This window comes from Tamandua tetradactyla, chromosome 11 (genome assembly GCF_023851605.1).
Source record: "Tamandua tetradactyla isolate mTamTet1 chromosome 11, mTamTet1.pri, whole genome shotgun sequence".
NCBI classification, from domain to species: Eukaryota; Metazoa; Chordata; class Mammalia; order Pilosa; family Myrmecophagidae; genus Tamandua; species Tamandua tetradactyla.
In genome coordinates, this window is record NC_135337.1 from 27,034,507 (window position 1) to 27,178,685 (window position 144,179).

Below are 144,179 nucleotides of genomic sequence, written 5' to 3' on the forward strand. Positions count from 1 at the left end.
GATTAAGAACCAATTTGAATGAAGTGGTTCATATCTCAGTTGAAATAACCTAATCAAAAGGTCCCAGTCATCTACAATAGGTCTATACCCATAGGAATAGGTTCAATTTAAGAACATAATTTTCTTGGGTACATAACAGCTTCAAACTATCATACCCAGTTATGCCTGTTTGAATCTGTGGTGGACCCCAGAAAAGTCATGTTCTTTAATCCTCATTCAATATTGCTGGCTGGGAGCTTTTTGATTGTTCCCATGGTGATGTGACCCACCCAACTGTGGGTGGCAAGTTTTGATTTATATGGCTTCCATGGAGTTGTGACTCCACCAATTCCAGGTGGGTCTTGATTAGTTTACTGGAATCCTTTAAAAGAGGAAGCATGTTAGAGAGAGTCCCTTTTTAGAGTCTCAACAGAGTCACGAGAACCATGAGAGCCCACGCAGCCAGAGATCTTTGCAGATGAAGACGAAAATGCCCTTGGGGGTGCTTCATGACATAAGAAGTTTGGAGAGAAAGCTAGCAGACATCGACATGTTCACCATTTACCTTTCCAGTTGAGAGAGAAACTGTGAACTTCATCAGCATTTCCTGAGTGAAGGTAAACTCTTGGTGGTGCCTTAATTTGGAAATTTTTATAGCTTGTTTTAATTGGGACATTTTCTCAGTGTTAGAACCATAAACTTACAACTTAATAAATTCCCTTTTTAAAAAGCTACTCTGTTTCTGGTATATTGCACTCTGGCAGCTAGCAAACTAAAATGTCAGTCATATGGTAATTCCATATTTCTGAGTAACAGCTAAACTGTTTACAAAGTGGCTGCATCATTTTACATTCCCACCAGCAACATATCAATGTTCCTATTTCTTTGCATCCTCACCAGCACTTAGTAGGTGTGAAGTTGTTTCTCACTGTGGTTTAATGATTTTGATCATCTTTTCATATGGTTATTGTCTATTTATCTTCTTTGAGAAATGTCTATTCAAATCCTTTGCCCATTTTAAAATTGTGTTGTTTGTCTATTTATTGTTGAGGTGTAGGAGTACTTTATATATTCTGGTTGTTAAAGCTTTATCAGGTAATATGATTTCCAAACATTTTTCCCATTCAGTCAGTTGTCTTTCATTTTTCTTGATAATGTCCTTTGATGCACAAAAGCCTTAAATTTTGAGGCAGTAAATTTTTTTTTGTAAATTGTTCATGTATTTGGTGAAAACTCTAAGAATCTATCACCTAATGGATTCCTGAAATTCCATGGAATTTCTGAAATCTCAGGTCCTGAAATTTCTGTTTTCTTCTAAGAAGTTTATACTACTAGCTCTTCTATTTAAGTCATTGATCCATTTTAAATTATTTTTTGAATATGGTAAGGGTAAGGATGCAAATTCATTCATTTGCATGTGGATTTCTATTGGTTCTGGCATCATTTGTTGAAGAGACTATTCGTTCCCTACTAAATGGACTTGTGCCCTTGTCAAAAATCTACTGGCCATAGAAGTGAAGAATTTATTTCTGAACTCTCATTTCTATTCTATTGGTCCATTTGTTTGTCCTTATGCCAGTAAGACATTGATTTGATTACTGAACTTTGTCGTAAGTTTTCAATTTGAAAAGTTTGGATTATCTATGTTCTTTTTCAAAGTTGTTTTGACTATTTGGGAACATTTCAATTACATAGGAAGTTGAAAATCAGCTTTTCTATTTCTGCAAAAAAAAATGCTATATGTATTTATTTTTTACAGAAGTTGTAGGTTTACAAAAAAATCATGTATAAAATATAGAGTTCCCATATACCACCCTATTATTAACACCTTTCATTAGTGTGGTACATTTGTGACAATTCATGAAAAAATATTTTTATAATTGTACCTTAACTATAATTCAGGCTTTGCAATAGAGTTCAGAGTCTGTGTTTGTGCCAGTTTGAAACTATTATGTATCCCCCATGTTTAAATTCTGATCCAATCTTGTGTGGCCAGACCTATTGTTTAAGGTGAAAATCTTTGATTAGATTGTTTCCATGGAGATTGACCTACTCAATTGTGGGTGTGACCTTTTGATTGGATGGAGATGTGACTCTGCCGATTTAAGTCAGATCTTAATAGGTTTACTGGACTCTTTAAAAGGGGCAACATTTTGGAGAATCCTCAGAAGTGACAGAGCTGACAGAGAAGCTTGGAGTGCTGACAGAGAGCAGATGCCTAGGCAGGGATGTTTGGAGTCCAGCAGATATTGCCATGTGTCTTCCCATGAGATGCTGAGCAAGCCAGAACTCAAATTTGTGTCCCAGAGGAGCTCAGTTAGGGCTCACAGATGCTTAGAGAGGAAATCACTGGCATCAGATGCTGGAAGCAAAGGAACTGAGAGCAAGTACCAGCAGATGCCAACCACATGCCTTCCTATGTGACAGACATCAGCCTTTCCTGAGTCAAGGTATCTTTCTCTAGATGCCTTGGTTTGGACATTTTTATGGCCTTACAACTGTAAACTTGTAATGTGATAAATTCCCTCTTAAAATTTATGGTATGTTGGATTCTGGCAGCTTTAACAAACCAATAGGGTGTTGCACATTCCTGTTTTTTAAAAATTTTTATCTAGTAAAATATATATATAAAACCTAAAGTTTCTCCTCTTAATCACATTCACATATATGTCAGTGCTGTTAAGCACATTTGCAATGTTGTGCAACCATCACTACCATTCATTACCAAGACTTTATGATCAACCCAAATAAAAATTCCATACAATTTAAGCATTAACTCTTTATTTCTTACTCCAACTCTATCCTCTGGTAACCTATGTTCAAGATTCTGACTCTATGTGTGTTTGGTTATTCTGATTATTTCATATCAGTGAGATCATATATTTTTTGCCCTTCTTTGCCTGGCTTATTTCACTCAATATGACATATTTAAAGTTCATCCATGTCGTCACATGTATCAGAACTTCACTCTTTTTTATCATTGAATAATATTCCATTGTATGTATACATTACATTTTGTTTATCTATTCATTGGTTGTCAGACACTTGGGTTGCTTCCATCTGTTGGCAATTGTGAATAATACTTCTGTGAACATAGTGTGGAAATGTATGTTCAGTTCCCTGCTTCAGATGCTTTGGGTAAATACCTCATACTGGGATTGGTGGGTCATATGGTAATTCTATACTTCACTGAGGTACTGCCAAACTGTCTTCCACAGAAGTATACCATTTTATATTACCACCAACAATGAATGAGTCCTCCTATTTCTCTGCATCCTCTTTAACATATGTAATTTTTTATTATTTTTTAACAGTAGCCATTCTCATTGGTGTGAAATTTTTATTTGCATATCTTTAATGGCTAGTGATGTTGAGCATCTTTTCACGTGCTTTTTGGTCATTTGTATATCTTCTTTGGAGAAATGTTTATTTATGTCTTTTACTCATTTTTAGAATGCATTGCTTTTTCTTTTATTGATGAGTTGTAAAATTTCTTTCTATATTCTGATTATTAAACACTTATCAGATATGTGATTTCCAAGTGTTTTCTCCCATTTAATGGGTCGTCTTTATAATTTTATGATAAAGTCCTTTGGTGCACAAATGTTTTTGATTTTGATAAGGTCATATTTATATATTTTTCATTTTGTTGCTTGTGCTTTGCATGTAAAGTCTAAGGAACCATTGCCTAACACAAGGTCCTGAAGGTACTTTCCTATGTTTTCTTCTGGGAGTTTTATAATTCTGGTTTTTATATTTAGTTCTTTAATCCATATAGACTTTATTCTTGTATGTGGTGTAATATAGGGGTTCACCTTAATTATTTTGTGCATGGACACCCAGTTTTCCAAGCACTGATTGTTGAAGAGACTGTACTTTGTTCATGGAGTGGACTTGGCACTATTGTCAAAAATCAGTTGACCACAAATGTGAGGGTTAATTTCTGAACTCTCAATTCAATTCTATTGGTTTGCAGTTCTGTCCTTGTGTCAATATCATGTTGTTTTGATTACCATGGCTTTGTCTATTTGGGGACCCTTACCCTTTCATATAAATTTGAAGACTGGCTTTTCCATTTCTTCAAAGAAGGTTGTTGGAGTTTTGATTGGGATTACATTGAATCTATAAGTTGCTTTGGGTAGAATTGAAATGTTAACAATATTTTGTCTTCCAACCCATAAGGACTCTCATTCCATTTATCTAGGTCTTCTTCGATTTCTTTTAGTAATGTCTTTTAGGTTCCTGTGTACAAGTCTTGTACATTCTTGGATAGACTTATATCTGGATATTTCATTCTTTTAATTGCTATTGTAAATTAATTTTTCCCTTGGATTTCTTCCTCTGATTGTTCATCAGTTGGCATATAGAAACAGTACTTTTTTTTTTTTTCTTTTTGCATGGACAGGCACTGGAAAACGAACCCAGATCGCTGGTATGGCAGGTGAGAACTCTGCCTGCTGAGCCACCATGGCCCACCCAGTACTGGTTTTTGGGTGTTGATCTTGCATCCTATCACTTGGCTGAATTCTCTTGCTGTTATTGATTTCTAGCTTTCTGATCATAACTTTTATATTTTCTTGTTAAACTGAAACTTTTACCAATATATAATGTCCTTTTTGTCTCTTGCAATCTTTTTTGATTTAAAATCTGTTTTGGCTGACAATAATATAGTAATTCAAGTTCTCTTTTGGTTACTATTTTCCAGGATTTTATTTTTTCATTCTTTTACTTTCAGCCTCTTTATGTCTTTGTATCTAAGGTGAGTTTCCTGTAGATAACATATAGGTGGATCAGTTTTTTAATCCAATCTGCAGGTCTCTGCCTTATAATAGGAGAGTTTAATCCACTTACAATTACTGATAAAGAAGGGTTTACTTCTTCCATCTAGGTATTTGTGCTCTGTATATCCTATTTGTTTTTTGTTCCTCAATTACTAAATGACTGCCTATTTTTTTATTTAGTTGATTCTTGCATGTGCTCTTTTGATTCCCTTCTTTCTTCCTTTTCTATACATTTTTAACTAATTTCCTTAGTGGTTATATTTGTGATTACAATTAACATCTTAAACTAATAACAGCCTAGCTTGAATTATACCAACTTAGTTTCAGTAGTATGCAAATTTAATACTCCTATACATCTCCATGCTCCCCATTTATAATGTTGATATCTCAGATTATCTTTATACATTGTGTAACCATTAACATAGACTATAATTATTTGCTTCTTTACATGTTTGTTTTTTAAATCATATGGGAGGCAAATCAATTACAGATGAAAAGTACAATAATGCAAGATTTTATATTCACCTGTGCAGTTACTTTTTTCAATGTTCTTTCTTTCTTCCTATGGCTCCAAGTTATTGTTTATGCCATTTTATTTCAGCCTAAAGGACTCCCTTTAGAATTTCCTGTAGGGCTGGTATTCTGATAATTAACTCATTCAGCTTTTACTTATCTGCAAATGTCTCAATTTCTTCTTTATTCTTTAAGGATAATTTTGCTGGATGTACAGTTTTTGTTTGAAATATTTTCTTTAAGAACTTTAAATATGTTATTACACTGCCTTCTGGCCTTCATGGTTTCTGATGAGAAATTAGATGTTAATCATATTGAAATTCCCTTGTTGCATCCCAAATTCTGTCTTTGTCTTTGTGTTTTGACAATTTTATTAAAATCTGTCAGTGAGAATCTCTGAGTTTATTGTGCTTGTAGTTCATTGAATTTCTTGGATGTGTGTGTATATATATTTCTTTTTCTCATAAGGTTCAGGAAGTTTTTCCCTATTCTTCAAGTACTTTTCCTGCCCCTCATTTATCGCTTATCCTCCTTGGATTCCTGTGGTGCATACATTGGTATGCTTGATTGTCTCCCGCAAGTCACTCAGGCTCAGTTCATTTTGTTTGTTCATTTTTTTTCTTTCTGCTCTTCACACTGAATAATTTTAATGTTTTTATCTTCAAGTTCACTGATGCTGTCTCCTGCCTGCTGAAATCTGCTGTTGAATTCTTCTAGTGGATTTTCCTTTCCAAATATTGTACTTTTCATCTTTTGAAATTATTTCCAGTTACTTTTTATAAGTTTTACCTCGATTTTGTTCAAATGCCATTTTCTTTAGTTTTGGCCCCTTGTTTCCTTTAGCTCATTGAATATATTTAAGAAAGTTTATTTAATGTCTTTGACTAACAGTTCCAATGTATAAGCTTCCTCAGGGATAGTTTCTGTCATTTTGATTTCCATGATTGGGTCATATTTCATATTTTCTTGTTTCTTTGTGTGTTTTGTAAGTTTTCATAGACAACTTGATATTTGGAATATTATGTTAGTGTATCTCTGAAAATCTAATTTTCTCACCCTTCTGGGATCGCTGATCTTTCGCTTATAGAGGAATGAAGTCATATGTTTGTAACTTTCCCAAACTGTATTTTGCTACCAAATTGGGTAAATAAAGAAAACAAAAATAATACTGCATCTTTAAAGCTTCTGTGCTATTTCTGCTAATGGTTGCTGAAGCAATGGCCACCCTCCATTTTATCCCCCAGCAATCAACAGTAATAAAGCACAAACGCTTAGTTTTGGGGGGATTACTAGCAGGCCACACCAACAAGAATGCAGGCTTCATTCCCACAGCTGCTTGTTATGAGGTTAGGGCACAGGGGATGGTAGTTGTTACACAGAACATTGCAGTCTACTGATATTTACTGAAATTTACCAACCTATTTATCCATCTCTTCCCTGGATGCTGAAAGTGTTCCACTAGAACACGGAGTTCCACAATAGTTGATTTAGACAGTTCCTTCTAATTCAATAGTTATATTAGTAGGGGGCCCAATTCCTGGAGTTTCCTCGTAACCTGACAATTCCTACCTTCCATTCTTTCCCCATTGCTTTTATCCACTTTACTAGTGTCTGTTGAAATAAGCTTCAAATGCCAGTGAAAGCCAGCACAGAGATATCATGAAAACTTCTGTTGAACCTTGCAAATTGCTTCTTGGTGTCTTCTTGCAAGACACCACTCCTTAGGGTTTCTGGAATCTTCAGTTCCTGCTTTGATTCCCTCATTGGCCCTCCCTCTGTCTTATCCTCTAGATTAACAACTTAGTTTTAGATTTATAATCCTGGCTTCATTGTTGTCCCGCCTCCCTAATATAGCTTCTATTTCCTATTAGCTTCATAGACTACAAAGTTGGAATCCTCCCTTCTTACATCTTTACTTCCTTCTTTCCTTCATTTCTTCCCTTAAAAAATAGTGTCAAGCATTATATTAAACATTGAAGGCATGATGATGAAAAATATACCTTGCTCAAACTTGAGTTGCTTACATTTTGGTAAGGGATAAAGACATATCTTGTAGGATCAAATGGCATTCCAAAAGAAGGATGTCTAAGCTGACAACTGAGTGATGAGCATAATGTAGCAAAGAGAAGAAAGGGGAATAGTGTTCCACAGAGTACTGAGGCTAAACAAGATTGCTTTTCAAGGGCAGAAACTAGAATGGAGAAAGTAAATGCCCAGCGATGACCCTAGACAGATAAGCAGCAGTTATATCATAAAGGGATTTATAGATTATAAAAGGATAGGACTTCATTCTGAGGCCAATGGGGAGTGATTGAAGATTTTAAGCATGGGAGACATAAATTGATTTAACATGTACAAGGCCTACTGTAGCTTTGTATATAGATTAATTTGGAGTGGGTAAACCTGAAGGCAGGAATAACAAATGATTAACTATTGTATAGAAAGTTAACGGTAAATTGAACTAGTACATTGGCAGTTGTGATGAAATGAATCGCAAGTATGTGACAGATATTTAAGAGGTAAAATTAAGAGGACTTGGTGGTTAGCTTTCAGTTGACCAAGTTGAGGGTATAAAACACTCCAGGTGCTTTTCCCTCACAAAATCCTTGAACATTTAACAAAAACTGGCAGATGTATGTTCCTCAAAATTCCAGAAAACAGTTAAATGGTGTAATTATTGAGTGAGTGCTGAATCAAGAATTTGCAGCTTTAAAAGCTGTAGGATAAAATCATGGTGAACTTGCTGGGCCATGCCCCATCTCCACCCAGGCATGGTGAGGATGCAGCCAGCACTGTCATTATGGAACCCTGGCTTTCTTCCAGAGGGAGCAAAATAATCCATATGAGCACACTAGGATGACTATATGTTGGTGCCAGTCTATTGGATGGCAATATGAAAGACTGAACCATGGAAGTCTACTTAGTCTCACCCTCCCAGAACTTGTTCTGAAGGCATAAGCAATTTGTGAACAGTTAAAGCAATTTGTGAAGGCAGAAGCAATTTGTAAACTTGCCTCAAAACTATATAGGGTTGGGCAGGCCACGGTGGCTCAGCAGGCAGGAATGCTTGCCTGCGATGCCAGAGGACCCAGGTTCGATTCCTGGTGCCTGCCCGTGTAAAAAAAAAGAAAGAAAAAACCTATGTGGGGCAAAGGATTATCTGTATTGTCATATGATGGATCACCCAGGAGGGATGCTTAGAAAATATGAAACAGACACTGTAACTCATATTCACCTTGGCTTGACCTTGAGAGGAGGGTTAAACCCTGAAGGAGAGCACTAGGCAGAGAAGAGCCAATTTGCAAGGATTGTGATGGGTGCTTGTGGCATTACTTTCTTTTTTGTTGTTACCTCCTGGCTTTCAAGGACATCTCTGTCATCACTCTCTGGATACAAGCTTAAGGAACAGACAGATCCAGTATTAAATTCTAGAGTTAAAAATAATAACCCCTGAGCGGGCAATGGTGGCTCAGTGGCAAAGTTCTCGCCTGTCATGCTGCAGACCCAGGTTCAGTTCCTGGAGCCTGCCCATGCCAAAAAAAAAAAGGAAAACCAAAAGCCAACAACCCATACAATGATGATCCATGCAAAGGAATAAGATAAAAATCCAGAAACTATTAACAAAGTAGAAGAGACTTTGGACACACTGGAAAAGATTTCAAAAAATGACTCTTAATATTCTCAAGGAGATAAAGGAAAATAGAGGAAGAACTAAATGGTATCAGGAAAAAAATGAATACACAATATAAAAATATCAATAAAGATATAGAAAATTTTAAAGAATTAACAGAAATACTGGATGAAAAGGCCACAGTAACAGAAATGAAAAATTCCCTAAAGGTTTCAATAGCAGATTGAAGCTGACAGAAGACAAAGTCAATGAACTCAGACAGGACAATAGAAATTATTCAAGCTGAGGAGCAGAAGAAAAAAGAGTGAAAAAAGTGAACAGAGCCTAAAAGGCTGGTGGGACACAATGTATACAATGTGTATACATTATGGGAGTCCCAGAAGGAGAAGAAGGAGAGAAAGGGGCAGAAGCAACAGTCAAGGAAAACTTAGCAGAAAACTTCACAAATTTAAGGAAAGGCATTAATGTGTACATTAAAGAAGTCCAATTAACCTCAAACAGAAAAAACTCAAAGAGAAATGTCCAGACACATAGTAGCCACACTGTAGAATGCCAAGGACAAGGAGAGCATTCTGAAACTGCAAGAGAAAACCAACTTAATATGTATGAAAGATTCCCAATAAAATTAATTGTTGATTTCTTATTGGAAATCCTGGAGGTAAGAAAGCAATAGGGCAAATTATTTAAAGTCCTAAAAAAAAACAATATCCAACCAAGAATTTCATATCTGATGAAAATGCCTTTCAGAAACAAGGGAAAGATAAAGACATTCCCATTTAAACTAAAGCTGAAGAGTTCATCACAACTAGATCTATTCAACAAGCAATGCCAAAGGGAGTTCTTCAGACTAAAAAGAAAGGACACTAGAGAATAGATTGAAGCAGCCAAAAAAATTAAAAAAAAAAAAAAAAAGATGCCTGGGATAGGTATAAAAATTTGTTTATAGCAGCATAAAAAAGTTAAGACACCTGGGAAAGGTAGCCACATGGGTAATTGTAAATGCCGGTATATTTTTGGTTTGTAATTCCACTTTTTTCCTTGAAAGGAAACATAAAATAATAATAAATCTATACTTTTCAGCATAAAATGTATAGAGATAAAATATTAAAGAAGAACATGAATAGAGGTGGGGGGATAGAGAATAGGAACAGTGTATGTGAATGTGATTGAAAATAATATAAAATCAAATGTAATTAGTGTGGACATAGCACGTTGAATTTAAGATCATGGCAGTCACAAATGAAATATATGAAAATACACAAAGAAATGAAGAGGGACTCAAAAAAGATACAATACAAAAAAAAATCAAATGAATAAGAATGTAAGCATTAATGGAAGAATTGCGGGTCAAAAAAAGTAGAAGATTTACAAGGGCCAAACTATAAGATGAAAGAAAGAAATCCCACATTATCACATTATCAGTAGTTACTTTAAACATAAATGGATTAAATTCTCCAGTGAAAAGACAGAGTTTGGCAGAATAGATTTTAAAAAAACACAAGACTCAACTATATTTGCAAAATACTCACCTTGAATTAAAGGTACAAGTAGACTTAAAATGAAAGGATGGAAGAATATTCATATGCCCTGCAAATAGTAACCAAAAGAGAGTTGGAGTAGTTATACTAATATCAGATAAAATAAACTTTAAGTAAGGACAAAGAAGATCACTGTTTACCAATAAAGGGATTAATTCAATAAGAAGACATAACAGTTATAAATATATATGCACTTAGAGCCCCCAAACATATGAAGCAATATTGAGATAATTGAAGGGAGAAATAGACGGCCCTGTATTAATGAGTAGATTTCTCTATGCCACTTCCAATAATCTAGATAGAAGATCAATGAGGAAACAGAGGGCCTGAAAGAAACTCTAAACCAACTATAGCTAACAGATATATATATATGTATATATATATATATATATATATATATATATATATATAGAGAGAGAGAGAGAGAGAGAGAGAGAGAGAGAAAGAGAGAGAACACTTCACTCTATAATGGACAAATAAACATTCTTTTCTTACTGCAAGTGGATCATTCTCCAGGACAAATAATATGTTAGGTCACAAGTCCTAATAAATTAAAAGACATCAAAATCATATATTGTATATTCTCTGGCCACAATGGAATGAAGTTAGAAATCAATAACAGAGGGGGTGGGCCATGATGGCTCAGCAGGCAGAGCTCTGACCTGCCATGCTGGAGACCCAGGTTTGATTCCTGGTACCTGCCCATGCAAAAAAAATGAAATCAATAACAGAAATAACAGAGGGAGAATTGCAAAATTTACAAACATGTCACAATTAAACAATGCACTCCTCAACAAACAATGGGTTAAAGAAGAAATCCCAAGAGAAATTAGGAAGTATTGAGGCTAATAAAATGAAAACACAACACACAAAGTTTATGAGATGTAACAAAGTCAGTGCTCAGTGGGAAATGCATAGCTTTAAGTGTTTACATTAAAAAAGAAGACAGACCCCAAATCAGAGGGCTAATCTTGCCATTGGAGGATCTGTGAAAACAGTAAACAAAACCCAAAGCAAGCAGGGGAAGGAAATTAAAAAAATTAGGGTGGACATATATGAAATAGAGAATTAAAAAACAATACAGGGAATCAATGGAACCAAAAGTTAGTTCTTTGACAAGATCAAAAAAATCAATGAACCTTAACTAGACTGACAAAGAAAAAACAGAGAGGGACACAAAAATAACTAAAATCAGAAATAAATTAAAAATCTATATGATATGGACAGATTCCTAGAAATACACAAATGTCCTACAGTGAAGAAATTGAAGATCTCAACAGATGAATTAACTAATAAAGATGTTGAATCATTAATCAAATACCTTACAACAAAGAAAACTCTAGGATCAGATGGTTTCACTGGTGAATTTTACCAAATATTCCAAGAAGAATTAATACCAAAACTGCTCAAACTCTTCGAAAGAATTGAAGAGGAGGGAACACTCCCTGAGCATTCTGAGGCTAAAATTATCCTAAGATCAAAATCAGGTTACTATACTACCAGAGAGAAATTTACAGACTCATATCCCTTATGAATATAGATGCAAAAATCCGAAACAAAATACTAAGCACAGTGTTTATCTTGGTTATGAAAGGATGGTTGAGCATAAAAGTCAATTAATGTAATACACCAAATAAATAAAATAAGGAAAATAACCATGTGCTCATCTCAATTGATACAGAGAAGTAATTTGACACAATTTAGCATGCCTTCTTGATAAGAGTATTCAGAAAACTAGGAATAGAAGGAAATTCCTCAATATGATAAAGGCAGTATGTGAAAATCCCACAGCTAACATTGTACTCAATTGTGAAAGACTGACATCTTTCCCTCTGAGATTAGGAACAAGACAAGGATGCCCATCATCACCATGGTTATTCAACATTGTACTGGGGGTTCTAGTTGTTATAATTAGGCAAGAAAGATAAATAAAATAAAAGGTATCCAGATTTTAAAAGAAGAAATAAAATTTCCCCCATTTGTTGCTAACAAGATCTTATATACAGGAAATCCTGAAAAGTCCACAACAAAATTAACTGAGATTAACAAATTCAGCCAAATTGCAGGGCACAAGACCAGTACTCAAAAATCAGTAGTACTTCCATACATCAGTATTTCAGACATGATCAGTCTGAAGAGGGAAACATGAAAAAGATTCCATTTATAATAGCCAATAAAATAGTCAAATATTTAAGAATAAATTTAATGAAGGATGCAAAAGACTTACACGCAGAAACTTAGAAAACATGGCTAAAAGAAAACAAAGAAGATCTAAATAACTGGAAGTACGTTCTATGCTTATAGATTGGAAGACAAAATATTGTTAAGATGTCAATGCTACCTAAAGCAATTTACAGATTCAGTGAAATTCCAATAAATATTACAATAGCCATTTTCACAGAAAGGGGAAAGCTAATCATAAAATTCATACAGAAGGGTAAAAGAACCTGAATGGCCAAAACCATCTTGAAAAAGAAGAATGAAGTTGGAGGATTCATATTTCCTGATTATAATACTCATGACAAAGCTACAGCAATCAAAATAGTGTGTACTGGCATAAGGAAAGACATATAACCAACAGGGTAGAAATTTGAGTTCAGAAATAAACTCTCACGTTTGCTCTTATGAAAATTATTTCTGTACCTGAGAAGCTATGCCTACCTATAATTATGCCTAAGAGTTATTTCCAGGAAACCTCTTTTGTTGCTGATATATGGCTTGTTTCTTTCTAAGCCTAACTCTGCAAGGAAAATCATTACCCTTTCTCCTACATGGGACCTGAGGGATGTGAGTCTCCCTGGAAATGTGGGACATGATTCCCAGGGATGAGCCTGGCCCTGGCACTGTTGAATTGACAATGCTTTCTTGACCAAAAAAGGGGGAAAGAAAGCAAAATAAGGTATCAGTAATTAAGAGAGTTCAAATAGAGTCAAAAGGCTACTCTGTAGGCTACTGTTATGCAAGCTCCAGATAGATATTGCTTAATGGCCAAGGTTTGCCAAACCCCAACCAACATCATTCCTGTTAACCCTAAAGAACACCCAGGGCTCTATCTGAGATCCTACAAAAGTTACATGTACTAAGCTTACTGTTCAGAAACCTAAAACTTTTAGATGGTTTTTAGGCCAGATAAGTCCTGAAACCCAAAGCTGCTAGTCTCTCCAAGAACATCAACTACTTTCATCTCCCTATTCCATATTGTCGACACCCCTTTTCAACATCAAAAAAGTTAGAATGGGCATAACTCAGATATCTCTAAAGACTGGGAGAAGGATCAAAGGAGAAGGAGGAGTTACAACAGAGAAGCTAAGATTAACAAATGAGTATGACTACTGATTCATTATATTGATATCTCTTTTTAGTCTCCAGTGTCTTGGAACAGCTAGAAGGAAAAACTTGAAATTATGGAACTGTAACCCATACCAAACTTTGAAATCTATTCTATATCTAATTGTCAAAATGTACTTTGAAATTTATTGGGTTTTTGTATATATACTATATTTCACAATAAAAAAATGTTTAAAGAAATTTTTTAAAAAGAAAGAAACCCTCACATCTATGACCAACTGATTTTTGTCAAGGGTGCCAAGTCTAGTCAATCAACAAAGAGTGCTGGATAAACTGGTATCCATATGCAAAAGAATGAAGGTAGACCTCTACCTCATACCATATAGAAAAATTATCTCAAAATGGATCAAAGACACACATATAAGAACCAAAACTATATAACTCCTAGAAGAAATCAAAGATGCATCTTCAGGACCTTGGGTTAGTCTATGGTTTCTTAAATTTTACATCCAGAGCATGGGTTGCAAAAGAAAAAAGAGAAAAAGATTTCATTTCTGTGCATCAAAGGACTTCATCATGAAAGTAAAAATGTGATGTAAAGAATGGGAGAAAATATTTAGAAACTTCATATCTAATAAGGATTTACTATCCAGAATATATATAAAGAAGTCCACAACTTCACAACAAAAAGACAAAGAACCCATTTTAAAACTGGGCAGAAGTCTTAGACATTTCTCCAAAGAAGGTATATAGATGGCCAAAAAGCACATGAAAAATTTTCAACATCTTTAGCCATTAGGGAAATACAAATAAAAACCACAATGAGATAAGATTTCTCACCCACTAGAGCAGCTACTAATAACAGAAAAAAAAATAAGCGTTGGAGGGATGTGGAGAAATAGGAACACTAGTTCATTGTTGGTGGGAATGTAAATGGTGCAACCTCTGTAGAATATAGTTTGGTGCTTCTCAGAAAGTTAAGTATAGAATAAACACATAGTTCTGTGTATATACTCCAAAGAATTGAAATCAGGTATTCAAACAGATTTGGGGTATTGAAAAAGTTTCAGTAATGTATGGTGCTTATGGTAGCACAACATTGTGAATGTAATTAATACAACTGAATTATATATTTAAATATGATTTGTTTTGGTTTGCTAAAGCTGTCAAAATGCAACATATCAGAAATGTGTAGGCTTTTACAATGGGGATTTAACTTACAATTAGGCCATCATAAGTTACATTCATTGCATTCATTCCTTGGCCATGAAATTGTCCAACTCACTCAAGGCATTAACCGACGACACCTGGACTCTGAAGACAGGTTGCCAGTATCTAGGACTCCTCTGTCACATGGGAAGGCCCACGGCAATGTCTGCTGGTCCATCTCTCCCAGGTTTTATTGCTTTCAGATTCTGGCTTCAGTTGCTCCCTCTCTCAGCCTCTCTGGTGCTCCTTCCTTTGAGTGTCCCTTAATTACATCTCTCTCTTCTGTATGTGTTTTATCTTCTCATAAAGGACTCCACCAAGGGGATAAAGGCCCACCTTGAATGGGATGAGTCATATCTTAATTGAAATAACCTATTCAAAATATCCCACTTGCAAAATAGGTCTGCACCCACAGGAATGCGTTAAAAGATCATGGCTTTTTCTGGGGTACATAACAGCTTCAAACTACCACATAGTTAAAAAGGAAAATTTCACTTTTATATATGTTACTAGAGTCAAATTAAAAAAAAAAACCGTAAGACTGTAAAACACAAACTTAAACCCTTATGCAAACTATGAAGCATAATTAATAGTACAATTATAATAATATTCTTTCTTCAACTGTAGCAAAGGTGTCACACTAATACAAAATGTCATTAACGGAAAATGGTGTATGTGGTGGAAATATATGGGAACGGTGTGTTTTCTGCTTGATTCTTCTGTAAACCTATAACTTCTCTAAAAAAATATTAAAATATAAGTGATGGTTGATATATATTTATCAACCATATATATATGGTGGTTGATAGAAATAGAGAGTTATAAACACTGCTCACAAAAATACCAGTGAGTAACTTGAATGCTTACTTGTGCCAAGAACTATTTCCCTGACTTACCTACATGAACTCATTTCATCCTCACAACATCTATGGGATAGGATTATTATCCCCATTTTCAGATCAGCAGTCTCAGGCACAAAGGTTTACCTCACTTAACCTAGGTCACACAGTTAAATGGTGGAATTGGAACGCAAACTCAGGCAGTTTTCCCCCAAAGCCTGCATCCTTAATCACTATGCTGCGCTGCCTCCGAAAGAAAAGCAGTACCCACTCTCAACCCTGGGGTAGGCTGGCTCATTTCTCTTTCAGTACTCACCAGGTTTGGTGAGGTAATAGATGTTTATAGATGTGGCTAACAACATAGTTACTCAGTGGGAGAGTGATGAGTGATTCTTGGCAAGACTCTAGTTATACCAATTTTCTTACTTTTTTAGAAGAGTCCTTGGGCTTTCCAATCTATCAAGCTGTGCTCAAATTTGGTTTCAAGGAATAGTCATTAATTCATACCACCTTAACTAACAATAAACCTAAATTTAGAGAACACAATTACAAGAAATAAAGCTGAGCTTGGACTGGAACTGGAGAATCAGTTACAACCTCTCTTGCTCTCTCAGTCTCTATGGACCTTTGATTCTACTTCTTCTACCAAGTTAGTGGTTCTCATGCTTCTTTCCATAAATAGGTCATCTCTGCTTTTCTCACTGTGCCCATGGTTGAAAATGGCTTCCATCTCTAAACCTACATAACCAGCGATTATAATTCCTATCTCCTCTGACCTCTGAACTTCTTAGACTGAATTCTACATAGAAGAAGCTCATGGGGACAGGTATACAGCTCTGGTCCCATTAGCTGTGGATAGGTGTGGAATCACTCGGTAAACAAAGACCACATTTTACCCACCATTTCAGAAGGAGCTAAAGATGGAAGCACATTGTTTTAGAAGTGGGCATGGGCAAAGAAGGAAAGACAGTGTTTGTTAGTCTAGTCTGGAATATTACTTCATTCTTATTCACATCATGGCCAGGACCACATTTTTAAAGAGATGAAATAGAAAGGACCTATCAAGACTTTGTTGAATGTGGTTACTTGGCCACAACTCTGCTTTATCTGAATTGTTCTCTATGCAAAGGTCCTGCCCCTGGTAGTAAAGTGTTCCAGGTCTCCCTTCTGATGACTATTGTATTATGCATTTTTGGGTAATTGTCGTATATTTATTTTTTATAGGAGATAGTCTGGGTGTAACCTGCTCCCTTTCCCTATGACCCAAAAATAAACCCGGTGCTCAGGACTTAGCCTGGGTTGTAGAATGGAATGGTAAATGTGGTCTGACTTCTCTAGGGAACTTTGAAGAAAAATTCATCTCCCAGCAGACAGCAGTCTGTGGGCACATCCCTTCCTCTCTTGCCTTGAACATATATAAACATTCACTGGACAAATTGTGTAAGTTTTATTGTGCCTGGACCACCCTCACTGTTCCCCGTGGGTAGGGAGTGATGTCTATCCACTATAGTACAAGAAGAGTGCACATAAACTGTCTATCTCCCTGCATTGACAATGATTGAGTCCTGCCAGCTATGGGAGACTGACACCCGCTAGTGAAGCTGACCTTGTTCTATCCCTTCTCTGAATAAAGATTGTTCCATCCGTTGCCTTTGTGAGCTGTGCTTTAGCTGGTGATGACATCTGCAAATTCTGGAGTGGACTGGGATCCTAGGATTGCTATTCCTGGTTTCAGGCATTGTTATGTTCTTTGCTACCTTCCTTACCATGAGACTCCTCTCCTGGAGGTATCTCCCTTCTGACTAATTGTCACTGGTTTAATGCATCCCTTAATTTTGACTGTATTACTGTGATATCTGTATGATTGATCTCCCTGCCTTCAGTATATCTTGGCTCTAGTCCTTCCTGTCCATCTTTCACATTGCTACCTAGTGGTGTTTTCAGAATACCAATCAAATCATTCATTTCTGCATTTTAAAATAGCTTTGTACAGAGGTCTCATAGATTATGGCACAAGAAGGAATTTCAATTAACCACATTAGGAGATAATGTAGGAGGTGGGTAGGGAAGAAGAATGAAAAGCCTTCATTTCCCTCTTGTGTCATATTTCTATGAGATCTCTGTACCAATATGCATTATGCCCTCTTAGTTTACTACAGCTGATGAGATGCAATAAACTAGAAATCCCTTGGCTTTTGCAACAGGGATTTATTAATTTACAAGCTTACAGTTCTTAGGTTATGAAAATGTCCTAACCAGGGCATCAACAGGCAATGCTTTCTCCCCAAAGATGGACTACCAGGAATCCTCAGCTTCTCGTCACATGACCAGGCACAAAGTGATATCTGCTGGTCCTCTCCCTTTTCTTCCAGGTCTCATTTCTTCTATCTTCTGGCTTCAGTGGCTTCCTTTCTCAGCCTCTCTGGGGCTTTTTTCTGTGTCTTCTCTCTTTTATCCTGTTATAAAGGACTTCAGTGCGAGGATTAAGACTTACCCAGAATGAGATGGGTCACATCTGAAGTTAAGATCCTACTCACACTGGATCTACACCCACAGGAATGGATGAACTTAAAGAACATGATCTTTTCTGTGGTACATATAGCTTCAAATCATCACATGCAATTTTAGCTTGACAAAGCTTCCTCTTACCTCCCTCTTCATCTGGTCAACTTTTTAACCTTCACAATCTAATTAATATCTAACTTTCTTAGGAAAGACTTTCTTGCCAGCCTACCTACAACACCAAAACACCACCGCCCTCTGCCTGCATCCCATGCTAGCTTAGATCAGGTGTTTTTCTAATTTCTGATAATATTTAACTAACATACTCCCACCAACATTGAATGGGATATTCCATCTTGCTACACTGGTAACAACTTCAAATAATTAAAAATATATGATTTCCTATTGGATAAAAAAAGGGGTTGCTGTTGATAGAAATGTGATGGTTTTATATGACTTTTGGGTTACTATCAACTCCCTAAATTTACAAGTAAGAAAGCATAGAGATATTGAATGACTTGTCTAAAGGCACACAGGAGAGCAATACCAGAGTTGGGACTGCTCTTTTTCTTCAAACTCAGTGTAATTTTCACTACACCACAGCTGGCTCAAATGTCCTCTTACATAAAAACTCTTCACCAATCTCTCCTCACCAATCAGTTTTTCCTGTTGCAAGTGCCTCTGGAGCTCTTCCTTTTAATTATTGGTACAGGCATCAAGCTTTAGAATGGGGAGAATAATGCTCTTGTTGAAAATTCTCTGAGTTTGCAAGCTGTTGACACCTGCACCGTGTGCTCTATGACTTTTTATTTCCTTCAATGCCTAGCCCAGTGACAAGTGCAAAGTAGACCTCCATAAAGGTTGACTAATTGAATGGAGTGTTTGAGAATCAGGAATATATTCTGATGTTGAATCTGTTGGCATAGAATAAATCTGTAAGTATGTGTGTGTGTGATAGTGCAATTTCAACTACTACTTTTATTTACAACCGAGGTCCTATGTGACTTTGTACACAATGCCCAATTCCCAAAACTCAGAGTGAGAATGTAGTACTATTTACTATTGTTAATACCATTTTTATCATCCTTAACTATTATAATCATTGAACATTTATAGGTCATTCTTTATAACACACTTTAGGATCACGCTTGACATGCTTATCATTAATTCAGTCAAGATGAGACATATTTGGGTTGGGAAAAAAATCATTTCTTATGTAAATCCCAGTACTAAATTAGTTTATGGGGTACCCACAAGAATTAATTTGTCTACATTTTTAAGGGTTTTACAATGAAAGAAACACCAGTAAGGCTAACAAATATTTAGTCCAAGTTGTGCTGATTAATGGTTAAAAATAAACTTTTAAACATTAGAATTCAAGCAGGCATTTGTTAAGTTTGTGAATTTGGAGTTTTCGAGGCAGAACAAAGAATGCAATTTTGATGTTGTTCTTTATCTCTTACAAGTCTTTCCTCATGCATTTCTCTCTTCTTTTCTTTTTTGTATGCTGTATGGCGGGGTCACATTTCCATACACATAGTGATTGAAGCACCATTTGTTGAATTTTTGTTTGTTTGTTTGTTTTTTGGGGAAGTGCGTGGGCCAGGAATCAAACTGGGGTACCCCACATAGCAGCCAAGAATTCTACCCCAGAGCTACCGTTGCATCCCTCTCCCCTCTTTTTTTAAAAAGAAAAAATTCAGTAAGAGAACATATTTAACAATGAAATAATCCACTGTGCTCAGCCCTCCAGGGCCTTTTGCATGTAATAGAAGACTGTCTCAGTAGTGGTTCCTCCAGAGCATGCTGCAAAAAATGAGGCCCTTTTATTGGACTATATAGATCCAGATTGTATGGAAAGCTGAGCTTTAGAGAAGCTTCTCTCTCCTTAAATCCTATCTTTCTTCTCTTGGTAGCAGAAATTGTGTTCATGACTTGTTCAAAACACTTGATATTCTGTGGGAAATTTCCCCCTAATTTAGAGTGCCTTACAATCAAGATTAGTTCTGGGGAGGGGTCTACAGTTCTCTCTTCCGAGCCTTGGTACACAACGAAGTTCTCATTCCTGACTGCAAAGACAGGCCAGAAAGGCCTGTGAGTAACTGTGAGTGTTCCAGGTCTGCCCACTGGCCCTTACCCCACCCTCTGCCTCAAGAGGGCTCTGGAGAATGGGATTTTCCAGTTGCCATGGCCACAATGGAACATAGGACCCCACTTCCTGACAGAATCTCTTTCCCCTCCACAAATGCAGGCTGATTCATCCATTTTTTTCTTTCCAGTGACTTTATAGGTTCCCACAGCTTCATAAATTCAACCAATCTAAAAAATAATTTAATAATAATTGTTAACATTTTTCAAGTGTTGATTTTGTAATGAGCACTATGTCCAGCACTTTACATGGACTATATTTCCTTCATGAAAATCTTTTTTTTTTTTTTTGCATGGGCTGGCACTGGAAATCGAACCCAGGTCTCTGGCATGACATTTTGAGAACTCTGCCGCTGCGCCACCATCGCTCACCCAATCTTTTTTATAATAGGAGATTATTGAGGCATAATTCACATATCACACAAAATTCACCCTTTTAAAGCACAGAATTCAGTAGCTTTTAGTATATCACAAAGTTGTGCAACCATCACTTTTGATTACTCCCTCTCTCCAACTCTCGGCAACCACAAATCTACTTTCTGTTCCTATAGATTCATCCATTTCATATAAATAGAATCATATAATATGTGGCCTTTCATGAGGGGCTTCTTTCATTTAGCATAATATTTTCAAGATCCATCCATACAGTTGCATGTATTAGTACTTTATTCCTCTTCATGGCCAAAATACTATTCCATTGTATGGATATACCACATTTTGTGTATTCATTCACCAGTTGATGAACATTTGGATTGTTTCAACTTTTAGGCTATTATGGATAAGGTTGTTATGAACATTCATATATAGGTTTTTGTTTGCTTTATGTTTTTCATTCTCTTGGGTATATACCTGAGCTTCAAAACAATCTTACGATTGTTTATCACCATCTTCATTTGAGGAAATTTGAGATTTAAAAAGCTAAGAAATTATCTTAGGGTCATATTTTTCAATATGATTTTCATCTTTGGTGAAGCTTGTAGGTCATACATCTGAGTTATTGCCATTAGATGCTCTTCTCATAGTAAGGCAACCTGGAAACTTTAGTTAACTTTGACTCCTCCCTTCCTGTTGCACAATTTGTAACATGTAAGCGCCCAGCTCATCTGAGTCTTCCTTTCACTTGCAGCTTCCTTTGACTTGCAGCTTCCTTTGACTTGCCTAACAAGGATGTATTGTATCCTTCCTTTGCTTCAGAATCCTGATTTGGATATCAATGTGCCCAGCTAGAAACTTCATTCCTCAGTTTTGCTTGCATAAGCAGGTGACTATATGACACACTCCTGGTCACTTAGAAAGAAGTCAATGTTAGTTGCCTTTGACTTGCAACGTCCTTTGACTTGTCTAACAAGTGTGTATTTTAACCTTCTTTTGCATCAGAATCCTGATTTGGATATCAGTGTGCCCAGCTAAAAACTTCATTCCTCAGTTTTGCTTGCATAAGCAGGTGACTATATGACACACTCCTGGTCACTTAGAAAGAAGTCGATGTTGGTCGTTAGGTGGAGCTTTGAGTCAAGTTTCCTAAAATATAGGTATTTTTGTTAGTATGAGCCTATTTTGTGCCCCCCAACATCTTGTTACTATGAAGGAAAGCCCAAGAAAATTGTAGATTTCTTGACTCTTAATTCTTGAGCCACTCAATCAATTCCAGAAACCATCTACTTGCCACTTCGTAAGAAACATAAATCCCTATTCAGTTAAGTAATTGCTATTTTGGTTTTCTTTATATGCAGGTGATTGCAAATTACTAATTTTTTATACAGCAGAGTTTAGGTCAATGATGACCCTTGATTGTCCTTACATGTATTTCCATTTGTAAAAAATCATACTCATTTTGAAAGTTCCAACTTAGATGCCCTTTTTGGGAAGACTTTCTTAATTCCCCTTTTGGGAGTGATCCCTTCTTACTGTATTTGCTCTAGCACTCAATTAGTATCTCTCACCTGAAGCTTACAACATACTTGTGATATAGTAATTATGCTCATCTCCTTTTCCAATATTGATTATTTTGGCCTGGGTTGTCTAGAAAGGGAAGTCAAGAGGAAAAGTTCAGGTTCTGACATTTTTTCTGGAAGGTGCAAGCTCTATGGCAATGAGAATGTAGAAAAGGGGAAGAAAAACAAGGAAAGGCATGTTGAAGTGATGTCTGCCACTTCATAATGGGCTTCAGAAGGACAGCAGTTTTCTCAGCTAACATGCTTGCTCAGCATATGGGAGTCCTGCAGACAGGCTTCTTAAAAGAATCACACCAGAGTAATGTAGGGATGAGAAGAAGAAGGAAGAAATAATGTCTGACTTTCTGCCATATATTCTTAATTGATGACATTCATCCTATGGTAAATAACCAATTTGGGGGGTTAAGTCATCTGGCTACTCAGTAGCTTCTCAGGAAGTCAAATCTCATACTCCAATGTGTGGAGTTTTATCCAAGTATGAAAGTGGAATGAAATTCAATGCAGGTAGGTAGGTAGTCAACTGAGAGAGAGAAAGCAGGCAGATAATGGAATTTGAAAATGCAGGTAACATTTGTGTCTAAACAACAGACAAAGAAAAGTTGTTTAAATAAAAGTTTATGTTTAACCATAGAACAATTGCATGCTAAATATAAAGTGTTTAAAAAATGCACAAATTAGCAAAATTAAGACAATAAATATTACCTGCTATTTCTTATCATAACTATTTTTAACTTTTTGTATATATTCTACCACTTGTGCACACATACCTGTGGTTATGTGTATAATCTTATAAAGATTATAACAACATATACAAATGCTTTATTTACAGTGGTGTCATATTGTACCCAATGTTTTGTAGGTTTTTTTTACTAGTTTTATCATACAATTCTTGATGTTATTGAGTATTATTCTGCCACTTAATATTTAACAGCACCATACTATTATATTATAACAATGTGCATAGTTTTGACACATCTTCCATTTTGTGGTACTTTGTTATTATATATATATTTGTAGCTATCCAAAAACTGTATTGTGGGGATTCTCATTGCTCCATTTAAAAGAACTTCAGTAATTGATTTCCTGAGTTGAAATTCTTGAAGGTGGAACTTTGTCATAGAGCATGAATACCTGCAATTTTTTTGATACATGTTTCCAGATTATATCCCAGAAAGATATTTCCAATTTATGCTCCAATCAATAATTAATAAGAAAACCTATTTTTATACACCAGTTTTGTGTTTTACTGTTTAAAAATCCCATCAAAGTTGGTTGATGAAAATCAGTATTCATTTCATGGTTATGTGAGACACTTTTATGAATTTTATATCTACAGATATCTCCTGCTGATTCTGTTTCTTTAGAGAACCCTAGCTAACACACTAGAATTTTTTTGAAGCTTTACTACTAACTAAAATGATTATTTTATATATGTTTCTAGACAATTAGTTTTTCTTCTTCTGTTAAATGCTGGCTTGTATCCTTCATCATGATTTTAATTTGTGGAGATTATAAGGTTTCCTGAGGACAGAAAATACATTTAATTCCTGTTGGCGTCCATTTCCATCAGTGCTGTATTCTCGCGTTGCCCACTATGGAGCTTAGCATTTGCAGAATGAATATATGATAATCCACTATTATATTTTTACTTAGATAACAATAAAAGGGAATCAAATTAATTTTGCACTTTTGTATGTAGTGAGCGACAAATGCCATTTTTCTCCACACAAAATTCTTTTCCTAAACAAAATTTATTAACTTCTTTTCAACAATAATGTTATTTATAACCTGAGTGGATAAATGCAAGATTACACAGATTCAGCTATTTTCATGAGTTTTTTTTTCTTTTCTTCTCAGCAACTGTCAGAATTTTCTATTCTTACAAGCTATTTTGGAATACTCAGACACAAATAGAGATTTATTATCTCATTTCATTATAGCAAATGAAAGCATTAAAATAAAGCTGCGCAAAAACTTACCTATGAGAATATTCTACAAACTTGTGCTTTTTCTGGATTACGTTCCACAACTGAGCCTACCAAGAAGAAAAACATTCAAACATTTTTTTAGCTTAAATGTTTTTAAACTGACCTGCCCCTTCTCTTTTAGAACACATTATGCTCAGCAGAACTTCTATTTTCAGTGAATCTGTGAATGTGAAAATGTCATGTTCTATATGTGAAAACTCTTTTATCATTGTTGTAGTTGAATATATATGCATAGGTGTAAGTATTTAGAGACACATAGACATACATATATTCCTTTTGCTCAAATAATTTTTCTTTTTTAAGTTTCCTTAAGGGTCCACATTGTGCAGAGGAAGGGGAAGCTGCTATTCTGAGGCAGCTAAGAAACTAGGTGTCTGATACCTACAAACATATTCTATCACCTCTGTCATGTAAAACACCTTTCTTACTCTGCATCCCACTTTAGTTCGCACTCTAACTCTGTTCCCCTTCACAGAAAACTAATCTGCATTTCATCACACACCCCATTTTCTCCCTAACTTACTTCAAATAAGTTTTGGTTCCTGACCTCGCTGCAGAACCAGGTGCTCCACTGGCATCTTCACATTTTCCAGATGGACTAGTCTTCCTCTGGGTTTCTGAGAGGTTTTCAATTCCAACTTAGACATGTTTCCTCGGAATTGCTGAAGAAACATTTGTTTTTTTTCCTAGAGCATCCTACAGCATCTCTTCCAGAGGCGGACCTGGACTGATGATGTTTTTCCAAGGTTCCATAAATGCTCCTGGATGTACCTTGGCCCAGGAGCAGGCATAATTAGTAGGTCAGGCTATTACTCGTGCATACTTGAAACCATTTGTCCAAAAACTGTGACCCATTCATAGCAGTAGACCCTCAACTTACATAGTAGAATCTGTATTTTATTTATGATGATTTGCCATACTAATTGAACACAATAGAAAAAAACCTGTCAAGGCATCTATGTCTTTCTATCTACAATACAAAGACACCCAGCACAAAATACTAATAACATAACAATGGCACAAATTTCAACATAAATCCACTCCTATTATTAAATTCTTGGGGAGAAATTAAAATCTAAAGATGAAATATCTTTGAAATTTAATATTCAAAGATATTATGGAAACTATGTTTGAAATAAAACCTTTGTGAATTAAAAGTTCAAATAAATTAAACCCCCTGAATTACCTCTGATCAGTCTTAGCCAGAAATGTCTTGGTACTTGGGTAGAGTTGGGAGCTTTTTTGGTACAATAGCCTGGACGTTCTCCACCATTGTAACTACAGAAGCTAACCTAGTCTCTCATGTGCTGTACTCATAAGAATTCAAAACAGCTTAGATACTGGATCCATGCCCACTACATCTGGGAAATTAGGTAACCCCTAGACCCAAGGCAGTTATCCCTGAAACTAGTATAGATATTATCAAGGATCTTAGGAGCTATTCTGTGTTTGAGGGAAGCAAAGTAGAAAAAGAAATTCCTACTTTCAATCTAATCAAGATGACAGCCTGTTTATGACCATAGTCCTAAATTAATGACCTTGATCTTCAAGGTCAAGGGTAAAAACTCAATTTTATCATATCTCAGGGATATTTTGCCTATACATATCATCTTAGAGACATGAGAGTTACTGGAATGGAGTTGTTGCTGCCTTCTTATACATTTAGATATTTGCTGTGGTAGCAGCTCTAGGCATCAAGTCTTATTTGAGGTGTTTTTCTTTTCCAGTTAGTATTTTCAAATTTCCAGTTCTCTTCTGATCCCCTTGTTCCTGGATGGCTTTAACTAGCAACAGTTTCCACTATCTCTTAAGAGCTCCCCTTTGACCTCTGTGTTCCTGTTAACTGTTGCTGTTGCCTCTTGCTCTGGAATTGCTTAGGTCTAAGAAAACCACTTTTAGAGAAGGCTTTTTTTTTTTTTTATGTCCCTATGTGTTGTAAGTGGAGAATCTTCCTCTTCAGATGCCTGAACAGAAGCTACTGTTGATATTTCTGAAGATTTCCCATAGGCACTTATTGAGTATTAACATCTCTATCTTGTGTTTCTTCAAACACAGACTTTCAGCCTTTTGGGGAGGTTCAGCTGGGTTTGTGATAAGTTCAACCTACTTAGTAACTTTTCACCTCATATAGAGCTGGTAGTGTTTGCTGGATTTGAATGCAATTCTTCTTTTTTAACCTTTACTGCCCTTCCAGGCCAAACACTTGTTTTTCAAACTATTTCTCTCCATTTTAGTTTGTGGCAGCTCTTGTAAAGAAAGAGTCATTACTGGGGATTTTACTAATGAACAGATAGAAAGAATGGGGGCCTTTATAATAAAGAGAACATGCCATTATCTTAAGTTGAGATTAAAAATATCGTAAAATTATTGCAGTCCTAAATCTAACCCTGGAACATTATGCAACTAGTTACCACATTTGCTTAGTGTTTTAGTTTGTTAAATTTGCTTAGTGTTTTAGGTTTAGCTTGTTTGACTGCAATATACTAGAAATGGAATGACTTTTAAAAAAGAATTTTATTAAGTTACAAGTTTACAGTTATAAGGCCATTAAAAAATGTCCAACTAAGGCATCCAGAGAAAGATAGTTTGACTCAAGAAAGGCTGATGACTGTTACATGGGAAATCATGTGGCTGGTACCTGTTGGTCCTTGTTCCTAGTTCCATTGCTTCCAGCTTCTGATTCCAGTGGTCTCCTCTTTAAGCTCTGTGGGATTTCACTTGGCTCCTCTGGGGCAAAACTCTGGGTTCTGGCTTGCTTATCATCCCATGGGAAGGCATGTGGTGACATCTGTTGGGCTCTGTATCTCTAAACATCTGTATCTAGGTGTCTTCTCTTTCCAAGCATCTCCAAATGTCTGTGTCTCTGTCAGCTCTGAAGTAACTGTGCTTCCTCCAAAATGTCTCCCTTTTTAAAGGACTCCAGTATACTAATCAAAACCCACCTTGAACGGCGGAGTCACATGTACATGTAATCCAAAGGTCACACCCACAATTGGGTATGCCACATATCCATGAAAACAATCCAATCAAAGTTTCCACCCTAAACAATAGGCCTGCCCCTACAAGACTGGATTAGGAAGAAAACTTGACTTTTCTGGGGTACATAACAATTTCAAACCAGCACAGTTAGGATGTCAAGCAGGAAATAGAGTGGTTTGACAAATATACATTGGTCTTACTTTCAGATGAAGAACACTGCAAACATGAAAAAAAGGAAAAGAAGACATATTAATCTGACTGGACTGGAGCAATGATTCTTAATGGAATGGTGGAGGGAGGAAGCTGCCCCCACCAAGGGAAAACGAGTTATTTGATTGTCACAATGAATGAAAGTGCTCCTGACATTCAGTGAGCAGGGGTCAGGGATGCTAAGTGATTTGCAGGAAAGTCACCACCAAAAAGGAATTGTCTAGCTCTGTACCATCCTTGAAAATCACTGAGCTATGGGGAAACATTAATTTCTTAAAGAGGAAGTTTGAGATCAGAGCAATCAGGTTCGACAGAGTTGAAGGAAAAAATGAGATATTTGGGCTAGGAAAGACAAATGGGAAAAGAATATACAGCCAAATGTAACCACTCTTAATGGATTACAAAGGGAGAGTGCTTCTGTTATTAGATCAGAAACTCTGACAGAGGCTCAAAGAATTCCTGTTGAGAAAGAGAGAAAAGATATCAGAGAGAAGCCTGAACCTGCTCTCCCCATGGACTAAGACATATACAATGATTGAGAAGCAACCTTGTAAAGCTGCAGTTGGAAAATTCATAATGTAAGCAATCAGGAATTCACTATTTTAAAGATTGGGACTGTGGTATTCCAAGCAGTTAGAAAAAGAGTCTAGACATAATTTGAGAGGAAAAGACTAGGAAGATCAGTATGAAATACTGGAAGAATTTCAGAAGAAGTATCAATAAATCAGCTTTGGGCGGACATGGAGATATTGCCTAAACTCTGATGGAATATGCCAGCTTAATGAATGGAATTAGACTTCTAGGGGAAGACATAGGAAAGAAGAGCCATATAAAGTCCTTACATTCAGGACTATAAGAAATTGAGGCTGGGTCAGAAGGGAAAATATCAGTTGAGTGGGACTGTTTCGGTCAGGAAAGAGAAAGTGGACAAGCTGTTGGATCTCTGCATTCAGACTGGGTATCTGAAATTTAAATCTAAAGCCATGTTCAAACTTTATGTAAACAACAAATCCAGAACAAGCATGAAACCATATGGTAGGAATAATTCTTAAGAAATATTGGCTAAGCCCGTGGATTTAAGGGACTCTTCCCTCCACAGCACCATCCTCAACCTTGAAAGAAGAACAAAATAAATGGAATTTTGGGCAGCTTATTTACACTGTCTGCCTAGGCCTGGGACAAAAATTTAAAGTTAGACGCATGCATGCACTAAAGCACATGTGAAATTTGTTTTAGTTTATAGTCCTTGTCTTAGTTTCTTGAGGTGACTGTAACAAAGTACCACAGACTGGATGGCTTAAAACAACAGGAATTTATTGTCTCAGAGTTCTGGAGGCCACAAGTCTGAAATCAAGGTGCTGACAGGACCATGCACCTTCTGAAACCTGTAAGGTTCTGGCAGTGACTTGCTAGCAACCCACAGCATGACTCAACTGCCTCTGTCACGTGGCTGTCTTCTCTCTGTATGTGTCTAATTCTCCCCTTCTTATAAGGACACCAGTCATATTGGATTAGGGTCCACCCTATAGTTTGGCCTCATCTTAACTGATAATATCTTCAAAGATCCTGTTTCTCACTAGGATAACATTCATGAGACCAGGGGTCAGGCTTAAACATAACTTCTTGCATGACACAATTCAGTTCCTAACAGTGCTGGGTGATAAATTTGGCTAAAAAACACACTCACAAAAAGCTAGAAAATAAAGTTCAAATCTGTAATATGTACAAGGTCTATATACACAAACTATTTCTCTAGTTTACGGAGGCTGTTATGACCACCTCCTTTCAACTGAGACCCCACATTCTAACATCAAAAGTGAGAGGTTCAAAGTTAGACTGCAGAAGTCTGCACACGTAGAATACCTGACTCTGGTAAGGTCCCTGGGGCCAGACCTTTGCCGAGGTGGTAAACATGGCATTTTGCTAAGTCCTGCCTGGCTTGTAAAGCTCTGCCTGCTGCCTCTGTCTGTGTAACAGCCACGTACCTGTATATGACACTGTCACAAACAGAAGTGAAACTGACAAGGTCAAAATCTCATGTGGCCTGAAGTTTAAGGTCACGCACTTAGGCCACAGCAGATAAAAGCAAACCTCACATGGCGCAAAACAGGGCACTGCCAATTGCTAAGATGAAAAAGAAAAAGAAAAATAGAAAAATTGGACCACAAAAATTAAATTTCACCTTACCAGAAACCTAAAGTTTTCCACATGTATTTCATTTCTCAAATTTCATAATGGTCTAACTATATGCCACCTGTTTAGTTATACAAATGGTCCCAAGTATACAATTTCCTTACCTGGGTGCCAAGGGTATCCAACTTTTCCAACGCAGCTGTTGTGGTCTTCATCTCAGAAATTCCCTTAGATTTGAAGAAAGAGACATGGAAAAATTAGGCAGTTTTGACAACTGTACAAATTCTGAAATCACATTTGTTAGAGTACTTTATTTTTAACATTAAAGTTATAAATGATGAAAATTACCTATTAGTTGTATAATTAGGATTTTTTTTTTTTTTTTCTGCATGAGCAGGCACCAGGAATCGAACCTGGGTCTCTAGCACGGCAGGCAAGAACTCTGCCACTGCGCCACCATTGCCCACCCAATTAGGAAAATTTTTAAATCATAAAAAGAAAGCCTATAATTCTGTCATTTAGAGATAATAGTCAACATGATTACATTATAGTTCCATATATTATCTGTGGAGATACATAGATGCATTATTTTTACATGTATATGTGCGTGTGTGTATATGCACACATATTTTATAAAACTGGAATAATAGTTGAAAATAACTTCTACAGAAATTTTCTGATCAAAAATTAATAATTTTGCTGTGGAAAACTGAAACATCATTTACATGACATTTCCAAATATTGGGTATTTATATTGTTTCCACTTTAGTATTGTTTTTATTGTAAACTCTTTAAGGTCATTTTTAGATTCAAGGGAACGGGCACTTCTGCCTATAGATATTAAATCTGATTTTCTCCTCAAGTTGTCAATTGTATTGTATTGAATAATCCATCATTTATCCTTTGATTTAAAATACCACCTTTATCATGTACTAAATTCATATTTGTATCTGGGGAATTTTTATCAGATTAGTATTGCCATAAATTCATAGTCACTGACTACAGCCAAGTCTTTTATTGCTCATTTTTTATGTCTTGGCTTCTACATCTATTCCCCTCAGGTATTAGTTCAGAACTTTACTACAGCTCAACACACCACCCTGAGCCTAACTTCAAAGCCTTTTGTTACTTCCTTAACTCCATTTGCATCAATGAAATTCAAGCCACACTCTCACCTATATCCATTCCATCCTTACTTCTTTCCTGTTGCTTCATACGATTACATTTTTTTTTCTATTGAGGTTAATTGCATGCCTTTGCCTTTTATTTAAACCTTCCCAATCTTCTCTGAGTCTTTGCTCCTTCATCTATCCCTCTTTTTGGCACATTCATCTTCTGCCTTTCAACTAAAATCTCCCCTCCATTCTGAGAACATGCTCATGTCTCTCATCCTATTAAAGTTTCCCTTGAGCCTGAAGTCATAAGTATAACTTTCTCCACCTCTTATCCAAATTATTTAATCACTGTCTCCATCCACTTCCTCCTGCTATGTACTTTTTGCCCATTATAGTCTGGCTTTTTCTCTTTTATGCTGTATGGGGGGGTCACATTTTATTATTTTTCCATGTGAGTATCCCGTTATTGCAGCACCATTTGTTGAATTTTTGTTTATTTTTGGGGGGAAGTGCATGGACTGGGAATCGAACTCACTGAACTACACTTGTACTCCCTATAGTCTGGCTTTTGAACCCCCACATTCTCCAAAATATTTTCCATGATGGTCACCAATGCCATATCATACCGATGCCATATCATTGTCATACCAGTTGATATGTTTTGGTGCTTATCTGTGACTTCCCTGGTGCATCTGATATTGTTGTTCATGGTTTCCTTTCTCTTACATTCTACTCATACTGGTGTTCTAATTAATATCCTAATATATATATTTAATATACTAATTATATATGACCTCTGACAGGTATCTGCCCAATACCTTCTTCTCAAACATTCTCCTTTCTTGGCTTTTCGGAAATTTCACTTCCTCCCACATTTCTCTCTATCATCTTCTTTTTCTTCTTTTTTTTTTTTTCAGGCTCCTTGTTCTTTAAAGTATCCCAAAATCTCAGGAATTTTCTGGGGCTTGGTCTTGGGCTTCCTTCTCTTCCTTCTACACTTTCTTTTGGATGAGATATTTTACATGCCATTTATATGGTGATGTTTCCCAAATACTAATCTCCAAGCTACTCTTCTCTTTAAGTTCTAGAGTATATTTGACTGCTTAAAGTAAACTCTATTTTCTTCCCACAAACTGTCTGCACTTCAGTCTTTTCTATCTTAATAAATGGCAACCATGCCTCCTCAGAGAGGGCTTCACATACTGTGATAGACTGAATTATTAGTAGGTCCCGGTTATTTAGTAGCACATCTATATCCTTGTCATGGTTTCATGGGGGCAGAACATACTTCTTTGCCCTTTGATTTTAGGCATGGCCAGCTGATTTGGTTAGGTCAATGGGATGGTAGCAGGTATGACATGAGCACAGGCTCAGGGCGTGCTTATGTGGTTGGGTTTACTGTTTTGTGCCTGTCATGGTCAGGTTCATGTGTCAACTTGGCCAGGTGGTGGCACCCATTTGTCTGGTTGGGCAAGTGCTGACCTGTCCATTGCTATGAGGGCATTTCATAAAAGTAAATCATGATCATGTTGGCTGCATCCATAGCTGTTTGCATTTGTAATCAGCTAAGGGGAGTGTCTTCTGCAATGAGTGATGCTTAATCTAATCACTGGAAGGCTTTTAAGAAGGATTCAGAAGAGACAGTTTCTCTTCCTGCTTTGTCTGGTGAGCCTCTCCTGTGGAGCTCGCCCAGACCCTTCAGTAGAGTCGTCAGCCACACAGCCTGCCCTATGCATTTTGGACTCTATGTTCCCACAGTTACATGAGACACTTTTATAAATTTTATATCTACAGATATTTTCTGCTGATTCTGTTTCTCTAGAGAACCCTGGCTAATACAGTGCCTTTGGCATTATTGTGACAGAAGATCATACTCTGGATTGTCACTGAATCTTTAACCCAAGCCCCAGAATAATGCATGAAGAAGAGTCAAACAGGACCTGCAGCCTGAAACCAAGATATCAATCCAGCTGTGATCAGTCATACCTCAAATGACATGCAGACCCAGGAGTGAGAAAAATCCTAATTACTGTAAGCCATTGAGGTTTTTTCTATTTCCAATATTAGATGGTTTTCGAATACATCAGAACAAGGAAAGATAGTGATTAATTTACCTACTGTCTTGATTCCAACATTAACCTTATACTACACTTGCTCTATCATACATTTATCCATCTATGCCTCTCTCTGTGTATTGATCAATTTTATTCTTTTGATAAATACCCAAATAAATTGAAGACATCAGCACATAATCCTCTATGTACCTGAACACGAATGTCATTAACCAGCTACCGAGAATTTAGTATGTTTGTTAAGTATGTTTGGTATGATTTACCATCCCTTTCAAGTGGGTCATGGATCTCTCCTGTCTTTCTCTGGGACCAAAGAATACCATATTGTGTACTAGTGTGGTTTTTATTGTCCTAACTGGACCCTGATGTCTTTAATACACAATTCATCAAAGAATTGGAACACTTTGTGGATGTTTTCACAAAGCAAACTTATTTTCAAAGAAAGTTTATGGTAGCCTTATTTATGTTGTAGACAGCCAAAAGTGAATTCAAATTTGTAGTCTTTATTTACACATGCCCTTATCTGGCTAATAATACTTACTATATTAGATATCTTCATTTTATCATCAGTATTGCTAGCTTACAGTTTTCACAAATAATTGGCATTTTGTGCTTTTATATGGGCCATTGTGTGTACAAGGGTAATTTAAAAAAAATCAAAGCTGAGTTGAGATATAAATGTTAGGTAGGTCGTTCAGTTCCTTTCTTACTTAGGTAATCCAGGTTTCCCCATGAGTATGGCAGAAGAATCACAAATGACTGTGTGCCCCAGATAATTAGAATTGTCCTTAAATTATAGTAATAGAGAATGTTAAATAATATTTTATATTATAATTGTTTTGTCACCTTACCTAAACTTTAAGCTAATTGAGATCTGGGAACATGATTGAATTATTTTTGTATCCCCAGAATCTAGCAGCGAGCTTGGAAACTTTTAGGTGATCAATAAATATTTTTTGGATAAATGGATTCATGGATGAGCCAATAGTGTCTATTCTAAGATAGCTAGTATTTCAAAGTGAATCTGAATTGTCCATACGAAGATCAATTTTATGCCTTGATATAATTCAGTGCTTTAACAGCAAAACAGACTGGTTATTATAAAAGATAATTGTTACACAAAATAAAACAATTTCTTAAACAGGTATTCTATAAAATATTGTTTTAAAGAATGGTATATCATATTAAGCAAAATTAAATTAGTTTTAGAATTGTGTGAAGAAACAATTCAAGCAGAAAAGACTTAAAATTGTAAGAAGACACAAATTATTTAGATTCACATTTGGCTGCATGTAACAGACACCTGATTATATAATCATAAGAGGTTTATTTTCCTTATGTAAGAAACTTAAATGTGGAGACAGTCATCAGACTGGAATGATAGGCCCAGGATCTCACCAAGTGTTCTGGATTGTATCATGTCTCCCATAAAAACATGTTCAAGTCCTAACTCCCAAACCTGTGCATGTGAACTCATATGTACATGGGATCTTTGAAGGTCTTGTTAGCTAAATGAGGCTAAACTGAATCAGGGTGGGCCTTGACCCATTGTGACTGGAATCCTTATAAGCAGAGGAGATTTGGACACATAGTTAATAGGAGACAGAAGGAGATAGAGGGCCATGTGATGGAGATAGAGCTAGAGGTATGGACTGCAGTAAACTATCACCAGAACATAAGACTTCAGAGAAAGCATGATTCTTCTAAAATCTTCTTTTAGACTTCCAGTCTCCAAAACCATGAGACCATAAATGCCTGTTGTTTAAACTAATCAGTTTGTGGTATTTGTTATAGCAGCCCTGGCAAACTAAGACAGCAGGGGACAGGCTTCCTCCCACATTTCCCTCCACCATCACTGTGGTCGTGTGGGGCTTTTTCCCTCAGCCTCATGGCAGTGGCCACTGTAATTCTAGGCATCACATTTGAGTTTGAGGCTGGAAGAACAGGAAAGAATCAAAGGTAAAAGGTGGATGACTACACAATCTGTCTATTTCAGGGAATAATGTTTTTCTCAGATGTCTACCCAGTTAACTTGTGCTTTTATCTCATTGGCAGGAGCTAGGTCTTGGGGCCATCCCTACATGTCAACAGGTCTAGAGTAATAACTATTTTTAATTGGCATGTTGCTGTCCCAAGCAAAATAAAACATTTGTTAGTAAGCAAAAGAAGAGAGAATAGATACTGGGCTGGTAACCAGCAATGTCTAAAACAAATGTGCACTGTGACCTTCCACAAGGGGGAATATGGCCATATCCAGTGTTTTCATGATGTATTTCTCCACAGTTCTTTGGTTATTTCATTCTTACTGGCTGAAAGGCTCACTCACTCAGACTGTACATAGGGGAAGGACACATTGGGAAGAGATTACCCTATAAAGAATTCCTTTGAGAAGTCCTTACAGACATTTGGGCAAGAATGTAACTGTCACCACGACCTGAAAGTTGTCCTCAAAACTTTAATCTCCTTGGCATACAATTCTGCCCTCCCTTAGACATAGTCCAAATATCAGAGAAGTTACCTTTCTTCAGACTGCATTTCTGAGGAAACTTGACCTCACGTTCTTCTTAGGTTGCAATACTCTGGGAAGGTTTATGTTGGCCAATATAGATATTGATATATTAAGAGATTATCTTTGGCAAAGACACATAAGGACCAATTTAAAAGACAAAACAAAACAACAGATTCACTAGAATGGTCCCTGATTTGTCTAACTGTCCTTGGATTCTCAAAATAAATGAAGTACAACTGGAGAAACAGTACACAAAACTGATTCACATCGACCTCTGGTAGACTGATTATAATTATGGTCTTGATTTTTCATTTATCCTGTTAAAAGGCCCTGAGTTTGATTTTTGCCTTGGCAAATATAACATGGAGGCGGTTGGGGGTTGGAGATTGGGAGCGGTGAGGGGAGTGGCTATGTGCCGGTTCTTAGCTTAGGTCTTAAAGAGGTCCTGCCTGTCTTCTCTTGCTCTCTCTTGTTGCTCTTCTTTGCCATGAGAATAAGCCTGGGCTAAACTGCTACAGAACAGTCATGTAGAACAGAACCAAGGTAGCTCAGACATGTGAGAAAGTCCGGCCATGGGTAGCTGTCTAATTGACCTATAGCTGGCATAAACATATAAGTAAGTCTCACATAGCCCATTTTAGATTAACAGAACTGCTCAGCTGATCCAAAGATCTGTGAGCAAAAATAAGTGTTTATTGCTGTATGCCATTGAGGTCTTGTGGGCTTTTTTTGTTTGTTTTTTAGTTGTAAGTTTTTTCTTTTTAGTTATGGTTATCACCACAGCATTATTATGGTGATAGATAAATAAATCTCCTGAGAAGGGATGCTGAGCAAATTGTGAATAAGTGAAGTGGAACGTCTGGCATACCATTATCTACAGAAGTACCTCCTATTGTATCTCCTTCCTGAACTTCTTGCCTTGTTTTGCAAATTTCATCTCAGTTTGTGTATAAATTTCCTGAACACTCCCTTTGTTCTTTATTTTGTGTAGTTATATTTACTATATCTTTTGAGCGTTATAGCAATAGTATCTTTTTTTAAAAAATAACTTTATTTTCAGAAATTTAAAGTAAAAAGATCAAAGAATCATATAATAAATATTCCTCACCCACCATGCATAATTGACAGTTTTTAACATTTTTTTTTACACTGCTTCAAGTCTTTTAATTTTATAAAACATGCTACTATTTGTAAAGTTGTAACCCACTGATACCCCAATTCCCCAATTTCATTTCCTTCTTCAATTCCCAGAAGCAAGAACTTGATGGATTTTTGGGGGGGGCAGGCGCCAGAAATAGAACCCATGTCTCTGGCATGGCAGGCAAGAACTCTACCACTGAGCCACCGTGGCCTCCCCATGAACTTGATGGATTTTATGTGTATGCTGCCAAAGCTTTAAAAATATTTTAATATATGTCCATAAATACATAAATAAAAGATAATGTGTGCATTTTAAACTTTAAATATAAAACCTTCTTGTATCACTTACCATCATATTCATTGAAAAAAGGAAGCTGCATATTAATGTACATATATTCTACTTAACTTTTTGTTTTTATTGTTGAACTTTTGTATAATATTCCAACTTGAGGATATTCCTCATTTTGTTTATGCAGTCCCTATTTATGGACACTTGGAGGGTAGGTAATATGCTTTCATGTCACAAACAGTACTGTGATGAGTATCCTTATGTTGGCCTCTATGGGCATATGTCTTCAGGTATGCTGGGTTATAGAGTGTGGCAGGGAGAATTCTAAAATGCTTCCCGAGATGTGACCCCTGGCGTACACAGTCTCAATAACCCTTCCTCTTATGCATGGGTAAGACTGTGAATATGACAGACTTCACTCTTGTGATTAGGCTACGTTGTATGAAAAAGATGAAGTAATTTTGCAGGTGTAATTAAGGCCCAAAGTCAATTGAGTTTGAGTTGTCTGAATGGAGATTATGCTTGGTGGACCTGACTTAATCAGATGAGCCCTTAAAAAGGACTGGTTCATACCTGGAAAAAGGGATTTGAATTTGAAGCTTGAGGGAGATTCTTCTCAGGGCCTTGTATAAACAAACAGAGAGTTTGTGAACTGCTTATGGAGGGAGCCTTGTGGTAAGGACTTGAGGGCGTCCTTTAGGAATTGAGAGCAGTTTCTGACCAACAACCAGCAAGAAAATGGGACTGTAGTCATACAACCACAAGGAACCGAATGCTGTCAATAACCAGAGGGCCCAGACCTCAGATCAAGATTGCAACACAGCCAACACCTTGATTTCAGTCTGGCAAGAACCTGAGCAGAAGACCCGCTAACTCATACCTGGACTTCTGATCTACAGAACTGTGACTTATGTTTGATGTTTGCATTATTTTATGATGTTAAATTCATGGGAATTTGTTACACAACAAAAGAAAACTAATAAAAAAGGTTATGCCTTTTTAGTTTTATAACTTTTACAAATAATCAAAGTGATTTTAAGAGTGTTTACTCCAATCAAAATAAAATGAGATTTAATAGTTTTTTTCTAAATGTTTGGATTTAAGGGATTTGTACCTAGTTTTTTTTTTTTTTTTATGTAGTAACTGTTTTATTTTTTTATTTTTTTTTATTAATTAACGGAAAAAAAGAAATTAACCCAACATTTAGAAATCATACCATTCTACATATGCAATCAGTAATTCTTAACATCATCACATAGATGCATGATCATCGTTAAAATACTTATTCGTTATGACCAATGAGACTATTTGCTTGACCTAAAGTACTTAAAAAGTGAATGTATACTCCTCTATGTCAAGAGATCATATATATCATACATCTATGTGATGATATTAAGAATTACTGATTGCATATGTAGAATGGAATGATTTCTAAATGTTGTGTTAGTTCATTTTTTTAATTAATAAAAAAAAGAAAAAAAAAGAGATCATAAAAAAATAAAAAAATAATAAAAAAATAAAATGAGAGCTCCTGTTTTCTCACATCATTACCAATTGTTATTGTCCAACTTAAAAAAAATGTTTTGCCTATCTCATAGATGTCAGAGTGTTACTTTTTGTTTAAATTTAAATAATAAGTATTTAGAAATAATATAGTCATTGTTGTTAAGTCCAAAACTATGAAAGGTCTGAGATGTTATCCCATTAGCAAACTAAGAAGTTAGCCTGCCCCAGTTTCATTCATTTATATTCATACATACAAACACATGCATATTCATACATATTCACATATATGTATCCTCATATGTGTGCATATTTATCTACCCATCTATCTATATCATCTGTCTCTATCGATGTATCTATCTAAACACCAGAAATGAGAATCAGAGATCAGAACATTTACTCACAAAGATAGCACTGTTTATCCCATGCCCCAGTTCTCCACAAAGCAACACAATGAGGCCCAGATGTTTACCTGCATGTGCAGTAGGAGAGGAGGCCTGAAATTATGAGAGTCAAAGCTTTCATTGGGCAGTTGACACATCTGTCATTCCTCCCATCTATTTATTTATAGAATAAATAGAGATTTATTCTATAATGTGAATATGTACTTTCAGAGGAGTTAGGGGATTATACTAGATTGCAAGCAAATATCTCTGGGAGAGAGGAGAAAGGCATCTTTTTTGGGTTGTATTACCCTTAGAATACAAGCAAATTCTTCCAGGGATCTAAATAATCTCTAGAGCAATTTGCTTTCTCTAACTTCCAAGATTTGTTTGCCATTCAATCATAAAACCCGGCCTATGCAGAAATATGAAAATATTCATGGATAATTGTCTGCCAACAATTATTTAAGCCAAATGGTGAGATGGCACTATAAGTTGTGTGTGTGTATATATGTGTGTGTATAAAATCAGCAGTCCTGTTTTACTATTTCCCATCCCCCATTATACTCTTAAGAAGCAATTTCTTTCAATTCTTTTAATTGTTTTTTCTAATATTTACTCCCATGACTCTAAATAATCTGCATGTTCTGCATTTCTTGAAGGGATAATTTAGTCATTATCTAGTGACTTCTTATTTATAGTAGATGAAGATAATTAACTCTCTTGCACACATACACCTCTTCCCCATGTCTCCTCTCTCCTTCTTCTGGATAAAGCTACATCATAATTTAGTGTGAATATATATTACTATTTATACTTCTTTCACTATGAAAATATTGTTCACAAGTGAGCCAAATACTGTACCATGATCATATATTCTTTACCTTACTTTTGAATTTCTTGGAGATTACAATTTCCTCAATTTTTCCTTTGTAAGGAGTTATCAGTTTTTAAACAGCATTTTTATGGTATAGCTGACTTTAAGTAATGTGCATATAAAGTGCATAATTTGATAAATTTTGACATGTTTATAGACTTATGACTGTATCGCTACAAATATGATTAATGAATGTACCCATTACTCCCTAAGGATTGCTTGGACCCCTTTGTGATCCCTTCTTCCCTCCCATCCCTGCCTTTTCCCATTTCCAGGTAACTACTAATCTACTTTCTGTTATTACCGAATGGATTTAAAGTTTTAGAATGTGTTTAAATACAGTCTGTACTCCTTGTCGTCTGTTTTCTTTTTTGCCATTCAGCAAAATGATTTTATGACTTTTCATGCTGTATTTATTAATAGTTCATTCTTTTTATTGTGGATTCGTATTCCATTGTAAGTATATACCATGATTTGTTTATTCATTTACCTGTTGATGGTCAATCTTTAGCTATTCCAAATAAAACACTGTTATCATTAATAATCACGTCTTTTTGTGGACACATGGCTTTCTTTATCTGAGAGAATTATCTGAGTGGAAAGGCTGAGTTCTATGGTAGATACATGTTTAAATTTAAAAAAAAATCCCATAGTGTTTCCCTAAGTGGTTGTGTCATTTTGTTTGTAATTTCCAAATATTTTCTTTCTGTTTGTGGCTTGTCTTTTTACTTTCTTAGGAATGTTTTTCGAAGAGAAGTTCTTAATTTTTATAAAATCCAATGGGTCACTTTTTACTTTTATGGATTATGGTTTTGGTATTCTATCTAAGATTTCTTTGCCAAAGCAAGGTCACGAAGATTTTCTTCTAGAAGTTCTATAGCTTTTAGCTTATCATTTAGGCTTATTATCCATTTTGAGTTACTTTTGAGTATGGAGTGATACATAGATAGAAGTATACTTTTTACATTTGGATATCTAATTGCTCCAATAGCATTTGTTGAAAAAATTATTCTTCCCCAATGAATTGTTTCTCATCTTTGTTGAAAATTAATTGTTTGCATATGTATGGGTCTATTTCTTGATTCTCCATTCTTTTCCATTAACCTATTTTAGTCTATCTATCTTTGCTGCCAATACCACACTATTTTGATTACTGTATCTTTATAGTAAGTTGAAATTGCACGTTGTCAAGTCTCTGGAATTCTTTTATCCTGGTGTTGCTTACTTCCATTGGCTGACCCTATATCAAAGGTGGGACAGTTGCAACTCACAATTGTAGAAGATTTTTATATCAGAGTCACAGACCAGGAGAGCTATGGATAGCTTCTGGACCACCCACATCAGAACCAGTGCTGGGGAGTGGACTGGATATTACCATCAGCACTCCCATGCCTGTGCCTCATCTGTCAAATCAGAATCTCTAGATGTGGGGCTCATGAATATCCATATGTATTCATTTTTAATTGTTTTTTATGGACACTAAAATTTGATAATTACTTAGATCATATTGCCTAAAAAAGCTTTTTCCTGTCTATTTGCCAAACGTGCTACACAAACAGATGGACTTATTCAAATGGAATGGGAAAAGACACTTTAATTTATCCACTTGTTCATTTACTCATTCACTTTTTCATTCATTCATTTACTCACTTTGAGTAGAAGACAAAGTCTAACATATGAAGGGGTAACTTGAAAATTTATACAATCGCTCTCAAATATAGGATATGTTTCTTAGTTACTATTTATGGCTGCCAGATGAGAAATCAGCAGCTGATGCTCCCAGCGATAAACAACAGAGAAACACTGAGAGGGAAAGGATGCCCATAGACATCACCACCCCCAGGCTTTTGGCAGATTCCTTTTAAATAATCCCAGACTGAAAGAAAGCTTGCTTATTCTTAAGTCTGTTTAGGATGAGAAATTTTGTACCCTCTTTTGTACATTAGTTCTAGTGCTTACTAGCTTCCTTTGTATATTAGTTATCCAGCTTAGTACTACTTCTTCTGGTACAAGTTCCTGAGTGACACAGACAGATATACATTCTATATCACGAAAAAAAAGTAAGAATGGCTTGAGGTCTATACAAGCCCCACCTTGGGAAGTACTAAGAAGTGGATGAAGTGGATTCCTCTTGTTTTCCACTGGTTTCTGTCAGTGGTATTGCAACACCAGCATCGTATTTTCTTAGTTCCCTCTAATCACAAATATTTGGTAAGGAAATGGTCTTAAAATGTCATTTCATGGGCAAGTAATAGATAGATATACACAGACCTTAGCACTGTAGGAATGAAGTGTGCAACTTCAGATGCTGGAGCTCAGTAAAGTAGATGTCTTATTGCATCCTCTCCTGTGTCCCTGAACGTAGGCGCTAGAGATGGTTTGCTATTTTTCCTTTTCATTAAGAAGTCTTGTTAATGGCACGATAAAATATATTTAAAAGGGCCAATAGTTTTGAGTGGTCACAAAAGATGACTCTGGGTGGCCAAATAGATGTCACATTTATTTGCTTAGAAAGACAGAGAAATTATGGGCCAAGAGAAAGAGCCATGTTGGAGCGTGAAAGGGGCCATCATATATTGGCCTCATTTTACAGATGAGGAAGCAGGGGTCCAGGGAGGTGAAGTGACATGTGCTAAATTATATAGATAACTAGGGGCTATCTGTAATGTGAAATTTAAATATAGCAGCTTCTTCATTACTTCGATAAAATAATTATCATGGGCTTACTAATAACCCAAAGCAAGTAAAGAACACACTAAATACCTTCTTATTTTGTAAACCTGGTAAGGGCTTTGTTGTATAAATGCTGGATAAAGTCCTCTGAGTTCAGTCCTTAGTGGGAAGAGGCAGGGTATAAATAAATAAGCAAGTAAGCAACTAACCTCCAGTTCATACTCCCAGCAATGAAAGGTTTTAATTGTTTTTTAATGAGTGCATGCCTAGGATGTGTGTGTGTGTATATATAAATTTATATTGTGTACTGACTAGAAAATTATCTACAATCTCTCAGAAGACACATTCCTTTGATTGGTGATTAGTTAGTTTAGTTAATCCAGGTTACTTTAATACTAATTAGTCAGGACTTTAATTATGCTTTCAGGGCAGGAATACAGGAATGGCTTGGTTTTTAATGACTTATTTAACCAAAGTGATGAGATTTCTTGTTTTCCATCTAAAGGCAATTTGTGATAAGGAACAGAGGGAGAAAAGCTAATCCTAATGGGATTATAGAAGCATTCTTTAACCGCAGTCAACCAGACAGCACTGGTGAACTTGAGATAGAAAGCATGCCCTGTGACTTCTGGAATAGCCCTGCAGAGAGGAAAGCCAAGAGGCTGTGGCATGGGTGACTTTGTCATGGATAGCTCCAAAGAATTTGGCCCATCAGACTAGTAAATAAATGGATTACAGAATATATAAGAAATAAGTGAAGACCTCACTTTATTTGCCACATGGGGAGTCATGGCAAACAGAAAACTAAGTGGGAAAACCTTTTAACCATTGCAGTTGTGTGTTTCACTTATTGAGTGTCCTCTGTGTGCCAGGCCCTAAGGCTAGAATTAGAGAGGTGAGTGAGTCAGAATCCTTCTTCCTAAGGAAGTCATAGTTTAAGAGGACAGACAGATTTGCAGACCAATAAATTGCACTGTAATGTACTAAGTAGGCTATTGAAGAAGGCAAATGCATCAAGTTTTTCACTGGGCCTCACCAAATTCAGCATAAAATTGGGATTAAATTCTTGCCTATATTGTTACTCATTTTTAGGAGCTGTAACCACTTATGTTTCTAAGGTAATGTAAGAACAAAGCAGTCCTAACTCGTCTATTAGAATCTGAGTTTTTTACTTTGGTGATGTTTTTAGCAGTGGAGACAAGCATTCTAAAAACACAAGCCTGGTTCAAAGGACTAAATTTGTAGAAAACTGTTGGATTTGCATGAGTTGATAGTTTTAGATTATAATCATTCTCCACATTTGTAAAGCACTTAGCAATTCCCATGTAGTAAAGCCATTTCCTTCTTCCATAAAAACTGTGGCAGAATAATTTATGACAGTATTAATTTGTGCTTTCATGTGTCCCTTGAGCATGTATTTTTCTCCCCAATACCAAGGCTTTGTGATTCCCTGTCTAAGGACTTTTCATACTGTGGGACACAAAGAGAACTTAGTTTTGGTTTTAAAAGCCCAAACTTCAAAGAGAAGATAATACTAGATCTTCACCAGAATATACATTTTACACAGGTGAAGTTGGGGATGGTACTTTGAGGCAGAAGCAGCTATTCTGGAGAGAAGTGGGGTGGGATAGAAGTATGAGAGAGCAGGACAGGGCTTTGCAGTTTCTTGAGAATTAGGCATAGTATTTGCCTGGGGTCGTGGTAGAATCAACCTTGGAAATATTACACACGAAATATGTAATGCCCTCATTACATAATTCTATTATAGGGAATTTGTCTTTTGTGTCTGGCTTATTTCACTCAAAATGATGTCTTCAAGGTTCATCCATGTTATTAGCATGTCTCAAAATGTCATTCCTTTTTATGGCTGAATAATATTCCTTTGTGTGTATATACTACATTCTGTTTACCCATTTGTCTATTGGAGGACACTTGGGCTGCTTTCACAATTTGGCTATTGTGAATAGTGCTGCTATAAACCTTGGGGTGCAAATATCCGTTCGAGTTCCCACTTTCTGTTTTTTTGAGTATATTTAGGTTGCTGGGTCATATGGTAATTCTATGTTCAACTTTCTGAGGAACTGCCAAACTGATGTCACTTCCTTCTCCATAATGGCTGCACCATTTAACAATGCCACCAATGATTTAGGATATTTTCCAGGAAAAATTTTTATTGTGAAATTTTGTCTTATTTTTGTCTTTGGTTTTAGAAAGTTGCCCTTTTACAATATATTTTGCCATTCTAAATGGACTTTTGTCAAAGCACATAAATATTACATGTTAAATAAAGAAGTACTGAATTCTCCAACAAAAGAAGATGCCACAGAAGTTCAAAGACTAAAGATTATGCTGGTAATTGCTGCATTGCTCTGCCATCAAGGAAAGACATGTAGGATATTTGAGGGCTATAGAGAAGTAAAAAGAAGCAAAAACCAGATCTAGGCAGATGTGGAATTTTGCTCACTTCAGACTGCCACCCTTTAAGCTTGCTGCCCTGTTACTCCCCTGATGATGAGCATCTGTCTATTAAGTCTCTATGGTACATCAGTATTATTTAACAAGTAACACTACTCCTGTTCCCCTCATCCCCCATCCAAGGTTTGGAAGCTCAATTTGCTTCCTCAAATCTCCCTCTGATGGTTAATTTTCTGTCAAATTGGCTAGGTTATGGTGTCACTTGTTTGGTTAAACATGTACCAAGATCGGATTAGCAACTATAGTCAGTTGATTGTATCTATGGCTGATTGCATCTACAAACAACAAAGAAGATTGCCTTCAGCACAATGAGAGGATTCTCCCCATCTGATATGATGGAGATCATAAACTAGAAATGAGAATTTCAGAAATCAGAGAGAAGAATTTCTGCCTTTTCTTCAGCCAGTCTGTTTCCCTAGGGGAATAAAATTTCACCTTCATTGGAGTTCCCCGTTTGTGGCCTGCCCTACAGAATGTGAATGTGCCAATCTTCATGGTCACGTGAGTCAAACCCTGTAATGACACCCCTCTCTGTGTGTAGGTGTGCAGGGTTCTGTTTTTCAGTCCTGCTTCTCTGGACAATCCTGACTAATAACTCTACCATTAATATCTGGGTCTACTCCAGTTACTTTAAATACCAGTGATCATCTGATGGTTTCCAAACTTAACTCTGTAGCCCTGAACTCCAGACTTTTTTTTTTTATATCTCAGTGGATTTCTAATAGGTCACAAAATTAATGGCTTCAATACCACATCTGTTCCATTTCCTCCTATTTTCAACAACTGACCATTTTTCTGGTTGCTGTAGCTAGAAACTGGGGAGTATTCTCTAATTTCACTTGCTTCTCCAGCCGCAACATTCAACATCTCAGCAAATCCTGTTCATCTGAGAATATTCCAAGTCAACTAGGTTTCTCCTTTTCCACTGCTACTATCTTAGTCTGAGCACCCAGCATCATTTTTTTCTGATATACTCTGATAGTCTCTAATCTATTTTCTCTCTGCTTCCCCTTTCCTCCATATTCCATTCTCTACAGATCAACTAGAATGAAGTTTAAACAAAAAAATTCAGATCAGCTCAATCTCTAGTTAAAATTCTCCTATTACACACAGAATAAAGTCAAACTCCTGTTTATGTTCTAAAAGTTCTTACATGACTCAACTCCTATATATCTTCATGAATCATCTCTTACCATTCTCTCACTTGCTCTCTGCAGGGTCAACAATGGCTTGCTTACTGGTCTTTGAAATGCCAAGTCATTACTATAATAAGGCCTTTGCACTTTACTGCTCACTGTATCTGGAATGTTCTTCCCCAAGATCTTCACTTAGCTGATTCCTTTATGCTTTTCAGGTCTCAGCGCAAATAACACCTCCTCAGCAAAACCTACCTGACCCCAGCTGAGTCACTTTTGATCACATCATCCTGTTTTATTTATTTTTTCATTGCACTCTTTTATATCTGAAATGGCCTTTTCATTTTGTTTACTATCTATCTTGACCCACCTGGGCTTGTCTTGCTTTCCGCTTTATCCTCAGCCCCTGATATAGTGCTTACACATGGCAGGTCTTCATGAGCTAAGTGTTAAATTAATGAATGAAAGTCTTTAATGTGATATATTTAGGTTCATGAATAAACTCTTTGGACTACCATGTAGCACCCCCCATTCTTCTCTCTTGTTTCAGCCCTATTTAGGGATATTTGCTGTTTAAACTCCTTCTTGCCCAATAGCTACAAGGAATTGGTTTGTGCAGTCTACCTCCCTTCTCCTATTTTCCTCTTCCATATCCCACTTTCTTCCTGCCACAGTCTCTTCCTCCCAGTCTCTTCCTCCCACAGAGGCAATGGGCACTTTTAGCATTGCCATTTCAAAACTGCCTGTAGCTTTCTGTAACTAGTTCAATGACCCCAGATTATCTATGAAGCCATTTCTGTACAAGCTATTTCTTACAGAATCCTAGAGGGCTTTTTTTTTTCTTGGCTATGCCCAAACACTCTGGGAGACATATTGTTAGTGCCTCACATAGCTGCCAGTGAGATAACTCTTCTTAATTTTTGTTTTGTTTTTTGTTTTAGTAGCCCTCATTCTGAAGGATTCAGGCAGGAAGCTAGGGTAGTGGTGGACCAGGAGAGAAAGCTCAGAAACAGACACAGTGCATAACATACAACATCACTCTTTGCAAAAGTGGATTTGGTCGGTATCTGGTCCAGACTCTTGGAAGGCATCTGACTCCTCATGCAAGTAACTTCTACAGATTTTCCCCCTTGAGGCTGCCAGATTTGCCTAGATACAGCTAGATCCCATTATCTCATCTCCAGCTGCTACCTCTAGTTCCATGCAAAATGTTGTTATGATTCTGATGCAAGACTGACTAACCCTGCTTAAGTAGTTAAGAAAGGATTCATGGGGAAGAGAATATTTCAGCATGTTTACAAAGAAAAGCTGGAGAATTTAAGGCAGAGGAGAAGTGAAAGCAAAGAGAATAGCATGTGCAAAAGTATAGAATTGAACAATCAGGGATTCGAAAGAAATTTAATAGGAAGAGAGTAGAAGCAGAGTAGGTAGAATGGGGAAGGACAAAACTGGTAAGGGAGGTTGGCATCAGATTTTGAAGGTCTTGTGGATTGCACAAAGGAACTTTTCTCTAAACAAATAGGTAAATGAAAGTGAAGACATTTTTTAGGCAAGGGAGAGACATGACTACAATTTCCTTTTATGAAAATAATTCTGACAGGAGCATTTATAATAAATTGAAGTGGGAGAGACTGCTGGTAGTTAGGCCAAAGAAAGATTTATTATAAGAGCCAAGCAAAAGAAGATATAAGCTTAGACTAAGGAGATGGCAATTATGGTGATGGGGAAAGGATAAGAAGTGTCTGATGTAACAGGCATTTCAAAGATATAATAGACATATTGGCTGCTTGGCACTGAGAAGTCATGGACAGCAAGTTTCAAAATGATTACTAAAGTTTTATTCTTGGGAAATTGGGTGAATAATGATGGCATTAACTGAGATCAATAATCCAAAAGGATGAGCTAACTTTGTTCAGGAATATAAATCTAATTTTAGATGTGATAAGGTTTTAATAACTTAAAAGTATAAATAGGAAGTTGACTTTGTGTATTGGTTAGGCTTCAACTGTAATAATGCTGTGTAACAAAAAATCTCCAAAATATCAGAAATTTACTATTATAATTACTTTATACCCATTGTCTTCTGGTCAGCTGGGACAATTCTACTTCAGCCTATGGGTCAGAATAAGCCCTGATGCACATGTTCTCATTGTAGGAACAGTAGGCAGCTGAGTCATATTTTCATGGTGGATTTCAGAGAATAAGAAACTAAACCAAACCATGCAGGCATATTTAAAACCTTAGCTTAAGTAATTTCCACTAACATTACATTAGCAAAACAAGTCACATGGCAAACAAAACATCAGTAAGATGGAGAAATAAACTTTACTTACTCTTATGAAAAGTACTGCAAAATCAAAGGGCATAAACATATAATTCAATTACAGGAAATCAGTGAATAATTGAAGATAAAAACACAATCTTTAACAATTAGTTAATAACCCACTTCATTTCAGAAAAGTATTCGAAGCAATTGAAAACACGAACTTAGAGGCATTCAGAGAAGAGAAAAAGATCAAGGACAGGAACCTCTGAAATTCAAAATTTAAGAGGTCAGTCAATTTTCTATGAAAAAAATTGAGAAGTTACAGCAAGGTAAATTGGAAGAAAATCAGCGTACTGGGTAATGTGCATTTCTTCCAGTTATTCACAGGCTCCTTAAGTTTAGGAGGTTGGTTATTTTAATGCTATGGTTCTTAACACTAACTGCACTAGCTGTGCAGCAGAATCATTTGAGGACATACCTCCCAAAATGGACCTGGAGATTATAATTTGTTAGTTCTGCATGGGACCAAGGACAGCCGAATATTTTTAAAAATTGACACATGATTTTGATGTACACCAAGGATTTGAACAACTGATTTAACATGCCCAAGTTTCAGCTGGATCCATTTCGGCTCATAAACATATACTGAATACCTACTATGTACTTGGTATTTTGTCAGGCATAGACAAAGGATAAGCTCCCAAATAAGAAAAACAACAGAGAAGGAGAGTGGAAAGATATTTCTCTTGTTGTAATAATACATCCCAAAAGAAAAGGTTTAGGTCAAAGAAATGGCAGTTTAAGCCTGGGGCTGTCATCTCAGTAGGATAGGACAACCTGCCACCCCATTGATATTGATGATGGAATTGAGGGGTGATATGCCAGATGCAGCATGTTAGCAGTTTGTAGTAAGAATTTTGATCTGTATTGAAAAGGTAAGTGATCCTCAAAGAGTCACTGATCCTTGTCTGACATTTACCTGTTCTATCTAGCTTCCATTAACAGTCTGTTAGCATTCTCACACTGATACATAAAGAGTTTCCTGCCTTTTAAGTCACATTGCTCAAACACCAAATCACTTTCTGTGCTCTGGGAAGGAGAAACCATTGTTGTGTTTTCGCGTTTTAAATTTTGTTGTGTTTAAAGCAGAGGGGCATTCAAATAGAGAACTAACTAAGAAGGTTTTGATTCTAATCCTGGCTGCTTTACTTAGATAGCATTTCTTCTCCTACGTTTCCCTTCCCTTCCCATTTCTTTCTTTTTCTGTTTTAATCTTGGCTTCCTCATTCTGTAAAATGGTGATGGGTAGTGATGGTGGTGCAATGTTTGACTACGTTACAGCAATCAAATGTAAGAATCAAGTGGAGTGGTGATAATAAAGATTCAATGCAATAAGTAAATGCTGCCTAAGAATCTTGGAGTTTTATATAGGGGCTGGGAAGAAGTCTCAACTCCTCAATTCACAGTGGTTGTTACTTAGATGTTTATTGTCTAAATCTACATGATCCATTCAAACATGAGAGGCTTTCCTATTTCAGTGTTAAGGTCTTTGCTAAGGCTGGAGGTTTGGGCCTTTAGTATCCCTAGATGCAGCACACAGCCATTTCCCTTGAATTTCCTGTACTTTCTGAGAGAGTTGAAATTGACTTGGATATGGATCATCCTTGTTTATAAAACCAGCTAAATCTCCATCCTCTTGACAGACTGAGGTTCAGAATATTTGACCTAGATCCTTCCAAACTTTCTCCACTCAACCTTGGATATTTCCCACAGATTTTTTTCCTCAGGAATCCTTACATATAATGCTGCTCTTCTTTTCTGGAGGTATGGTAAATAGCATGTTTACCCCAGTTAATGTTCTTAAACTAACTCCTTGTTTTGTTTCTATAAATCACTTATCACACTACTTGGCACAGGATAAATGCTCAATAAATGGTAGCTGCAGACTCTTGCCTTTCCTGAGTCATGCTCTACCTTCCTCAACCCCCTCAATCCAACTCTGCATTTCAGAAGGATAAAATATAGTACAAATCATGGGTTCCCATGTTCTATATCTTCTGGGTAGGTTATTTCAATAGGGAGCAATTGAAGAGAGAAGAGGAATAGAAGAAAGTTTCGTTGAGGTATTCATCTCTTGGTCCCCTCCCAGGAGAATTCCAGTGGCTGGCTGCCTCACTCTATGGAAGACACTGCTCCTACCATTTGGCCCATGCATTATAGCCTCTTCCTCTTCCTCTTAGTGTTAAAAACTCCCAGTTACCAGCTCCAGGCAACTGGAAGTTCTTAACACTAAGTTGAAGATAAGGTTGCTTATCCTCAACTATGCTTACACCTTTGTTAATTAACTCTCACCCTCATTCTTCCTAAGAAAAACATAATTTTATTCAAGTATTGGATTCTCACATGCTTCATGGGTCATGTCCCAACCCCAGAAGAATGAATTTGAAGGTAATAATGGTAATTTCATTCCCCATGCCAGCAAAAGTCATTGGCATGTGATGCCAACTCAGTTAATGAAATGTAAGAGAAATACTTGGGAGGCTTTTCTTGCCCTTAAAAAGGGATGCCTAATAGAAGCTTGTACTTTTTGCATATGAATGTTGTTGTATAAGAATAAGATGTTTGATTCATGGTAGTCATCTTGTGACCTTAAAGAAAAGCCAGAAGAATCATAGGAAAATCTGACATCATTGAACTGCTGAATTAATCAAGCCTAGAATTGCCTACTGCCAAATTTTTTTATGTGGCGTGATTAATTTCTTATTATTTAAATAAATTCAGTCAGAGTTTTGTTACTTGTATCCAAAAATATCTGGACTGATTAATCTCAACCACTATTTATACTTATTTACTTTTAGATCCAAGAATATTGCTGATAGAAAATAATTTTGCCAAATATTCAGTAACTTCTATGTTTTTCCTATTTCATTAAGTTTCAAAGTTAAAACCACAAAATAATAAATATACACTTAAATATCTTTAAGGTGAAGTGCTGGGAAGATGGTAGAATAGGATAGGTCATGTTTACCCCTATCCCAAGGAACAGCTAGAAAAGGGACGGGAAGATGACTGGGACAGCGATTCCAAGGTGTAAGTGACCTGGGAGGGTCTTACACTTTACATAGGGAAGCCTGTTTGCAAAAGCTGAAGAACTGAGATGCAGAGAACCAGAAACCATTCAGCTAGTGCAAACAGCCTAACATACCCTTTTTGAAAATGAAGCCCAGAGCCCTCAGGATTGCAGGGACAGGGAGACAGGAGCAAGGAAGTAAGCCAAGCTGTGTTCCTTGCATGTTCTATTCTCATGCACATCCACCAAATATCACACCCATCCCGCAACCACATCCTTCAATCCCAGATGACCTGTACACTCATACATCTTCATCCTGGGCCCTTTGGACCTTTCCCCCATGGAAGGACACACCTATGCCCTGCCCTCCCTGTGGCCTGAACTGTGTGCCACCTATTCCATATCCTGATACCCACAGCCCCCATGCTCCATATGCTCACCCACATCCTGCCTGCACACACAGTCCCCCAGATCTACCTTCTACCATGCCCTACCTCTGTGTCTCTGTGCTGCTTCCTGCTTCTGTGCTCCAAGACCTGCCTAGCTGCATCCCACTCCCACAACCCCCACAATACATCTCCATAATGCCAGTCTCCATGTCCCATGCTCACAGGCACAGTATAGCATCCACAACCCATGCACATACCTGTGCTGCAACCCATCACCACACTGTTGTGTCCCACCCCATGCCACACATCCTGCTCCATATCCATCCTGCAGATACAAAGCTTTAGCCTACTGAAGGAAATCAACTTCCAAAGTAACTCTATCAAGATATTTACATGCCTTGAAAATGACAGAAGATCACTAAGCATATTGAAATACAGATAGATATAGCCCAGCCTAATGACCAAATTAAAACACTGGAGGAGACACAGACTTTGGAACAACTAGTCAAAGATGTTCATATACCTCTACTAAACAAAATACATTGGATTGCTAATGATGTAAGAGAGATCAAGAAGACACTAAAAAAGAGGGACAAAGATGGCGGCTTAGTAATGTGCGTGTGTTTTAGTTTGTCCTCCAGAGCAACTACTAAATAACCAGAAACAGTACAGAACTGCTCCCAGAGCCACGACAGAGACCGGACACACAGCGTACCCCAGTCCGGACCAGCTGGACCAGCTGCGAGACTCCACAACAGTGAGTTTCCCGAGCTGCGTGCACTTTCCCAAGCCGTGGAGGCCGGCGGCCGGCGCCCCTCCCTCACAGGTGGCTTCCAGAATTGACTGAGTCTCGGAAAAGTGAGTTCCCCAAGCCGCGGCGGCCGGCAACCAATACCCCTCCCCCACAGGTGGCTTCCCAGACCGGCTGCGGGTCTCCGGACCGGCTGCGGGTCTTGGAGCAGCGGGATCCCCAAGCCGCGGCGGCCAGCTACCGGCACCCCTCCCCCATGGGCGGCTTCCCAGAGGGAAAGGAAAGAGTCTCCAACAGTGGCAGGGACTGGGTCCAACCAAACACCAATAGTGGCATTAACAAACAAATTCTGACTGCTAGAAGTGGGCCCCAAGCTCAGGCAAAACTGATCAAGGTGGAAGTCACCTATTGGGCTAACTGAAAAAGAGGAAAGGGGACAAAGCAGAGCCTTCTGCAGCTGTTTCTGCGGAGGCTTGGTTACCTCTGGGCTCAGCACTGGGATTACACAGGTTGTGACTGCCCTGAACGCAGAGGCAGGCTGCTTTCAGGGCTCTCTACCACCTGAACCTTCCCCATGGGAGGGGTGAAATGGAACTCAGGTGGAATCCCTCTCTCAAGGAATTCAGATCCCAGGGCTTCACAATTTGAAGCCATTAAAACCAGCCTACAACCTTTCCTCTATCTCCACCACGCCCCCAGCAGGGAAAGCCTTCCAAAGTTAAAGGAGCCACAACATATTTTGCTGGTGGGACCCACAGACAGACAAGCGCCACATACTGGGCAGGATAAGAAAGCAATCTCCAGAATAAACTAATTAAGGTAATTAAATGTCCAGACACCAGCAAAAAAAACAAATCACACCAGGAAAAATGAAGACATGGCCCAGTCAAAGGAACAAACCAATAGTTCAAATGAGATACAGGAGCTGAGAAAACTAATTCTGAATATACGAACAGAAATGGAAAACCTCTTCAAAAACCAAATCAGTAAATTGAGGGAGGACATGAAGAAGGCAAGGAGTGAACAAAAAAAAGAAATGGAAAGTCTGAAAAAACAAATCACAGAACTTATGGGAATGAAAGATACAGTAGAAGAGATGGAAAAAACAATGGATACCTACAATGGTAGATTTCAAGAGACAGAGGTTAGAATTAGTGAACTGGAGGATGGAACATCTGAATTCCAAAAAGAAACAGAAAATATCGGGAAAAGAATGGAAAAATTTGAGCAGGGGCTCAGGGAATTAATGATAATATGAAGCGCACAAATATACGTGTTGTGGGTGTCCCAGAAGGAGAAGAGAAGGGAAAAGGAGGAGAACAACTAATGGAAGAAATTATCACTGAAAATTTCCCAACTCTTATGAAAGACCTAAAATTACAGATCCAAGAAGTGCAGCATCCCCCAAAGAGAATAGATCCAAATAGGCGTTCTCCAAGACACTTACTAGTTAGAATGTCAGAGGTCAAAGAGAAAGAGAGGATCTTGAAAGCAGCAAGAGAAAAACAATCCATCACATACAAGGGAAACCCAATAAGACTATGTGTAGATTTCTCAGCAGAAACCATGGAAGCTAGAAGACAGTGGGATGATATATTTAAATTACTAAAAGAGAAAAACTGCCAACCAAGACTTCTATATCCAGCAAAATTGTCCTTCAAAAATGAGGGAGAAATTAAAACATTTTCAGACAAAAAGTCACTGAGAGAATTTGTGACCAAGAGACCAGCTCTGCAAGAAATACTAAAGGGAGCACTAGAGACAGAGACAAAAAGACAGAATAGAGAGGTGTGCAGAAGAGTGTAGAAAGAAGGAAAATTAGATAAAATACAAAAGGTAAAATGGTAGAGGAAAGTATTACCCAAGCAGTAATAACACTAAATGTTAATGGACTGAATTCCCCAATCAAAAGACAGAGACTGGCAGAATGGATTAAAAAACAGGATCCTTCTATATGCTGTCTACAGGAAACACATCTTAGACCCAAAGATAAACATAGGTTGAAAGTGAAAGGTTGGGAAAAGATATTTCATGCAAATAACAACCAGAACAGAGCAGGAGTAGCTATACTAATATCCAACAAATTAGACTTCAAATGTAAAACAGTTAAAAGAGACAAAGAAGGATACTATCTACTAATAAAAGGAACAATTAAACAAGAAGACATAACAATCATAAATATTTATGCACTGAACCAGAATGCCCCAAAATACATGAGGAATACACTGCAAATACTGAAAAGGGAAATAGACACATCTACCATAATAGTTGGAGATTTCAATTTCCCACTCTCATCAATGGACAGAACATCTAGACAGAGGATCAATAAAGAAACAGAGAATTTGAATATTACAATAAGTGAGCTAGACTTAACAGACATTTATAGGACATTACACCCCACAACAGCAGGATACATCTTCTTCTCAAGTGCTCATGGATCATTCTCAAAGAGAGACCATATGCTGGGTCACAAAGCAAGTCTCAACAAATTTAAAAAGATTGAAATCATACACAACACTTTCTCAGATCATAAAGGAATGAAGTTGGAAATCAATAATAGGCAGAGTGCCAGAAAATTCACAAATACATGGAGGCTCAACAACACACTCTTAAACAACCAGTGGGTCAAGGAAGAAATTACAAGAGAAATTAGTAAATATCTCAAGATGAATGAAAATGAAAACACAACATATCAAAACCTATGGGATGCAGCAAAGGCAGTGCTAAGAGGGAAACTTATTGCCCTAAATGCCTATATCAAAAAAGAAGAAAGGGCAAAAATTTGGGAATTAACTGTCCACTTGGAAGACCTGGAGAAAGAACAGCAAACTAACCCCAAAGCATGCAAAAGGAAAGAAATAACAAAGATTAGAGCAGAAATAAATGAAATTGAGAACATGAAAACAATAGAAAAAATCAATAAGACCAGAAGTTGGTTCTATGAGAAAATCAACAAGATTGATGGGCCCTTAGCAAGATTGACAAAAAGAAGAAGAGAGAGGATGCAAATAAATAAGATCAGAAATGGAAGAGGAAACATAATCACTGACCTCACAGAAATAAAGGAGGTAATAACAGGATACTATGAACAACTTTATGCTAATAAATACAACAATGTAGAGGAAATGAACAAGTTCCTAGAAAGGCATGAACAACCAACTTTGATTCAAGAAGAATAGACAACCTCAACAAACCAATCACAAGTAAAGAAACTGAATCAGTCATTCAAAAGCTTCCCAAAACGAAAAGTCCAGGACCAGACAGCTTCACATGTGAATTCTACCAAACATTCGAGAAAGAATTAGTACCAACCCTGCTCAAACTCTTCAAAAAAATTGAAGTGGAGGGAAAGCTACTTAATTCATTCTATGAAGCCAACATTACCCTCATACCAAAACCAGGCAAAGATATTACAGAAAAAGAAAACTACAGACTAATCTCTCTAATGAATATAGATGCAAAAATCCTCAATAAAATTCTAGCAAATCGAATCCAGCAACACATTAAAAGAATTATACATCATGACCAAGTAGGATTCATCCCAGGTATGCAAGGATGGTTCAACAGAAGAAAATCAATTAATGTAATACACCATATCAACAAATCAAAGCAGAAAAATCACATGATCATCTCAATTGATGCAGAGAAGGCATTTGACAAGATTCAACATCCTTTCCTGTTGAAAGCACTTCAAAGGATAGGAATACAAGGGAACCTCCTTAAAATGCTAGAGGGAATATATGAAAAACCCACAGCTAATATCATCCTCAATGGGGAAAAATTGAAAACTTTCCCCCTAAGATCAGGAACAAGACAAGGATGTCCATTATCACCACTGTTATTCAACATCGTGTTGGAGGTTCTAGCCAGAGCAATTAGACAAGAAAAAGAAATACAAGGCATCAAAATTGGAAAGGAAGAAGTAAAACTATCACTGTTTGCAGATGATATGATACTATACATCGAAAACCCGGAAAAATCCACAACAAAACTACTAGAGCTAATAAATGAGTACAGCAAAGTAGCAGGTTACAAGATCAACATTCAAAAATCTGTAGTGTTCCTATACACTAGCAATGAACAAGCTGAAGCGGAAATCAAGAAACGAATTCCATTTACAATTGCAACTAAAAGAATAAAATACCTAGGAATAAATTTAACTAAAGAGACAAAAGATTTATACAAAGAAAACTACAAAAAACTGTTAAAAGAAATCACAGAAGACCTAAATAGATGGAAGGGCATACCGTGTTCATGGATTGGAAGACTAAATATAGTTAAGATGTCAATTCTACCTAAATTGATTTACAGATTCAACGCTATACCAATCAAAATCCCAACAACTTATTTTTCAGCAATAGAAAAACCAATAAGCAAATTTATCTGGAAGGGCAGGGTGCCCCAAATTGCTAAAAGTATCTTGAGGAAAAAAAACGAAGCTGGAGGTCTCACGCTGCCGGGCTTTAAGGCATTCTATGAAGCCACAGTGGTCAAAACAGCATGGTATTGGCATAAAGATACATATATCGACCAATGGAATCGAATAGAGTGCTCAGATATAGACCCTCTCATCTATGGACATTTGATCTTTGATAAGGCAGTCAAGCCAACTCACCTGGGACAGAACAGTCTCTTCAATAAATGGTGCCTAGAGAACTGGATATCCATATGCAAAAGAATGAAAGAAGACCCGTATCTCACACCCTATACAAAAGTTAACTCAAAATGGATCAAAGATCTAAACATTAGGTCTAAGACCATAAAACAGTTAGAGGAAAATGTAGGGAGATATCTTATGAATCTTATAATTGGAGGCGGTTTTATGGACCTTAAACCTAAAGCAAGAGCACTGAAGAAAGAAAGAAAGAAATGGGAGCTCCTCAAAATTAAACACTTTTGTGCATCAAAGAACTTCATCAAGAAAGTAAAAAGACAGCCTACACAATGGGAGACAATATTTGGAAACAACATATCAGATAAAGGTCTAATATCCAGAATTTATAAAGAGATTGTTCAACTCAACAACAAAAAGACAGCCAATCCAATTACAAAATGGGAAAACGACTTGAACAGACACTTCTCAGAAGAAGAAATACAAATGGCCAAAAGGCACATGAAGAGATGTTCAATGTCCCTGGCCATTAGAGAAATGCAAATCAAAACCACAATGAGATATCATGTCACACCCACCAGAATGGCCATTATCAACAAAACAGAAAATGACAAGTGCTGGAGAGGATGTTGAGAAAGAGGTACAGTTATCTACTGTTGGTGGGTATCTCAATGGTGCAACCACTGTGGAAGGCAGTTTGGTGGTTCCTCAAAAAGCTGAATATAGAATTGCCATATGACCCAGCAATACCATTGCTAGGTATCTACTCAGAGGACTTAAGGGCAAAGACACAAACAGACATTTGCACACCAATGTTTATAGCAGCACTATTTACAATTGCAAAGAGATGGAAACAGCCAAAATGTCCATCAACAGAAGAGTGGCTAAACAAACTGTGGTATATACATACAATGGAATATTATGCAGCTTTAAGACAGAATAAACTTATGAAGTATGTAATAACATGGATAATAGCTGAATGAGACTAGCCAAAAACTAAAGGACAAATACTGTATGGTCTTACTGATAAGAACTGACATTAGTGAATAAACTTGGAATATGTCATTGGTAACAGAGACCATCAGGAGATAGAAATAGGGTAAGGTAATGGGTAATTGGAGCTGAAGGGATACAGACTGTGCAACAGGACTGGATACAAAAACTCAGAAATGGACAGCACAATACTACCTAATTGTAATGTAATTATGTTAAAACATTGAATGAAGCTGCATGTGAGGTATAGGTTTTTTTTTCTCTGTTTTCTATTATCATTTTATTTCTTATTCTGTTGTCTTTTTATTTCTTTTTCTAAATCGATGCAAATGTACTAAGAAATGATGAATATGCAGCTATGTGATGATATTGAGAATTACTGATTGTATATATAGACTAGAATGATTTCTAAATGTTCTTTTAGCTAATTTTTTTAATTAATAAAAAAAGACACTAAAAGTGCATAAAGAGGAATGAAAGAATAAGTAGAAAAATAGCAGATATCACAGAGATTAAAGATGCTGTAGACCAAATAAAAAATATATATTAGAGACGCATGTAACAGGAGAAGAAAGAACAAGTGAACTAGAGGGCAGAGCAAGTGATTTCAAACATAAAAAGAGCAAATGGCAAAAAAGATGGAAAAATTTAAATTGGTTCTCAGGGAATGATGGACAAAACAAATCACAGAAATATAAGAAGATGAAAAGAAGAGCTAGGAAGATCAGTTGAGGATATAATGGGGGAAAACTTCCCAACCCTCCTAGAGGATATAAATGTGCAAGTCAAAGATGCCCAATGAACACCAAATAGAATAAATCCAAACAGGCCTTCTAATCAGTCTGTCAGATGTTGATGAAAATCAGAAAGTCCTGAAAAACAATCTATTACGTACAAGGGAAACCACATAAGACTGAGTTCAGACTATTCAACTGGCACTGTGAAGGTGAGATGGCAGTGGTATGATATATTTAAGAACCTGAAAAATAAAGACTTCCAGCCAAGAATTCTGTACCAAGTCAAGTTGTCATTCAAAACTGAGGAAGAAATTAAAATTTTCACAGACAAAAAAATGCTGAAAGAAATTGTCAACAAGAGAGTGGCCCTACAAGAAATACTAAAGGGAGTTCTGCCAGCCAAAAAAAACAGGAGAGGGCAGTCTGGAGGAGGGCACAGAATTGAAGAGTACCAGTAAGGGCAATTTAATTTTTTTTTTTTTAACATGGGCAGGCACCAGGATTCAAACCCGGGTCCTCTGGCATGAGTAAGGGTAATTTAAAGGATAAAAAGAGAAAAAGGGAAAAGAATATAAAGATCTGACAAATAAAACCCAAAGGATAAGATGGTAGATTCAAGAAATGCCGTTATAGTTATAACTTTGAAGGTTAATGGACTAAAGTTACCAATTAAAAGATACAGATTGACAAAATGGATTAAGAAATATAATCCAGCTATATGCTTCTTACAAAAGACTCATCTTAGACACAAATATACAAATAGATTGAAAGTGAAAGGATGGAAAAAGATGTTCCAGGCAAGCTATAATCAAAAGAAAGTAGGAGTAGCTATATAATATCAGACAAAATACGCTTTAAATATAAAGACATCATAAGAAGGAGGGCCATGGTGGCTCTGCAGGCAGAATTCTTGCCTGCCATGCCAGAGACCTGGTTGAATTCCTGGTGCCTGCCCACGCCAAAAGAAAAAAAAAAAGACATCATAAGAGACAAAGAAGGACACTATATATAAAGAAAAAGGACAATTCACCAAGAAGAAATGTCAATCATGAATGTTTATGCTCCCTGTATTACTTAGGGTTCTCAAGAGAAACAGAATCAACAGGAAACATTTGCAAATATAAAATTTATAAAAGTGTCTCATGTAACTGTGGGAACTCAGAGTCCCAAATCCACAGGGCAGGCTGTAAAACCAACAATTCCAATGGAGGGTCTGGATGAACTCCGCAGGAGAGGCTCACCGGCTGAAGCAGGAAGAGAGGCGGTCTCTTCTGAATCCTCCTTAAAAGGCTTCCCATGATTAGATTAAGCATCACTCATTGCAGAAGACACACCCTTTGGCTAATTACAAATGGAATCAGCTGTGGATGAGCTGGCATGATCATGATTTAATTCTATGAAATATCCTCATCGCAACAGACAGTCCATCACTTGCCAAACCAGACAAACAGGTACCACCACTTGGCTAAGTTGACACATGAACCTGACCATGACAGTCCATCCCTTGTCAACTTGACAGCTATACATATCACCTTAAGCCATACCCAATTTCTAAACAAAAAACAATAAAACACATTTTTTTCTTTCACCTAACAATACTCAACTGTCCTGCATATAACTGAAAACATATTAAATCTCTCCAGAATAGGGTGCAAGTCTTTGGGTAATATTCATTCTTAAACTTGATATCTTACAACTTAAACAGCATAACATGAACAAAACAGCATCACAGTCCTCGTTTCTGTAACTGATCACGTGGTCATAGTTCATATTTATCACTACCTTCTTCCACTACCCATTCCATGTTTCCTTTACCCTCAGCAGGCACTTTAGCTGGCCATGGTTCTTTGCCTGGTGGAGTGACCCAAACCTTCATTCCTGAAATTTCAGAGCCATTGGTAGTCCTGCCTGGATTGAGTTGTTGCAGTTTTCCATTGATTTTAATCACAATGCATGATAGTACCAAAAGATGCCCTAGGGGATCTCCTATATTTCAAGAAAACTCTTCTTTACCTCCATTGTGTAGCTGCAGTCCTATTTCCCCCAATAGTCAGGGTCAATCACCCAAGACAATAATGCAATACCCTTCTTGGCTTGTTGATCCAGGGGCATGAGTAGCCCAAAGTGACCAGGTGGCAGTCTTAGGTTGCATTTCAATGGAATCATTGTTGTTCCTCCTTGTGAAAGCACTCCCCCTTTTGGAACTAAAACCTGTAGACCAGCAGAGCTCAGAGTCGCAGGGACAGGAAGCAAAAATTTTCCTAGTGGATCACTAGGGGTAATAGTGAGTGGTACCACTCCCATTTCCATGCCTTGGTTCCTGGACCCATGGATCCTGGCTATGGGAGAAACAGCACCATACAGCAGATGCTGATTCAGACCATATACAGCTTCCTGGAGAACATTACCCCAGCCCTTCAAGGTATTGCCACCTAGTTGGCACCATAATTGAGTTTTCAAAAGGCCATTCCACCATTCTGTCAATCCAGCTGCTTCTGGATGATGGGGAATGTGGTAAGACCAGAGAATTCCATATGCATGTGCCCAACCCACACTTCATTTGCTATGAAGTGTGTTCCTTGATCAGAAGCAATGCTATGTGGAAAACCATGACGATGGATAAGGCATTCTGTAAGCCTACGGATGGTAGTTTTAGCAGAAGCATTGCGTGTAAGGAAAGCAAAGTCATATCCAGACTATGTGTCTATTCCAGTTAGAACAAATCGCTGCCCCTTCCATGAAGGAAGTGGTCCAATGTAATCAACCTGCCATATGACTGGCTGGTCACCTCGGAGAATGGTGCCATATCAGGGGCTGAGTGTGGGTCTCTGCTGCTGGCAGATTGGGCACTCAGCAGTGGCTGTAGCCAAGTCAGCCTTGGTGAGTGGAAGTACATGTCGCTGAACCCATGCATAACCTCCATCCCTACCACCATGACCACTTTGTTCATGAGTCCTTCGGGCAATGACAGGAGTTGCTGGGGAAAGAGGCTGACTGGTATCCACAGAACGGGTCATCTTACCCACTTGATTATTAAAACCTTCCTCTTCTGAAGTCACTCTCTGGTGCACATTCACATGGGACACAAATATGTTCATGTTTTTAGTGCACTCAAAAAGATCTATCCACATTCTTCTTCCCCAGACCTCTTTGTTACCAATTTTCCAATTATGGTCTTTCCAAGTCCCTGACCATCCAGTCAAACCATTGGCAATAGCCCATGAGTCAGTATACAAACACACCTCTGGCTAGTTCTCCTTCCAAGCAAAATGAACAACCAGGTGCACTGCTTGAAGTTCTGCCCACTGGGAGGATTCTCCTCACCACTGTCCTTCAAGGACACCCCAGAAAGGGATTATAGTGCTGCAACTGTCCACTTTTGGGCGGTATGTGCATATCGTGCATATCAGAACCATCTGTAAACCAGGCCCAAGTTTTCTCTTCCTCAATCAATTCATTGCAAGGAAGTCCCCAAGAGGCCATAGCTCTGGTCTGGGAAAGAGTAAGTAAGGTGGCAGGAGGGGAGACCATGGGCATTTGGGCCACTTCCTCATGTAACTTACTTGTGCCTTCAGGACTTGCTCTGGCCCTATCTCATATATACCATTCCATTTTATAATAGAGTGCTGCTGCACATGCCCAACTTTATGACTCGGTGGGTCAGACAACACCCAACTCATGATAGGCAGCTCAGGTCTCATGATAACTTGGTGGCCCATGGTTAAGTGTTCAGTCTCTACTAAGGCCCGGTAGCGGCCAAAAGCTGTTTCTCAAAAGGAGAGTAGTTATCTGCAGCAGATGGTAAGGCTTTGCTCCAAAATCCTAAGGGTCTGTGTTGTGATTCTCATATAGGGGCCTGCCAAAGGCTCCAAACAGCATCTCTATTTGACACTGACACTTCTGGCACCATTGTATCTGCTGGATCATACAGCCCAAGTGGCAGAGCAGCCTGTACAGCAGCCTGGACATGTCGCAGAGCCTCCTTTGTTCAGGTCTCCATTCAAAATAAGCAGCTTTTCTGGCCACTCCATAAATGGGCTGGAGTAGCACACCCAAATGAGGAATATGTTTTCACCAAAACCCAAAGAGACCAACTAGGTATTGTGCCTCTTTTTTGGATATTGGAGGGGCCAGATGCAGCAACTTATCCTTCACCTTAGAAGGGATATCTTGACATGCCCCACACCACTGGACACCTAGAAATTTCACTGAGGTGGAAGTCCCCTGTATTTTTGTTGGATTTATCACCCATCCTCTGACACGCAAATGCCTTACCAGTAAGTCTAGAGTAGTTGCTACTTCTTGCTCACTAGGTCCAATCAACATGATATCATCAATATAATGGACCAGTGTGATGTCTTGTTGGAGGGAGAAATGATCAAATTCCCTGCAGACAAGATTATGACATAGGGCTGGAGAGTTGATATACCCCTGAGGTAGGGCAGTGAAAGCATATTGATGACCTTGCCAACTGAAAGTGAACTGTTATTTTTAGTTTCCTGACTAACAGCTATTGAGAAAAAAGCATTTCCCAGATCAGTAGTGGCATACCAGGTACCAGGGAATGTATTGATTTGCTCAAGCAATGATACCACATCTGGAACAGCAGTTGCAATTGGTGTTACCACCTAGTTGAGCTTATGATAATCCACTGTCATCCTCCGAGACCCATCTGTTTTCTGCACAGGCCAAATAGAAGAGTTGAATGGGGATATGGTAGGAATCACCACCCCTGCATCCTTCAAATCTTTAAGAGTGGCAATAATCTCTGCAATCCCTCCAGGAATCCGGTATTGCTTCTGATGTACTATTTTGCTAGGTAGGGGCAGTTTTAGTGGCTTCCACGTGGCCTTTCCCACCATAATAGCCCTTACTGCATGAGTTAGAGAGCCAATGTGGGGATTCTGCCAGTTGCTTAGTATGTCTATTCCAATTATACATTCTGGAACTTGGGAAGTAACACCAGAATGGGTTGGGGGCCCACTGGACCCACAGTGAGACAGACCTGAGCTAAAACTCCATTGATCACCTGGCCTCAAAAAGACCCCACTCTGACTGGTGGACCAGAGTAATGTTTTGGGTCCCCTGGAATTAATGTCACTTCTGAACCAGTGTCTAATAATCCCTGAAATATCTGATCATTCCCTTTTCCCCAGGGCACAGTTACCCTGGTAAAAGACTGTTGGTGTCATTGGGGAAGACTTGGAGGAAGATTAACAGTATAAATTTGTGGCAGTGTAACGGGGTTCTCCCCTAAAGGGACCTGGCCTCCCCTTCATTCAAGGGACTCTGGGTCTGTAAACTGTTTCAACTCGGGAAATTGGTTAAGGGGTCCTGACTCTGTGTTTTTGTAATTCAGGTTAGATGTCTGTTCAGTTGACCTAGAACTCTTTTGTTTATATAGCCCAAACAAGGATTTAGTGGACTGCCCATCTATTGCATTTCTAGGTATCCCATGATTTACTAGCCAATGTCACAAATCTCTGTGAGTCATATAATTTTGACTCCTGCTTTGAGTTTGCTGTCTATTATAATAGCCACATCTGCCCTGTCTTTGGTGATTAAGTGCTGCCACCTGTCTTCTGCCAACTTGGGATCTGGTCATCCTCATTGTGTTTAAGAATTCCAGCTCAATGACAGCAGTTCCTACAGTAATATCTGACCTACAGAGAAGTGCAACTACAGAGCTCTTTAGGGATGATGGTGCTAGTTTCACAAATTTATTTCTCACTGTTCTGGTAAAAGGTGAATCCTCCAGACATTCCTGGGGTGTCAGAGCAGGCTTTGCATGATAAATCCACTCTAACATTCCAATCTCTCTAAGCCTCTGGATCTCCTCATCTACATTACACCAAGGCAGTTCTGGCATTTCAGTCTCAGGTAATGTCGGTCACCTTCCGATCCATGTTTCAACCAACCATCCAAACAAGCTGTTAGTACCTCTCCTAACCCCTCGAGCTTTAACATTGAATGCAGAATCTCTGCTTAGTGGGCCCATATCAATAAATTCAGCCTGATCCAGCCTTACATTCCTCCCACCATTATCCCACACCCTTAAAATCCACTGCCATACGTATTTCCCTGATTTCTGTCTATATAAATTGGAAAACATAATTCTTTTGAAGTATAATGTACCTCCTCATGTGTGATACTTTGTACCTCATCTTTAGGGGCCTGATGGGACGTTAGTCTAGTTATCAGTCTGGAAGAAATGAGGGGTGGTGGGGGTGGGTCATGAAAAGAATTAGAAATAGCTTCCAAGCCATTTGCTTCAGGGCTTTCATTTGCAGTTTCATCTGGTGAAACAGGATTAATCACTCTAGGGCTAATCCCTTTAGGAGGAGGTTGGGTGACCAACTTCTCAAGGCAGGCTGGAGGTAGGGCAGCTATGTCCTCAGGGCAGACTATTACAGGGTTACCTAGAGAAGACTCAGCCTAGTTCCATCCACCTATCCCATATTATTGGCAGTCCCTTCCAATATGAAAATCCCATATTATTGGCAGTCCCTTTCAATATGAAAATGTTAGAAATAGCATAGTCCAAATATCCCTAAAGAATGGGATAGATCAAAGGTGATGTTGGAGTTACACAGAGAAATTAGGTTTTAACAAAGCAGTATGATTGCTGAATCATTTTATCGATATTTCTTTTAGTCTGCAGTATCTTAGAGCAGTAAAAACCTAAAATTGTGGAATCATAACCCATACCCACCTCTAAAACCTGTTCCACAACGAATTGTTGTGCTGTGCTTTGAAATTTATTACTTTTTCTGTATATATGTTATATTTCAGAGCAAAAGAAAAAACTTTTCTTCTAGTCTCCAGTGTCTTGGAGCAGCTAGAAGGAAAAAACTGAAATAGTGGAATGGTAACCCATAATAAACTCTGAAATCTATTCTGTAACTGGTTGTTGAAGTGCACTTTGAAAATCATTGCTTTTTTTTTCTTTTGTTTGTGTATATGTTATATTTGACAATAAAAAATGCTTTAAAAAGGTCTTTAAAGTGAAGGCTTCTAGCAGCACAAAATTTCTGCATCACCCAGGAGTCACATACCTTTGAAATGAGGGGTGTGATAGGAAGTGGAGGTCTACAATTTCAGCATACATCAAATAATATTTCAATTTTTCTTGAGAGAATAAAACAACATCTATGAGATTACAGGAAAAAAGTGCCTCTTTGCTTTTCTTAGAATTTTAATTTTACTGTGGAAATTACGGCGTTTGAAAAGGAAAGGTAATTTGCTTACGGGTTAAATAAAGAATAGACAATCTTTGAGACTCAGATAAGCCTTAGTAACAGTCACTCTACCAATTACTAATTTACAATTTGCCAAATGCTTGGAAAAGTGCCTGGCCTATTGTCAGAATGATATAATTGTTTAATATGCTTGCTGCAAGAAGAGAGGTAGAAGCCTGGAGTGATAAATTTTCATTCTCAGATACAAGTTAGAGGTAAAGCAGACCAAGAGCTGAATTTTCCAGGAAAGACCCTATTTCAGGTATGAACTGATTCATTCACTTCTACCCCAGTGATTCAAGCATCACAGAGTATAAGACTATGTATTAGTTAGGGTTCTCTAGAGAAACAGAATCAACAGGGAACACTTGCAAATATAAAATTTATAAAAGTGTCTCACGTGACCGCAGGAATGCAGAGTCCAAAATCCACATTACAAGCTGTGAAGCCCATGACTCCGATCAAGGGTCTGGATGAACTCCCCACAAGAGGCTCACCAGCAGAAGCAGAAATGGGGCCTGTCTCCTCTGAGTCCTCCTTAAAAGGCTTCCGGTGATTAGATTTAGCATCACTAATTGTAGAAAACACTCCCCTTTGGCTGATTACAAATGGAATCAGCTGTGGATGCAGCTGACGTGATCATGACCTAATCCTATGAAATGTCCTCATTGCAACAGACAGGCCAGCGCTTGCCCAATCAGATAACTAGCTACCACAACTTGGCCAAGTTGACATGTGTCCCTAACCATGACAGACTGTAAGTCATGTGATTCATCCCGTACATGGTTTATTCCCAGACTCTAACAGTTGCTCAGAAATAATTATAATTTTGTAAACTCCCTACCTGAGGCAGGTACTTCCCTATAGCTCTTTACTATTTCCTTTCTTTACAAAGAGAGAGAGCAAGGAACAGATATCTGGGGATGGGGAAATGTAGTTTTCAAGATTTATGTCTACTCTTTATTAATGCTTCCCTCTTCTTCAACCTTAATTTTCAATTTCAGATGCCAGCTCAGGTACTGTGCTCTCACGAACCAAGGCTAAAGTAGGAGTGGAGTGGGGGGAAATGTCCCTAAGAAATAGACACCCTTTTTTCTATGTCTCTGGTACAAGATACTTACTCATACAAATATAAAAATAAAACGCTACATATATTATCCAATTTTTTCTGTGTAAATCCAAAAAGACATTATTATTGACTGGGTTCTATATTAAGTCAGGGCAAGTTATCCTCAAACAGGCTGAAGATAATAAACTCTTTGGGGCAACAGTATACCATAGAGTAATCTCAGTGTTCCCAAGAGCCTTGGAAAACTCATTTACCTCACATTGGTGAACTGTTCTCTTTCCTCCAGAGAGCATTTTGTTCATCTCACTCAAGACAAGATCAGGTTCATTGTCAGTAATAACAGTTTGTACCATGTTTTTTCCTCCATTGGGCTTAGCGTTAAAGAGATCTGAGTCGAAAATAAATGGCAATAGCTGTATCTCAATTTTTACAAGGGGGTGGGATGAAGAGAGGGGGAGTCTGAGAGATTAAGACCTTCACCTGAAGTCATAGATCTAACCAATCAGTGATAAAATAGGAAACTAAAGACCAGTTTCAGGAAAACTACTTCATTTATTTCCTAAAATCTGTTTACTCATTTGTTGTGTAAATAATAATTCTTGCCTCACTATAACCCATATGAAGATAGTGGACAGCCTTTGGCATTTGGAAAGAATTTTATTTTCCTGGACTTTGGGACTGGCTTTGGCTAGCTCTCTATTAATGCTTGAGAAAAAGTCGAAGAACATTATTTTTCTATTAAAGCCAAGTTTCTACATTAACTCTGAACTTCAGGGCACCACATAGAGCCAAGGATAGAAGTTGGAGTGACAGTGACACAGAAATGAAATGAATTGAAATTGCCGCTGACAATAAAGCAGGAAGCAGTGGTAGGCAGTAAAGGCTTGTCCCTGAAATTTTACAGCATCACTGATGCTGGAGGGAACAGTAATTTAAGACAGTTATGGATCTGAAAAAAAAAAAAGCAATAATGTCAAAATCAGACCCGTCTGTATGAGATGGTTATTTTTTAGTTTAAAACTGTGCAGAATGCATTTACAACTTTGGTAAAAGGGAGACACTGACCTTGATGCAGTGAAAATTTGAAATGGGATTGGGGTCTTGTTCTTTGGTTTCTGCTAAAGACAGGAGAGCAACAGAAATAGAATGTCTTGGCACTTAATAGGCACATGTGTGCAACTCCATGCAGTCACAATTTACAGTTGGCAGAGGCTTAGGTTTTAGGGATATGTTCTAAAAGCTCTAAGAAGAAAGGGGTGGTACTCAGTGAGGACATCTACTGGTGCTCCTAGTCTCATCGAGGGAGGTGCCTGTGCCATCTGCAGACATCGTATTATGTAGGAAATTGGTTTCAGATAAGGAATTAGTATTTTAAGTCACACATCTGCATCCAGGAGCTGGCTTTTGTGCTTACCATCTTTGTTGTCCCAGGCAAGTTCTATTTCTTCTCGGATTTTCAGTTTTGCCACCTACAATATGGGATTATAATGGTATTTACTTTATAAGCTTAAAGGAAAGTACTTTGTCTGTATCAAGCACTATATAAATGTTAAAAATTACTCCTACTTGATTGGACGGTTTTAAGGGAAAGTAAATTGCACACTTTAAAATATATGTGGATAGTTTCACTTAGGCATTTGTTATCTGTTATTGTCAGGGACCAGACAACATTGTAAAAGAAGCAAAAAATTGCTCTATATCTCAGTTTTCTAATATCTAGAATGGGAATAAACTCATCCCTGCTTCAGAGATGGTAGAACTTCGTGCAGTTGTTAAGAGAATAAATGTAGGCATATGCTGTAAAGAGAGCCTGTTTACGTAAAATTAAACACAACAGTAATGATTGCTCCAATGGTTAATTTCACATGTCAATTTGGCTAGGTTATAGTGTCCATTTGTTTGGGCAAGTGAGCACTGGCCTGATTGTTATTGTGAGGATATTTCATAGATGAATTTAAATTATTGGTCAGTTGATTGCATCTATGGCTGATTACATCTAAAATCAACAAAGGAGATTGCTTCAGCCCTGAGAAGCAAAAGCAAAATCTGAGAATTTCAGCAAGTCAGAAAGCAGAAATTCTATCTCTATTTCAGCCAGCCTGTTTTTCATGGGGAATTCAACTTCACCTTCATTACATTTCCGACTTGTGGCTTACCCTACAGAATTCAAAGTTGCCAATCCCCATGGTCATGTAAGCCAATTCCTATAATAAATCTCCCAATAGTTACATTCACGCCACACACACACATTGTATACACAGTGTGTGGGGGTGTGTGAAGTGTGTGTGTGTGTGTGTATATATATATCCTGTCAGCACATTTCTCTGGAGAACCCTGACTAATACAATTGCTTAGGTGGATTAAAAAGAAAAGTGGAACTGAAATATGGAAAAAAAATCAATGTATAAAAATGAAGACAGTGATCAGAGTTAAATATTCTAAATACCTTATAATGCTTGGACAGAGGCAGAGATTTTCATTAATTTAAAAATGCATTAAATATATTGTGGTAGATGCATTAAATAGATTGTGGTATATAGAGTTGAGGTTGAACGAGATGGCTTCCCACCAAGGTGACATTTCCCAGCACCCTCTCTTATCTAAGTGTGACTTTTTAATTTATTCTTTACAATGGATTATGAGAGGCAATGATCTTTATCACTGCAGGCCTATGACTTCTGAGATAGGAGTGAAGCTAACTGTAGAGTTTACCTAGGCCATAAGGATATAAAGCCAGAAGAAGAAAAGGACCTGGGGAACCCAGAATTATCCTATAGAGGACAGCCATTCACTGAGTAGAAAAGCCTGCATTGGGCTGATGTGTATATAAGGAAAACACTTACACTGTATTAAGCCATTAAAATATGGGGACTTGTGACAACAGCTAGCTTTACCTCACCTACTTCCATACATTTAGCCATTGGTAAGTAGAGGGAAATGGAATGTGAAATGCCTGATTAATTCAAAAGCAAGCAGGAGGGGAGAAAAAAACAAAGAAGGATAAATATAAAGCATAAAATAAGTGTGAACTCCAAATGTACTTATAATCACAATAAATGTCAATGGAGTAAACATGCAAGTCAAAATAAAGTTATTTTAAGTTTGGGTAAATAGACAAAATCCAGGTATATGCTATTTTCAAAATACATCTTAAGTATTAGATACTTGAAGGGAAAAAGTAAAGGGATAAATGCACTGGGTAAACACTAAACAAAGCAATCTGGTGTAGCTATATCCATATATACGTATCTATCCACTTATCCATGTATTTATCTATCTGTATTTCTAGCACACAAAGTTGACTTCAAACTAAAAGCACTCTAGGGGTAAAGAATATCAACATTTAATGATCAAATTACAATTTCCACAGAAGGATAAAAAATTCTAAATTTTTTAATCATGTAAACACATATCCTTTATACATATTATATATCATATATCTATGATAGCATTGTCAGAAAAAAGTTCACATTCATAATAGGAAAATCTTATAGCATTCTTCATAATTGATAGAGAAATTATATAAAAATGCTAGTAAGGATATGGATGATTTGAACAATACAATAAGTAAGTCCAAGCCAATGAGCACATATACAACTCTACATCCAATAATTAGAAAAGGTACTCTTTTCTCAAATACACAATTTAAAAAATTGAACTCCTTTTAGGCTATGAAACAAGTGTTAACAAGTGTCAAAGAATTGCTGTTAAACATTGTAGTAGTTAGGTTCTGGTGTCAACTTGGCCAGGTGATGGTGCCCAGTTGTTCTCTTGCTGTGGACTTATATCATCAGCACATAAAATTTATCTATGGCTGATTACATCTGTGGTCAGCTAAGGGAAGAGCCTTCCACAATGAGTGAGGCCTAAAAGGAGAGGTCAGAAGGAAAAGAAACAGCTCAGCACAGTTCAGCAAGCTCAGCACAACCCACCACAACTCAACTCAGAGCTCAGAGCCCAGAGCCGACAGAGACCCAGACCTTTGGAGACGATGAAAGGAATAACCCTGGGGAAAGTAGTTTGATCCCAGAAGCCGGAAGAGAAGACCAGCAGACATTGCCATGTGCCTTCCCATATGACAGAGAAACCCAGATGAAAGCTAGCTGTCCTTCCTCTGAGGAACTGTAAATTTGTAACTAAATAAATCTCCTTTATAAAAGCCAGTCTATCTCTGGTATTTGCATTCTGGTAGCCTTAACAAACTAAAACAAACATATCATCTTCTCTGTTAAAATGTATTTAATTTAGAAATCATTAAAAAAAGTAAGTATACACACTTATTTGAAAATTATAATGGAGGACACATTCAAATAATCCTTGGCACTAAGAAGAAATTATACTGGGCATCAGAAAATCTTCAGAACTGAAAATTAAAGAAAACATTGCATTAAATAAAGCATTACTTGAAATACTTTTAATTTCCCAAATATTTATAAGTTTGAAAATTGATAACTAAATCATGCAACTTAAAGGAGTTAGGAAAAGCCAACAGAAAATACTTGAAGCAAGTAGAAAGAAGGAATGAATAACAGTAAAAGCAGAAATTAATTCAATAGGGGAGAAAAAAATGAAATTGAGAGGATCCACAGAGACAAACACTCATTTTTTGAAGTGTCTAATAAAGTAGATACCCCCTGGCGAGATAGAGCAAGGACAGTAAGAGAGAGAGAGAATCCATTAAAGAATATTAGTAGTGAAAAGGGTATGGCATAACTCCAGAAACAGAAAGCGTAGATATTCTTTTTTAAAAAAGATATTATGAATAACTTTAAACTATCAAATCTGAAAACTTAAAACAAAATGTGCATTTCCTAGAGAAATATAACTAGCCAGTAGTGACTCAAGAAGAAATTGAAACCCTAATGCTAACGTTCAAAGAAAACCAACCAGTGGTTAAAAATCTATCTCCCCTCGGCTGTATAGACCTATCTGTCCCACTGACTAATACCAGAAATATAAATAAGGTCTTGCAAGAACTACTTCAAAAGTATGATTTGTATACAAAGAGTGTTTAAGTCCAGGGTACAGGGGAAAGCTGCTATTGCATGCTATGGGCTGTGTTTAACAGGAAAACATCACCAGTACCACAGCAACAGCAGGAGTAAATAATGGGGGGAGGGACAAAAGTCAGGGGAAGGTTTGTAGTTCCGATTTGGTGAGGGTGTGTTTATTGGTTTCATTTCTCTTGGGAACGAAATTATCTAAAATTGAGAGTGTTGATAGACTGTGGACTTTGGGCACTATACATGATGCCTAATGAATGCAGGTGACTAAATGATGCCCTGACTGAGAAGTAGATTGGCGAATGATGGTGTATACATATCCTCAAATACTGTGCTGTTACAGAAAGGAATGAAGTTGTGAGGCATGCAACGATGTGAATGAACCTGTGGGACATTTGGTGAGAAATAAGAAAACAGGGGCCTGGATTGTAGGCTCTTATAGCAGACATATTTAGTCCAGAGTACTATTTATTATTTCTGGATTTTTTTTTTTTTTTTTTTTACGTGGGCAGGCACCCGGAACCGAACCCGGGTCCTCTGGCATGGCAGGTAAGCATTCTTGCCTGCTGAGCCACCGTGGCCCGCCCGATTTCTGGATTTTGAGAGGCTATTTTTGATATATATGTACAACCTGGTATTTAAAGGTAAGACTGTAGACAATCAGGTTGGGATTAAGGTAATTCAGGAAACAGAGGTAAGGAAGACATTATCTATATTTTAGAACCGTACCTACTCTGAGACTAAAGGAAAAAATGTCTATTCTGTCCAGAACCTAAATTCCCTGTAGCATATAATCTAACTCAATCTGTCTGGTAGCTCATTTGAATAACTGAAACACAGGAAGCCCAGAATAAGAATCAGGGCCTTTAATCTTGTCTAGTTTAATGTAATGCCTGGATACATCCTAGAATATATTAAGCAGATAATTAAAATGTGTTGGCAAAGTCCCTTAAGAGTTAGGGGGAAAATATGGAACTATTAAATTTTACCACTGGGGAAACCCCTGATACTGTGTCAAACATTAGGGACACTCAAATCAATAGGCCCAAGCCCTTGATCTTGAGGCTTAGTCTTGTGAAGCTTATGTATGTCTACCTATAGGTATGAAAGAAAGAAGCTTAGCCTACCTAAGGGATGCCTAAGAGTTACTTCTGGAGGACCTCTTTAGTTGCTCAGATGTGAAGAAGCTTAGCCTACCTGTAGGTAAGCCTAAAAGTTATTTCTGGAGGACCTCCTTTGTTGCTCAGATGTGGCCTCACTCTCTGCAAGTGAAATCATTACCCTCCCCACTACATGTGACATGACATGCAGGGTTGAAAGTCTCCCTAGTGGTGTGGGAGATGACTCCCAGGGATGAGTCCGGCCCTGGAACAGTGGGATCAACAATGCCATCCTACCAAAAGGGGGAAAAGAAGTGTGAAGGGTGACTAATAAAGTATCAGTGGTAGAAAGAGTTCAAATAAAGTCAAGAGGCTACTCTGGAAGTCACTGTTATGCAAGCTTCAGTTAGACATTGCTACCTATCATAACTTGCCAAACCTCAACTAAAACCATTCCAACCAATCCTAAAGCACACCTAGGGTATTATATGAGATTCTACAACTGTTCCATGCACTAGGGTATCTTTCCAGAAACCTCCAGATGGATCTCTGGACCAGCTAAGTCCTGAGACCTAGGGGGCACAGCCTTTCCAGAACACCAGCTAGTTCCATTTCCCTACCCTATATTATCAGCAGCCCCTTCCAATATGAAAAAGTTAGAATGGACATAGGTCAGATACCCCTAAAGAGTATTTGGGATAGAAAGAGCAAAGGGGATGGTGGAGCTATATAGAGAAGGTAGCGTTTAACAAACAAATATGACTGCTGAATCGTTAAATTAATATTTCTTTTAGTCCAGTATCTTAGAACAGCTAGAAGTAAAAACCTAAAATTGTGGAATTGTAACCCATACTAAACTCTGAAGTCTGCTCTACAACTAATTGTGCTGTGCTTTGAAATTTATTGAGTCTCTGTATATAGGTTATAGTGCTGACCTGCCTGTTCCTATGAGGACATGTCATAGAATTTAATCATGAGCACATCGGCTGTATCCACAGCTGATTCCATTTGTAATCAGCCAAGGGGCGTGTCTTCTGCAATGACTGATGCTTAATCTAAACACTGGAAGCCTTTTAAGGAGGATTCAGAAGAGACAGGCTCTCTTTCTGCTTTGGCCGGTGAGCCTCTTCTGTGGAGTTCATCCAGACCCCCCATTGGAATCGTCAGCGTCACAACCTGCCCTATGGATCTTGGACTCTATGTTCCCATGGTTACTTGAGACACTTTTATAAATTTTATATTTATGAATATTTCCTGTTGATTCTGTTTCTCTAGAGAACCCTAACTAATACAGTTATTTTTTACAAAAGAGAAAAAAAAGTCAATAGTGATGATAAAAAATATTTTAAAATATATATTCTATCTAGCCTCCTATGTTCTGGAGAAGGAAAAATCTGAGATAATGGTATGGTAGCCCATGACAAACTCTGGGATCTGTCCTGTAGATACTTGTTGAAATGCTTTGAAACCTATTGCTTTTTTCTTTCTTTGCTTTGTATATATGTTATACAATAAAAAAGTTTTTAAAAATTCTATCTCCCCTCTACTTCTTCTCCACATAACCCCCCCCCCCCCCACATATACATAGCCAGATACTTAAAACTATATATTTTAGTTGTTGAAATAAGACAAAATTGCAATAAAAATCTCAACGGGTGTTTTTCCTCCATGGAATTTGACAAGATGATTATAGATTCTGTGGAAATGTGAAGGGCTAAAATAATTTAGAAAAACTTGAAGTACAATATATAAGGAGACTTCCCTATCATATAAAAATATATATTATAAAGCTATACATAAGACCATATGATGTTATGTATAAATAATACACATAAATAATTATGTCTATTATAAATAATAAAGACAGTATACATTGTTCTAATGAAAGATAAATAGACAAATATAACTGAACAGAGACTTGGAAAAGATCAACGCATGGATAGAAACCAGATATATGGAGGAGGCAGCAGTGCCTTCCAGTGGAGAAGAATGGGCTTTGATCAAATATGGGTGAGACCTTTGGGTATTGATATAGAGAAGACAAACAAACCATGAATCCCTATTTCTAACCAAGAACCATAATTTATTCTATGTGGATTAAAGATCTAAATGTGATAACAGTTTAAAACATTTTGAAGGAATTATAGGGAGCTGTCTTTGTGACTTAGGATAGAGAAAAGTGAAAATTTTCAGCCATCATTTGTATCCTTGGTAATATGAACCTGTGGTAGTTAGGTTCAGGTGTCAACTTGACCAGGTGAAGGTGCCTAGTTCTATTGCTGTGGACATGAGCCAATGGCATGTGAACCTTATCTGTTGCTGATTACATCTGCAATCGGGTAGGAGGTGTGCCTGCTGCAATAAATGATGTTTGATATCATTGGCTGGTGCTTAAATGAGAGAGCTCAACATAGCACAGCCAAAGCAGCTCAGCATACCTCATCTCAGCACTTGCAGCTCAGCCCAGGCCTTTGGAGGTGCAGAAAGGAATCACCCCAGGGAAGGTTGTTGGAACCCAGAGGCCTGGAGAGGAGGCCAGCAGAGATCGCCCTGTGCCTTCCCATGTAGGAAAAGAACCTCAGTTGAAAGTTAGCTGCCTTTCCTCTGAAGAACTATACGTTTTTAACTAAATAAGTCCCCTTCTATTAAAAGCCAATCCATCTCTGGTTGTTGCATTCCAGCAGCTAACAAACTAGAACAGAAACCAAACAATAGGGCTGCCAAATTACTTTATTGATGTGATAGTTTTATTTTATTATTATTATTTTTTAACTGAACTGGCTGTTTTTATTTTATATAGAAAGAGTCTTCCCTCGAGTGAAATGCTATTGTCCAAAAGAATCAATAACATTTCAAAGCTCAAGTCAAGTAATTCTAAAGCAGAGTTTAAATAGGGAAAATTCTCCAGATCTCAGATATTTTGTTTTTCCTCTAGAGTATGGGAAAAATGACTCAGAAAAATATATTCAACAAATAGGGGGAAATGGTTGCAGCATTTAAGGTTAATTTTTAAAAGAATAATGACATTTGAGCCCATTGTTAAACATAAAATTCATTGACTAAATCATAATAATGATGAACTAGAATATACTCATATTAAATCCTAGATTCTTATAGTATGGCAATTTAGAGCAGTGTATTATAGGATGTTTATGGTGAAGTAAATTATGGTCAATTTTCTATGGTCTAGTGCATGACTTATAAATTCAAATTTGCAGCTTGGTAAGTAATGCTTTGTATATCATAATTTTGCAATAAAAACATGATTGCATAATTTTATATAATTGTTAATGACATAATTGATTAACATGATTTAAAAGTAAAACCTATTTTTATAGCCTGTGTTTTACAAACACAGGATTTTCTGTTCATTTGACTGCACAAAGAAGGCAAGTATAAATGCCTTGTTTATTTGAAGAGACAAAACCAAGACAAGAATATAATTCATAATTGCATTCCTTCCCTCTTTTAAGTCAGAAAGCAATTTCTTTAATGTACTTATTGGAGGGAACACTAAATATTCTACTGTAATGTGAAAACTTTATACATTTTTTCTATAGACTAAATGTGATGCATATATTTTTACTAAGATTTCTCTGTGGCTATCTTAGGAAAAACACTCCCTAAAAATAGCTGTAGGATATTGGGTACAAAAAATGTGGGCAAAGGGGGTGCAAGGGTAGTTCAGTGGTAGAATTCTCACCTGCCATGTAGGAAACTTGGGTTCGATTCCTGGCCCATGCACTTTCTAAACAAACAAGCAAACAAACAAATGAAAACAAACAAAATTAAGCAAATGATGCTGCAAAAAAGGGGATACTCGCATGGAAAAAGAGTGAAATGTGACCTCCGCATACAGCATGCCAAAAAAAAAAATGTGGGCAAATAATTTTAAATGTCATTTTGCTATCCAGGAATAGGCACCCTTCATAGCATACAACACTGAAGTTTTTTCTTTTTTGATTAACCTGAATACTATTGAGTGACCCTTGCTAATATATGCAAAGAATTTGAATGAAAGATGGGAATAGAATATATTGTGTACTGAATTTGCATGTTCATTACTGCAATTTCAAGACTTTGCTCCATCACATAGTATAGGGAAATAAAAATACAATTTTATGCCTTGAAGGCTTTATTCTGTTGATAATTCCTTTGTTGACTCAACAGTGACAAGTATATCTAAATATTTTAAAGGATCTCTGATCTACGTAGAATGATTGATATGTTGTAGAATAGTGCCTGGAAACCATTTTGAAACATATTTTTTATTGCCTCCCTGGCATCCATTCTTCCTTTTTACTGCCAACAGTGTCCTTATATTTTGGGAGAAGATTTGCTTCCTCCACTTTCTTAGCCACACAGTTTGGGTGAGACTGAAACCATGTTCTGCTCCATAGATGGATCTTTATCTTCTAAAAGCAAATCAGAGAATTATAACCTTGTTTTCACAGTGATTGGATCAGGGTAAGACACATGTTCCAATTCAGGCCAAAGAAAGGAAGAGGTTCCCAGGGCACGGACACCACCTACCGTAAGAGACACTCACTTTCTTGAGGGCTTTAGGGTGAGGGTTTGCTGTAAACATTTTGTTAATATTACCAGAAAAATCTGGAACTCCTGGTGGGCTATCAGAGGAAGATGTGGAAAAAAATAACTGGGGAGCAGAATAGAAAGATAAACAGAAGCAGAGTGGAAATTTCATTTGAGGTGCGAGATCTAGCCTCATTCTGCCTTTTAGGGTTACATAAATCAATACATTCCCTTTATTGTTTCAATCATTTTGAGTTTGGAGTTTATTTATATATTGTATATAATTCATTATATATCTTATATTACATTGTTTTGTCACTTGTTACTGAAATATTCTAATACAAATGCAAATGGATATTTTTATTTTAAAAGAATAAAAAGGGCAAAATTATCTTGATTTTTATTCAAGGACTCCTTTGTTGTAAGAAACAGAAAGACACAAATTAGAGAACAGAGATTATTGGAAAGATTCATGGAAATGGAGCTCAATTGCAAAATGTGATACATTTCCACTAACTTAATGGGAACTTAAAACTCTCTCTTTCCTCTCTCTCTCTCTTTACCTTCTTGCTTCCCATACCCTTTATCCCATATCTCAGGGCATTTCTATTACAACTTTGGTACTTAAATTCAATAGGTATTCAATAAAAATTCATGATTTTTATTCTTTAAACCTTTCCCCATAAACCGCATCTCCTCCAGTGTTTTCTTTCTTGGTATTGGAGCAAGCATTCATCTTTATTACACTAACAAGAAAACTTGGGGTTTTTTGTTCTTTTTTTTACGTTTTTCTTGTCTTTAAGCAACATTCAATGCATTACCAAATGCTGTGCTCGCTATCTCCAAATATTTCTGAAATTAATCCATTTTATGTCACTTCTGGCACTATTCCAGTTTAACTCATCGTCTTGAACCTTGTCACCTGCAATAGTCTTCTAATTGTTCTCTAGTATTCTCCACATAGTAGCCAGTGATGATTTTTAAACCATTCAATGGATTCTTCTTACATTTGGAATATCATTGAAATTTCTTTCCATAGTTTAACAGACTCTGTATGAACAGTCGGTCTTTAGTCCATGCAAAACTCTCTTCCATCTCAGGATATTTACACATGCTTATTCCCTCACTTATTTTTAATTTAAGTTCATTTTCTCCACAAACTCCAGGGAAGCCACTGAGTTCCTGGAAATTTTGTATACAATTTTTAACAGTTTTATTGAAATAAAATTCAAATACCATAAAATTAACCCATTAAAGTACACCATTCAATGTTGTTTTGTATATTGACAGGGTTGTACCAATCATTGCAATATAATTTTAGAACATTTTCCAACCCCCTAAAAGAAATTCCATACCCATTAACAGTCATTCCTTATTTTCCCCTTTTCCCTCACTCTTCCACCCCCCAGCCCTAAGCAATCACTAATCTAGTTTCTGTCTCAATAGATTTTCCTACTCTCAACATTTCATATAAGTGGAATCATAAAATGTGGTCTTTTATGACAAGCTTCTTTCAGTTATCATGGTTACAAGGTTCATCCATGTTGTAATATGTAGCTTTACTATATTCCTTTCTGTTGCAAAATGATAGTCTGTTTTATAGATAGCACATTTTATTTATCTATTTCTCAGTTAAAGTATATAGAAACTTAATACCATACATTGATGGGACAAGAAGTGTGAAGGATTCTGGGAATCTGGAGAAGGAGAGAAAGAAAACTGTAGCTATTGGAAAAGGCCAAAGGACAGGAACAGATAGGAAAACAGATAGGCCTTAGATAGGAAAACACAACCCCTGCCAAGCTATGGAATAACAGTGAGTGAGCAAATAAAAAAAAATACCGATTTTGTCTCTTCTTTCCCCTTAATATCTTGTTCAAAGGGAATCCAATTGGAAACCATAAAGTAGGGAGCATGTTGATGCAATTCATAGCTGCAGCACAGTCTAACACATTTGCATCTCAGCATCTTCTCTTGTCATATATCCAGGTAAAATATGTGTGACCCAAAGTCCCATGAGCTAAAGTATCTTTATGGGTGAAATATCAATTTAGTCAAAATCCTACCTGGAAAGTAAATTTTTAGCTACCACTAGTGCTCTTCATGTAAAGTAACAGGGAAAAACAGGATGGGAGAGAAACAATTCACTAACATAAAACATAGCACCATAATCTCTACTTCTGTAGCTAGTCATGAAGCATAAGTTGATACTCATATCTTCCATGCTCATTTTATGTTTCCCTTGGCTTCTACCAATATCTCAACTGGACAGTGTTCTTCATCTGGCTGAGGGACCAACAACTTCATTTCTATAGGATCTGAGCCTGTGGTGATCCTATTTTTATTGGTGTTCTAGTTTGCTAGCTGCCAGAATGCAATGTATCAGAAATGGAATAGCTCTTAAAAAGGGGAATTTAATAAGTTGCAGGTTTACAGTTCTAAGGCAGAGAAAATGTCCCAATTACAAGTCTATAGAAATGTCCAATCAAAGGCATCCAGGGAAAGATACCTTGGTTCAAGAAGGCCGATGAAGTTCTGGGTTTCTCTCTCAAGTAAGAAGGCACATGCCAAATGCATTCACAGTTTCTCTCTTGGCTTCTGGTTTCATGAAGCTCCCTGGGAGGCAGTTTCCTTCTTCATTACCAAAGGTGGCTGGCTAGTGGACTCTCTGCTTTCATGGCTCTGTCGTTCTTCTCTGGCTCTCTCTGAATCTCTCATTCTTCAAAATGTTTCCTCTTTTATAGAACTTCAGAAATTTATCAAGACCCACCCAAATGGGTGGACACATGTCATCACCTAATCCAGCTTAACAACCACTCTTGATTAAATCACATCTCTAGGGAGATGATCTTATTACAGTTTCAAATATACAGTATTGAATAGGGATTATTCTGCCTTTATGAAATGGGATTTAGATTAAAACATGGTTTTTCTAGGGGACATACATCCTTTCAAACCAGCACAATTGGTTTGCCATATTTTTCTGTAGTAAAGAATTATCAAGCAGAAGGAATGCTAAGATGTCATAATGAATTCTTTGACTCCAACCACAATTCTCCTTATCCTTTGGGTAGCATTTCCACTTGTAATCAGAATCTGTCATCATGGTTTGTGCAGCGACACCTTATCTTTCTGTTTGTTAAATGGCACATGGAGCCCAAAAAGTCCAGAAGACTTTCAGTTCAACAAGGCTACAACTGTGTAGACTATTGGAAGCCTTTCTCTATTGGACACTAACGCTTCCAAAACCACAGAATTCAGGTTTGACAAAGGGGAAGAAAAACTTCCTTTAATAGTTTATTTTGTGTTATAGAGGGACCATTTTCACCTCAATGCCTTGATTCCTAGAGTGATTAACCTGGCTGTGGGAGAGTGATCCTAAATATTGGCTGCTGAATTAAGAATATACTTTGCTCTCTATGCTAGAACTTTGGTCTCACATGATGTTGTTTTCCAGATGATGCCATAACAGTAGCTTCTGCTATTAGAAGAGTGGTTATCCCACTCTTCTATTCAGCTATCAGCTTTCTGAGTGATGGGGGAACATTTAAGGTAAATTAATTATTTGAGCATAAGTCCATTGACACACATCTGTTGCTGTAAATATGTTCCCTGTATAAGGATATATTGTGCAAGCATGGTTGTAGATAAGGTGTTTGGAAAGGTGGTATTGTAGCATTTTTGCACCTAGAATACATGTCTAAATCTGTAAGGACAAATCACTGACTCTTCTGTAATAAAAAGAGTTTACTGTAATAAACTGCCACCAGGCACGAGACTGGTCTCTCTTGGAGAATAGCATCAGGTCAATCTACTTGTTGCAGATTGGACAGTCAGCACAGCGTTAGCAAGATCAGCCTTCACGCGGGGTAATTCATGTTGCTGAACACATAAACAGACTTCAGCCTTGTCCTCCACAAATTCTGTATACATAGGTCATTGAGCAAATACTGGGGTGGTCACAGGAAAAAACACCTTGTCTGCCTAATTATTGAGAGCACTTGCTCAGTGGAGTCATTCTGGTGGGTCTTCATGTAATAAAAATATCTTCACATTCTGTTCTCTTTCCAAGAAGTTCGTCTTTATGGATTTTTCTCATAAACCACTGCTCTAGGAATTTTATTCTTTCATGTACCTGACAAATCAGACAATCTATTGATCACTGCCCATGAATCAATATAAATCTGTACCTGAGGATATCTTTCCAGCCATGCAAAGTGAACAATCAGATGTTCTGCCTGAATTTCTGCCCACAGGAAATATTGCCTCTCATTATTGTTTTTCAAAGTCTCTCCTGAGTGGGGCTTTATGGTGTGATTTTCCACTTCTATCTTTGATCAGTGCAGTAAGCAGGTCCATCATTAAACCATTCTTTTGCTTTTTCTTTGTTGATTGGTAATAGAAGACTCCCCAGGAGGATCATGGATGACTTGTAAGAGAGTTGGCGAAGGTGTAGGAGCAAGTACCTTGGGCATCTCAGGCACCAGCCCATGAAGTTGAATTTATCATTTGTAACTTACTTACTAAATAATTGTTGAAAAAAATGAACAAAATAATTAGGCTGTGTGTAGTGATCTGTGACCTTTAACTCCACATGTATTATTATCTCTTCTGGAAAATATGTTCTCAAATGTAAGATATTGACATTTTCATGGAAATTTTAAAACACAGAATGCTTGTAAAACATGACCAATCCATGTGTGCAGTTTATATTCTTCCTCATGTGGTAGCTAAAAATATTTTATAGTGATTTCTGTGGCCTTATTTGTTTTTAGTTCTTCCAAGAATTATAGTGTATTTTTCTGTCCATTGAATCTAGACAAGTAGTGGTATAATAATTTCATTCTTGGTGAACTAATGAACACTTTTGAAGAAATGAATAAACATTTCAGGGATTTGGGGAGACTTTAGACAGCTAATTGGCTTATTATAGAGAATCCAGAAAGAAAGAAATGTGGAATAAGGGAGAAACTAACAAATACCATAGAATGTGCCAGACAGGGTACTGGATGCTGTATATGTATTACTTAGTTAAATTTAGGACAACTACACAGCAAATAGTTATTTATAATCCCATTTTACATATTAAAGCAATTAAAAAAGAGTTTTCTTTAGGAACTCATTCTTTTCCTCTCTCATTGAGTATAGGCTCACTGAGGCAGATGCTATTTATCAGAGTACGTATGTATGCCAAATGTAGATATATGCTTTCTCAATAAATAGTTTTAAATCTAAATAATTTATCTAAGCACATGGAGAAACTTACATCCCTCTCAGGTAATTTCCTTTTTCTGTTTTAGATCAAATTATCAAATATATACTTTAAAAAAGAAAGATTTGCAAGAATCAGTTTAGTAAGATCAAATTGGAAGCCGAATAATTTAGCAGATATAAATTCTAAAAGTTGACTGGTCACATTCTTTTATATTTTTAAAATTGCTATTATTGTAACACCTAAGTGTTAATTGACACAAATGCTGAAAGTATTTCTCTAATGGCAATCACTCAGTGTGTGAGGCTGTAAGTAAATTCTTGAATGAATCACTACAAATATAAAAAAGTAATAGAGGAGTATATGGGAAAAAACATCGCTATTGCAATTTATGGACTATAGTTAACTAATATTTTAATATTCTTCTATTATTAAATGGGATGATGAGTCAACCATGGGGGAGGGTAAGATTTAAGTTTTATTTCATTTTCTTATTTCTATTCTGGAGTAATGAAAATCTTCTAAAGTCAATCATGGGGATGTATGCACAACTTGCAGTGATACTGTGAGCCAGTGGTTGTATACATTGGATGGTTTGTGTGGTGTGTGAATATATCTCAATAAAATTGGAACAAAAATTAAGAGTGTTATTCTCCATGCTTTCAACCCCTGAGAAGCTCTATCATGTCAGAATTTGACAATGTTGAGGCATTTTACCTGTGTAATTAGGTGCTGACCTAGCTCCATATATTTGATTAGTATCTGCAGACAATGACTAATTTAATGATACTTCAATAAAGGAATAAGATATAAAATAAAGAAATCTTGGGCAAAATGCCAACAGTTAAGTATTATTTTAATGGTTCAAAACATTGACAAGATGAACTTTAGCTAAAAGCCTGGGAGTTCTTTTTTTTTTTTTTCCTATTCCTACCTTTCAGAAATTTATCACTGACCCACAAAATGTCAATCATAGAAGCATGCTCATTTACCCTAGAAAATCCCCAAGACTTCACATTCTCCTATCCCCAAACCTATAGCATTTTCACCACTGATATCTCTAACTCAGAAATTGCATATGCAATAATTTTCCCAATCCCCTCAAACCCTAATCCTTACAGAGACACAATAACTCATGCCCTCAATCTCCCCAATTTCTGAATAAATGATTTTCCATCATTTTACGGTGAATACATTCTCCACTTAGAAGTTCCAGAAGTTCTTTTAGCACACATTGCTCTAAAGTAGAAGTCAGAGAAGTTTTTTATAAAAGTTTAGATAATAAACATGAAAGCATGTTTTTATTAACATGTTTTATTAATATTTATTAATAGCATGAAAGCTATTAACATGTTTTATTAATATTTATTAATAGCATGAAAGCAGTCCTAGAAAGTATGTAAATAAATATGAATGTTGAAATTTGAATTTCATATATATTTAATGTGCTATGCAATATTCTTTTTTTCCAGCTATTTAAAATGTAAATGTCATTCTTACTTTATGGGTTGTACCAAAAGTGAATTGGATTTGGCTCATGAGCATAGTTTGCTGACCCTTGCTTTTTAGGGCAGATGTTTTCTTTTAAGGCCATTAATCTAAAGTTCTGATAAAAATATCTAACTGACTACCTATAATTTGCACTGTCTCTTCTATATTTTAGTCAGTTTGGGAAGCTGTTGTCCAGATAAGATTTTCTTTGCCCAGTACCTACAACTCCCTCCCTCTACCCCTGCCCCTATATTTAGGATTATGAGATTGTGTTATTATCAAAGTTCTGTGAGTGGAAATAATGTGTGTTACCTCTAATCCACGGCGGTTAGCTGATAAATGCCTAGTCTATCCTCAGTTTCTCCTTTGAATGGATAAGAATTTAAGACCCTAGGGAATAGCATAGTCACAGAATAGAAGAAGCCTGAAGACTTGAATCACTGGATAGGAGAAAGATGCCTATGGATCAAGACACCTACACTACAGTATTATGTGAAGGAGAAATAAACTTGTATTTTCAAGACACTGCAAAAGTGAGCTTTATTTGCTATGGTCACTAGCATTAACTAACTAATAGAACAATAATAATTGTACTCAACATCTGCAGTATAGAGAGATGTCCTTAGAATAAAAGCTTACTTTCCCTCCTCTGTCACACACTTGGGGGTGGGGTGGTGGTGGGAGAAGACAAGGAGGAAGTCAAAGATTGCATCATACTTTGATCTTCTGTCTACATTGGCCATTTCACTTCAAACCTATCTCTTTTGTGGGTTCAGTTCTTAACATTGACATAGGTGATGGTAATACCAATCAATTTTTGCTCCAGAAATTCTCCACATTTCAGCTAGAGTGAGCTTTATAAAAGAAATTCTGACCACATCACTGGTCATCCTTCTTTTTTTTTTTTGTATAGGCAAACACTAGGAATTGAACCTGGATTTCTGGCATGGCAGGTGAGAGCTTTGCCTGCTGAGCCACCGTGGCCCACCCTGGTTATCCTTCTTAAAACATCTAAATGACTATAACCCTTTTAGGAAATATCCCAAAATTTTTAGTCTGGTTTACATGGTTTTGCAGGTCTGGTCTGCATCCTCCATTCCAGTCTTACTTCTAGAATAATCCTTGTCATTTTCTGTACTACAGACTTTATTCTTTTTTCAGTCATTCAATGTTTACCTATGCTGTTCTATTGCCAAGAATGTTCTGCTAGTCTCTACCTAGTTGCAGCTCTACTCTTCTGCCAGATTTTATTTCCAGCATCACCACTTCAGAAAATTTTTTCCATCTCTCTAAGTTAGATTCTACTGCTATTTGCCACATCACTTTGAACCTTTCTGGTGTAGCACTGATCACTGTAGAAACAGTACATTTAATATGTAAATCTTTAAATAAATGGGTTATAAATTTCATGAAGATATTTCCATGACTTTTGCTGTTGTCATATGCTAAGCACAGTGTTTAACACAGGGTAAGTGATGGTTGAGTGAGTGAAGGAATGAATTAATGCATTAATTCTAGATTCCATATCATCTGTACTACAGGGTGCTCTCATTTGCATATTAACTTGCATTTAGGTACATTTAGATAAATCCATATCTATTTTCTTAACTCACTTGTCTTGTGAATTATGTGGACAGGGTCTTATTTACCTATTTTTCACAGTTGTGGGAACTGATGCTCAAAGAAATTAAGTGTTTTGCCCAAGGTCGCAAACTTCCTCATGGTAGAGGTGGAAGCACAATTCAGGTGTTTTGATCATTGTTTGCTTTAATTGTTTCAAATTTTGTGCAGAGCTAAGTGAGTAAAAGCCACAAAGAGCAAACAAGCATGACCTGGATTCAATATTAAAAGTAAATCAGGAATTATCGCTTGCCATGCCAGAGACCCGGGTTCAATTCCTGATGCCTGCCCCTGTAAAAACAAAAAAAAGAAAAAAGTAAACCAGGTGTCTAAGAAAGTTTTCTGACATACTTAAGATACGCATACACGTTATTGTGTTGTAGAGAGATTAGGTACAGATAATAAGACATTTGGATAAATTATACTAATTAGTATCACTCTTCTATTAGCACAGCCTATAACTGGGACATTTGAGTACTCCAATATGCATAACCATAGTTAATCAACAAATCCTGTTGTCTAAGTCTCTTGAGGAGACAAAGACTACAGAATGCCTCCCTTTGATAAAACAAAGAACACGAGTAAAATACCTTTAGGAAGGACTTTTTAACTTGGGAGCTTCTGGAAAAGAAAAGGTTTGGATTGGGGAAGTAGATGTGCAATAGAACAGGCATGAAAGAGGGCTATGTTGGGTAGGGAAGTTTGAGTCTGTGCTTTCACATTCTGGATGTGTATGTATTATCAGCTTTTTGATTTTTGACAGAGCATATCCATCATATCTTTGGAGTTAAGACCAGTTCTAAATATTTGATGGCAATGACTGGCTATTCCACACCAAAAAACCTAATTTTAAGACCTGTGGATCTAAGGTTTAGTGAGAACTATGCTCATGGTTTCTTGCTCTTTTGTGCTTGGATATTCACTATCAATCATTCTATCATTTGATTTATTTAATAAACAATCAAAAGATGTATTAATCTCCTTTACCACTTCCTTCACCCATTTTTTTGTTTGTTTTATTTTTACATGGGCAGCCTGTAAGAATTGAACCTGGGTTGATTCGCATGCACGGCAGGTGAGAATTCACTGAGACATCATTGCACTGCCCTTCTTCACCCATTTTTATATTTTACTTCCATAAAAATGAAATTTGATTACTCGGGGTCAGGGCCAGAAGCTAGGAAACCAAGAAAAAGTAATAGAATTAGCTGGTATAACTTGACATCTAGGAGCTTGAAGTGTGAAATAGGAGGTATTACTTTAGAAAAACTACGTAAAGGACATATGGTCATTACTCAATAACCAACCCAAGAACAATAGAAAATGGAGCTAAGTTACATGAACTGTATAGATATGCACACTATGTAGAAAACTCACTATCTCTACATTTTGCATCAGGAAACTTTGTGGAGCTAGTTGCTATATGGAATATGCTCAGGTACAACACAAAACTCTCAACAAATGATGGATTTATTATTTACACAGCACAAAGAGTCCAAAAGAGCAAAGGAAGAGATCCCATCATTGCTGGTCTCCTGAGAAAGCCAACAGCTCAGATCAGGGTTGGTAGGTGACAGCTCAGCATCCCCCACTTTGCATCAGAGAGGAGAGACAAACGTTGCTGCAGGAGTGTATATTTATATGACCCAAATGGAGGGGACTCTGCCACTGAAAGTTCCTGTCCTAAAAAGTCACTGGGGCTGCTTGTTTCAGTTTCTGGCTTTAAGTTATTGTCAGGTCACTCCTTTAGACCTAACATCTCCCTCGGGTGGTGGAAGGGAAACATATTGAAACCTCTGCACACAGTAGAAAACTAGAGTAGGGTAGGCAAGTGCTGGGAGATGGCCGCTAGGTGTGTTCTTTACCTTCCCAGCAAATTTACAAGTTTTCCTACCAAAACATCATGTGAAACAATAAAGGTCAAGAGCAACCACCTCCAGCCTCCTGGTGCCTCCCACAATGCTCAACTCCACAAATCAGCACCCACCCCCCCCACCTCCTTACCTGTCAGCCAAAAGATGCAGCGAAAGGATATGTGATCAATGGGAAGTACAAAATATGGAAAAAGAGCACTCCTTTTCTTTATGATTTGGTCATGACCCATGTTTTGGAGTGGCCCAGCGTCACTGCACAGTGGCTTCCAGATGTAAACAGAGCAGAAGGAAAAGGTTTCAGCATTCTTGGACTTGTCCTGGGGTCTCTCACGTGGGATGAACAGATCATCTTGTAATAGCCAGTGTGCAGTTCCCTAATGATGATGCTTAGTTTAATGGATGACACTATGACACAGAGAAAGGAGAATGTGGAGGTTTTGGCTCAGTTAGTGGAAAATTTTAAATAGAAATCAAGATCAACTATGAAAGAGAAGTGAACAGGGCCCTTTACATGCTCCAGAACCCTTGCATCATTACAGACAGAGACTCCATAAAGTGAAGTTATTGTTTTTGACTACATGAAACACCCTTCTAAAGCACTCCCTTCCAGAGAGTGTGTTCTAGTTTGCTATCTGCCAGAATGCAATACACCAGAAATGGAATGGCTTTTAAAAGGGGGAATTTAATAAGTTGCTAGTTCACAGTTCTAAGACTGAGAAAATGTCCGAATTAAAACAAGTCTATAAAAATGTCCAAATTAAGGCATTCAGAGAAAGATACTCAGGTTCAAGAAGGCTGATGACGTTCAGGGTTTCTCTCTCCACTGGAAAGGCAAATGGCAAACATGGTGACATCTACTAGCTTCCTCTCTGGGCCTCTTGCTTCGTGAAGCTCCCCAGTGGCGTTCTCCTTCTTCATCTCCAAAGATTGCTGGCTGGTGGACTTCGGTTCTCTCATCATTTTATCGTAGTTCTATGACTCTCTTCTTGTTCCCAAAAGGAACTCTCTCCAAAATGTCTCCTCTTTCATAGGATTCCAGTAAACTAACCAAGACTCATGTAGAATGGATGGAGACACATCTCTATCTAATCAAGCTTAATACCCACAATTGATTGAGTCACATCTCCATGGAGATAACCTAATCAAGTTTCCAACCTATAGTCCTGAATGGGGATTAGAAGAAATCATTGCTCCCACAAGTTTGATTAGGATTAAAACATGGCTTTTCTAGGGTACATAAATCCTTTCAAACTGACTCCCAGGGGGACTTGATTCAGCAAAGCCACAAACTTGTATTTAAATTTCCTTCAGGAATCTTCTAGAATTAAACCCAGATCTGAAGTAGGCACAGAAAGGGGAATATATGTGTGTGGTCATTTTTTTTCTTATGCTGTATTCCCAAGTTTTTTTTTTTGTTTTTTTTTTTTTTTTTTTTTTTTTTGAGATAGGGAGGAAAGGAAGGAAAGACAGAGAAGGAAGGAAGGATGGAAGGAAGGGAAACATTTTTTAAACATTTTCTTGTTTTATTATATTTTGTTTGTTTTGTTTTGTTTTTACATGGGCTGGGGCCGGGAATCGAACCGGGGTCCTCCGGCACGGCAGGCAAGCACTCTTGCCCGCTGAGCCACCGCGGCCCGCCCATTCCCAAGTTTTTTGACATACTTAAGGGTAGAGTGGATAAATAGAGCTACACTGGGTAGGCATCTCAGTCATGAAGTATAATACTGCAAGATGCATTCATTCAGGACATAGGGGAGAGATACAAATCATATAGATTCCTACTCTAAAATGGTCACACCTGACTTTCTAGAATTCACATTTTCCTATATAGACCCGTTTCTTTTCAGTTTCTTCAATTAAGTCAAAACTTTATTTTACATGTTCCTCTTTCCCCATATATTTTTGCTCATTAGTGTATTTTTTGAGTGGTTTCATATTATTCCTTTCCTTTCTGTGAAATGGTTGTTTTTTTCAAACTTGGTACTACCAAGTTGTAATGATGTATGTTTTTATCTAACAGTTATACCACAGGTAGATGGTTCAGTTAAGTTGAGAAGAATGACTCAATAGCTGATATTTGTTTTTGAAATTAAATTAATCTTGGATTTATTGATTAAATTAATCTTGGATAGGAGTTTGCATTCTTTTTTTAGTTAGTCATTGGCCACTAGTTTGATGCCATCTCCCTTTTGGGTGACCTGTTTCACCCAAAATTCACCTGTTATTCTCTATGACTAATGATGCAAGTGCTTAAAATAGAATAAATTGATTTACTACATAAAAACAAAACAAAAACATTAGCTGAATACTAAGGACCATTTTCTGGGTTTTCCTTCATAACAGATGGATTGGTGGTCTAAATGTGAGGAATTTCTGCTCTCTTCATTTTTCTATTTATCTCCCTGTGATTATATATGTATGTGGCAAAATCCTGTAGGCACATGTTTGAATGATGCCTGAGACAAATTCAAATACATTATTTTAATAGCATCACATATATGCATATATATATATATATATATATATATATCTTACCTAGTTCATAAGTTCTAGAATATTTGGTTACTAAGTAAAACTTTATGAAGTGTTAGAAAATATCAACAATAAAGAGTAAATAAAATATTAGTGAAATAAATACAATTTCAAAATGAAATAGAATTCAGATGCAAATAAATTTTAATTCCAAAAGGTGTTTTCATATTGCCTCAAGATTTAGCTGCTCAATTTTAGTGGTTGTATTGTTTATGAAGCTTCATTGGTAGCAATTAAACATGACAGTAAAAGTAGAAATTTCATGGGCAGGCAATGGTGGCTCAGTAGCAGAGCTCTCGCCTTCCTGCCAGGTTAATTAGAAATTTCATTTGTAGATATGAACCAGATTATTCACTTTACCATCGTGGAATTATTGAACCCTAATATATGCATGGCAACATATTAGATATTTAATCAGGAAAGAGCTGAAAGTTGGATTTACAAAAGAGACACATATAATCTTATTCTTTGAGATATTACAATAAAGCCAAAACTGATTTATTATCATTGACAAATGCAAGGTAATATATACACATAGATACATGCAAACACAGTAAGAAAAATAACCATCAAAAAAGTATTGATTATGTCCCAGGGCCTTTGCTAAGTGCTTTACTGGCATCAACTCATTTAAACCTCAGAAATCCCAAGAGATAAGTGTGATTATATTCATTTTAATTGACAAGGAAACTGAGACACAAAGGGCTGAAGTAACCAGCCTAATGTTTTACAACGTTGCCAAGCCAGATTCAATCCCAAGTTTTCCAGGTTCCAAAGTTCAAAGAAGCACACACTGGTTTCTGCTCCTCCCAAATGCAACACAGCACCTAAAAGGAGAAATGACAAACGTAAATGCTGGGAAACAGCATAGTACCCCAGATGACAATTTCACATCAAATTGTTCCTAGTTTCTAAGATCAGGGTAGTCTTTCTGAAAATGGTGCGATTTGAACTGTGCTTTGAGAAAGTTATAGATATGGGATGGAGGAGATGGCAAAGAAAGACATTTCTGGAGAGGGTCATTATGTGAGAGAAGGTGCCAAGCAATGTAAGAAGTAGGAAGCTAATGCCTACTGAAGAGTGAATGTCAGTGGCCAAGATTGGAGGGAAGCTTAAGGGCACTAATGACAGGAAGCCAGGGCTTGAGGGAAGGTGTGTGTGAGTGTCTGAGGGAACTAATTTAGCATCAGGCCAGATGTTATGAAACCAAGTATCAGTAATGGGTGCCTCTGCTGAGCTACACTCAGGAAGGAAAAACACTGTTTCAAATCACTGAGTTTTCACAGGAAATTAAAAATTGAGCAGTTAAAGTTATCAGGAAGAAAAAAAGAAGAAAAATCTAATGTTTATTCAACACCTTCAGTATTAGGCATTATGTCAGAAGTTTTCACAACTGTTATATACTTTTCAAAATGACTCTTTAATGCATATATTGTTACTCAGAAACAAAGGAAATCAATATCAGAATATTTAAAGAACTTGGCAGACACTCTTACTTTTAGAGAGGTCAGAACAGACATTCAAGTGTGTGTGTTTACAAAACTCTACCTCTTTTCATTCTGCTTTGCAGGCGGGAAGAATTATTTCAGCATGGTTAAAGTATTGGAGGAGTAATTGATCAATTGTTCTATCTTTTGGCAAACTCCGTAGAAAGTTCTCTGGAGTTTCTAAACTGGTCATGCCATATTTTAAAGGATCTATTTCTTAAATTACTTGAGAGTCCTAGTTTTAATTTTCTTTCTTTCTGCCACTTTGCGAAGATATAGGTAGTTAAAGAGAAAAGAAATATAAAAAATGAATTTGCAAATTTAGTGAGAATTCATTTATAGATTACCTAAAGTATTAAAAAGAATCCATATATATAGATTCTTTATGACTTTTTCTTCTCTTGATGAGGGAACCCAATAATGTAAAGATGCTACACCACTTACTAATTCATTAACTGATTCAAGCGACATTTATTGATTGATCATCTGGGGCATGAGACATGAATTCTGTGTTCCAGATGCTTGTACTTTCATTTTTAAAAGTTATTTCATTTTAAATTACTGGCCTGTTCATTGCTTTAACAAGTTGTTCCAACCCAGATCTTGAAGAGAACGGTCAGCACAACCCCAAGACCAAAGAACATGACTGGCATGGAGTTAGACATGAATTTTTATTAGGACTTATGAAAGGAGAAGATTCTTTCCAATGGCGGCCATTGGGGAAATGACATCAGTGCTCCACTAGTAGTGGGCGAGAGGGCATGCGAGGGGCAGCTTATAAGGGTTTAAGAAAAGGACATTTCAAATAGAGTATGGGAACAGAATTTCAGCAGGGTCTTATGACATGGGTTTGGAGATTTGCTATCAATGTATCAGGGAGGAGGAGTTTCAATGCTTTAGAAGATAAGTGGTTTGTAATACCATCTGTACATTCTTTCCTCCTTGAGAAGGTCTGTTGACCTTTAACTTCTGTCCTGGTCATGTAGGCAGTGAGGTGCAGTAACTTACCCTCAATATGGAGGGGGAGCCTGGACCCTGGATCCCCACTATCCACTCCTACACAGACCACGTTGACCATGGGACAGACATTGCATCCATATTCCACAACAGCGGTATAAGAGCCAACAGAACTCGAGGGTCTCCCCAACCAGAAATAACAAAGAGATACTACCATGGCCAAGAAACTAATTAAACCATTTAGACAAGGGGTCTACTGCTAATTGATCAATATTATGTATGTGCTCTTCATAAGATTTAAAACTTGTGAAACATTGTGTGAATGATCAGGAATATATACACAGTATGATTTTATTATTGTTTCTAAAATCATGAGCCACCTTGAAAGAATAGAGATAGGCTTCATTATAAGTTATTTAAAACAACAACAGTCACTGCCACAGCAGGCCAATAGGGGAATTATAATAAGAGTGTGGTGAAATGAGGGTGAGTCAGGCAGTGGTGTGTTGGTCAATGTTTTAACAACCAGCTCCCTGGGGAACAGGGAAAGAAGCCTTGGATTGTGGCATTTATCTAATTCCATGGCGTAAAACTCCCATCATGGCATATCAAAACTATCAGCCTTACATTGCTGATACAGAGTTAGCAAGAAATATGCAATGGCATACCATTATGTAATATTTCAAACATGCAGGTATAGTAGATTAAATAACTTCAAGAGTATTTATAATAATAAAATAATTAGGAAGTGAAGAGGTGATAGTATTTATTGCCTCTGCTTTTAGTATAATTTCCTTAATGGTAGGTTTATATCATTTCATTTTTAATAATAGGAACACATTACCAGTCAAGTGACCAGTGTTTCAGTCCTGGCTCAAAAAAGATGTGGCAGGAAGATCTAAGAGGAACATAGACCATCCTGCCTCCCGGTATTCATGCGTTTGTGTGATTCCCTCCTTTTGAATGTGGACTAAACTTCCTGACTTGTTTTCTTTCTTTTTTTTTTTTTTTTTTTCAGGTGCATGGTCTGGAAATTGAACCCAGGTCTCCTGCCTGGAAAGCAAGCATTCTACCACTGAACCATGACTTGTTTCTAAGCATAGAATACGGCAAAGGTGAGGGGATGTCACTTCTGAGATTAGGTTATGAAAGGTGGTGATTTCCTCTCTGTGAGCTCCTCAGTTTGTACACTTTCATGGCCGGGAACTGAGGATGGCTTCTGGCCAACAACCAGCATCTGAGGCCCTCAGTCCAACAGGCTTTGAGGAACTGAATTCTGCCAACAAACATGTGATCGTGGAAAAATCAGATGAAATCTTAGACCAAGTTGACGCCTTGATTGAGCCTTGAGAGAGAGAGAGAGACCCTAAGACAGAGGGCAGCTAGGCCGTGCCTGAATTTCTGACCAACTGAAACTGAAATTTTAAATGTGGGTTATTTTAAGCCCATATATTCTGGAGTAATTTATTATACAGCACTGAAGAACAAATACATATGACTTTTTGGTTTTTATCTTTGGCAACTCATTTATTTTTCTTGGCCCAGTTCCTTTACTGGATTATTATTCATTCATTCACCCTTCCATTTATCTATTCAGTCAATGAAGATTTTTTGAGCTTAAACTATAAACCAAGCCTTATGCTGGATATTGAGGAACTGCAGAATTATAAGAAGAAATGCTCCTTGCCTAAATCAAGGAGCTTATTATGTGATGTCCCTTAGAGTTTTTGAAGTCCTGAAATTCCAGGCATAAGTAATTTGCTTATTACAGAATAAAACTCTCTTTACATTTATTAGTCACAGTAAGATTTGAAAGAATGTAAAGGAAAACCCACAATAACAGTTGCTTAAAGCATCAAGCTGTCATTCTTTCACATAGAAAGCCTAGATTCCAATCATCTGGAGCTGTCATTGCAACTCCACAGTCACGTCAGCTTCAGATTCTTTTCCAATATTTTTAGGGTGTGGCCCAAATCTTCTGGTCCAAGGCAATATAACATTCCAGAAAGCAGGGTAGAGAAGATAAAAAGAAAATGAGGCAAAGGTCTTATGTCCCCTCTTTCTTGAGGTACATCTGAAAGCTATCATATAATGCTTTCACTTATATTCCATCGAACAAAATTTTGTCACAGTCCTCATTCATTCTGGGCAAACATGTGCCCAGATAACAATTCTATTACTGTGAAAAAATGGAGCACAGATATCAGGGGGAACTAGGAATCTCTATTTTAACACTAGGTAACAATCTGTTTTAACATCTCTCTTAATACACTATTTTTTGGTTTAATGTTATATATGGAGTAATTGACCTCGCAGACGTTTGTAAATCATATGGGATTCAATTCAATTTAGCAAATATGTGTTGAGCAGGGAATATGAGCAAGGGACTTTCTCAGTACTTCAGGGCATGCAAGGATGAGAATGAGTCAGTTCCAGTCCTTGGAGGATTTACATTCTAATCACACAACTCAACAAAAGATGCCAAAGTTCAGTTTATATTTCTCTTACCACGGCTTAGCCACAACCTTTGTCTCTGAGTAGGAAGCTGTTGACAAATATTTATTTTCTCATATCATTCAAATATTCTTACATAAAATACTTCCTTTTACATATATGTTCTATTAAATACAGTTACATCCATTTTGGTAGATGTTTTTCTTCTCTAATTTGCAACTTCTTCGTTGTAATCTCATTTTGGGAGGCAGTCAGCATATGCTCGCCAAAATTGTTCCCGAGCCAGTCTTGCCTTCATACTCTCACCCCACTGTCCCCTGACAATTTGGTAATAAGCTCAACATCCACAGCACTTTGATTACTTGACCATTTGGAAGATTTGTTTTTCATTGGAAAACAATGAAAAGTTGCTATTTTACAAATAGACTGTATCTTCTTTTTAAAATCTATTCAAGAAACACCAAAGTAATTGGGGTCTCTTAAGTTTATGACAAGAAAGCTTTGTGACATGAGCGAAGCGATATATGGGCTCACCATTAAACTTTAAAGAAATAACACAAACTCAATAGTAAAATCAGCATCTCCACCTTTGAGTTAAAACTGCTGTTCACAGAGCTGAAAGGTAATAGAATGATTCAAATATGTTAGGAAAATAAAATGTAACTCCATGTCCAGAGTCAGGTCTCATAGAGATATATTTTTAAAAAAGAAAATTATACATGTAAAATTGTTTTCATCTGATACTTTGATCCTAACTTTAAGAATAAGGAAACCTGAGTCTTCATATGTCTTCAGGATTAATATATGATCTGTAAACCTTTCAAAATTTTCTTCAAATGTAAAGTTCTTTTGCTTCATCTCTGTACATTCACTCTTTCAAATGAGCCATTAATTGCCTATTTAGAAATTTGAATTTGTGGCATATTAGTATAAATTTTTTTCATTTTAAAATAGTCTCCAACAACAATAATGAAGAAAATGTACATGAAGATCCTGTCAGATGATAATGATGCTTAGTAATATTTATTGGATCTTTAGCTTACTGGGAATTAAATAAAAATAAAATTTTGCCCAATAGATCATTAATTTTTAAATGAAAATATAAATTCTTTTATTTTCACTTGGTAATTTTTGTACCACCTAAGTATTTTAAAAGACAAGATCCTTCAACTCGGTATTGATTTGTAACCTCATTCTTATACTCAAGGAGTTTAAGTACTGTAAGTCCTTTGAGCAAAGCTCTCAAAACTTCTATGTACACAGCACACAACACACATATATGCACCTACTTTACACTCATTCAGAGGTGGTTCAATTCAAAAGAGACAGTCAGAGAATAGGAGGTCATTCAGCTACATATCCATTACTTCTTCCTTGGTCATCTACAAATGTATCTGCATCCACATTCATTCTTCTTCCTTTCTTTCTCAGTGGAAAATGAATTCCTTTTTTTTTTGTCCTGTGAGCATCCCAGTCTTGCCTACTTTGAGATCTCATTTCACCAATAACTTCTTTCTAATTCTCTCCATTGTTTCCAAACTCCTCTTCTCTACTGGACTTTCCCTCTGAGCATAAAACAGACATAAATCATTTTCATTTAGAAACTTACCTTATATCCTTCTGGGCAGGTTTGAATCTTTTGTGTACCCCAGAAAAGCCTTGTCCTTTAATTCTCATTCAATATTGCTATGTAGAAGCTTTTTGATTACCCACGGAGATGTGACCCATCCAATTACAGGTGGTAACTTTTGATTAGATGGTTTCCGTGGAGATGCGTGTCCATCCATTCAAGGTAGAGTTTGCTTACTGAAGCCCTTTAAGAGGGAGTCATTTTGGAAAAAGCTTTATAGCCCACACAGCCAGAGACCTTTGGAGATAAAAAGGAAAACATCCCTGTGGGAGTTTCATGAAACATAAGCCTGGAGAGAAAGCTAGCAGATGCATGTTTGCCATGTGCCTTCCTAGTTGAGAGAGAAATCCTGAATGTCATTGGCCTTCTTGAACCAAGGTATCTTTCCCTGGATGTCTTAGATTGGACATTTCTATAGCCTTGCTTTAATTTGGACATTTTCACAGTCTTAGAACATGTAAATTCTCCTTTTTTCAAAACATTCCATTTCTGGAATATCACATTCTGGCAGCTTGCCAACTAGAACACCTTCCTTATCTATAATTCACTTTTATCCTTATAATTAAACTTCCTGAATTATAATTGTTATACCCACTTCTAATTAAATTGTTCCTATGATCTCCAGTAACCTTTACCTTTCCAAAGTCATTTGACACTTTTCCTTGAACTCTCAGGGTTATTTGACAGTTTTAACCAGCGGTCCCCTTCTGAAACTCCTTCTCTCAACCTCTATGATAACACTTAACACAGGGTTTACTCTCAGCTCTGGTTTCTGAATCCCCTTTCAATATTGACTTTGATGACTTATCCTTTGAAATACTGGCGTTCTTAAGGGCTGCCCCTCACTCTTCAGCTATTCTATATATGTGATTCCTGCATGAGCTCACTCACACTAATGGATTTAACTACTTTTCATGTGCCAAAAGCACAAATGAATATTCCTGCTGAGACCCAGAGCCACGTTGCACAATTATCAAGTAGACATCTGGATCTAGCTGCTCCACAACCATTTCAAAGTCGCCATGTTCAAAATTCCCCCAATGTTTTTATGATTATATAGTCTTCATCAATGTCAATATACTACATCTTAGCTTGGGAAAGTTGCTTTTCATCTCTGGACCTCAGCTACCCCGTACATAAACTGATAAAAATAGTAATATCAATATATTTTTATAAAGATTTAAAATCAGATATTATATAATCTATAATTATTGAATGCTAATTGCATAGATGACAACCAACTAAAACAAGTACTAATACTGTCCTCATTTTATAGCTGAGGAAATAGATACAAAGTGAGGTTAATTGTCCACAGTTACCTAGCTAATCTGTGACCAGGCAGGATTTGAACCAAGAAATCTGAGTTCAGAATATGGATCCTTAATTGCTATACAACCACTCTATCAGGGTAGTACGATATCATATATGAAACCCATGGTACGATACTTAGCACTTACTAGATGTATTAGAGTCACAGGAGTGAGGAGAAGGCCTTTAAGTGCTTTAGAAATCTGCATTTCAAAGCCCCCTGGTGAATTTAATGTACAATTGGGTTAAAAACCAACATAGTAGACTCTCAAAAATGTTTGTTCCTTTCATCCAAACGAAAATAATTGAATCAATTTGACCCATGGGCACTTTCACAAATTCTATAGCCATTAAGCCTAAAGTACCTTTTAGGAGGGTTTTACTAGAAATTCATTTTTTCACAAATCACAATAGAAGAGGAATAATAAAGATACACATATACAAAATAAGCCCTTCATAGTGATATAACCAGAGGCATTTAATACATGTATAGTGTTTCCATTAGTATTATGAGATTTTATTCTTAGGAACAAGAGCCCTAAAAACACTAGGCTTGTATATAACTCAGAAAAGACACTTTTTAAAAATAATTAGGCTGCTGGATTAATATTCCATCTGCTTTAAGAATGTTTCATTTTACCCTTTTACCATCTACCAAGGCATGTGCTTACTTTCCTAGCTAACACCTGCAATTGTTTCTTATTTGATTAGAGAGGATATTCCATCCTTCAACAAATATATCCAGAAAGACAAAACACACCAAAAGGACACACAAATGAGAAAGAGATCGAGTAAATTCTGTTCTTTTTCATGAGTCCCATGCATGTGTGTGTGTATGTCGTGCATGTGCGTGTGTAATATCAAATACCCCTCACCCCACCAAATCTATTATTGGGATATGGCTAAAGTTTCTGTTTGTAAATAGCAGGATATGATGCTTCTTGACATAAACAGAAATAGAACTTGTTGGAATGATTTGAGGTGGCTCACTGAAATGAAGAAATAGGTATACAGATGTAGAATCCAAATAGATCAGAAACCAAGGATGCCATGCGGTTCACAGTTCATCAGGGGCCACAGGAATGAACCACTCCAAACTTCCCACCAAACCTAGTGCCATTTTGATTATATTTCAGTGTCTCAGGAGATAATTCATTAGCTTAACTTAGTTCCCGTACCCCTGGGCCAGGGCACTTTATTAAAAGTTCCACTGAGACTGTGCAGAGAAGAATATAGATGTCTTCCAAGGAAACTGGGGATGTTGTTAACCAGAGAAAAAGGGAATGGAATGGACACTATATACCCTAAAGGCACAAATATCCTTTCTCATTTTTAATTCTAGTTAAAATCTTACAAATGGCATTAATATGAAATGCATCAAATTGATTTTATTTACACTTTAGTGTCTTTTAAATAAAGTTCTTAAGCCCTTACAAAATATCACCAAATAGCTGTTAATGGTATGTTTGTTTATTCTACTTTTTATGTCAAAATATTGCTATAGTTTTCTTCCTTTTTAGACAATTCTTTTAGTTTTAAATAACCCAAAAATGGTGTCAAATGTTTTTGATCTCTATGGAGATAGACAGTTACTTGCTTTTTGATATTAGTTCTCCTCTGAAACACATGACATTCATATTTATCAAAAGACTATATTTCTCAGCCCACCTGCAGCTGTTACCTTGAGACTAAGTTTTGGCCAATGGGTCATGGGACAAAATGACATGTGCATCTTCTGGAATTTCTTCTTTATGAAGGCAATATGTCCTTTATTCTGCCATTTTTAGGGGAGGCACATCTTAGATTGTTAGGTTAAGGGATCCTTTCTAGGAATGAAAGGGAAGCATGATTGAAGTTGACTGGGCCCTACATGACTAAGGAGTTGCCACATCAGTCATGAACTTTTCACATCAGGACTTGTAAGAGTGAAAGAGAGATAAACTTCTCTCTTGTTTAAGTCACTATTATTTTGGGTGTTTGTTATAAATACCTGTATTTCCTAATCAATAGAGTCACTTAGCATACCTAATTCCAATAGAATACACCATACCCACATACATATATCTTACATATAACACTAAACAAGTGATACTGATTCCAAGAACCATAATATGAATTTAATCCAATTTCTTCCTTGTCACGAAGTGTATAGGTCTCTCTATGCTCTTATATTCTGTAAGTCTATGTCTGTGTTTGTGTTTGTGACTGTGTATTTATATTTTCTAAGATTAGACCCGACTGTTTTGGTATCTGGAAGCACAAAAACTAGATTTTGGTCACTAATGTTTTGAAACTGCAATGTTTTGTTGCTCAGAAATTATATTTAAAGTACACTGCTGCTTTAATATGAAAAAAATCACTTTAGTAGAGTTTCTATATCTTAAAAAGAAATTTAAAAAATTCTATGAATTAGAGAAGTATGAATAAGAGGAGAAAAATTGCTCTGTATAATGTTGAAGTGGTCTTCAGTTCAGATGGAATTGCATCCATGAATTCATTAGAGAACTGCTACCTAAATATAAGTGTGTGTGTGTGTATGTCTTTATTTAAACAGTTAACTACTGGAGACTGAGGCTGAAATCTGATGGTGGGAAGAGACACATGAAGTCTTGTCTCCCTGCATGGTGTCAGAGACCCTAAAGAGGACGAGAGTGGGCTGTTGAATCTCAACCTGAATAATTTTGATAAAGACCTTCCCCTAGACCAGGGGTGGGCAAACTATGCCCACTGACCAAATTGGGCCCAAGCATGCTTTGATTGGCCAATGAGCTAAGAATTATTCTTAAATTCTTAAAGAATTGAGAAGAAGAAGAGAAAAGAGGAGGAGGAGGAATAGGAGAAGAAGGAGGAAGGCATGGAGGAGGGGGGGAGGAAGAAGGGGAAATAGAAGTAGCAGCAGCAGCAGTAGTAAGACATATATGTGGTTCATAGTGTCTGCAATATTTATTGCCTGTCCTTTACAGAAAAAGTTTGCTGACCCTTGTCTTAGATCCAATAATTCTGATAATAGGGAACACAATGAAATGGAGTGTGTACTTATATAGATTGTAATTGCATGCAATAGAATCACAATGCTTGTTGAAGAAATGAATCAAACACTGAATGGACAATACGCTTTCAATGACAATGAGGCCAATGGACTGCATACCATTCATTCACTAGTATACCGTATGATTTGGGATGTATTCTGATTAAAGCAACGGGATTGAGAAATAATTAGGACTGGAGTTGTTTTGTTTTCCCCTTATATCTACACAATAAGGTATATATAATTTCATCTTATAGCATTGTTCTATGTTTAGAGCTAATTAGAGCTTGGTACCATCACAATAGCAGACTTGGATCATAGCAAGTGCAAATTTGCTTGCCATTTTGCAGTGTCGAAAATATGGCACATTTAATTAATGTTTGTTAAACTGATCAATGAATACATAATACTATTATTATAAACATCATTCATTCGAAGACCACTGGTACTCCTTTAGTAAAAAATTAACCTTGAGAATGAGCCAGTTTTTGCCAGATATTTTTTTGTCTTGTATCTATATACTAAGTATCTTTCTCATATATTTCCTTCTTTTCAAAATCCTGTGAAAAGACAACAAAAATCCATTATAATTGACTCAAATATAATTTTTTTTGTTCTCTGAGCCACAAGGCCTGTGTAACTTAAAAGAAAAATTTCAAAAGGTGATCAAGAGGTTAACAAAAGACCATTGGTGTTGGCATTTCTCAGGGTGATAATGAGTCAGGTACTGACTTTTCCTTATTTGGTACAGTTGTCTGGTGAACACTCCTCTTTTCAGATTTATATCAAGAGGTGATTTTATACAAATCTCATCGCAAGGATAGGCTTTGTTCACAAACTCATTTGTGATAAACTTTAAATAATCATGCTCCCCTCTCTCTTTCTGATGATATATCTCACTTTAGTCTATAAAGTCAAGTGAAGCTATACATGGAATGGAATTTAAATAAGGTATTTTTATTTTGCTTTGACGAAAGCATATTCTGAGACACTTCAGTTAGTTTCAGGAGTTTGAGCCTAAAGGAATATTTTCTTCAGAATAAGGTCAAGGCAGAGGAAGGAAAGCATCAGAGCTGTATTGTGCTCTGCTGTCCAATCGAGTCTGTACATTTTCTTCTTCTCATCAAAGGACATACAGGAAGGTCACATATAAAAATAAAATCCACAAATCTTTGGCTAATGTTATGAAACAAAACTCAGGATAAAAAATTTTAAAGGACAATCTTGGCTTAAAAGAAAAATATATGAATCTTCCATTGCATTTTGTAGCATGTGAGAAGGTATTTAAATTACATTGTTGGTCTATGGACATCAAAACCATATTGCATTAGAGGGGTTCAGCATAACAGATCATTCATAAGTATCTTTTAAAATAAAGAGTCAGTAGCTACAGTTCAATGAAAAAGAGAAATAAAAGCTGGCTACTCTAAGAAAATTAGGCCGTTTTTTTTAAGTTTGGAGCTTTGATACGTTGCAATCTGAATAACAAGCACTTGTAAATGGACAACTTTAGATAATCAGTAGTAATAAATAAGACAAAATAATCATTCTTTCATTCAACAAATGCTAATTGAATGCTGCTTATTAACCTAGAAGTAGGCTAAGTGCTAGAAATAAAAAGATGAAAAAAAATAGCAGTTTCTGCTTTTAAGGAGCTAAAAATATATTAACATGGATATGGGGAATCTACAGATCGTATCCAATTCTCATTTGCAATAGGTAAACTTTTTCCCTGCTCTGTGGATTTTTCAAAACAAATTACCAATTCATTTCATTGTATTCACCAATCTGGGTGTATAGAGTTAATTTTGCATTAATTAAGTAATTCATCCATTCATTCAGGCAATGAATAGATACACAGTGTGGGAATATCTAGGGGCTGGTAAGAATGAGACATTTCCTTCTATAAATGACTGTGTAATCTAGTGAGGAAGATATATGTTCAATTTATTATTAACAAGTATTTAATGAAAGGTACCATCATATTATTAGTAATCTTACAAGAGCTAACACTTATGTAATAACTACCATGTCAACATTTTAATCATATTATCTCATTTAATGTTCATAACAACACTATTACAGAGGCACAAACATTGTCATCTTTTAAATGAGAAAACTGAGGCAGAAGGAGCTAGGTAACATGACAAAAATCAGGGTGGATGTTGATTCAATAGCTAAAGATTCTGTCCTATTAAGCACTGCATCCATGGGAATTTAGTGGAGTAAAAGATCATTTCTGATGGGATAATAAGAAAAAGCTTCATGGAGGAGTTAACATTAACATATACTCCTAAAAATATCTAGAATTTCATACTTCCAGCTATGAAGAACTAACTTGTAACAGATCACCCTCCCACTGAGAGCAAAAAAAGAAGCTGGATAAAACTTAAAAAAAACTATTTGAATGCATTAGAAAGCTATCAAAACAGCCAGAACTTGTGGACCCTGGATACCTAGAGAAGGAAAATATGTTAAGCATGTTATTCTAGGCAGCTTTCCTCTTAAGTCATGAGTTAGTGCATATGCAATGTGGGTAGAAATGCTTATAAGCCAAAGAAGGCAGCTGCTAAGGAGCAGAGAATTGGAGTGCTGTTTGGAGATTAAAAATTGGAGTTCAAGGCTCACCAAGGGGGACAATGGTAATAATCTTCTAGGCATTTAAATAAGCCTCCTGAAGGAATATATTATGAATTAGAAAACTAGTTCTAAAACCAGCTACAAGTTAGCTCAATTCCTCATTCAATTAAGGTGATCCATTCTTACTCTGCTTACCACAATCTAAAATAAATCCTTGCTAAAATGAGAGTACCTCATTTAAAACTTCTATAATTTTTCATGCAAAAAATGTCTGGCTTATAATTTTTAAAAGCTTTAAGCAGGCAGAGACAGAACCAAGAGAAAAAACAGACAATAGAAACATACATATTCACAGATCATACAAATATTAGTCTCAATGAGACTGTAAAATTGCTATGATTGCTATCTTAAGAATATAGATGGCAAAATAGAGAATTGCACCAGAAATTTATTATCCATGAAAGGAAAGAAATGGAAATTCTAGAATTAAAAATCAGAATAGTTGAAATTAAGAACATAAAAAATATGTTTAGTAGAGAAGTAGATACACCTGAAAAGATGATTAGTGATTCTGGAAGATGTCAGAAAAAAAAAAACAAAAAAACACCACCATCAAAAGAGGGCTGAAAATATAGAAAACAAAATATGAGATGTAAAATACATAGATATTCCAAACATATATATTGTAGCATGTGAGACTGTTTAAATTATTTGGTATTTATATATATAATTATTTGTGAATATATATTTCACAAATTTTGGCATATACACAAACTTTGAGGGCAGGGAATAAGAACTGAATAAAGTTCCCAAATTATCCAAAATGGATTAAAGATTGAAAGATACCAAGGCATAGATTCAAGAAGTACCATGAAATTCAAACAAGATGAGAACTGAGAAGACCACATCCAGGAGTATTATGGTAAAATTAATGAAGACCAATAACAAAGAGAAAATCTTAAAAACAACTAGAGGAAAAAGACAAATTACTTTCAAAGGAAAAATTATCAGATTTCTTAACCAAAACAATGGAAGCCAGGAAATAATAACATGACAACTTTGAAATGAAGAAAGAGAAAGAGAAAGATGTTATACTAGACTTTTTCTCCTAATGAAAATATACTTCAATAAGGAAGGCAGGATTTCCTGTTGATCAAGATTGAAGTGCAAGATGCCCAAGTTCTATTCCTTTATAGCAAAACAAGCAAAATGAGCACAGCCATCTTTCTTAAGACTCCCAAAAACAATTAAATGGATTTTAGTAACTGGGTGAGTACTGAATTTTAAAAAGATGCACCTTAAAACCCATAGAAGAAGCTTCTGTTACCTTTGTTGCCCTCTCTCCCCAACTCATTCCCTGATGGGTGTAGAGCCAGCTTCCAATATGGGTCACTGGCTTTGTTCCAGAGGGAACAGAATAAATCCTATGTACATAACAGGTGCCTATATGTCAGTGCCAATCTATCTGGTGGCAATATGAAGGACTGAACCAAGACACTAGTCTCTGGCTCAATTTCCCAGAACGTGACTTGACAGGTAGAAGCAGCCTATAGAGAACTGAAGTAATATAAGAGATATTAAAATTGAAGTGACATGATACAAAGGATTACTGGCTTTAAGACATACAATAGCACACTTTGGGAGGGGAAAATCTATTTCATAGGAATAGAGGGGGCATTTGGATTTCTGTAACAAAGGGAATTCCTAAGGCCAATAGCACAAGCCCAAGGTGAGAATCAAGCCCAGAAAATATGGAGAGGACCCCGCCCTTTGGCCTCAGCTGATCTTAAAAGGAGGACTGAACTCAGAAGGAGAACACCAGCAAATACAGGCCCAATTTGCAAAGATTGTGAAAAATTTTTTTGGCATTGGTTTGTTTGTTAATATAAGCTCCTGACACTCAAGGAAATTCCTGTACTATCACTAGCTGGATACAAACTTAAGTTTGTATCTAGTCTCAGGGACTAGATCTCATAAATAACACATTACAATATTAATATCTACTGTATGCAATGAAAGATTACAAGATAAACAAGAAAGCAGACAGTGATGGTCCATACAAAGGAAAAGATGAAACTTCAGAAACCATCAATAAAGATTACCAAACTTTGGACATACTGTAAAGGACTTTAAAAATTATCTTTACTAGGCTTAAAGAAATAAAGGAAAACACAGAGATAGAACTAAAACATAGCAGGACAACAATAAAGAATATAAGAGTCTAAATAAAGGAATAGAAATTATAAAAAGAAATCAAACAGAAATACTGGAGTTGAAGACCACAATAACTAAAATAAAGCATTCCTTAGAGGATCTCAACAGCAGATTGGAGCCATCATAAGAAAGAACTAGTGGACTTGAAGATAAAACAATTGAAATGATTTAGGTGAGGAGTAGAAACAAAAAAGAATGAAAAAAGTGAACAGGGCCTCAGAGACTGTGGGACACCATCAAGCATAGCAAAATATGCATTATACAAGTCCCAGAAGAAGAAGAAAGAGAAAAGGGGCAGAAGCAATAGTCAAAGAAATAGTGGCAGAGAACATCTCAAATTTAGTGAAAGACAGGAATATACACATTTAAGAAGCCCAATGAACCCCAAACAGAATAAGCTCAAAGAAAGCCACACCCAGACACATGGTAGTCAAACTGTTGAATGTGAAGGAGGGAGAGAGTCCTGAAAGCTGCAAGAGAGAAGTAATGTGTTATGTACAAGGGAGGCTGTATAAGATTAAATGCTGATTTCTCATCAGAAGCGATGGAGATAAGAAGGCAGAGGGATGACTATTTAAAGTGCTGAAAAAAGATAATTGCCAACCAAGAATTTTACATCTGATTAGATTTTTTTTTGAACAGTGAGGTAAAGATTAAAATACTCCCAGAACCCTCTTAAAAAGCTAAGGGGGTTCATCACCACTAGACCTGTCCTATAAACAATGCTAAAGGGGATTTTTCAAACTGAAAGGTAAGGATGCTAGAGAGTGGATTAAGTAGCATGAAGAAATAAAGTTGTCCAGTAAAATTTTACCATATGGACATCATTAGTCATCAGGGAAATGTAAATTAACATCATAATGACCTCCAGTATCACTAAAATTTAAAAAAAAAGCGATAATGTCAAATGTTCGGAAATAAATGGAAATTGCATACATTTTTGTGTGGCAGTTTCCTATAAAGTTAAGTATATTGCCTTATTAACCAGAAATTGCATTGCTAGGTATGTAAGAGATATGAAAGCGTTCATTCTCAAAACAACATGTGAAAAAGACATGAATGCTCTTAACAGCTTTGTTTATAATGGCCTCAAATTGAAAACAGCCCAAATACCCATAAATAGAAGAATAGGTAAACAAACTGTGGTATATCATACAATAGAATAATACTCATTAATAAATATAAATGAATTCTTGTATATGCAGTAACATGGGTTTATATAAAAACGAAAGAAAATGTTGAGTGTAGGAAATAAGGAATACATTTATGTACGTTATGATTCCATTGATATGAAGTGGTAGAAGAAGTAATTTAAAGCTAGGGAAATAAAAATTAAATTAGCTACAGGAATAGGACGTTATTGAAGTTTTTGAATGGGATTGGTTTATTCCACATATTCATTATAGGTATTTAGACATATGTCTATCTAGAGTGTAAGAAAATAGGCTAGAATAAGGATCATGGTATGAAAGTCAAAACACAAAAAGGAACAGAAATTTGTGACATAGACGAGATTTCCCAGTGTATAGTAGAAAGAAGAGATGGTTTTAAAGAGAGATCTGAGGAAAGTCTAACATTTTAGTGCTGTATGCAATTTGAGGACCATCCAGTGTAACTTTCGTTTGGTTTTTTTCTTTTTCTCTTGTTAAATAAGAGAAACATTATTTCCTTAAGTAAATGTTGCACTATATGCAACCTGGTGTCTCTTTGTTAAATGTTTAAAAAAATCATCAATGGTCATGCAAATTTTTCTAATATACTATAGATGATACATTAAACCATAGTTCAGGGTTTATAAATATTTTCTACATATATTATTGGGTAACTTCTTGAGGTAAAGGAATTTTTCAAATACATTTTTTATTAGAGAAGTTGAAGCTTACAGAAAAATCATGTATAAAAGAGCGTTACCATATACCACCCTATTATTAGACCTTGTATTATTAGTATGGTTCATTAGTTACAATCATAAAAGATATTTTTATAATTGTACTACCGACTATAGTCCATCATTTACAAGATGGTTCACTACTGGTGTGGTACAGCTGTATGCTTTTTTTTTATTAATTAAAAAAAATTAACTAACACAACATTTAGAAATCATTCCATTCTACATATGCAATCAGTAATTCTTAATATCATCACATAGATGTATGATCATCATTTCTTAGTACATTTGCATCAATTTGGAAAAAGAAATTGCAAGACAACAGAAAAAGAAATAAAATGATAATATACAGAAAAAAATAAAAATAAAAAATAAAAAATATATATATAAAAAAGAAAACTATAGCTCGGATGCAGCTTCATTCAGTGTTTTAACATAATTACATTACAAAAATAGGTAGTATTGTGCTGTCCATTTTTGAGTTTTTGTATCTAGTCCTGTTGCACAGTCTGTATCCCTTCAGCTCCAATTACCCATTTCATACCCTGTTTCTAACTCCTGATGGTCTCTGTTACCAGTGACATATTCCAAGTTTATTCTCGAATGTCGGTTCACATCAGTGGGACCATACAGTATTTGTCCTTTAATTTTTGGCTAGTCTCACTCAGCATAATGTTCTCTAGGTCCATCCATGTTATTACATGCTTCATAAGTTTATTCTGTCTTAAAGCTGCATAATATTCTGTCATATGTATATACCACAGTTTGTTTAGCCACTCGTCTGTTGATAGACATTTTGGCTGTTTCCATCTCTTTGCAATTATAAATAATGCTGCTATAAACATTGGTGTGCAAATGTCCATTTGTGTCTTTGCCCTTAAGTCCTTTGAGTAGATACCTAGCAATGGTATTGCTAGGTTGTATGGCAATTCTATATTCAGCTTTTTGAGGAACCGCCAAACTGCCTTCCACAATGGTTGCACCATTTGACATTCCCACCAACAGTGGATAAGTGTGCCTCTTTCTCCACATCCTCTCCAGCACTTGTCATTTTCTGTTTTGTTGATAATGGCCATTCTGGCGGGTGTGAGATGATATCTCATTGTGGTTTTGATTTGCATTTCTCTAATGGCCAGGGACATTGAGCATCTCTTCATGTGCCTTTTGGCCATTTGTATTTCCTCTTCTGAGAGGTGTCTGTTCAAGTCTTTTTCCCATTTTGTAATTGGATTGGCTGTCTTTTTGTTGTTGAGTTGAACAATCTCTTTATAAATTCTGGATACTAGACCTTTATCTGATATGTCGTTTCCAAATATTGTCTCCCATTGTGTAGGCTGTCTTTCTACTTTCTCGATGAAGTTCTTTGATGCACAAAAGTGTTTAATTTTGAGGAGCTCCCATTTATTTATTTATTCAGTGCTCTTGCTTTAGGTTTAAGGTCCACAAAACCGCCTCCAATTGTAAGATTCATAAGATATCTCCCTACATTTTCCTCTAACTGTTTTATGGTCTTAGACCTAATGTTTAGATCTTTGATCCATTTTGAGTTAACTTTTGTATAGGGTGTGAGATATGGGTCCTCTTTCATTCTTTTGCAAATGGATATCCAGTTCTCTAGGCACCATTTATTGAAGAGACTGCTCTGTCCCAGGTGAGTTGGCTTGACTGCCTTATCAAAGATCAAATGTCCATAGATGAGAGGGTCTATATCTGAGCACTCTATTCGATTCCATTGGTCAATATATCTATCTTTATGCCAATACCATGCTGTTTTGACCACTGTGGCTTCATAATATGTCTTAAAGTCCGGCAGCGTGAGACCTCCAGCTTCGTTTTTTTTCCTCAAGATGTTTTTAGGAATTTGGGGCACCCTGCCCTTCCAGATAAATTTGCTTATTGATTTTTCTATTTCTGAAAAATAAGCTGTTGGGATTTTGATTGGTATTGCATTGAATCTGTAAATCAATTTAGGTAGGATTGACATCTTAACTATATTTAGTCTTCCAATCCATGAACATGGTACGCCCTTCCATCTATTTAAGTCTTCTGTGATTTCTTTTAACAGTTTTTTGTAGTTTTCTTTGTATAGGTCTTTTGTCTCTTTAGTTAAAATTATTCCTAAGTATTTTATTCTTTTAGTTGCAATTGTAAATGGAATTCATTTCTTGATTTCCACCTCAGCTTGTTCATTGCTAGTGTATAGAAACACTACAGATTTTTGAATGTTGATCTTGTAACCTGCTACTTTGCTGTACTCATTTATTAGCTCTAGAAGTTTTGTTGTGGATTTTTCCAGGTTTTTGACGTATAGTATCATATCATCTGCAAACAGTGATAGTTTTACTTCTTCCTTTCCAATTTTGATGCCTTGTATTTCTTTTTCTTGTCTAATTGCTCTGGCTAGAACCTCCAACATGATGTTGAATAATAGTGGTGCTAATGGACATCCTTGTCTTGTTCCTGATCTTAGGAGGAAAGTTTTCAATTTTTCCCCATTGAGGATGATATTAGCTGTGGGTTTTTCATATATTCCTTCTATCATTTTAAGGATGTTCCCTTGTATTCTTATCCTTTGAAGTGCTTTCAACAGGAAAGGATGTTGAATCTTGTCAAATGCCTTCTCTGCATCAATTGAGATGATCATGTGATTTTTTCTGCTTTGATTTGTTGATATGGTGTATTACATTAATTGATTTTCTTATGTTGAACCATCCTTGCACACCTGGGATGAATCCTACTTGGTCATGATGTATAATTCTTTTAATGTGTTGCTGGATTTGATTTGCTAAAATTTTGTTGAGGATTTTTGCATCTATATTCATTAGAGAGATTAGTCTGTAGTTTTCTTTTTTTGTAATATCTTTGCCTGGTTTTGGTATGAGGGTGATGTTGGCTTCATAGAATGAATTAGGTAGCTTTCCCTCCACTTCAATTTTTTTGAAGAGTTTGAGCAGAGTTGGTACTAATTCTTTCTGAAATGTTTGGTAGAATTCACATTTGAAGCCGTCTGGTCCTGGACTTTTCTTTTTGGGAAGCTTTTGAATGACTGATTCAATTTCTTTACTTGTGATTGGTTTGTTGAGGTCATCTATTTCTTCTTGAGTCAAAGTTGGTTGTTCATGCCTTTCTAGGAACTTGTCCATTTCATCTACATTGTTGTATTTATTAGCGTAAAGTTGTTCATAGTATCCTGTTATTACCTCCTTTATTTCTGTGAGGTCAGTGGTTATGTCTCCTCTTCCATTTCTGATCTTATTTATTTGCATCCTCTCTCTTCTTCTTTTTTTCAATCTTGCTAAGGGCCCATCAATATTGTTGATTTTCTCATAGAGCCAACTTCTGGTCTTATTGATTTTCTCTATTGTTTTCATGTTCTCAATTTCATTTATTTCTACTCTAATCTTTATTATGTCTTTCCTTTTGCTTGCTTTGGGGTTAGTTTGCTGTTCTTTCTCCAGGTCTTCCAAGTGGACAGTTAATTCCCAAATTTTTGCCTTTTCTTCTTTTCTGATATAGGCATTTAGGGCAATAATATCCCTCTTAGCACTGCCTTTGCTGCGTCCCATAGGTTTTGATATGTTGTGTTTTCATTTTCATTTGCCTCGAGATATTTACTAATTTCTCTTGTAATTTCTTCCTTGACCCACTGGTTGTTTAAGAGTGTGCTGTTGAGCCTCCACGTATTTGTGAATTTTCTGGCACTCTGCCTATTATTGATTTCCAACTTCATTCCTTTATGATCCAAGAAAGTGTTGTGTATGATTTCAATCTTTTTAAATTTGTTGAGACTTGCTTTGTGACCCAGCATATGGTCTATCATTGAGAATGATCCATGAGCACTTGAGAAGAAGATGTATCCTGCTGTTGTGGGGTGTAATGTCCTATAAATGTCTGTTAAGTCTAGCTCACTTATTGTAATATTCAAATTCTCTGTTTCTTTATTGATCCTATGTCTGGATGTTCTGTCCATTGATGAGAGTGGGGAATTGAAATCTCCAGCTATTATGGTAGATGTGTCTATTTCCCTTTCCAGTGATTACAGTGTATTCCTCACATATTTTGGGGCATTCTGGTTCGGTTCATAAATATTTATGATTGTTATGTCTTCTTGTTTAATTGTTCCTTTTATTAGTAGATAGTATCCTTCTTTGTCTCTTTTAATTGTTTTACATTTGAAGTCTAATAGTTGGATATTAGTATAGCTACTCCTGCTCTTTTCTGGTTGTTATTTGCATGAAATATCTTTTCCCAACCTTTCACTTTCAACCTATGTTTATCTTTGGGTCTAAGATGTGTTTCCTGTAGACAGCATATAGAAGGATCCTGTTTTTTAATCCATTCTGCCAGTCTATGTCTTTTGATTGGGGAATTCAGTCCATTAACATTTAGTGTTATTATTGTTTGGGTAATCCTTTCCTCTACCATTTTGCCTTTTGTATTATATATGTCATATCTGATTTTCCTTCTTTCTACACTCTTCTCCACACCTCTCTCTTCTGTCTTTTCGTATCTGACTCTAGTGCTCCCTTTAGTATTTCTTGCAGAGCTGGTCTCTTGGTCACAAATTCTCTCAGTGACTTTTTGTCTGAAAGTGTTTTAATTTCTCCCTCATTTTTTAAGGACAATTTTGCTGGATATAGGAGTCTTGGTTGGCAGTTTTTCTCTTTTAGTAATTTAAATATATCATCCCACTCTCTTCTAGCTTCCATGGTTTCTGCTGAGAAATCTACACATAGTCTTATTGGGTTTCCCTTGTATGTGATGGATTGTTTTTCTCTTGCTGCTTTCAAGATCCTCTCTTTCTCTTTGACCTCTGACATTCTAACTAGTAAGTGTCTTGGAGAACGCCTATTTGGATCTATTCTCTTTGGGGTGCATTGCACTTCTTGGATTTGTAATTTTAGATCTTTCATAAGAGTTGGGAAATTTTCAGTGATAATTTCTTCCATTAGTTGTTCTCCTCCTTTTCCCTTCTCTTCTCCTTCTGGGACACCCATAACACGTATATTTGTGCACTTCATATTATCATTCAATTCCCTGAACCCCTGCTCAAATTTTTCCATTCTTTTCCCTATAGTTTCTGTTTCTTTTTGGATTTCAGATGTTCCATCCTCCAGTTCACTAATTCTAACCTCTGTCTCTTGAAGTCTACCATTGTAGGTTTCCATTGTTTTTTTCATCTCTTCTACTGTATCTCTGATTCCCAGTTGCCAGCCACCGCGGCTTGGGGAACTGCTGATCCGAAGCTCCCAGCCGGCCTGGGAACGAGGGAGGGAGGGGCTCCGGACGCCAGCCGCCACAGCCCGGGCAAGCGCGCGCTGCTAGAGGACCTCACCGCAGCAGAGTCTCTTAGCCGGTCCAGCTGTTTCAGATTGGGGTATACTGTGTGTCTGGTCTCTGTCGTGGCTCCGGGAGCTGTTTTGTACTGTTTCTAGTTATTTAGTAGCTGTTCTGGAGGAGGAACTAAGACGTGCACACCTTACTAAGCCACCATCTTCTCCGGAAGTCCAGCTGTATGCTTTTTAAATATTTTAATTTTATTAACATATATACAATCTAAAATTTCCCATTTAACCACATTCAAATACATAATTCAGTGCTTTTGGTAGTGATGGTGGCAAGGCAGCACAAAATTATTATTCTTTAAGTTAGAGACTTCTGGGAACCCAAGTTTTAAAAATAAATTAAACTTAAAGAAGCATGAATAAAGGATAATATAATTTTCTTTAAGGAAAAAAGTTCATTAGACTTGAAATGGGCATATCATTTGACTTGAAGGCAAGTATAAAAAATGCATTTGCCTCTGCTGATGAGCTGTAAGCACAGTGCAATTCCAGATTTTGTAAAGTCAGTTGGCTTAGTGTAAAGGAAGTCATCACATCAGGAGGGGCACACAGATTTTGATGAGTTAGAATTATTAGGGTTTTACAAAGTCAATAAATAGCTGTCTTTTCTTTTCTGTCCTAATTTTGAAAAAAATGAGATGTTAGCCACCAAAACTAAAATGAAAATTACACGTTAACTATTGATATACATTCTATTCTGAGTAATGGCATAGAAGTGGGTACATAGCTTGCTAACACTCTCTCATCTACTGCTAGTCTGACTTTGGTACAACTCACTTGAAGGAAAGTTTGAATTGGAATTGCTGACCACTTACACTGCTACATCAGTCAGGGGTAGAGGTGGAAGAAAAGAGAATTAATCCTTAGTCACTTTAAATAGATTTTGTCCATCCAGTCATTGGTTGTGGACACACCAATAGGTTATTTTCCTTCTGTTTCATGAGAAAGAGTGAGTAATAAGGGGACATGATACCAGGTATGTTCACCCAGAAGCCAGCCCCTCTCCCTGGAAAAAGAAAAAATAAGAACATGAATTATATTTGAAATCTTGTGATTGCCTTTGGACAACAAATCTCAAGTACTAACAAGTGCCTGTTCGACCAGTATAACTTAGTTTCAAGAGCAAAGGAATTGGATTTAAAAATGCTCAATAAATGTGTACAAAATAATATTTCAGAAAAAATGTTTATATTTGTTAGAATTATGCTAACATTTTGTGCTATGTAATTAAACTCTGGTCAAATATTACATCTCATGCTCATGGCCTTTTGGAAAAAAGTTTTTATATAAATCTGTTATATTTGACAGTGAACATTAGTGATATAGTTGTAGAGTCAAAACAGATGTTTCAAGACCAAATACATCTCATAGGTCTCAAGATTGTTCAAATAGTCATGTACAGTGACACCCAGTAATGATAAGTCTTACAATAATTCAGATTTAGATATACAGCATCACAATTAGAGATTGGCTCCTGTTCTTTGCTGAAGGCTCATCCAGGTCAATTCATTATACTGATCTTTATGAACTTTACTGTATATGTACAGGTTTATCAAAGTTATTATTGACTAGCATTAGATCCATAATGGCTAAACTATTTATTAATGAATAGACTAATAGGTTATATTTCCCCATTCTATAAGTCCAGACACATTATTTTTTTTGATTAAGTGAGTCATTAGTAAAAATATTTAGATGTTCATAATAAAAAATGGTAGTTGATGATGATGTGGATTGAGTATGCTATCTGTATATATCTGACTATAATTCACATTAACAGAAAATTAAGCCTACTTAAAGGAAAATGGATTAGTTTATCCTCTTTAGAAGCAGAACCTGAGATGAGGATTCTTACTCGAATAATTTTTTAGAGTGCTCTCAGGGATTAATTGAAATAAGTAAGGATAGGGAGGGGAAGCAGCTAAGCAAAGATGTAGTTCTATGAAGAATCTAGACTTGGTTCAACCCTAGAGGCAAGGGGTGGACTTCAAGGGTTCTGCATCACTCAGTCATTGGCCAAGGGCCAGGGTAAATATCAGGCACCTCCGATCGACTAAGAGCAATCCTCTGGAGAAGAGGGCTGATGGGAGCTTCCGCAACCATTTTACAACAACTAGGAAATTAGGGCATGAAAGGGAATCTGAGTGAGCACCAACAGCATTGGCTACAGAAAAATAGGACAGCTCTTTAACCATTAGTTCTCTTGATGGGATTTTGCTGTATGAATAGAGCTCAGTTTACACCTCTTCCCCCTGTTCTTTTCCGAGCTTTGTTCATGCTTGACTTGTCTAGAAATACCTAGACTTCCTATGCTGCATCACACTCATCTGACACAAAAATAGGAACAGTTCCTTCTATTAATTAAGTGATCAGAAACTGTACTTTAAAGTTGCTGATCCACTTTTAGACACTGTAAAAATAACTCTGGAAGATAAAAATTAAAAGTTTTGAGTTTAATCTAATTGTTTTTCCACTGAGAGGATTTTGTACCTCTGTGTCCTGTTACTTTGGAAGTCTGGGAGATGAGTGAGTGATAAAATGGGATCTTCACACAAATGCGAAACTCATTATTTAGGCTTAATACCTCTTCATATACTCATAAATGTTAAGGTTGCTCTCTGACATTTTTAATTCTTTAGTTGAATTAAGTTAAAATTGTATGGAAGATATGGCAAGTTATTCCCCTTTATCTAACTTTTATTATTTAATAGAGCTTCCAAATTTTACCTAAGTGTATGGCCTCTTAGAATAAAGCCTACATTTTCAAATCACTTTTGCAGCTAGATGTGATTAGTTAACTAATTTTTGGTAAAAGGGATGTGAGTAGAAGTGATACTTTCAATTTATGAATTATGTCCTTCAAAGAAAAGTGCATGTCTCTCCCTATCTCCATCCTTCATCCGTTCTTCCTTCTGCCACCTGGAATGTGGATGTGCCGGTGATCCATCTTGGATCACATGAATGAAAGCAAGAGCTTAGAGATGGTAAAGCAACAAGATAGAAGAAGCCTGGTGTCTGATATTCTGAATCCCACACTAGGCCTGGACTGCTTCAGTCTAGTTTGTTATATGAGAGGAGAGTAAGCTTTAATCATATGTAAGCCTACTCTTACCTGACCCACAGCTGAATCTGTACCTGTCAGCTGGTCCCTCACTTCCTTTTCAATGACATCATTATGTACTCTCACATTCTTAAAGCGGGGGTTACAATGTGTGGATGGAAATTTTCTTGGGAAAGAAAAATAATTCCAAGTATTTCAAAACATTTTTATTTGATCATTTTATTTAAATGCTTAGTTATCAGTATGAAACTGGAGATGAAGCCATGACTAACAATAACAAACTACTTTATCAACAGAGGCTTAATCTACTAGTTTGAATAAGAATCAACTTGTATTATTAAACTATATCGTAAGACAATATATATTAATTCAATTTTTGTGAAAATCTCTGAAACATATGAAAGCAGAAGGTGACATAATATATTTATTTTATGTGACAGAGATTGTCAAATTGAAGATGACTATAGCAATTATGCAGAGACCTGGAATCAAAGAAGTGCATATATGTTAAGGAAATAGATATGAATGGTAAACTACTTCTACAAATTATCTTCACACAGCTCAAAGTCACATCTTATGATTAGGAAGCTACACATTTTATAAAATTGAGATCTTTATATATAGAACATTGTATTAGACATCAGTTCTCAACAGCAAGCAGCTTTTTGTAAAAAGGAATGTTTGTGTTTATTGTCCTGATGCTAGGACATGTTGTACCAACGTAAAGAGAGAAAAGAATAGCTTTTCCAGTAAAAACCACAAGTTTGACAAAGTACAACATTCAAAAGATGTTGTCAAGGCTGGAGGTTACATTTTTAATAGGGTGAATTTAAAATGTTTCTTCTTTTATTACAATACAATCTCATCTTTAATATATGTGGTTCCCGGGAAGAAAACAAAGTTCTTTGAAGAAGCATGTTTGTCATAATGAAACATAAAGATAAATGGGAGACAAGAGTATTTTGAAAAGTGAACTGAATTTTTTACTTCAGACTATTTTTTAACAAGAAATAATATGCAATAGATTTTTGTCATGTCACTAATTCACCATGGAGAGAACTGATAGAGGGAAAGAAGCAATAGTGATAGTAATATCTCCTATATTAGAATATGAGGTAAAAGAAAATTGTTAAGCTAAAAAGAAAAGAAACTACATTAATACTTTCATGTTCTCATTTTGTGAAAAATTTTACCTCAGTTTCAGATCATTGAAATGTTTAGAAATGACTTTTTTTTTTTTGTATGTGCAGGCACTCAGAATCAAACCCAGGTCTCTAGCATGGCAGGTGAGAACTCTGCCTGTTGAGCCACCATGGCCCACCCTAGAAATGACATTTTTTTTTTTTTGGCATGGGCAGTCTCCGAGAATCAATCTGGGGTCTCTGGCACGGCAAGAGAGAATTCTGCCACTGAGCCACCATTGCACTGCCCTAGAAATGACTTTTTAAAACATTTCTAAATGCTAAGTTTTCTGGCTGAAGTTTATAAATTTATTAAGACATGATTATATGTTAGGCTGAGAAAAGTGTAGGGGTAAAGACGAGAAAGACAAAGATGTTTTCCTTAAATCTACTGTAGGAAGACAGAAAGGGAAAGATATACATTGTGGGAATGTAGATTTGCGCAGCCATCCTGAAGAGCAATTGTTTGGTAGTTAGATTGGAAATAAAAATCCAATATAAGTTACCAATACCACTCCTGTGTATTTGTTTCAGGGAAACTCCATGCATGTCAATTAGAAAACTTGTACCAGGTTATTCACTCAGCACCGCTTGTGGTATAAGAAAACTGGAGCCAATCTAAGCGCTGCTAGTAGTGGGTGCTCAGTATAAAACACTATAAAGCAATTGAAGGAGATGGACCAGTTGTGCATATGAATGGATAGATCATAAAAACATAGCTCAGGTTGATAGAGTAAGTGTAGAGCACAATAGCTTTAATGTCAATTGAAAATATCTGCACACAAAATAATACTGCATGTTTTACAATGACACCCTAAATATGAATGAATAGCTTTGAATACTTTAGTATGACTGGCAGTAGGAGAGAAGAAAATGGAAGGGCAGAATGAGAATAGAAGGAAGTGAGTACATTAAAGAAACAAAAGAAAGGAAGTGCTAGCTAGTAAATATGCTTACATTAGCTGAGTTTAGCAATCTACTCTGTACTTAGTTCCCAGAAGAATATTAACCAGACCTTCTCAGTTCTGCTTATAGAAATAAGATAATGAATAGCATCAAAAACACCCTGTGGTCCAGTGAATCAGTGACTTTCTTTACAAAATACAAAAGTTTGACTTTCTTGAGTGGTCAGCTAAGAAAAGAGTCATGAAGACCCTGCACGCAAGAGCTTGTATACCAGTATCTAAATTTAATCACTGAAGCTGGAACAACCAGACGTCATTGAGACAACACAGGATTGAAAAATTTTCCCTTGCCCTCCTCACAAAGATCCAATGTCATCGCTGACCTGACAAGAATGAATCATGTGGCCATTACTTAAGTTTTTGACCCCTACCCCCTTTCCTTTACCTATACAAACCCTAACTCACATTCCCACTTCCAGCTGGTTTAGGGTAGTTTCCTCCAGTTCCCTGCAAGTGCAATTGCAATAAATCACCTTCACACTGAGAGACATGCTTCTCCTTTGTAGCGCCAGGTTGGGTGGGTCCTTCTATTGGAAAAAAGTCTTGCTTGTGCTATTAGAAGGAAGAAGGACTGAATAACTAAGTAAATCAAAAGATATTTATTGGAAAATAATGATAGTGGATCATGAACTAGTTGAAGAGTGTAATTCAGTCAAATCTTTGTACCCAATAAGAATAAATGACTCAAATGAAAATAATTTTCAGTTTAGGTTCTGAAAATATAGTAGTCTAAATATTTTGAAACACTTTATCACTAAATAGCTAAAACAATTGACTAAAAAATTTAATTCACTTGCTCAATTTCTGAGAAAGTAAAGCAGGAAATCCTGAAGAGAATGAACACAAACAGATGCTGTAAATGCCTTGAGAAATGGTTAAATAGTAGAAGATAAGGATATATATATTCTAAAATTTAATGTCCCTCTAGGTCTTGGCCCTACTTGTAATGCCATACCACATAAAATCAGGACTCTTGAAAGCCTATCACTCATGGTGGAAACGTGAGCTAAAAAATAATCTACCACCATCAAATGGAGAATTTGTTTCCACAGTCCTGCCCTTACACTAGTGTGGAATTTGAATTTATATTGCCTGAGTGATATACTAAATCGCAAATGGAAAAATTATTTTAAAGTGGTTTTAGGTTTGTTGTAGCTCAATGTGACTTGCAGAAAAAAGCACACACCCTCTTTGGAAAGCTACAGCTTAATCCACATCCCTCTAGAAATTCATATGAAAGTTATGTACACAAACAAAAATTAAAATCACATGAGGAAACTAGATGAGACAAGAGTCCAAGGAAAAATATGAAGGATAATTAAATCCCAAACCATTTAGATTTTAGAATAATTAAATTAAGAATGCAAAATTAGACTTAAAGAATTAGAGAGACAAAAAAATGGACTCATAATAGAAGTAAAGATTAGAAGATCATAAAAGTGGGTTAAGCAGAACCTTTCAAAAAGTACCAAACAGATCCCTGGAAATGAAAAACTAATTGAAATTGAACATGAAATCAATGGTTTAAACAACAAATTAGAGGTGGTTGAATAAATTGAACAAAGAAATGATGTCATTTGAAGCACAGAAAAATGAGATAGAAAATATGAAAGAGATGCTAAGAGACATGGAGATCAGAATAGTTACTCTAAGATACGTCTAATTGGATTTCCAAAAAGAAAGAGAAAGAACAGAGGCAGAATTATATTTGAAGAGATAGGGTCTGATTCCAAATTGATTAACTATGATAATCCGACTAAAAGCAGATGAATAAAAAAAAATTTACAGTTAGACACATAACAATAAAGCTCAAAACAAAACAAAGACCACAGAAAGATCTCAAAATTAGGTACTGAAAAAAACAAGAAATACTCTATCAAGAAAGAGCATTAAGATTAGAGGCTTACTTTCTTGTAGTAACTAGGAAAATTGTAAGAAAGAAGAATTATATTTGAGAGACAAATACCATCAACATAAAATTCTGTATTCTGCAAAGCTATAATTCCAAAATAAGGTTCACATTAAAGAAATTTTCAGACAAATAAACCTGAGAGACTTTACTAAGTGCTGACTAAAATAAATTTTCAAAGATGTAGTTCTGGAATAAAGGAAAATGACTCAGAAATGATGATGATATAGTATATATATATGTATCAAAAGGTTAAGAGTAAATGAATTTTAATAGATTATTGCTATAAATAAAGGAGAAAAATGAAATAAAATAAAAATGTTATCAATTTAAAAGAATGCAATAAAGGAGAGAAAAGAAACATAGAAAATGAAGGAGAAATATAAAGCGAAAAAAGACAGCAAAAATAATTATATTAGAACTTACAAAATGTAAAGTGACTAAATACATCAGTCAAAAGGCAGAGATTGTCAAACTGAATGAAAACTAAAGTTTAGATAAAAGTAAATTTTGATACACATCTAAAACAATAGGATATGGAAAACTAAGGTAATTTAATGGAAAAGATGAGAAACAGAAACCTTAACAAAATAAAGGAAGGTTGGCTGTAGAAATTTCACTCAAGATCCTTTTTAAATGACAAAGAATTATTAGAATAAAGCAAAACATGAAAATGTCAATCCTTAGGAAGGTACAAGATTGAATATTTATGAATCTAATAGCATAGCCTCAAAGTAGAAAGTTAAAATTAACAAAACTATTAAGATTTTTATTTTAATGATTTGAATCTATAGATCAGTTTAGAAGATGGAGTTCTAAAGAATATACACCGAAAGAGTATGAACAAGACAAATCTATATATTTCTTTACACCCTGCTTTAAAAAAGTTATTTTCTCCATAGACGTCTGGCCCTATCTTTCAATGATTTTGCCCCTAGGGCTTTCTGTTATTGTAAATGGTATATATTTTTAGATTTTATTTTCTAACTTTTGTTGCTCACATTTGTCAAGAACTTCGAAGTATTTGAGATCTTATTCTTCTTACAAGCTAACGATTTAGCCTGCCATAGTTTCATGGATGCTGACAAAATATAAGACTTCTGGGTTAGACGCAAAAGACAGTTCATTACTCACAGAAACAGCCATAACCACAATATGATCATTTTCTTGTGTTAATCCCCTAAACCTCAGTTCCCAGAGTGACATAACAAGGCACAGGGAATATCTGTACATGGTATCAGAGAGTTTCCCTGATCTTAGGAAACTGGGATTTTTTAATAATGAGTTGCAGAAAAAAAACCTAATTTTGCCCTGGAGGGAGACATATTCTAACATAGCTATTATAGGGATTTTAAATTTTTTCTCCCTCCATCCTATTCCTCTTCTAGTCTTCTCCATCTCTGCAATTATCAACTTGCTCCACAAACCAGAAGTCAGAAGACATCCATAAATCCCCCAGACATTTTATATCCCAACCCTCCTCATCCAATTCAGTAGTAAATCCTGTTGATTCTCTCGCCTATATATAGATATCTCAGAAATGTTTTCCCCTCCCTATATTGCTACCTTCTTAGTCTAGGCCATCTTTATCTTTGATCTGGACTGCTTTTTAAAAATCCCCATCTCTTCACTCTTGACAACCATATCTTAATTCATTCTCTATACAGTAGCCAGAAAGGTAAACTTAAAAGGCAAACTAGATAATGTCAATTTCCTACTTAAAACTTTTCTATGGCTTCCCATTGTATTTAGAGTAAAATCTACCTTCTTGACATAGCCTACAAAACCCTGCATAGACTGGTCTTTGCATTTTTCTTCTTTATCACTTGCCCTCGTTCAGAAGCTTTAGCCACTCTGGTCTTTTATTCAGGTACTTAGACATGCCAGGTTTTTCTCATCTAATGATCCCGGCAATGTATCCTGTGCCTATAATACTCTTACTCTAGCTCTTTATATGGTTGAGTCAATCACACCCTTCTGGCCTCAGGCTGGAAAATATATTCAGAGATACCTTTCTTGAATACTATATCTAGAGTAACTTTCCCCTTTCGACTTAACTTTCTAAAATAATGCTCTGTTTATTTCACTCTTGGCATTTAAAATCAGTATGAATTTCATTAAAAGAACCCAAGTGTGCCTGAAATACAGCATTTTAATTTTAAGCTTCCATTCTCCAAGAATGGTGGGCAATTTAAACAGCCAATTTGGAGACTTTTCCTCTCGTTTTAGTGGAAAGATTCAAGGTACTGGGGAAGCACTGAATGGGCTGTCAGGTTGCCTAGTCCCCATTCCACAGGTGTGGAGACCATGGGGCTTTCCTCTCTGAGGACTTGCCTCCTTTCCGGGGCACTGCCAGAAGCAAGGCTCCTGTCCCTGCTCTCCGGCTTGTAATCTTCATTCCTTCCAACCACTGGGAAGTGCTTTTATTCTCTGTTTTTCCACAGAGACACAACCTTTCCTCTCTCCATCTGGAATACCTGGCATAATTTCCTTAATTGCTTTTGGCAGCTGAAAACAAAAGCTAGAAAAGAAACTGTATATTGGGCAATTTTTAGCTTTATTCTCTGCCACACTCTTTCCCTAGGGCACTAATGAGGAAAGGAAAAAGGAAAAATATAGGGTTAAAAAAGAGTAAATCAATACCTTAAAGTGTTATTCTGTAAAGTAGTATAACCATCCGTGTTGGGTATATTTGTTTATTGCCTTTTTTTCTTCATAGGGAACAGAACGGGATGAGGGACCATGCATGTTTTGTTTACCATTTATCTTTAGTGCCTGCCACATGCAATATGTATTTGGTAAACATTTGAATGTATTAATTAATGCGGTAGGGGGGCTGCTTTATCAGCTTCATCAATGGACAGTTAAGCCTATGGTGCTTGCCATGTTGGACATGCCAGCAAGGCACCAGGAATCCCATCATAATCTGATCAGTTTTTGAACTGTGAAAGACTTAATGATCTTTTACTAACATGAAAATTTTTCCAGAAGTATTAAAACTTGAATTTATAGCTTACGTCTTAGCAGAATCCATATATATAGCTCAAAGCAATGCTCTGTAGGAAAGTGGCAAATGGTAAGCACCTAAGAGAAAACAAAGACCCTGCATAGAGAAGGGCTTGAAGAAAACACATTTTTCAGGAATGCAGGCTCCCTATGCTGATAGCCCGGGGCAATCATCTGGGGGAATACACTCACACACATACAAAATGTCATCATCAGAGACTAGAGACTTCAAAATGTACACTCCAATATTGGCGGGTCTTTTTATAAAAGGACAGTATAATCAAAGGTAGTTATAACAGTAATATAAAGCAATCAGAAAGTATATTAGTAGAATTATATGAATTCATAGTGATTTAAGGCCATTTCAAAATATTATGGATAATTTATTGATGCCAGTTTAATTTTTATTACTGAGAAGTACTCTTTTTCACTCTACGCTAGAATATATGAAGTGTTGGGTATCAAATTTGAACATACATAAAATTAAATGTTACTTTATTAAAATGCTTGCTCTGTGCTAGGCAATATTTTGGAATTTACATATGCTGTATTATTTCATTTTTTCCACAATCCAGGTCAAATTTTGTTTTATAAAAATTTTTTGTGACAACCAAAAAGCATAGGCAAATGCTAAATCCTGCCCAATGCTAAACCCAAGAAAAAGAAGAAATGTAATTGGATTAAATATAAAATTTTGCCCATTTGTTCAAAATGATCTACTGTATAAGATTAGAGTGATAGAGAGCTGGATTAGCAGCACTTCATGAAAAAATGATGTAGAATTTCTAGTTGACTGAAAACACAATATAAATCAAAAGGGCGATAAAGTTACCAAAGAACTAATGTAAATGTTTTTGCTTTTGTAGAAGACTCTTCAAGAGAGGAAATAATCCCGTTGGAGGCTGTGTTGGTGTATCCACATTTGTTATAATGTGCAATGTTCTGGACACTCTTTTACTAGAGGGACTTAAAAACTTAAGTGCATCAAGAGGAGGGCAGCTAAAATATTCTTGGAGCTGTTTTGTGATTAATGGTTGAAAGAACATAATACTGCTTAACTGTAGGAAGACAGAGGGATGTTACAGAAGTCTTCAAATAATAATAACTATAATAACACAAAATAATAGTTATTCTTAAGTGCTGACTGTATATCTGGCACTTTTTAAGGTGCTTTACATGTTCTACTTTCTTTGAGCCTCATTTTAACTCTGTGAGGTTGATGTTATAATGGTTCCATTAAAAAATGAAAAAAAAAAAAAAAGCTGGTCTTAGAAAGTTTAGGTAACTTCTCTCAGATTTCAAATATTTGATGATTTTTTTATGTGAAATGATGTTAACTTCATTCTTTATGCCAAAACAAGTTCCAACTCCAAGATTTGGGAACAGAACTGGATTAAAATAGAGAAGAAGTTTTGGGCTCAATATTAAAAAACTACTTTTTGATCATTAGAAGTATTCAAAATGGAATGGTTTTCCTTGTAACGCAGTGAATTCCTCCTCCTTAGAAATCATTTTTCACGTGTGTTGAAAAACTGAGCTCTGTTTGCAGAGGATAAATGTATAAACAGCCTTTCTGGTCTCTATGAGTTTGTGGGGGAAATACACATAAGAAATGTTAATTATCCTTTCTTTCTGGGTAGATTTTGTGCTGGATGGACTGTCTCCCGTAAAGGACAAATCCTTGGCTCTGTTTCTTCTGTAGCCATATGAGCTATTTTTTTGCTTTCGTAATTTGGTCCTTTGGTCATTTACCATTCATTTTGTTTTATTTGGGATATCTGAGAACTCCACTTGCTCTTCAAGTAGCTGGCACTTTGATGAAAAATTGACACATAAGGAGACAGTTATTCTTTGATAGCCTGAATTCTGAGAGATTGACACTAAGTTGGAGAGAATATAGAGGAGAGCACAACTCCTATTGAACTGGGCCAGAGGAAAAATACTCACAGGGAAGAATCTGAGTTCAATATGGAAGGGAGAATGAAAACTTGCCTAGTGGAAAAAGAAGAGTAGGGAATTCCATTAATGAACTGGATATGAAAGCTACAAGAATTAAAAGGAACTGCAAGTGATTGAGTAGGACTGGGGAACAGAAACTTATGGGGACAAAGGAAGATAGATCACAAAGGGTATGTCAAGGTTTTGGACCTCGTCCTGTAAACAATGGGGACAGTCAAAGGGTTCTTAAATAGGAAAACTATCCAAAATTATGAAAGAAGTTATTCTAGAGAAATATCATAGAAAGCGTTTCTAAAGAAAAAGAAAATTTTTATTTTTAATCATTCCCCTGGTTTGGATTGTCTGAACTCTTTCTCCTCTCTGTTGGTGCTTATTATCAAGAAATAACTTGAGTAGTTTGTAGTTTTACAATAATGCATCATAACAGTGGCTTCAGAAAAACTCTTGTGAATTTATTTTGTTTTTACGCTAGTTATAAATACCCACTGACAGCTAGGAAGTGAAAAAGTCATAGTGTGTTTAACCAGGTTAAAATTTCAACCTCTGTAAATGTTAGAAGCATGACTTCTCCAGAGGAAAAAAAAAACTACGGGCAACCTTTAGAAGTTTAAATGTACACTTTTACATAATAAGGCTTCCTTTGTGCTCGTTGGCAGCACTACTCCTGCCCCCACTGAGGCTTGCCTACCAGGCAGTCCAACAGGGCTCTGTTATTCCTGTATTTTTGGCCCAGTTCCTGGGTGATTGTTTGGCCTGGTGGTCAGAGTAGGGCCTGTGAATTTGCAATGCAGCCCTGCTAGTCAGTTTCCTGAGGATTTGCTGGATTACGATGCATTAAGCAGGGAACCTTTTAGAGGCTCTGACCCTCCACGCAAAACTCAAAAGTGACATTTACCATCTCATAGGTCGATAACGACTGAGATAAGAGGAATGGAATTTTTTTCAGGCTTCTCAAAGGAACTACACCAAGCAAACCTCTTAATTTCAAAAAGTGCCATTTGTCATCTAATTTCACTCTTCCTCCTGCTCCCACCCTCTATTAGAAATATTAAAAAAGTGTCCCCTCTTTCTTTCTCATTCCTAGTTGATTTCCATATTTTGCGCCGGCAGCCTGCTTAGATAAGACTATGTATTTACAATGTAAAATTCTGCCTCCAGTACTGCCCACGCCCTCCTGATTAAAACCTTTCTGTGGCACTTGAAAATAAGCTGGTCACAATATAGGTTTATTTGACAATGTTATAATACCACTGTTTCTGAAAATAAAGGCCTTTTGTGTAGGTGTTCCCTTCTCTTAAATTTACATAACCATGTTCACAAAGATTCTGTAGGGTTCCATGTGCATTATTTTATTTAGACGCTTCCTTGGTAAACCTAATTTTACATGCTTAAATTTGTTTAGGGAACTCTTCTTAATGTGCTTACTTTCCCCTCTAACCTCAAAACTATTATTTAGAAGCCAAATAACTATAATTAAAGAAAGACTTTCACTCACTAACAATAAATGGTCTAACTTCATTCTTGGAAATACATGTGAAAAATATCAGACATCAGCATGATGAAACAAGTCTTAGAAATGAACTTGTCAGGTCTCCAACTGGGTGGGAGAAGAAGACACCTTGGTTGGGCTTTCTCACTTAACATGGAAAGCATTCATGAACACTAACAAACATCATCTCTAATTACTGCTATGATTAGTATCAAAGAATTGAGTCCCAGGAGGTTTGCTTTCATGGAGAAAATACATTGCCATATGTTACAACTTTTTTTTGTTCAGTTCTCATATGCTATTAAACATTTCTTTATTCTAATGATTGTCCTGTCTGATTTCTTTTTATTTGAAATGCAATTCTAAAGAGGCAGGTTTTTTCCAATTGCTCAGAATGTCCTTTTTTATGAAATAAACTTGCATTTCATTTTTTAAAATGTTCTTTTCTTATTCCAGAGGTGTATGAATAAAATGTTATTTATTTAAAGACTGAACAGAAGGGAAAAAGAGAGTTTGATAGAAGCCTCAAGGCCTTTTCTCAACATGGAGCTGGCTTGTCAAACAGTGTTTCAGTAATTAATATAGTTTAATCCTGCTGAATTAAATGTTTTCCCATAATTCTTTCCATTTAGATGGGGGTGTCAAGGTTTCTGAAGCAATGTAATATGACTTAGAAAAAAACATACAGTATTGGACTCTAGGGCTCCTGTCAACTACCTCTCTTACAGATTAATTGAATCTTAAATTGATAGCTCATATTTAAAGCGCATAGTATAATGCCTAGTCCATGTTAGGTGCAAAGATTTAATAAATTATTTCTTCTAGAACATTGATTTTTAAAATATTACTGAATATAGACTTCTGTTTTCAGTTCCAATATGAAAAGAGCTTGGAAGTCATCACTCTTGTACTTAAAACAAGAAAAAGCTGATTAAACTAAATTTCAACAGCTTTTTTTTGGATCCACCAGAAATCTGACGTTGCAAGGCAGATCTCCAACCTGAAGTCTGGAAAGACAAGAAAATCCAGAAAATCCCAACTAAGATCTTCTTGAGACATAGAATGGTAGGAACATTCAACTAGTGATTTTGATGAATTTGCTGGAAATTGAACATGGACTAATGTAAGAAGAAGAAACTCCCAAAGACCTCAGTCTTAGGAAGATCCTATACTTCCATGGCTTTTACCTTTGTAAACTCTACCAGTTTATCTTAATGAAGATCTGGGAAAGACCTCCTCATGATTCTGGAAGGAAAAGGGTAAGAATAACCATTGTGAACTCTGCCCAGAGTGTTTGCCAGAACAAAGGTCTACTACCAAGGGGCAAAACATTAGCAGAGCCTTATTCCACCTCTCTCATTCCTGCTACTTCTAACCTTCCTTTCTTACTTAAGCAGGGGATAAATCTAAGAAGCACTTGTGAAGGTTACAAACCAGGGACACAGACCAATTAAAAGACTGAGATTTATAGTCATAATATTATAGAGTATTTCCTCTCTCTTCTATAATCTTATGTATAACATATAATTTTATGTATAGCAGTATAAGAATGTTTCATAGAACAAAAAGCTCAAGACACACACTTTCTTTGAGGGGAAGTACTTAGTTAAGATCAAGGTCAACATAGGAACGAAAACAAAGACCCTAGAGGGATTTGAAGTTTACAACAGCAAACATTCAACGCAGCTAAACTCTTAGCCAGATGAGCAAAATCTCATATTAAAGGCTTATTTATCTCAGTTCCTATTACCCAATATACTATATCCAGCATTCAACAAAAAATAACACGTGCTAAAAGACAAGGAAAACACAGTCTGCTAAGAGACAAGACATCATGAGCATGAAAGCCAGATTCGAATATGACACAAATATTGGAGTTATCAAAAGGAATTTAAATATCCACCATTAACATATTAAGGGCTCTGATGGAAAAAGTAGAAAATGTACAAAAACAGATGGAAATGTAATTAGAGAGGTGAAAACTTTTAAATAGAGTCAAAAGGAAATGCTAGAAATAAAAAAATATTATTGTAACAGAACTAAAAAATGCCTTTGATGAGTTGATAAGTAAAACTGGGTATGGCTGAGAAAAGAACCTGTGAGCTTGAAGATATGTCAATAGAAACTTCCCAATCTGAGTTCAAAGATGAAAGGAATGAAAAAAAGACAGAACAGAAAATTCAAGAATGCTGGGACAATTGCAAAGGATGTACTATATGTCACCAGAATGTCAAAGGAAGAAGAAAGGGACAGAAAAAAGTATTTGAAGTAATAATGAATGAGAATTTTCCAAACTTCATGATAGACACCAAGCCACAGACCTAGTAAGTTCAGATAACACCAAGAAGTATACATACTTAAAAACTACACATAGAATACCATATTCAAACAGCAGCAACCCAAACACAAAGAGAAAACCTTGAAAGCAGCCAGAGAGGGGACAAACACCTTACCTATAGAAGAATACAGGTAAGAATTTCTCATCAGAAACTATGCAAACCAGTGGAATTGAACATTTAAAGTGTCAAAATGCAAAAAACCCCACCAACCTGGAGAGCTACATTCAGGAAAGTTATCTTTTAAAAATGAAGGAGCAATAAAGACTTTCACAGATAAACAAAAACTGCCAGATTTCATCACCAGCACAATTACCCTGCAAGAAATTTTAAAAGAAGTCTTTCAGGGAGAGCCTTACCTTACACCCTGCACAAAAATTAACTCAAAGTGAATAAAAAACCTAAATATAAGAATTAGCACCATAAAACTTCTACAAGAAAATGTAGGGAAACATTTTCAAGACCTAGTAATAGGAGGTGGCTTCCTAAACTTTACACCCAAAGCACAAGGAACAAAAGAAAAAATAGATAAACGGGAACTCCTCAAAATCAAATCCTTTTGCACCTCAAAAGACTTTGTCAAAAAGGTGAAGAAGCAGCCAAATCAATGGGAGAAAATATTTGGAAATCACATCTTGGACAAAGTTTGATATCCTGTATACACAACGAAATCATATAACTCAATAACAAAAGAATAAACAACCCAATTATAAAATGGGCTAAAGATATGAATAGGCATTTTTCTGAAGAGCAAATACAGATGGCTCAAAAGCACATGAAGACATGCTTATTTTCACTGGCTATAAGGGAGATGCAGATCAAGACTATAATGAGATACCACATCACACCTATAAGAATGGCTGCTATTAAACAAACAGGAAACTATAAATGTCATAGAGGATGTGGAGAAACAGGGGCACTTATGTACTACTGGTAGGAATGTATAATAGTGCAATCACTATGGAAGATTGTTTGGCGGTTCCTTAGGAAACTAAATATCATGTTGCCCTATGACCTAGCAAAAACACTACTTGATATATACCCAGAAGAGCTGAAATCAATGACACAAACAGACATTTGCACACCAGTGTTCATAACAGAATTATTCACAATCACCACAGCAACAGCAGAGGTAAACAATGGGGGGAGGGACAAGAGTTAAGAGGAGGTTTAGATTTCCTATTTGGCGAGATTGTGCATTGGTTTTTTTTTTTCTCTTAGCAACAATGAAATTATCTTAAATTCAGAATGTTGACGGACTGTAGAATTTGGGCATTATACATGATGCCTGAGGAATTCAGGTGGCTGAAGCATGCACTGACTGAGAAGTAGATTGGCGAATGATGGTGTATATTTATGAACAAAGGTTGTGCTGCTACAAAAAGGAACGAAATTGTGAGGCATGCAACGACGTGAATGAACATGTGGAGCATTTGGTGATGCAAAATAAGCCAGAAACAAAAGAACAACAATGGTATGTCTCCTTTAGAAAATACTTATAAAAAAACAGAGCCTATATTATAAGATTTTATTAAGTCCGGAATGGTGATTATTATTTCTGGATTTTGAGAGGCTGTTTTTTATATGTATGTATAAAATTTATATATTATATATATATATATATATATGTTTAAAGATAAGAATGAAGCTGATCAGGTTGGGGTTAAAGTAGTTCAGAACACAGGGGTAAGGAAGACAGTCTCTATGTTTTAGAACTATATATACTCTTTGAGACCAAAGGAAAAAAAGTTTATTCAGTCTGGAACTGAAATTTTCTGTAGTGCATAATCTAACTCAACCTATGTGTATATTCATTTGAACAATGAAACACAGGGAGCCCAGAATAAGAAAGAGGTCCTTTTATCCTGTATGTTACACCTGGATACATCCCAGAATATATTAAGCTGATAATAAAAATCCCATCCCTTGAGAGATGGAATATTAAACCTTTCCATTGGAGAATCCTCTGATACTGTGTCAAACTTTAGGGACACCCAAATCAATAGGTTTGGTCCTTGACCTGAGGCTTACTCTTGTGAAGCTTATGTAGGTAGCAGAGAAGCTTAGATTACCTATAGGTATGCCTAAGTGTTACTTCTGGAGGACCTCTTTTGTTACTCAGATGTGGTCTCACTCTCTCTAAGCCCAACACTGCTAGTGAAATCATTGCTCTCCACCCTACATGTGACATAACAACCAGGTGTGAAGGTCTCCCTGGTGATGTGGAGGTGATTCCCAGGGATAAATCTAGCCCTGGCACCATGGGATCAACAATTCTATCCTGACCAGAAGGGGGGCAATACTAATAAGGTATCAGTGGCAGAGAGAGTTCAAATAGGGTCAAGAGGCTACTCTGGAGGTTGCTCTTACACAAGCTTCAGTTAGACCATGCTACCTATCATAACCTGCCAACACCCAACCATGACTATTCCAGCCAATCCTAAAGAACACCTAAGGCAATATATAAGATTCATAAGGTTCCATGCACTCGAGTAGTTTTCCAGAAACCTACAACCTCCAGAAGGGTCCCTGGACTGGGTAAGTGTTGAAACCTAGAGGGCTCAGCCTCTCCAGAATATCAGATAGTTCCATCTCCCTAATTTATTTTAGTGACAGACCCTTCCAACATGAAAAAGTTAGAATGGCCATGGCTCAAATAAGCCTAAAAAGAGGGATAGAAAAATCAAAGGTGATGGTGGAGTTACACAGAGAAGATAGGATTTAATAAATGAATATGAATGCTGAATCATTAAATTGATGTCTCTTTTAGTCTTCACTACCTTAGAGCAGCTAGAAGTAAAATCTAAAATTGTGGATTTGTAATCCATATCAAATTCTGAAATATGTTCTACAATTGTGGTGCTGTGCTTTGAAATTTATTGCTTTTTTGTGTATATGTTATTTTTTTCACAAAAAAGGAAAAAATTCTATTGTGATGGTAAAAATAATTAAAGCCTTCTAGCCTCCTATATTCTGGAGCAGCTAGAAGGAAAAATCTGAGAGGATCATATGGTAGCCCATGACAAACTCTGGGAAATGTCCTGTAATTATTTGTTGAAGAGTGCTTCGAAACCTATTGCTTTTATATATTTTTTGCTTTGTATATATGTTATACTATACAATTTAAAAAATTAAAAACTAAAGCAAAAATTTTATTTGGTACAAAATTTATATTTTGACTAGTGCATTTCCTAATATAACTTATGTAGACAGCTTAACTGAACACCATAAGTACATGGAACCTTGAGTAGGACATGAGATTTTGTTGGTTTGTCCAGAGTGATGCCCCAATAAATCCCAGAGTGATTTGAACAGTGAACAAAAAAGTATTTGCAAAGTCCCCTTCAGAGAATGGTGAGAAAGCAGGAAACTTCAACTTCCCGAAGTTGAATTCTTGATATTCTTACAACCAGTGCAGACAGACAACCAAAGCTATAAGCTGAGCCCCCAATCTTGGGGTTTGTTCATACAAAACCTAACCCCACAAAAGATAGGTCAAGCCTACTTAAAATTAGGCCTAAGGGTCACCCCCAAGAGAACCTCTTTTGTTGCTCAGATGTGTCCTCTCTCTCTAGCCAACACAACAAGCAAACTTACCACCCTCCCCCTGTCTACGTGGGACATGACTCTTAGGGATGTGGACCTTCCTGGCAATGTGGGACAGAAATCATAGAATGAGCTGAGATTCAGTATCAAGGGACTGAGAAAAACCCTAGAATGAGCTGAGACTCAGCATCAAGGGATTGAGAAAACCTTCTCGACCAAAAGGGGGAAGAGTGAAATGAGACAAAATAAAGTGTCCATGGCTGAGAGATTTCAAACAGAGTTGAAAGGTTATCCTGGAGATTATTCTTATGCATTAAATAGATGTCACCTTGTTAGTCAAGATGTAGTGGAGAGGCTGGAGGGACTGCTGAAAATGTGGAGCTGTGTTCCAGCAGCCATGTTTCTTGAAGATGATTGTATAATGAGATAGTTTTCACAATGCAACTGTGTGATTGTGAAAACCTTGTGTCTGATGCTCCTTTTATCTACCTTATCAACAGACGAGTAAAACATATGGCATAAAGATGAATAATAGGGGGAACAAATGTTAAAATAAATTTAGATTGAAATACTGGTGATCGGTGAGGGGAAGGGGTGAAGGTTATGGTATGTATGAATTTTTTCTCTGTTTTCTTTGTATTTCTTTTTCTGAATAGATGCAAATGTTCCAAGAAATGATCATGTGATGAATATGCAACTATGTGATGACATTGTGAATTACTGATTATATATGTAGAGCGGAATGATCAAAAGTTAAAAAAAATTAAAAAAGAATGTATGAATAACCTCACTGAAGAGGGTAGAAATAAAATGTGCTGATATAAGTAACTTTAGGAATGAGAGGAGTCATTAAAAACTCAAGGTGAAAGAAACTGTGCATAAACTCTGTACTCTAGTTGATAAAGTTATTTCCCACAAGGATATAGATTAGTGATTCTGATACCACTATAAATGTATGCTGCAATTAATAATTATGTAAATAGATGGAAGATTATAGGAACCAGGTTTCTCACTGTTAAGAGTAGAAGTTTACATATAAATAATTGAAAAAGACTGGAATGACTCATGGGGTTAATGGATTAGAGTTAGAAACATATATAAGAACTCATGTTTAGCTTAATATAAATGCTTACATACAGAATATTTGTAGACAGGTGTTCTAGTTTGCTAGCTGCTGGAACACAACACACCAGAGATGGATTGGCTTTCAACAAAAGGGGATCCATTCCACTAATGCACAGCTCTTCAGAGGAAAGGCAGCCAACCCTCAACTGAGGTTCCTTCCCATGTGGGAAGGCACAGGGCGATCTCTGCTGGCCCTCTCCCCAGGCAAAAAAATAAATAAAGCCATGTTGGGTTATACAACCACAAGTATGAAAGAAATATCCATGAGTCCGTATTTATATAAATAAATGATGGCACATTAGATAAAGGGACAGAAGAGACAAATCTCTCAAGAAGAATTCCAAATAAATACTCTGCCATCAAGAAGGCAAAACATAGCTGCCCATTCCTTAAATGTGGTTGTGCATAGTGACTTTGCTTCTTTACAGTATGGGAAGGGGAGAATAAAGAGAAACTTGAGGAGCCTAACAAATACTATTGCAGCCTGGTTAATGTTCAAAGTCAACTTTAACAGTGCTAAATCCTATTGATAGTATGTACCCATCATGTGACATAACGAAAATGGCACTTTACCTCTGCGGCCTTCTTTTCCCAAATCCACAACCCCAGTCTAATCATTAAAACACATCAAACAGCTCCTAATGGAGATTCACCTACAAAATATTTCATCAAAATTACTTCAAATCTGTAAAGGACATAAAAAACAAGAAGTGTCTGAGAAACTGTAACAGCCAAGAGAAGCCTAAGAAGAAATGATGACTAAATGTAATTTGGTATCCTGAATCGGATCTTGGAACAGAAAAAGGACATTAGTTTAAAAAAAACTGAGGATATTTGACTAAAGTATGTACCTTAGTTAATAAAAATGAATCAATATTGGTTTATTGATTGTAACAAATGTACCATACTAATGTAAGATGTGAGTAATGAGGAAATTCAATGTGGGGTATGGAAATTCTCTGTATCTTCTCAATTTTTCTGTTAATCTAAAACTGTTTTAAAATAAAGTTTATTTAAAACATTAATCTATAAAGAGCACAATGTATAGCCCAAGAACTTATTCCTTTCTGTGCAATTTCAAGCATCAGTGGGAGATAACATGCATGTATGGAGGTGGCCACATCAGAGTATATTTACGGAGTTGTTACATTCCTGAAAATTTGTCACTCAGTAATGTGGTAATTGATTAGTGATGGGCCTTGAAAAATAACTTACAAATTATGGAGTCTAGGGATGTCTCTTTCTGACATGAGAAGTACCACAATTCTGCAAAATGCTCTGTAGGTCATGGGTAATAATCATTTTGCAACCCCAGAGTATATCATTTTGAGTCTAAGCCTCTGTTATTAATATTCCAGGAATGTAACAAAAATAGGAAATAACAAGTGTGTTAGAATTGATGCCCCCAACATAGGTTAAATATCAAAGCTTTGTTATTTCTGCTATATACGTTATATATTTATACGTATACAGAAGAAATAAATTTGTTTATATATTTTATACTAAAATATATTTTGTATTATATTTTAGAAAAAACAAAGTATAAAAAAGTATATATAGAACTTTGGATACTTTTTCATGTGGTGGGTTAGAAATAGTAATTTTGCGTGGTCCCCATTCTGAGCCAGTTCCACTGTCAGAATCACACAGCTACTAATTGTTGAGAATTCTGTTTGCACAATTTAAGTAAAATGGTTTTTGAGCAAAATCAATTTATTACCTTGCACAGGGCAGTAAATAGCTTCTGCATTGTGGATGAAGTTTTGGAATTGCTCCTCTACTTTGGTGACTCATATAGCTGTTGGCCTTTGTTAGACTGGCAGGTGTTGCCTTGAGGTGTTGCCATGTATTCTTTCAGAAATTCACTAAAACAAAGCCAATTTTCCTAAAAATGTTCTTTTGAAAACTAAAATCTTTTGGACTTTAATGACTTATAACATGTTGTAAGTGTATGTTTCCTACTTATTCCACTTAGAATTGGAAAATAATCATATAGAGCAGGGGCATGCTGTTTTTATTTCTTCACAAGAAATCAGTAAACCATAATTTAATAGTTTTGATTATCCGCATCCCTCTCACTTCAGTTCCTTCTTGCTCCTCTTTCCCACAAAGGGCAAAAAATGGGCCATATACTATGTATATAGAGAAGAATATAAATTGATATTTAATTCATGTAGAGTTAGAATTGTTGGATAACAACACACAAAAGTTAGAAACAATGACTTGAAATTTTGTTTTGAAGTACATAATACTGAGAAACCTTAACTTTATAATATGATTTTGTGCAGAATCTGCAATCATAATCCCACAGTACATTTTCCCTGACATAACTCTCAAAACAAGTAATCAGTTTACTCATATAACCTAAAAACTAGCCAAATTCAATCAAATTAGTTATTTAGCATTCTGGCAACATTTTCACTTCTCAGATGGTTTACTACTTTTCTATGCACTGAATTTTGTGCCCTCCACACTGCCACCATTACAACATCAGTGAAACCCAAACATCTCATAGTTAATCATGTCATGGCTTCTGGGTTAGACCAAACCAAACATAGACGTTTCTCTTGACTTTGCTAGTTAATGATTGAGTAGATTTTAATCCCTAAGGATTGGAAATCAAAAGATGCTTCCAAACTGTGTCCTTTTATGGAGTAAACTAAATATCTAAATGACCTCAATAAGTCCTCTCTTTCTGGGCCACACCTTCCATTAGGGTTATAAGGCTCAGATTATAAATTCAGGACCATCATAAATGATTTGAGTCTCCAGCCAGAATGTCTGAGATACCAGTTCCATGATGTTTCCTGAAAGCAAACTGCTATTCCTTCTTTTCTGAGGGTAGCAGGGTGAAGTGTAAACTATCACACCAGGACCCTTAAGTAAATCATGTGGAAGATTCAAAATAGTTTAAAAAGAAGGATAGACACCCCCTCAACAATTCTATCTCTCCAATTTGACCCCTCATCTTCTGTTCCCACAGTAAGGGCTCCATAGGTTCTCAGTGATTATGTGTAAGGGCTCTAAATGGTGGGCAGTTCCCTTGAGCTGTGACTTCTAGATAGTAGATGCTTCATACGATTTTCAACTATTTTTTCAAAACTTTTATTGTTAAATACTTTCAAACTTACAGGACAGTTACAAAAATAATAAAAACCCTGTAGAGAGAATGTCGACATACTCTTACCCCACCTGTAGATATCCAGATCCCAGTCTAACATTTTGCCATATCATTCTAGCTATCTATATATCACTGTATCAATCTATCATCCATCCATCTATCTAGGTATCCATCCATCCGTCTGTCCATCCATCCATCCATCCATCCATCCATCCATCCATCCATCCATCCATCCATCCATCCATCCATCCATCCATCCATCCATCCATCCATCCATCCATCCATCCATCCATCCATCTATCTATCTATCTATCTATCTATCTATCTATCTATCTATCTAACTACCTATCTTTCTATCAATACATTTTCTGAACAGTTGGGAATAGGTTGCATACATCATGCTCCCTGAACCCTTAATGCTGCCATAAGCATTTATTGAACAAGGATATTCATTTATGTATTTACCTTAAGTGAAGTTATCAAGTTCAAGAAATTTAACATTGATATGAAGGTTACACTTAATATTCTGATTTTTTCATATGTTCCAATAATACCCTTTACATCACTCTCCTTCCTTGTTAGCTCCCATACAGGATGAGGTATTGCTTTAATTTTTATTGTATCTTTACTTATTTTTCTTTTTCATTGTGGGAACATATATACAAGTTAAACTTTCCATCTCAACCACTCCCAGCATATATGATTCAATGGGATTAATCACATTCACTATGTTGAGGTACCCTCACCACTTCCATTAGTTCAATTTTCACACTTTCCCAAACAGAAACCCTACACCCATTTTGCATAGACTCCCTGTTCTTCCTGCCCATTATCCCTAGCAATATGAATTCTAATTTCTAGCCTATGAGCTTGCATATTCTCCAGTTTTTTATTTGAACTTATCATAGGTCTTAAATTTAACATCATAAATCTGTAACAATGTCATTTGTTTTGATATCAACTTAACTTTCAGTAGTATACACAAACTATGTTCCTACATACCCCATCCCACTCACCTTTATGTAGTTTTGGTCACATATTACATGCTTATACATTGTAAGTCCAAAACAATTGACTTCTCATTACATTTTTTTTTGTATGCATTTGTCTTTTAAATCTTGTAGGAAGTAAAAAGAGGATTTATTAACCAAAAATTCAATAGTTTTGGAATTTGTATTTGTCGCAGTTGTTACCCTTACTGGAGATCTTTATTTCTTCATGAGGTTTTAAACTACTGTCTATTGTCCTTTCCTTTCAACCTGAAGAACTCTCTTTAGCATCTCCTGCAGGACTGGTATAGCGGTGATGAACAACTTCAGGATTCTATCTTTATCTTCAGCACTCAACAGTTTGATTAAAATACGCCGTATCATGGGACCATTGAGGTGTACATTGTTTGGAACTTGCTGAGCACCTTGGATGTATATATTCATCTTTTTCATTAAATTTGGGAAAATTTTCTCCACTACTTCTTTAAAGTCTCTCTGTCCTTTCTCTCTTTCTTCTCTGAGACTCTAGAATGCATAAATGGTATGCTTAATGTTGTCCAACAGGTTCCTCAAACTCTGTTCACTTTTCTTCATTCTTTCTTCTTTCTGCTCCTCAGATGGATGATTTCACTTATCTTCAAGTTCATTGATTCTTTCTTCTGCCAGCTCCAATATCTTGTTGAACCCCTCTAAAGAGTTTTTTTTTTTTTTTTTTTTTTTTTTAAGAGATCATTTTATTAGTTTTTGTTTGTTTGTTTTTTACATGGGCTGGGGCCGGGAATCGAACCGGGGTCCTCCGGCATGGCAGGCAAGCACTCCCGCCCGCTGAGCCACCGCGGCCCGCCCCAAGAGTTTTTAATGTCTTACTATGTTCTTCAACTTTGTATGGTTCCTTTTAATAATTTCCCTTTCTCTGTTGATATTCTCTTTGTGTTTATCTATAATTTTAATGACTTCCTTTAGTTCTTTGTCCATGCTTTCCTTTAGCATTTAAGCATAATTAAGGCAAATTTTTAAAATTCTCTGTCTGGAATGTTCCAGGTCTTATCCACTTCATTGATGATTTCTAATACTTTAAACTTCCAGCCTAGGTCATCACTTCCTGTTTCTTTGTATGTCTTGTGCTCATTTATTAAAACCTGGATATTTGATATTTTAATGTGTTATTGCTAGAATTTGTATTCTGAGACATATGCTTTTTAAGTTTGTATCTAGCTTGTATTATGACAGGGTGTTCCTTGAATGCTAGGAGTGAAAAAAAAGAAGGGAAAAAGAAAATACTTTTCTTAGTCTTTGCAGATAGACCTGTGCAAGTGACTTCTTCAAGGCTTAGCTATAAAAAATGTGGTGAATGACGCCAGGCCAAAGGATAGGAGGTCTTCCATCATTTCTGTATTTATCTTGTAATAAACATGAACATGTAGCCCTAAGAATGCTCCTGCTAACAAGGATACAAATGTCCACTCTTCCTTAAGAAATGGTTTTCTCATAGTCCAGGACACTGTATGTCCTATACCCCATAATCTCTTGTTCCAGGAAGCATGGCTTGACTACTCTCCCACAGTACTCTGGGATGGTGAGGCCATCAGCTTACCACCAGAGAAATTGGACTAGATATACATGCTCCTAGCATGTGCACAGGGTTATCTATCTGCTACTTCCAGAACTAAGACTAGGGCTCCTTGCTCTGGGAGCATGGGATGGTTCCATACAGAGATATTGAGTAGTAGGGAAGGGGCCATCTAGGATGTCAGAAGATCCTACCACTTTTAAGTAGCCTTTTTCCTTTAACTTGACATTGTCCTATTACTTCAGTTCTTTAATTGCTTTGTAGAGCTTAGAGAAAGTTGTTTCTGTCAGATCTTGATGTCCTCCCACAGTTCCTAGTGGGAGGACAGAGGCCTGGACTGTCTCACTCTACCATCTGGATCCTAAGCCCTTTTTTCTAAGGTTCACTTTTTTTAAGGTTTGGTTGGTGTTCCTTGTGTGATTTTGCAAGAAAGTCAATTAAAAGTAGGAACTGGCTATTATTATTTAACCACCCTCCACCAACAACATTCTACTTTTTAAAAGACACCTAAGTCATATAAAATGGGCAATTTTCTCATGATATCAACATTTCTCCTGAGATCTCTTATATAAGCTATAAAAGATAATATAAGCTGCATTGTCCATTCAAGAAGAGTTCTTTTAAACAACTTTTTCAAAATCTTCTAGAATTCCCTAAGGGGAACAAACGTGTGGGAATTTCCACCATGTCATATTCCTGGCTCCATCACTTAACTCTTTTTCTGAAAGATCTTCTAAGCAGGACACAGGTTGCTTCGATTATACTCCTGGAGTCAGAGATGAGTGTAGAAAATCTTTGGATGAGCTAGGAGGACTGTCAATCCAAGAGGGTCTGTGGACATATGGCTGGGGAAAAAAGTGATGAGTCAGAAAGGCTAACCTAAAATTGAAAGTTGAGGGGTTTATTAACAATAAAAATGGTAAAGGATAACATTTGTATCTAGAGGTACCAAAGCATGTTGGAATAAGGGACAAAGAAGAGCTCTAAAAACCAAACCTATGAATAATAGACATATATATTATAGATATATATAATAAAACATACATACATATGTATATATGTTTTGTGGGGTACAATATGGAGATGGATACCATGGTTTTCAGGAACCAAAAAAGTTAGAAGCAAGGACATACATTTTCAGTTCTCTTTCATTTTCTCCATCTCAGTGATACATCAGATTTTTAAGTTAGAGTCAATATGACTTTGTCTGATCCTAGGCATCCAAGGATAGAAAAAAAGGATATGTTTAACAGACAAGAGCACACCATTTTCAAATAGTGTGCTTCCATTTCACCTCTACTACTGTTGTTATATATTTTTTAACATATGTGTTATAAACCCCTACCACAATGTTATTTTTGTTTAAATAATTATTTTTAAAGGGATTAAATAATAAGAAAGCATCTTTTAGATTTATATATGTAATTACCATTTCTGGTTTCTTATTTCCTTTGTGTGAATCCTTATTTCCAACTGATGCTATTTTTCTTTTGCCTGTAATATTTTTAACTTTGGTTTTTGGTACACATCTAGTGGAGATGAATTATTTCAGCTTGTATATGTCTGAAAAAGTTTTTTTTCCACCTTTTTTTCTTTATTAGAGAGGTTATGGGTTTACAAAACAACCATTCATAAAATACAAGGTTCTCACATACCACACTATTAATACCAACTTGTGCTGGTGAGGAACAATTGTTATAATAGGTGAAAGCACATTTTTATAATTGTACTTGTGGTAGTTAGGTTCGGTTGTCAACTTGGCCAGGTGAATGTGCCTAGTTCTGTTGCTGTGGACATGGGCCAATGGTAGGTGAACCTCATCTGTTGCTGATTACATCTGCAGTTGACTAGGAGGCGTACCTGCTACAATGAATGATGTTTGAGTTAATTGGCTGGTGCTTAAATGAGAGAGCTCAACGTAGCACAGCCCAAGCAGTTCAGCATACCTCATCTCAGTGCTCACAGCTCAGCCCAGGCCTTTGGAGATGCAGAAAGAAATCACCCCCGGGAAAGCTGTTGGAACCCAGAGGCCTAGAGAGAAGGCCAGCAGAGACCACAACTGTGCCTTCCCACGTAAGAAAGAACCTCAGTGGAAAGTTAGCTGCCTTTCCTCTGAAGAACTAACAAAATAAATCCCCTTTTATTAAAAGCCAATCCATCTCTGGTGTGTTGTATTCTGGCAGCTAGCAAACTAGAACAGTACTACTCACTATAGTCTATGGTTTAGGATTTACTGTTAGTGTCATGTCGTTACATGGGTTTTTTTTTTTTTTAACTTTATTCTGTTACTATATATACAGCTTTACATTTCTCCTTTTTAACCACGTTCACAGGTACACGCACACACATACACACACATATTTCAGTACCATTAATTATGTTCACAATGTTTTGCTACCAACATTGACAACCATTACCAAAACATTTCCATTATTCCAAATAGGAACACTGCGCATTTTAAGGCTTAATTTCCCATTACCTACCCCTACTCCAATTCCTGACAACCTATATTCTCAATTCTGACTCTGTGAAATCACTTAGTCTAATTATATGATATCTCTGAGATCATACCTATTTGTCTTTCTGTGCCTGGCTTATTTCACTCAACATGATGTCTTCAAGGTTCACCCATGTTGTCACATATATCAGAACTTTATTCCTTTTTACAATTGAGTAATATTCCCTGTATGTATATACCACATTTTGTTTATCCATTCATCAGCTGATGGACACTTAGGTTGCTTCCATCTCCCGGCAATAGTGATCAATGCTGTTAGGAATATAGGTGTGCAAGTATCTGTTTGAGTTACCACTTTCAATTCTTTGGGTTATAAATCTAGTAGTGGGTTTCCTGGGTCATATGGTAATTCTAAACAACTTTTGAAAAAACTACCAAACTGTCTTCCAAAGCAGCTGCATCATTTCAGATTGCCATCAGCTATGAATGAGTGTTCCTATTTCTTGGCATCCTCCCCAACATTTGTAATTTGCTATTTTTTTAATAACAGTCATACTGATAGGTGTGAAATGGTATCTCATTGTGGTTTTGACTTATATTTCACTGGTGGCTAATGATGTTGAGCATCTTTTCATGCTTTCTTGCCATTTGTATATCTGCTTTAGAGAGGTGTCTATTCAAGTGTTTTGACCATTTTAAAAATTGGGTTATTTGTCATTTTGTGTTTAAATCGAAAGATTTCTTTGTATAATCTGGATATTATATAATCTGGATATTAAAATATGTGTTTTCCAAGTATTTTCTCCCACTGTTTATGTTGTAGTTTTATTTTCATGACAAAGTCCTTTGAACCACAGAAGTATTTTAATTTTGATGAGGTCCCATTTATCTATTTTTTCATTTGTTGCTTGTACTTTGGGTATAAAGCCTAACAAGTCATTGCCTAGCACAAGGTTTTAAAGATAGTTCCCTACCTTTTCCTCTAGGAGTTTGATAGTTCTGACATATTTAGGTATTTGATCCATTTTCAATTTAATTTTGTATAAAGTATGAAGTAGGTGTCCTCCTTGTTTTTGTTTTTGTTTGAAAATGGAGATCAAGTTTTCTCAGCATCGATTGTTGAAGAGACTATTCTTTTCCAATTGGATGGTCTTTTCCCCTTTAACAAAAATCATTGGCCATAAATGTGAGGGTTGATTTCTGAGCTCTTGATTGGCTTCCATTGGTCAGTATGTCTGCCTTTGTGCTACTACCATGCTGTTTTAATTATTCTGCTTTGTAATAAGTTTTAAGATGAGGAAATGTGAGTCCTCATACTTTGTTCTTTTTCAGGATGGCTTTTTCTATTCAGGGCCTCTTGCACTCAATATAAATTTGATAATTGGCTTTTCCATTTTGGCAAAGAACATTATTGGAATTTTGAATGGGACTGCATTGAATCAATAAATCACTTTGGGTAGGATTAACATCATAGCAATTTTTAAACTTCCAATTCATAAACATGCTGTATCCTTCCATTTCTTTAGGCCTTTTTCAAAATTTTTTTTGCAATGATTTTGTGGTTTTCTGTTGTTCATATATTTTTTCTGTCTTTTGGGAATTCCAATTGCACGTACAATGGACTGCTTGAAAGCATTATGAAGATATCTGATGCTCTTTCACATTTAGTTTCTTGAGTTTTATATTGAATCATTGCTATTGCTCTGTTTTCAAGTTTAATCTTTTCTTTTGCAATGTTTAGTCTGCCATTAATTCCATCCAGGGTATTTATTATATCAGATCTTATCTATTCATCCTTAGAAGTTCAATATGAGCATTTTTGTATCTTTCATGTTTCTACTTAACTTTTTGTAGTGTCTGGTATACAATCACAATTACTATTTTAAAGATGTCTTTGTTGGCTGAGTCTAACATCTGTGTCAGTTTTGAATTGGTTTTGATTGGCTGATGTGTCTCCTCATTATGAATCATATTTTCCTGTCTCTTTGCATGACTGGTAATCTTTTATTGGAAGTAAGACACTGTGAATATTACCTAGCTCAGTGCTAGATATTTTACATTCCTACAAATATTCATGAGATTTATCTAGGATACAGTTTGTTATTTGAATATATTTTGACCCATTTGGATCTTTCTTTTAAGATTTTCTAAAGATTTGGGCCCCAACAAATGTGGGAGCAGAATAGCATTTAATCTAATGCTAATTATTTCCCACCAC